The sequence below is a fragment of the Zootermopsis nevadensis genome, unplaced genomic scaffold (genome assembly GCF_977971745.1).
Source record: "Zootermopsis nevadensis isolate Lab colony 2312 unplaced genomic scaffold, Znev_1.0 Znev_ptg000030l, whole genome shotgun sequence".
In the NCBI taxonomy this organism is placed as follows: Eukaryota; Metazoa; Arthropoda; class Insecta; order Blattodea; family Termopsidae; genus Zootermopsis; species Zootermopsis nevadensis.
Genome location: NW_028259162.1, coordinates 20,377,808 through 20,508,850, shown reverse-complemented (window position 1 = coordinate 20,508,850; position 131,043 = coordinate 20,377,808). Strand labels below are relative to the sequence as shown.

The window sequence follows — 131,043 nt, the reverse complement described above, 5'->3', positions numbered from 1 at the left end:
TCACTCGTCCCAAGTCTTGAGAAGTCAATCGTCCCAAGTCTTGAGAAGTCACTCGTCCCAAGTCTTGAGAAGTCACTTGTCCCAAGTCTTGAGAAGTTCTTGTCCCAAGTCTTCTCTGCTTGTTTAGGGCTGTACCTCACCCGTCTTTGCTGAATTCAAATTTTTTTCGAAAATTTCGAAAATTCTTAGTTTTCTTCGCGTTTCACGCCATTTCCAGCCGTTTTTAATTTTTTAAAATTTCGAAAAATTTTGAAAAATCGAAAAACGTGGCAAATCTAACTAAGAATTTTGAAAATTTTCAACTTTTAATTTTTTCCGAATTTTCCGTAAATTTTTGGTTTTATGCGCATTTCAGAAGGTTTGCAGCGTTTTTTGATTTTTCGAAAAATTTGAGAAATTTCAATTTTTTCGAAAAATCGAAAAACGTGGCAAATCGTCCAAAAAGCGCACAAAACTAAGAATTTTTGAAAATTTTCAACTTTTAATTTTTTTCCGAATTTTCCGAAAATTTTTGGTTTTGTGCGCATTTCAGAAGGTTTGCAGCGTTTTTTGATTTTTCGAAAAATTTGAAATTTTTTTCTTCTAAATTTGACCTGTCCCATCCCTATCAGGACTAGACTCCCAAGTCTTGAGAAGTCACTTGTCCCAAGTCTTGAGAAGTCCTTGTCCCAAGTCTTGAGAAGTCACTCGTCCCAAGTCTTGAGAAGTTGTTTTCCCAAGTCTTGAGAAGTCACTCGTCCCAAGTCTTGAGAAGTTGTTTTCCCAAGTCTTGAGAAGTCACTCGTCCCAAGTCTTGAGAAGTCACTTGTCCCACGTCTTGAGAAGTCACTTGTCCCAAGTCTTGAGAAGTCACTCGACCCAAGTCTTGTAAATTCACTTGTTCCAAGTCTTGAGAAGTTCTTGTACAAGTCTTGAGAAGTCACTTGTCCCAAGTCTTGAGAAGTTCTTGTCCCAAGTCATTGAGAAGTTACTTGTCGCAAGTCTTGAGAAGTCACTTGTCCCAAGTCTTGAGAAGTTCTTGTCCCAAGAAGGTTTGCAGCGTTTTTTGATTTTTCGAAAAGTTTGAAATTTTTTCTTCTTATTTGACCTGTCCCATCCCTATCAGGACTAGACTCCGCCGCACTGTCTACTTCACACAGTCTCAGTCGTACTTAGAATGTGAGGCAGCCGGTATCTGCTGTACACGGTGTGTGATTCACCAGGCTTGTGCTTGACTTCGTCTCTGGTTAACAAGGTCTCTGCTTCACTCGTCATGCGGATCTCCGGTCTCTGCTTGATGCGGTGTGTGCATCAGCCTGTACATGCTTGACTCGGTGTCTGCCTCACCCGATCTCTGCTTCCCAATTTCTGTGACTCACCACGTCTACGCCTCACTCTCTCTGTCTCACTTCTCTGCTTGTTTAGGGCTGTGCCTCACCCGTCTTTGCTGAATTCAAAATTTTTGTCGAAAATTTCGAAAATTCTTAGTTTTCTTCGCGTTTCACGCCATTTGAAGCCGTCTTTAATTTTTTCAAAATTTCGAAAAATTTTGAAAATTCTCAGAGGTACCCCTTTGAGAAATTTCAATTTTTTCGAAAAATCGAAAAACGTGGCAAATCGTCCAAAAAGCGCACAAAACTAAGAATTTTTGAAAATTTTCAACTTTTAATTTTTTCCGAATTTTCCGAAAAATTTTGATTTTGTGAGCATTTCAGAAGGTTTGCAGCGTTTTTTGATTTTTCGAAAAATTTGAAATTTTTTCTTCTAAATTTGACCTGTCCCATCCCTATCAGGACTAGACTCCCAAGTCTTGAGAAGTCACTTGTCCCAAGTCTTGACAAGTCCTTGTCCCAAGTCTTGAGAAGTCACTCGTCCCAAGTCTTTAGAAGTTCTTGTCCCAAGTCTTGAGAAGTTCTTGTCCCAAGTCTTGAGAAGTCACTTGTCCCAAGTCTTGAGAAGTTCTTGTCCCAAGTCTTGAGAAGTTCTTGTCCAAAGTCTTGAGAAGTCACTCGACCCGTCTTGAGAAGTCACTTGTTCCAAGTCTTGAGAAGTCACTTGTCCCAAGTCTTGAGAAGTTCTTGTCCCAAGTCTTGAAATGTTCTTGTCCCAAGTGTTGAGAAGTTCGTGTCCCAAGTCTTGAGAAGTCACTTGTCCCAAGTCTTGAGAAGTTCTTGTCCCAAGTCTTGAGAAGTCACTTGTCCCAAGTCTTGAGAAGTCTGTTGTCCCAAGTATTGAGAAGTTCTTGTCCCAAGTCTTGAGAAGTCACTTGTCCCAAGTCTTGAGTTGTTCTTGTCCCAAGTATTGAGAAGTTCGTGTCCCAAGTCTTCATAAGTCATTTGTCCCAAGTCTTGAGAAGTTCTTGTCCCAAGTCATGAGAAGTCACATGTCCCAAGTTTTGAGAAGTTACTTGTCCCAAGTCTTGAGAAGTTCTTGTCCCAAGTATTGAGAAGTTCTTGTCCCAAGTCTTCAGAAGTCACTTGTCACAAGTCTTGAGAAGTCACTTGTTCCAAGTCTTGAGAAGTTCTTGTCCCAAGTCTTGAGAAGTCACTTGTCCCAAGTCTTGAGACGTCACTTGTCCCAAGTCTTGAGAAGTCACTTGTTCCAAGTCTTGAGATGTTCTTGTCCCAAGTCTTGAGAAGTCACTCGTCCCAAGTCTTCAGAAGATCTTGTCCCAAGTCTTGAGAAGTTCTTGTCCCAAGTCTTGAGAAGTTCTCGTCCCAAGTCTTGAGAAGTCACTTGTCCCAAGTATTGAGAAGTTCTTGTCCCAAGTCTTCAGAAGTCACTTGTCACAAGTCTTGAGAAGTCACTTGTTCCAAGTCTTGAGAAGTTCTTGTCCCAAGTCTTGAGACGTCACTCGTCCCAAGTCTTGAGAAGTCACTCGTCCCAAGTCTTGAGAAGTTCTTGTCCCAAGTCTTGAGAAGTCACTTGTCCCAAGTCTTGAGAAGTTCTTGTCCCAAGTCTTGAGAAGTCACTTGTCCCAAGTCTTGAGAAGTTCTTGTCCCAAGTCTTGAGAAGTCACTTGTACCAAGTCTTGAGAAGTCACTCGTCCCAAGTCTTGAGAAGTTCTTGTCCCAAGTCTTGAGAATTCACTCGTCCCTAGTCTTGAGAAGTTCTCCCAAGTCTTGAGAAGTTCATGTCCCAAGTCTTGAGAAGTCACTTGTCCCAGGTCTTGAGAAGTCACTCGTCCCAAGTCTTGAGAATTCACTCGTCCCAAGTCTTGAGAAGTTCTTGTCCCAAGTCTTGAGAAGTCACTTCTCCCAAGTCTTGAGAAGTCACTCGTCCCAAGTCTTGAGAAGTCACTCGTCCCAAGTCTTGAGAAGTTCTTGTCCCAAGTCTTGAGAAGTCACTTCTCCCAAGTCTTGAGAAGTCACTCGTCCCAAGTCTTGAGAAGTTCTTGTCCCAAGTCTTGAGAAGTCACTTGTCCCAAGTCTTGAGAAGTTCTTGTCCCAAGTCTTGAGAAGTTCTTGTCCCAAGTCTTGAGAAGTTCTTGTCCCAAGACTTGAGAAGTGACTCGTCCCAATTCTTGAGAAGTGACTCGTCCCAAGTCTTGAGAAGTTCTTGTCCCAAGTCTTGAGAAGTCACTTGTCCCAAGTCTTGAGAAGTTCTTGTCCCAAGCCTTGAGAAGTCACTCGTCCCAAGTCTTGAGAAGTCACTCGTCCCAAGTCTTGAAAAGTCACTCGTCCCAAGTCTTGAGAAGTTCTTTATCCAAGTCTTGAGAAGTCACTTGTCCCAAGTCTTGAGAAGTTCTTGTCCCAAGTCTTGAGAAGTTCTTGTCCTAAGTCTTGAGAAGTCACTCGTCCCAAGTGTTGAGAAGTCTCTCGTCCCAAGTCTTGAGAAGTTCTTGTCCCAAGTCTTCAGAAGTCGCTTGTCCCAAGTCTTGAGAAATCCTTGTCCCAAGTCTTGAGAAGTTCTTGTCCCAAGTCTTGAGAAGTCACTCGTCCCAAGTCTTGAGAAGTCACTCGTCCCAAGTCTTGAGAAATCACTCGTCCCAAGTCTTGAGAAGTCACTCGTCCCAATTCTTGAGTTCTTGTCCCAAGTGTTGAGAAGTCAATTGTCCCAAGTCTTGAGAATTTCTTGTCCCAAGTCTTGAGAAGTTATTGTCCGAAGTCTTGTCTGCTTGTTTAGGGCTGTGCCTCACCCGTCTTAGCTGAATTCAATTTTTTTTCGAAAATTTAGAAAATTCTTAGTTTTCTTCGTGTTTCTCGCCATTTGGAGTCATTTTTATTTTTTTTAAAATATCGAAAATTTTTGAAAATTCTTAGTTTTCTTCGCGTTTCACGCCATTTGCAGTCGTTTTTAATTTTTTTAAAATTTCGAAAAAAATTGAAAATTCTCAAAGGGAAATTTCAATTTTTTCGAAAAATTTCGAAAACTTGAGAAACGTGGAAAATTTCGAAAATTCTTAGTTTTCTTCGCGTTTCACGCCATTTGCAGTCATTTTTAATTTTTTTAAAATATTGAAAATTTTTGAAAATTCTCGAAGAGAAATTTCAATTTTTTCGAAAAATTTCGAAAAATCGAAAAACGTGGCAAATTGTCCAAAAAGCGCACAAAACTAATAATTTTTGAAAATTTTCAACTTTTAATTTTTTTTTGAATTTTCCGAAAATTTTTGGTTTTGTGCGCATTTCAGAAGGTTTGCAGCGTTTTTTGATTTTTCGAAAAATTTGAAAATTTTTCCTTCTAAATTTGACCTGTCCCATCCCTATCAGGGCTACACTCCCAAGTCTTGAGAAGTCACTTGTCCCAAGTCTTGAGAAGTCCTTGTCCCAAGTCTTGAGAAGTCACTCGTCCCAAGTCTTGAGAAGTTCTTGTCCCATGTCTTGAGAATTCACTCGTCCCAAGTCTTGAGAAGTCACTTGTCCCAAGTCTTGAGAAGTCCTTGTCCCAAGTCTTGAGAAGTCACTCGTCCCAAGTCTTGAAAAGTCACTCGTCCCAAATCTTCAGAAGTTCTTGTCCCAAGTCTTGAGACGTCACTTGTCCCAAGTCTTGAGAAGTCCTTGTCCCAAGTCTTGAGAAGTCACTCGTCCCAAGTCTTGAGAAGTTCTTGTCCCAAGTCTTTGAGAAGTTACTTGTCGCAAGTCTTGAGAAGTCACTTGTCCCAAGTCTTGAGAAGTCCTTGTCCCAAGTCTTGAGATGTCACTCGTCCCAAGTCTTGAGAAGTCACTCGTCCCAAATCTTGAGAAGTTCTTGTCTTAAGTCTTGAGAAGTCACTTGTCCCAAGTCTTGAGAAGTTCTTGTCCCAAGTCTTGAGAAGTCACTTGTCCGAAGTCTTGAGAAGTTCTTGTCCCAAGGCTTGAGAAGTCACTTGACCCAAGTCTTGAGAAGTCACTCGTCCCAAGTCTTGTGAAGTCACTCATCCCAAGTCTTGAGAAGTTCTTGTCCCAAGTCTTGAGAAGTTCTTGTCCCAAGCCTTGAGAAGTCACTCGTCCCAAGTTTTGAGATGTCACTCGTCCAAAGTCTTGAGAAGTCACTCGTCCCAAGTTTTGAGAAGTTCTTGACCCAAGTCTTGAGAAGTCACTCTTCCCAAGTCTTGAGAAGTCACTCGTCCCAAGACTTGAGAAGTTCTTGTCCCAAGTCTTGAGAAGTCACTCGTCCCAAGTCTTGAGAAGTGACTCGTCCCAAGACTTGAGTAGTTATTGTACCAAGTCTTGTCTGCTTGTTTAGGGCTGTGTCTCACCCGTCTTAGCTGAATTCAATTTTTTTTCGAAAATTTCGAAAATTCTTAGTTTTCTTCGCGTTTCACGCCATTTGCAGTCGTTTTTAATTTTTTTAAAATTTCGAAAACATTTCAAAATTCTCAAAGGGGTACCCCTTTGAGAAATTTCAATTTTTTCGAAAAATTTCGAATAATCGAAAAACGTGGTAAATCGTCCAAAAAGCGCACAAAACTAAGAATTTTTGAAAATTTTCAACTTTTATTTTTTTTCCGAATTTTTGGTTTTGTGCGCATTTCAGGTTTCCAGCTTTTTTTGATTTTTCCAAAAATTTGAAAATTTTTCTTTCTAAATTTCACCTGTCCCATCCCTATCAGGACTAGACTCCCAAGTCTTGAGAAGTCACTTGACCCAAGTCTTGAGAAGTTCTTGTCCCAAGTCTTGAGAAGTTATTGTCCCAAGTCTTGAGAAGTCACTCGTCCCAAGTCTTGAGAAGTCACTCGTCCCAAGTCTTGAGAAGTTCTTGTCCCAAGTCTTGAGAAGTCACTTGTCCCAAGTCTTGAGAAGTTCTTGTCCCAAGTCTTGAGAAGTCACTTGTCCCAAATCTTGAGAAGTTCTTGTCCCAAGTCTTGAGAAGTCACTTGTCCCAAGTCTTCAGAAGTCACTCGTCCCTAGTCTTGAGAAGTTCTTCTCCCAATTCTTGAGACGTTCTTGTCCCAAGCCTTGAGAAGTCACTCGTCCCAAGTCTTGAGAAGTCACTCGTCCCAAGTCTTGAAAAGTCACTCGTCCCTAGTCTTGAGAAGTTCTTTACCCAAGTCTTGAGAAGTCACTTGTCGCAAGTCTTGAGAAGTTCTTGTCCCAAGTCTTGAGATGTTCTTGTCCTAAGTCTTGAGAAGTCACTCGTCCCAAGTCTTGAGAAGACACTCGTCCCAAGACTTGAGAAGTTCTGTTCCCAAGTCTTGAGAAGTTCTTGTCCCAAGTCTTGAGAAGTCACTCGTCCCAAGTCTTGAGAAGTCACTCGTCCCAAGTCTTGAGAAGTTCTTGTCCCAAGTCTTGAGAAGTCACTCGTCCCAAGTCTTGAGAAGTCACTCGTCCCAAGACTTGAGAAGTTCTTGTCCCAAGTCTTGAGAAGTCACTTCTCCCAAGCCTTGAGAAGTCACTCGTCCCAAGTCTTGAGAATTTCTTGTCCCAAGTCTTGAGAAGTCACTTGTCCAAAGTCTTGAGAAGTTCTTGTCCCAAGTCTTGAGAAGTTCTTGTCCCAAGTCTTGAGAAGTTCTTGTCCCAATTCTTGAGAAGTGACTCGTCCCAAGTCTTGAGAAGTGACTCGTCCCAAGTCTTGAGAAGTTCTTGTCCCAAGTCTTGAGAAGTCACTTGTCCCAAGTCTTGAGAAGTTCTTGTCCCAAGTCTTGAGAAGTTCTTGTCCCAAGTCTTGAGAAGGTCTTGTCCCAAGCCTTGAGAAGTCACTCGTCCCAAGTCTTGAGAAGTCACTCTTCCCAAGTCTTGAAAAGTCACTAGTCCCAAGTCTTGAGAAGTTCTTGACCCAAGTCTTGAGAAGTCACTTGTCCCAAGTCTTGAGAAGTTCTTGTCCCAAGTCTTGAGAAGTTCTTGTCCCAAGTCTTGAAATGTCACTCGTCGCAAGTCTTGAGAAGTTCTTGACGCAAGTCTTGAGAAGTCACTTGTCCCAAGTCTTGAGAAGTTCTTGTCCCAAGTCTTGAAAAGTTCTTGTCCTAAGTCTTGAGAAGTCACTCGTCCCAAGTGTTGAGAAGTCGCTTGTCCCAAGTCTTGAGAAGTCCTTGTCCCAAGTCTTGAGAAGTTTTTGTCCCAAGTCTTGAGAAGTCACTCGTCCCAAGTCTTGAGAAGTCACTCGTCCCAAGTCTTGAGAAGTTCTTGTCCCAGGTCTTGAGAAGTCACTTGTCCCAAGTCTTGAGAAGTCACTTGTCCCAAGTCTTGAGAAGTCACTCGTCCCAAGTCTTGAGAAGTTCTTGTCCCAAGTTCAAAAGACATGGGAAAAGAACTTCTTAAGACTTGGGACAAGAACTACTCAAGACTTGGGACAAGTGACTTCTCAAGACTTGGGACAAAAACTTCTCAAGACCTCGGAGAAGAACTTCTGAAGACTTTGGACAAGAACTTCTCAAGACTTGGGACAAGTGACTTCTCAAGACTTGGGACAAGTGACTTCTCAAGACTTGGGACAAGGACTTCTCAAGACTTGTACAAGAACTTCTCAAGACTTGGTACAAGTGACTTCTCAAGACTTGGAACAAGAGACTTCTCAAGACTTGGGACAAGTGACTTCTCAGACTTGGGTCGAGTGACGTCTCAAGACTTGGGACAAGTGACTTCTCAATACGTGGGACAAGAACTTCTCTAGACTTGGGACAAGAACTTCTTAAGACGTGGGACAAGAACATCTCAAGACTTGGGTCGAGTGACTTCTCAAGACTTGGGACAAGAACTTCTCAAGACTTGGGACAAGAACTTCTCAAGACTTGGGACAAGTGACTTCCCAAGACTTGGGATAAGTACTTCTCAACACTTGGGCAAGAAGTTCTCAAGACCTGGGATAAGTGACTTCACAAGACTTGGGACAAGTGACTTCTCAAAACTTGGGACATGTGACTTCTCAAGACTTGCGACAAGAACTTTTCAAGACTTGGGACAAGTGACTTCTCAAGACTTGGGACACGAACTTCTCAACACTTGGGACAAGAACATCTCAAGACTTGGGACAAGTGACTTCTCAACACTTAGGACAAGTGACTTCTCAAGAGCTGGGACAAGTGACTTTTCAAAACTTGGGACAAGAACTTCTCAAGACTTGGGACGAGTGACATCTCATGACTTGGGACAAGAACTTATCAAGACTTGGGACAAGTGACTTCTCAAAACTTGGGACATGTGACTTCTCAAGAATTGCGACAAGAACCTTTCAAGACTTGGGACAAGTGACTTCTCAAGACTTGGGACACGATCGTCTCAAGACTTGGGACAAGAACATCTCAAGACTTGGGACAAGTGACTTCTCAAGACTTGGGACAGGAACTTCTCAATACTTGGTACAAGTGACTTATCAAGACTTGGGACACGAAATTCTCAACACTTGTGACAAGAACATTTCAAGACTTGGGACAAGAACTTCTCAAGACTTGGGAAAAGAACTTCTCAAGACTTGGGACGAGTGACTTCTCAAGACTTGGGACAAGAACTTCTCAAGACTTGGGTCAAGAACTTCTCAAGAACTGGGACGAGGGACTTCTCAAGACTTGGGACGAGTGACTTCTCAAGACTTGGGACGAGTGACTTCTCAAGACTTGGGACAAGAACTTCTCAAGACTTGGGACAAGGACTTCTCAAGTCTTGGGACGAGTGACTTCTCAAGACTTGGGACGAGAACTTCTCAAGACTTGGGTCAAGAACTTCTCAAGAATTGGGACGAGGGACTTCTCAAGACTTGGGACGAGTGACTTCTCAAGACTTGGGACGAGTGACTTCTCAAGACTTGGGACAAGTGACTTCTCAAGACTTGGGAGTCTAGTCCTGATAGGGATGGGACCGGTCAAATTTAGAAGGAAAAATTTTCAAATTTTTCGAAAAATCAAAAAACGCTGCAATTCTTCTGAAATGCGCACAAAACCAAAAATTTTCGGAAAATTCGGAAGAAAATTAAAAGTTGAAATTTTTCAAAAATTCTTAGTTTTGTGCGCTTTCTGGACGATTTGCCACGTTTTTCGATTTTTCGAAATTTTTCGAAAAAATTGAAATTTCTCAAAGGGGTACCCCTTTGAAAATTTTCAAAATTTTTCTTAATTTAAAAAAAATTAAAAACGACTGCAAGTGGCGTGAAACGCGAAGAAAGCTAAGAACTTTCGAAAAAGAATTGAATTCAGCTAAGACAGGTGAGGCAAAGCCCTAAACAAGCAGACAAGACTTGGGACAATAACTTCTCAAGACTTGGGACAAGGATTTCTCAAGACTTGGGAGAAGAACTTCTCAAAACTTGGGACAAGTGACTTCTCAAGACTTGGGACAAGAACTTCTCAAGACTTGGGACAAGAACTTCTCAAGACTTGGGACGAGTGACTTCTCAAGACTTGGGACAAGTGACTTCTCAAGACTTGGGTCAAGAACTTCTCAAGTCTTGGGACAAGAACTTCTCAAGTCTTGGGACGAGTGACATCTCAAGACTTGGGACGAATGACTTCTCAAGACTTGGGACAAGAACTTCTCAACACTTGGGACAAGAACTTCTCAAGACTTGGGACAAGAACTTCTCAAGACTTGGGACAAATGACTTCTCAAGACTTGGGACAAGAACTTCTCAAGACTTGGGACGAGTGACTTCTCAGTACTTGCGACGAGTGACTTCTCAAGACTTGGGACAAGAACTTCTCAACACATGTGACAAGAACTTCTCAACACTTGGGACAAGAACTTCTCAAGACTTGGGACAAGTGACTTCTCAAGACTTGGGACAAGAACTTCTCAAGACTTGGGACGAGTGACTTCTCAAGACTTGGGACGAGTGACTTCTCAAGACTTGGGACAAGTGACTTCTCAAGACTTGGGACAAGTGACTTCTCAAGACTTGGGACAAGAACTTCTCAAGACTTGAGACAAGTGACTTCTCAAGACTTGGGACAAGAATTTCTCAAGACTTGGGACGCGTGACTTCTCAAGACTTGGGACGAGTGACATCTCAAGACTTGGGACAAGTGACTTCTCAAGACTTGGGACAAGAACTTCTCAAGACTTGGGACAAGGACTTCTCAAGACTTGGGACAAGTGACTTCTCAAGACTTGGGTGTCTAGTCTAGATAGGGATGGGACAGGTCAAATTATAAGGAAAAATTTTCTAATTTTTCGAAAAATCAAAAAACGCTGCAAATCTTCTGAAATGCGCACAAAACCAAAAATTTTCGAAAAATTCGGAAAAAAATTAAAAGTTGAAAATTTTCAAAAATTCTTAGTTTTGTGCGCTTTTTGGACGATTTGCCACGTTTTTCGATTTTTCGAAATTTTTCGAAAAAATTGAAATTTCTCAAAGGGGTACCCCTTTGAAAATTTTCAAAATTTTTCGAAATTTTAAAAAAATTAAAAACGACTGCAAATGGCGCGAAACGCGAAGAAAACTAAGAATTTTCGAAAAAATTTGAATTCAGCTAAGACAGGTGAGGCACAGCCCTAACAAGCAGACAAGACTTGGGACAATAACTTCTCAAGACTTGGGACAAGGACTTCTCAAGACTTGGGACAAGAACTTCTCAAGACTTCGGACAAGTGACTTCTCAAGACTTGGGACAAGAACTTCTCAAGACTTGGGACAAGAAGTTCTCAAGACTTGGGACGAGGGATTTCTCAAGACTTGGGACAAGTGACTTCTCAAGACTTGGGACAAGAACTTCTCAAGACTTGGGACAAGAACTTCTCAGGACTTGGGACGAGTGACTTCTCAAGACTTGGGACGAATGACTTCTCAAGACTTGGGACAAGAACTTCTCAACACTTGGGACAAGAACTTCTCAAGACTTGGGACAAGAACTTCTCAAGACTTGGGACAAGTGACTTCTCAAGACTTGGGACAAGAACTTCTCAAGACTTGGGACGAGTGACTTCTCAAGACTTGGGACGAGTGACTTCTCAAGACTTGGGACAAGAACTTCTCAACACATGGGACAAGAACTTCTCAACACTTGGGACAAGAACTTCTCAAGACTTGGGACAAGTGACTTCTCAAGACTTGGGACAAGAACTTCTCAAGACTTGGGACGAGTGACTTCTCAAGACTTGGGACGAGTGACTTCTCAAGACTTGGTACAAGTGACTTCTCAAGACTTGGGACAAGTGATTTCTCAAGACTTGGGACAAGAACTTCTCAAGACTTGAGACAAGTGACTTCTCAAGACTTGGGACAAGAACTTCTCAAGACTTGGGACGCGTGACTTCTCAAGACTTGGGACGAGTGACTTCTCAAGACTTGGGACAAGTGACTTCTCAAGACTTGGGACAAGAACTTCTCAAGACTTGGGACAAGGACTTCTCAAGACTTGGGACAAGTGACTTCTCAAGACTTGGGTGTCTAGTCTAGATAGGGATGGGACAGGTCAAATTTAGAAGGAAAAATTTTCTAATTTATCGAAAAATCAAAAAACGCTGCAAATCTTCTGAAATGCGCACAAAACCAAAAATTTTCGGAAAATTCGGAAAAAAATTAAAAGTTGAAATTTTTCAAAAATTCTTAGTTTTGTGCGCTTTTTGGACGATTTGCCACGTTTTTCGATTTTTCGAAATTTTTCGAAAAAATTGAAATTTCTCAAAGGGGTACCCCTTTGAAAATTTTCAAAATTTTTCGAAATTTTAAAAAAATTAAAAACGACTGCAAATGGCGCGAAACGCGAAGAAAACTAAGAATTTTCGAAAAAATTTGAATTCAGCTAAGACAGGTGAGGCACAGCCCTAACAAGCAGACAAGACTTGGGACAATAACTTCTCAAGACTTGGGACGAGTGACTTGTCAAGACTTGGGACAAGAACTTCTCAAGACTTGGGACAAGAACTTCTCAAAACTTGGGACGAGTGACTTCTCAAGACTTGGGACTAGAACTTCTCAAGACTTGGGACAAGTGACTTCTCAAGACTTGGGACAAGAACTTCTCAAGACTTGGGACAAGAACTTCTCAAGACTTGCGACGAGTGACTTCTCAAATTTGGGACAAGAACTTCTCAAGACTTGGGACAAGTGACTTCTCAAGACTTGGGACAAGAACTTCTCAAGACTTGGGACGAGTGACTTCTCAAGACTTGGGACAAGAACTTCTAAAGACTTGGGACAAGAACTTCTCAAGACTTGGGACAAGTGACTTCTCAAGACTTGGGACAAGAACTTCTCAAGACTTGGGACAAGAACTTCTCAAGACTTGGGACAAGAACTTCTCAAGACTTGGGACGAGTGACTTCTCAAGACTTGGGACAAGAACTTCTCAAGACTTGGGCAAGTGACTTCTCAAGACTTGGTACAAGAACTTCTCAAGACTTGGGACAAGGACTTCTCAAGACTTGGGACGAGTGACTTCTCAAGACTTGGGACGAGAACTTCTCAAGACTTGGGACAAGTGACTTCTCAAGACTTGGGACAAGTGACTTCTCAAGACTTGGGACAATAACTTCTCAAGACTTTTGACAAGTGATTTCTCAAGACTTGGGACAAGAACTTCTCAAGACTTGGGACAAGTGACTTCTCAAGACTTGGGACGAGTGACTTCTCAAGACTTGGGTGTCTAGTCTAGATAGGGATGGGACAGGTCAAATTTAGAAGGAAAAATTTTCTAATTTTTCGAAAAATCAAAAAACGCTGCAAATCTTCTGAAATGCGCACAAAACCAAAAATTTTCGGAAAATTCGGAAAAAAATTAAAAGTTGAAAATTTTCAAAAATTCTTAGTTTTGTGCGCTTTTTGGACGATTTGCCACGTTTTTCGATTTTTCGAAATTTTTCGAAATAATTGAAATTTCTCAAAGGGGTACCCCTTTGAAAATTTTCAAAATTTTTCGAAATTTTAAAAAAATTAAAAACGACTGCAAATGGCGCGAAAAGCGAAGAAAACTAAGAATTTTCGAAAAAATTTGAATTCAGCTAAGACAGGTGAGGCACAGCCCTAACAAGCAGACAAGACTTGGGACAATAACTTCTCAAGACTTGGGACGAGTGACTTGTCAAGACTTGGGACAAGAACTTCTCAAGACTTGGGACAAGAACTTCTCAAGACTTGGGACAAGGACTTCTCAAAACTTGGGACGAGTGACTTCTCAAGACTTGGGACTAGAACTTCTCAAGACTTGGGACAAGTGACTTCTCAAGACTTGGGACAAGAACTTCTCAAGACTTGGGACAAGAACTTCTCAAGACTTGGGACAAGAACTTCTCAAGACTTGCGACGAGTGACTTCTCAAAACTTGGGACAAGAACTACTCAAGACTTGGGACAAGTGACTTCTCAAGACTTGGGACAAGAACTTCTCAAGACTTTGGACGAGTGACTTCTCAAGACTTGGGACAAGAACTTCTCAAGACTTGGGACAAGAACTTCTCAAGACTTGGGACAAGTGACTTCTCAAGACTTGGGACAAGAACTTCTCAAGACTTGGGACAAGAACTTCTCAAGACTTGGGACAAGAACTTCTCAAGACTTGGGACAAGTGACTTCTCAAGACTTGGGACAAGAACTTCTCAAGACTTGGGACAAGTGACTTCTCAAGACTTGGGACAAGAACTTCTCAAGACTTGGGACGAGTGACTTCTCAAGACTTGGGACGAGTGACTTCTCAAGACTTGGGACAAGTGACTTCTCAAAACTTGGGAGTCTAGTCCTGATAGGGATGGGACAGGTCAAATTTAGAAGAAAAAATTTTCGAATTTTTCGAAAAATCATAAAACGCTACAAACCTTCTGAAATGCGCACAAAACCAAAAATTTTCGGAAAATTCGGAAAAAAATTAAAAGTTGAAAATTTTAAAAAATTCTTAGTTTTGTGCGCTTTTTGGACGATTTGCCACGTTTTTCAATTTTTCGAAATTTTTCGAAAAAATTGAAATTTCTCAAAGGGGTACCCCTTTGAGAATTTTCAAAATTTTTCGAAATTTTAAAAAAATTAAAAACGACTGCAAATGGCGTGAAACGCGAAGAAAACTAAGAATTTTCGAAAAAAATTGAATTCAGCTAAGACAGGTGAGGCAAAGCCCTAAACAAGCAGACAAGACTTGGGACAAGAACTTCTCGAGACTTGGGACAAGTGACTTCTCAAGACTTGGGACGACTGACTTCTCAAGACTTGGGACAAGTGACTTCTCAAGACTTGGGACAAGAACTTCTCAAGACTTGGGACGAGTGACTTCTCAAGTCTTGGGACAAGTGACTTCTCAAGACTTGGGAGTCTAGTCCTGATAGGGATGGGACAGGTCAAATTTAGAAGGAAAAATTTTCAAATTTTTCGAAAAATCAAAAAACGCTGCAAACCTTCCGAAATGCGCACAAAACCAAAAATTTTCGTAAAATTCGGAAAAAAATTAAAAGTTGAAAATTTTCAAAAATTCTTATTTTTGTGCGCTTTTTGGACGATTTGCCACGTTTTTCGATTCTTCGAAATTTTTCAAAAAAATTAAAATTTCTCAGAGGGGTACCCCTTTGAAAATTTTCAAAATTTTTCGAAATTTTAAAAAAATTAAAAACGACTGCAAATGGCGCGAAACGCAAAGAAAACTAAGAATTTTCGAAAAAATTTGAATTCAGCTAAGACAGGTGAGGCAAAGCCCTAAACAAGCAGACAAGACTTGGGACAATAACTTCTCAAGACTTGGGACAAGGACTTGTCAAGACTTGGGACAAGAACTTCTCAAGACTTGGGTCAAGTGACTTCTCAAGACTTGGGACAAGAACTTCTCAAGACTTGGGACAAGGACTTCTCAAGACTTGGGACGAGTGACTTCTCAAGACTTGGGACAAGAACTTCTCAAGACTTGGGACAAGTGACTTCTCAAGACTTGGGACAAGTGACTTCTCAAGACTTGGGACAAGAACTTCTCAAGACTTGGGACAAGTGACTTCTCAAGACTTGGGAAAGAACTTCTCAAGACTTGTTACAAGTGACTTCTCAAGACTTGGGACAAGAACTTCTCAAGACTTGGGACAAGTGACTTCTCAAGACTTGGGACAAGAACTTCTCAAGTCTTGGGACAAGTGACTTCTCAAGACTTGGGACAAGAACTTCTCAAGACTTGGGACGAGTGACTTCTCAAGACTTGGGACGAGTGACTTCTCAAGACTTGGGAGTCTAGTCCTGATAGGGATGGGACAGGTCAAATTTAGAAGGAAAAATTTTCAAATTTTTCGAAAAATCAAAAAACGCTGCAAACCTTCTGAAATGCGCACAAAACCAAAAATTTTCGGAAAAATTTGAAAAAAATTAAAAGTTGAAAATTTTCAAAAATTCTTAGTTTTGTGCGCTTTTTGGACGATTTGCCACGTTTTTCGATTTTTCGAAATTTTTCGAAAAAATTGAAATTTCTCAAAGGCAACTTGCCTCCCTTTGAAAATTTTCAAAATTTTTCGAAATTTTAAAAAATTAAAAACGACTGCAAATGGCGCGAAACGCGAAGAAAACTAAGAATTTTCGAAAAAATTTGAATTCAGCTAAGACAGGTGAGGCACAGCCCTAACAAGCAGACAAGACTTGGGACAATAACTTCTCAAGACTTGGGACGAGTGACTTGTCAAGACTTGGTACAAGAACTTCTCAAGACTTGGGACAAGAACTTCTCAAGACTTGGGACAAGAACTTCTCAAAACTTGTTACGAGTGACTTCTCAAGACTTGGGACTAGAACTTCTCAAGACTTGGGACAAGTGACTTCTCAAGACTTGGGACAAGAACTTCTCAAGACTTGGGACAAGAACTTCTCAAGACTTGGGACAAGAACTTCTCAAGACTTGCGACGAGTGACTTCTCAAGACTTGGGACAAGAACTTCTCAAGACTTGGGACAAGTGACTTCTCAAGACTTGGGACAAGTGACTTCTCAAGACTTGGGACAAGAACTTCTCAAGACTTGGGACAAGTGACTTCTCAAGACTTGGGACAAGAACTTCTCAAGACTTGGGACAAGAACTTCTCAAGACTTGGGACGAGTGACTTCTCAAGACTTGGGACGAGTGACTTCTCAAGACTTGGGACAAGAACTTCTCAAGACTTGGGCAAGTGACTTCTCAAGACTTGGGACAAGAACTTCTCAAGACTTGGGACAAGGACTTCTCAAGACTTGGGACGAGTGACTTCTCAAGACTTGGGACGAGAACTTCTCAAGACTTGGGACAAGTGACTTCTCAAGACTTGGGACAAGTGACTTCTCAAGACTTGGGACAAGAACTTCTCAAGACTTGGGACAAGTGACTTCTCAAGACTTGGGACAAGAACTTCTCAAGACTTGGGACAAGTGACTTCTCAAGACTTGGGACAAGAACTTCTCAAGACTTGGGACAAGTGACTTCTCAAGACTTGGGACAAGAACTTCTCAAGACTTGGGACGAGTGACTTCTCAAGACTTGGGACGAGTGACTTCTCAAGACTTGGGACAAGTGACTTCTCAAAACTTGGGAGTTTAGTCCTGATAGGGATGGGACAGGTCAAATTTAGAAGAAAAAAATTTCAAATTTTTCGAAAAATCATAAAACGCTGCAAACCTTCTGAAATGCGCACAAAACCAAAAATTTTCGGAAAATTCGGAAAAAAATTAAAAGTTGAAAATTTTAAAAAATTCTTAGTTTTGTGCGCTTTTTGGACGATTTGCCACGTTTTTCGATTTTTCGAAATTTTTCGAAAAAATTGAAATTTCTCAAAGGGGTACCCCTTTGAAAATTTTCAAAATTTTTCGAAATTTTAAAAAAATTAAAAACGACTGCAAATGGCGTGAAACGCGAAGAAAACTAAGAATTTTCGAAAAAAATTGAATTCAGCTAAGACAGGTGAGGCAAAGCCCTAAACAAGCAGACAAGACTTGGGACAAGAACTTCTCAAGACTTGGGACAAGTGACTTCTCAAGACTTGAAACGAGTGACTTCTCAAGACTTGGGACAAGTGACTTCTCAAGACTTGGGACAAGAACTTCTCAAGACTTGGGACGAGTGACTTCTCAAGTCTTGGGACAAGTGACTTCTCAAGACTTGGGAGTCTAGTCCTGATAGGGATGGGACAGGTCAAATTTAGAAGGAAAATTTTTCAAATTTTTCGAAAAATCAAAAAACGCTGCAAACCTTCTGAAATGCGCACAAAACCAAAAATTTTCGTAAAATTCGGAAAAAAATTAAAAGTTGAAAATTTTCAAAAATTCTTATTTTTGTGCGCTTTTTGGACGATTTGCCACGTTTTTCGATTTTTCGAAATTTTTCGAAAAAATTGAAATTTCTCAAAGGGGTACCCCTTTGAAAATTTTCAAAATTTTTCGAAATTTTAAAAAAATTAAAAACGACTGCAAATGGCGCGAAACGCGAAGAAAACTAAGAATTTTCGAAAAAATTTGAATTCAGCTAAGACAGGTGAGGCACAGCCCTAACAAGCAGACAAGACTTGGGACAATAACTTCTCAAGACTTGGGACAAGGACTTCTCAAGACTTGGGACAAGAACTTCTCAAGACTTGGGACAAGTGACTTCTCAAGACTTGGGACAAGAACTTCTCAAGACTTGGGACAAGGACTTCTCAAGACTTGGGACGAGTGACTTCTCAAGACTTGGGACAAGAACTTCTCAAGACTTGGGACAAGTGACTTCTCAAGACTTGGGACAAGTGACTTCTCAAGACTTTGACAAGAACTTCTCAAGACTTGGGACAAGTGACTTCTCAAGACTTGGGACAAGAACTTCTCAAGACTTGGGACAAGTGACTTCTCAAGACTTGGGACAAGAACTTCTCAAGACTTGGGACAAGTGACTTCTCAAGACTTGGGACAAGAACTTCTCAAGTCTTGGGACAAGTGACTTCTCAAGACTTGGGACAAGAACTTCTCAAGACTTGGGACGAGTGACTTCTCAAGACTTGGGACGAGTGACTTCTCAAGACTTGGGAGTCTAGTCCTGATAGGGATGGGACAGGTCAAATTTAGAAGGAAAAATTTTCAAATTTTTCGAAAAATCAAAAAACGCTGCAAACCTTCTGAAATGCGCACAAAACCAACAATTTTCGGAAAAATTTGAAAAAAATTAAAAGTTGAAAATTTTCAAAAATTCTTAGTTTTGTGCGCTTTTTGGACGATTTGCCACGTTTTTCGATTTTTCGAAATTTTTCGAAAAAATTGAAATTTCTCAAAGGGGTACCCCTTTGAAAATTTTCAAAATTTTTCGAAATTTTAAAAAAATTAAAAACGACTGCAAATGGCGCGAAACGCGAAGAAAACTAAGAATTTTCGAAAAAATTTGAATTCAGCTAAGACAGGTGAGGCACAGCCCTAACAAGCAGACAAGACTTGGGACAATAACTTCTCAAGACTTGGGACGAGTGACTTGTCAAGACTTGGGACAAGAACTTCTCAAGACTTGGGACAAGAACTTCTCAAGACTTGGGACAATAACTTCTCAAAACTTGTTACGAGTGAATTCTCAAGACTTGGGACTAGAACTTCTCAAGATTTGGGACAAGTGACTTCTCAAGACTTGGGACAAGAACTTCTCAAGACTTGGGACAAGAACTTCTCAAGACTTGCGACGAGTGACTTCTCAAGACTTGGGACAAGAACTTCTCAAGACTTGGGACAAGTGACTTCTCAAGACTTGGGACAAGAACTTCTCAAGACTTGGGACAAGAACTTCTCAAGACTTGGGACAAGTGACTTCTCAAGACTTGGGACAAGAACTTCTCAAGACTTGGGAAAAGAACTTCTCAAGACTTGGGACGAGTGACTTCTCAAGACTTGGGACGAGTGACTTCTCAAGACTTGGGACAAGAACTTCTCAAGACTTGGGCAAGTGACTTCTCAAGACTTGGGACAAGAACTTCTCAAGACTTGGGACAAGGACTTCTCAAGACTTGGGACGAGTGACTTCTCAAGACTTGAGACGAGAACTTCTCAAGACTTGGGACAAGTGACTTCTCAAGACTTGGGACAAGTGACTTCTCAAGACTTGGGACAAGAACTTCTCAAGACTTGGGACAAGTGACTTCTCAAGACTTGGGACAAGAACTTCTCAAGACTTGGGACAAGTGACTTCTCAAGACTTGGGACAAGAACTTCTCAAGACTTGGGACAAGTGACTTCTCAAGACTTGGGACAAGAACTTCTCAAGACTTGGGACGAGTGACTTCTCAAGACTTGGGACGAGTGACTTCTCAAGACTTGGGACAAGTGACTTCTCAAGACTTGGGACAAGAACTTCTCAAGACTTGGGACAAGTGACTTCTCAAGACTTGGGACGAGTGACTTGTCAAGACTTGGGACAAGAACTTCTCAAGACTTGGGACAAGAACTTCTCAAAACTTGGGACGAGTGACTTCTCAAGACTTGGGACTAGAACTTCTCAAGACTTGGGACAAGTGACTTCTCAAGACTTGGGACAAGAACTTCTCAAGACTTGGGACAAGAACTTCTCAAGACTTGCGACGAGTGACTTCTCAAAACTTGGGACAAGAACTTCTCAAGACTTGGGACAAGTGACTTCTCAAGACTTGGGACAAGAACTTCTCAAGACTTGGGACGAGTGACTTCTCAAGACTTGGGACAAGAACTTCTAAAGACTTGGGACAAGAACTTCTCAAGACTTGGGACAAGTGACTTCTCAAGACTTGGGACAAGAACTTCTCAAGACTTGGGACAAGAACTTCTCAAGACTTGGGACAAGAACTTCTCAAGACTTGGGACGAGTGACTTCTCAAGACTTGGGACAAGAACTTCTCAAGACTTGGGCAAGTGACTTCTCAAGACTTGGGACAAGAACTTCTCAAGACTTGGGACAAGGACTTCTCAAGACTTGGGACGAGTGACTTCTCAAGACTTGGGACGAGAACTTCTCAAGACTTGGGACAAGTGACTTCTCAAGGCTTGGGACAAGTGACTTCTCAAGACTTGGGACAAGAACTTCTCAAGACTTTTGACAAGTGATTTCTCAAGACTTGGGACAAGAACTTCTCAAGACTTGGGACAAGTGACTTCTCAAGACTTGGGACGAGTGACTTCTCAAGACTTGGGTGTCTAGTCTAGATAGGGATGGGACAGGTCAAATTTAGAAGGAAAAATTTTCTAATTTTTCGAAAAATCAAAAAACGCTGCAAATCTTCTGAAATGCGCACAAAACCAAAAATTTTCGGAAAATTCGGAAAAAAATTAAAAGTTGAAAATTTTCAAAAATTCTTAGTTTTGTGCGCTTTTTGGACGATTTGCCACGTTTTTCGATTTTTCGAAATTTTTCGAAATAATTGAAATTTCTCAAAGGGGTACCCCTTTGAAAATTTTCAAAATTTTTCGAAATTTTAAAAAAATTAAAAACGACTGCAAATGGCGCGAAAAGCGAAGAAAACTAAGAATTTTCGAAAAAATTTGAATTCAGCTAAGACAGGTGAGGCACAGCCCTAACAAGCAGACAAGACTTGGGACAATAACTTCTCAAGACTTGGGACGAGTGACTTGTCAAGACTTGGGACAAGAACTTCTCAAGACTTGGGACAAGAACTTCTCAAGACTTGGGACAAGGACTTCTCAAAACTTGGGACGAGTGACTTCTCAAGACTTGGGACTAGAACTTCTCAAGACTTGGGACAAGTGACTTCTCAAGACTTGGGACAAGAACTTCTCAAGACTTGGGACAAGAACTTCTCAAGACTTGGGACAAGAACTTCTCAAGACTTGCGACGAGTGACTTCTCAAAACTTGGGACAAGAACTTCTCAAGACTTGGGACAAGTGACTTCTCAAGACTTGGGACAAGAACTTCTCAAGACTTGGGACGAGTGACTTCTCAAGACTTGGGACAAGAACTTCTCAAGACTTGGGACAAGAACTTCTCAAGACTTGGGACAAGTGACTTCTCAAGACTTGGGACAAGAACTTCTCAAGACTTGGGACAAGAACTTCTCAAGACTTGGGACAAGAACTTCTCAAGACTTGGGACAAGTGACTTCTCAAGACTTGGGACAAGAACTTCTCAAGACTTGGGACAAGTGACTTCTCAAGACTTGGGACAAGAACTTCTCAAGACTTGGGACGAGTGACTTCTCAAGACTTGGGACGAGTGACTTCTCAAGACTTGGGACAAGTGACTTCTCAAAACTTGGGAGTCTAGTCCTGATAGGGATGGGACAGGTCAAATTTAGAAGAAAAAATTTTCGAATTTTTCGAAAAATCATAAAACGCTACAAACCTTCTGAAATGCGCACAAAACCAAAAATTTTCGAAAAATTCGGAAAAAAATTAAAAGTTGAAAATTTTAAAAAATTCTTAGTTTTGTGCGCTTTTTGGACGATTTGCCACGTTTTTCAATTTTTCGAAATTTTTCGAAAAAATTGAAATTTCTCAAAGGGGTACCCCTTTGAGAATTTTCAAAAATTTTTCGAAATTTTAAAAAAATTAAAAACGACTGCAAATGGCGTGAAACGCGAAGAAAACTAAGAATTTTCGAAAAAAATTGAATTCAGCTAAGACAGGTGAGGCAAAGCCCTAAACAAGCAGACAAGACTTGGGACAAGAACTTCTCGAGACTTGGGACAAGTGACTTCTCAAGACTTGGGACGACTGACTTCTCAAGACTTGGGACAAGTGACTTCTCAAGACTTGGGACAAGAACTTCTCAAGACTTGGGACGAGTGACTTCTCAAGTCTTGGGACAAGTGACTTCTCAAGACTTGGGAGTCTAGTCCTGATAGGGATGGGACAGGTCAAATTTAGAAGGAAAAATTTTCAAATTTTTCGAAAAATCAAAAAACGCTGCAAACCTTCCGAAATGCGCACAAAACCAAAAATTTTCGTAAAATTCGGAAAAAAATTAAAAGTTGAAAATTTTCAAAAATTCTTATTTTTGTGCGCTTTTTGGACGATTTGCCACGTTTTTCGATTCTTCGAAATTTTTCAAAAAAATTAAAATTTCTCAGAGGGGTACCCCTTTGAAAATTTTCAAAATTTTTCGAAATTTTAAAAAAATTAAAAACGACTGCAAATGGCGCGAAACGCAAAGAAAACTAAGAATTTTCGAAAAAATTTGAATTCAGCTAAGACAGGTGAGGCAAAGCCCTAAACAAGCAGACAAGACTTGGGACAATAACTTCTCAAGACTTGGGACAAGGACTTGTCAAGACTTGGGACAAGAACTTCTCAAGACTTGGGTCAAGTGACTTCTCAAGACTTGGGACAAGAACTTCTCAAGACTTGGGACAAGGACTTCTCAAGACTTGGGACGAGTGACTTCTCAAGACTTGGGACAAGAACTTCTCAAGACTTGGGACAAGTGACTTCTCAAGACTTGGGACAAGTGACTTCTCAAGACTTGGGACAAGAACTTCTCAAGACTTGGGACAAGTGACTTCTCAAGACTTGGGACAAGAACTTCTCAAGACTTGGGACAAGTGACTTCTCAAGACTTGGGACAAGAACTTCTCAAGACTTGGGACAAGTGACTTCTCAAGACTTGGGACAAGAACTTCTCAAGTCTTGGGACAAGTGACTTCTCAAGACTTGGGACAAGAACTTCTCAAGACTTGGGACGAGTGACTTCTCAAGACTTGGGACGAGTGACTTCTCAAGACTTGGGAGTCTAGTCCTGATAGGGATGGGACAGGTCAAATTTAGAAGGAAAAATTTTCAAATTTTTCGAAAAATCAAAAAACGCTGCAAACCTTCTGAAATGCGCACAAAACCAAAAATTTTCGGAAAAATTTGAAAAAAATTAAAAGTTGAAAATTTTCAAAAATTCTTAGTTTTGTGCGCTTTTTGGACGATTTGCCACGTTTTTCGATTTTTCGAAATTTTTCGAAAAAATTGAAATTTCTCAAAGGCAACTTGCCTCCCTTTGAAAATTTTCAAAATTTTTCGAAATTTTAAAAAATTAAAAACGACTGCAAATGGCGCGAAACGCGAAGAAAACTAAGAATTTTCGAAAAAATTTGAATTCAGCTAAGACAGGTGAGGCACAGCCCTAACAAGCAGACAAGACTTGGGACAATAACTTCTCAAGACTTGGGACGAGTGACTTGTCAAGACTTGGTACAAGAACTTCTCAAGACTTGGGACAAGAACTTCTCAAGACTTGGGACAAGAACTTCTCAAAACTTGTTACGAGTGACTTCTCAAGACTTGGGACTAGAACTTCTCAAGACTTGGGACAAGTGACTTCTCAAGACTTGGGACAAGAACTTCTCAAGACTTGGGACAAGAACTTCTCAAGACTTGGGACAAGAACTTCTCAAGACTTGCGACGAGTGACTTCTCAAGACTTGGGACAAGAACTTCTCAAGACTTGGGACAAGTGACTTCTCAAGACTTGGGACAAGTGACTTCTCAAGACTTGGGACAAGAACTTCTCAAGACTTGGGACAAGTGACTTCTCAAGACTTGGGACAAGAACTTCTCAAGACTTGGGACAAGAACTTCTCAAGACTTGGGACGAGTGACTTCTCAAGACTTGGGACGAGTGACTTCTCAAGACTTGGGACAAGAACTTCTCAAGACTTGGGCAAGTGACTTCTCAAGACTTGGGACAAGAACTTCTCAAGACTTGGGACAAGGACTTCTCAAGACTTGGGACGAGTGACTTCTCAAGACTTGGGACGAGAACTTCTCAAGACTTGGGACAAGTGACTTCTCAAGACTTGGGACAAGTGACTTCTCAAGACTTGGGACAAGAACTTCTCAAGACTTGGGACAAATGACTTCTCAAGACTTGGGACAAGAACTTCTCAAGACTTGGGACAAGTGACTTCTCAAGACTTGGGACAAGAACTTCTCAAGACTTGGGACAAGTGACTTCTCAAGACTTGGGACAAGAACTTCTCAAGACTTGGGACAAGAACTTCTCAAGACTTGGGACAAGTGACTTCTCAAGACTTGGGACAAGAACTTCTCAAGACTTGGGACAAGTGACTTCTCAAGACTTGGGACAAGAACTTCTCAAGACTTGGGACAAGTGACTTCTCAAGACTTGGGACAAGAACTTCTCAAGACTTGGGACGAGTGACTTCTCAAGACTTGGGACGAGTGACTTCTCAAGACTTGGGACAAGTGACTTCTCAAAACTTGGGAGTCTAGTCCTGATAGGGATGGGACAGGTCAAATTTAGAAGAAAAAATTTTCGAATTTTTCGAAAAATCATAAAACGCTACAAACCTTCTGAAATGCGCACAAAACCAAAAATTTTCGAAAAATTCGGAAAAAAATTAAAAGTTGAAAATTTTAAAAAATTCTTAGTTTTGTGCGCTTTTTGGACGATTTGCCACTTTTTTCAATTTTTCGAAATTTTTCGAAAAAATTGAAATTTCTCAAAGGGGTACCCCTTTGAGAATTTTCAAAAATTTTTCGAAATTTTAAAAAAATTAAAAACGACTGCAAATGGCGTGAAACGCGAAGAAAACTAAGAATTTTCGAAAAAAATTGAATTCAGCTAAGACAGGTGAGGCAAAGCCCTAAACAAGCAGACAAGACTTGGGACAAGAACTTCTCGAGACTTGGGACAAGAACTTCTCAAGACTTGGGACAAGAACTTCTCAAAACTTGTTACGAGTGACTTCTCAAGACTTGGGACTAGAACTTCTCAAGACTTGGGACAAGTGACTTCTCAAGACTTGGGACAAGAACTTCTCAAGACTTGGGACAAGAACTTCTCAAGACTTGGGACAAGAACTTCTCAAGACTTGCGACGAGTGACTTCTCAAGACTTGGGACAAGAACTTCTCAAGACTTGGGACAAGTGACTTCTCAAGACTTGGGACAAGTGACTTCTCAAGACTTGGGACAAGAACTTCTCAAGACTTGGGACAAGTGACTTCTCAAGACTTGGGACAAGAACTTCTCAAGACTTGGGACAAGAACTTCTCAAGACTTGGGACGAGTGACTTCTCAAGACTTGGGACGAGTGACTTCTCAAGACTTGGGACAAGAACTTCTCAAGACTTGGGCAAGTGACTTCTCAAGACTTGGGACAAGAACTTCTCAAGACTTGGGACAAGGACTTCTCAAGACTTGGGACGAGTGACTTCTCAAGACTTGGGACGAGAACTTCTCAAGACTTGGGACAAGTGACTTCTCAAGACTTGGGACAAGTGACTTCTCAAGACTTGGGACAAGAACTTCTCAAGACTTGGGACAAGTGACTTCTCAAGACTTGGGACAAGAACTTCTCAAGACTTGGGACAAGTGACTTCTCAAGACTTGGGACAAGAACTTCTCAAGACTTGGGACAAGTGACTTCTCAAGACTTGGGACAAGAACTTCTCAAGACTTGGGACGAGTGACTTCTCAAGACTTGGGACGAGTGACTTCTCAAGACTTGGGACAAGTGACTTCTCAAAACTTGGGAGTTTAGTCCTGATAGGGATGGGACAGGTCAAATTTAGAAGAAAAAAATTTCAAATTTTTCGAAGAATCATAAAACGCTGCAAACCTTCTGAAATGCGCACAAAACCAAAAATTTTCGGAAAATTCGGAAAAAAATTAAAAGTTGAAAATTTTAAAAAATTCTTAGTTTTGTGCGCTTTTTGGACGATTTGCCACGTTTTTCGATTTTTCGAAATTTTTCGAAAAAATTGAAATTTCTCAAAGGGGTACCCCTTTGAAAATTTTCAAAATTTTTCGAAATTTTAAAAAAATTAAAAACGACTGCAAATGGCGTGAAACGCGAAGAAAACTAAGAATTTTCGAAAAAAATTGAATTCAGCTAAGACAGGTGAGGCAAAGCCCTAAACAAGCAGACAAGACTTGGGACAAGAACTTCTCAAGACTTGGGACAAGTGACTTCTCAAGACTTGAAACGAGTGACTTCTCAAGACTTGGGACAAGTGACTTCTCAAGACTTGGGACAAGAACTTCTCAAGACTTGGGACGAGTGACTTCTCAAGTCTTGGGACAAGTGACTTCTCAAGACTTGGGAGTCTAGTCCTGATAGGGATGGGACAGGTCAAATTTAGAAGGAAAATTTTTCAAATTTTTCGAAAAATCAAAAAACGCTGCAAACCTTCTGAAATGCGCACAAAACCAAAAATTTTCGTAAAATTCGGAAAAAAATTAAAAGTTGAAAATTTTCAAAAATTCTTATTTTTGTGCGCTTTTTGGACGATTTGCCACGTTTTTCGATTTTTCGAAATTTTTCGAAAAAATTGAAATTTCTCAAAGGGGTACCCCTTTGAAAATTTTCAAAATTTTTCGAAATTTTAAAAAAATTAAAAACGACTGCAAATGGCGCGAAACGCGAAGAAAACTAAGAATTTTCGAAAAAATTTGAATTCAGCTAAGACAGGTGAGGCACAGCCCTAACAAGCAGACAAGACTTGGGACAATAACTTCTCAAGACTTGGGACAAGGACTTCTCAAGACTTGGGACAAGAACTTCTCAAGACTTGGGACAAGTGACTTCTCAAGACTTGGGACAAGAACTTCTCAAGACTTGGGACAAGGACTTCTCAAGACTTGGGACGAGTGACTTCTCAAGACTTGGGACAAGAACTTCTCAAGACTTGGGACAAGTGACTTCTCAAGACTTGGGACAAGTGACTTCTCAAGACTTTGACAAGAACTTCTCAAGACTTGGGACAAGTGACTTCTCAAGACTTGGGACAAGAACTTCTCAAGACTTGGGACAAGTGACTTCTCAAGACTTGGGACAAGAACTTCTCAAGACTTGGGACAAGTGACTTCTCAAGACTTGGGACAAGAACTTCTCAAGTCTTGGGACAAGTGACTTCTCAAGACTTGGGACAAGAACTTCTCAAGACTTGGGACGAGTGACTTCTCAAGACTTGGGACGAGTGACTTCTCAAGACTTGGGAGTCTAGTCCTGATAGGGATGGGACAGGTCAAATTTAGAAGGAAAAATTTTCAAATTTTTCGAAAAATCAAAAAACGCTGCAAACCTTCTGAAATGCGCACAAAACCAACAATTTTCGGAAAAATTTGAAAAAAATTAAAAGTTGAAAATTTTCAAAAATTCTTAGTTTTGTGCGCTTTTTGGACGATTTGCCACGTTTTTCGATTTTTCGAAATTTTTCGAAAAAATTGAAATTTCTCAAAGGGGTACCCCTTTGAAAATTTTCAAAATTTTTCGAAATTTTAAAAAAATTAAAAACGACTGCAAATGGCGCGAAACGCGAAGAAAACTAAGAATTTTCGAAAAAATTTGAATTCAGCTAAGACAGGTGAGGCACAGCCCTAACAAGCAGACAAGACTTGGGACAATAACTTCTCAAGACTTGGGACGAGTGACTTGTCAAGACTTGGGACAAGAACTTCTCAAGACTTGGGACAAGAACTTCTCAAGACTTGGGACAATAACTTCTCAAAACTTGTTACGAGTGAATTCTCAAGACTTGGGACTAGAACTTCTCAAGATTTGGGACAAGTGACTTCTCAAGACTTGGGACAAGAACTTCTCAAGACTTGGGACAAGAACTTCTCAAGACTTGCGACGAGTGACTTCTCAAGACTTGGGACAAGAACTTCTCAAGACTTGGGACAAGTGACTTCTCAAGACTTGGGACAAGAACTTCTCAAGACTTGGGACAAGAACTTCTCAAGACTTGGGACAAGTGACTTCTCAAGACTTGGGACAAGAACTTCTCAAGACTTGGGAAAAGAACTTCTCAAGACTTGGGACGAGTGACTTCTCAAGACTTGGGACGAGTGACTTCTCAAGACTTGGGACAAGAACTTCTCAAGACTTGGGCAAGTGACTTCTCAAGACTTGGGACAAGAACTTCTCAAGACTTGGGACAAGGACTTCTCAAGACTTGGGACGAGTGACTTCTCAAGACTTGAGACGAGAACTTCTCAAGACTTGGGACAAGTGACTTCTCAAGACTTGGGACAAGTGACTTCTCAAGACTTGGGACAAGAACTTCTCAAGACTTGGGACAAGTGACTTCTCAAGACTTGGGACAAGAACTTCTCAAGACTTGGGACAAGTGACTTCTCAAGACTTGGGACAAGAACTTCTCAAGACTTGGGACAAGTGACTTCTCAAGACTTGGGACAAGAACTTCTCAAGACTTGGGACGAGTGACTTCTCAAGACTTGGGACGAGTGACTTCTCAAGACTTGGGACAAGTGACTTCTCAAGACTTGGGACAAGAACTTCTCAAGACTTGGGACAAGTGACTTCTCAAGACTTGGGACGAGTGACTTGTCAAGACTTGGGACAAGAACTTCTCAAGACTTGGGACAAGAACTTCTCAAAACTTGGGACGAGTGACTTCTCAAGACTTGGGACTAGAACTTCTCAAGACTTGGGACAAGTGACTTCTCAAGACTTGGGACAAGAACTTCTCAAGACTTGGGACAAGAACTTCTCAAGACTTGCGACGAGTGACTTCTCAAAACTTGGGACAAGAACTTCTCAAGACTTGGGACAAGTGACTTCTCAAGACTTGGGACAAGAACTTCTCAAGACTTGGGACGAGTGACTTCTCAAGACTTGGGACAAGAACTTCTAAAGACTTGGGACAAGAACTTCTCAAGACTTGGGACAAGTGACTTCTCAAGACTTGGGACAAGAACTTCTCAAGACTTGGGACAAGAACTTCTCAAGACTTGGGACAAGAACTTCTCAAGACTTGGGACGAGTGACTTCTCAAGACTTGGGACAAGAACTTCTCAAGACTTGGGCAAGTGACTTCTCAAGACTTGGGACAAGAACTTCTCAAGACTTGGGACAAGGACTTCTCAAGACTTGGGACGAGTGACTTCTCAAGACTTGGGACGAGAACTTCTCAAGACTTGGGACAAGTGACTTCTCAAGGCTTGGGACAAGTGACTTCTCAAGACTTGGGACAAGAACTTCTCAAGACTTTTGACAAGTGATTTCTCAAGACTTGGGACAAGAACTTCTCAAGACTTGGGACAAGTGACTTCTCAAGACTTGGGACGAGTGACTTCTCAAGACTTGGGTGTCTAGTCTAGATAGGGATGGGACAGGTCAAATTTAGAAGGAAAAATTTTCTAATTTTTCGAAAAATCAAAAAACGCTGCAAATCTTCTGAAATGCGCACAAAACCAAAAATTTTCGGAAAATTCGGAAAAAAATTAAAAGTTGAAAATTTTCAAAAATTCTTAGTTTTGTGCGCTTTTTGGACGATTTGCCACGTTTTTCGATTTTTCGAAATTTTTCGAAATAATTGAAATTTCTCAAAGGGGTACCCCTTTGAAAATTTTCAAAATTTTTCGAAATTTTAAAAAAATTAAAAACGACTGCAAATGGCGCGAAAAGCGAAGAAAACTAAGAATTTTCGAAAAAATTTGAATTCAGCTAAGACAGGTGAGGCACAGCCCTAACAAGCAGACAAGACTTGGGACAATAACTTCTCAAGACTTGGGACGAGTGACTTGTCAAGACTTGGGACAAGAACTTCTCAAGACTTGGGACAAGAACTTCTCAAGACTTGGGACAAGGACTTCTCAAAACTTGGGACGAGTGACTTCTCAAGACTTGGGACTAGAACTTCTCAAGACTTGGGACAAGTGACTTCTCAAGACTTGGGACAAGAACTTCTCAAGACTTGGGACAAGAACTTCTCAAGACTTGGGACAAGAACTTCTCAAGACTTGCGACGAGTGACTTCTCAAAACTTGGGACAAGAACTTCTCAAGACTTGGGACAAGTGACTTCTCAAGACTTGGGACAAGAACTTCTCAAGACTTGGGACGAGTGACTTCTCAAGACTTGGGACAAGAACTTCTCAAGACTTGGGACAAGAACTTCTCAAGACTTGGGACAAGTGACTTCTCAAGACTTGGGACAAGAACTTCTCAAGACTTGGGACAAGAACTTCTCAAGACTTGGGACAAGAACTTCTCAAGACTTGGGACAAGTGACTTCTCAAGACTTGGGACAAGAACTTCTCAAGACTTGGGACAAGTGACTTCTCAAGACTTGGGACAAGAACTTCTCAAGACTTGGGACGAGTGACTTCTCAAGACTTGGGACGAGTGACTTCTCAAGACTTGGGACAAGTGACTTCTCAAAACTTGGGAGTCTAGTCCTGATAGGGATGGGACAGGTCAAATTTAGAAGAAAAAATTTTCGAATTTTTCGAAAAATCATAAAACGCTACAAACCTTCTGAAATGCGCACAAAACCAAAAATTTTCGAAAAATTCGGAAAAAAATTAAAAGTTGAAAATTTTAAAAAATTCTTAGTTTTGTGCGCTTTTTGGACGATTTGCCACGTTTTTCAATTTTTCGAAATTTTTCGAAAAAATTGAAATTTCTCAAAGGGGTACCCCTTTGAGAATTTTCAAAAATTTTTCGAAATTTTAAAAAAATTAAAAACGACTGCAAATGGCGTGAAACGCGAAGAAAACTAAGAATTTTCGAAAAAAATTGAATTCAGCTAAGACAGGTGAGGCAAAGCCCTAAACAAGCAGACAAGACTTGGGACAAGAACTTCTCGAGACTTGGGACAAGTGACTTCTCAAGACTTGGGACGACTGACTTCTCAAGACTTGGGACAAGTGACTTCTCAAGACTTGGGACAAGAACTTCTCAAGACTTGGGACGAGTGACTTCTCAAGTCTTGGGACAAGTGACTTCTCAAGACTTGGGAGTCTAGTCCTGATAGGGATGGGACAGGTCAAATTTAGAAGGAAAAATTTTCAAATTTTTCGAAAAATCAAAAAACGCTGCAAACCTTCCGAAATGCGCACAAAACCAAAAATTTTCGTAAAATTCGGAAAAAAATTAAAAGTTGAAAATTTTCAAAAATTCTTATTTTTGTGCGCTTTTTGGACGATTTGCCACGTTTTTCGATTCTTCGAAATTTTTCAAAAAAATTAAAATTTCTCAGAGGGGTACCCCTTTGAAAATTTTCAAAATTTTTCGAAATTTTAAAAAAATTAAAAACGACTGCAAATGGCGCGAAACGCAAAGAAAACTAAGAATTTTCGAAAAAATTTGAATTCAGCTAAGACAGGTGAGGCAAAGCCCTAAACAAGCAGACAAGACTTGGGACAATAACTTCTCAAGACTTGGGACAAGGACTTGTCAAGACTTGGGACAAGAACTTCTCAAGACTTGGGTCAAGTGACTTCTCAAGACTTGGGACAAGAACTTCTCAAGACTTGGGACAAGGACTTCTCAAGACTTGGGACGAGTGACTTCTCAAGACTTGGGACAAGAACTTCTCAAGACTTGGGACAAGTGACTTCTCAAGACTTGGGACAAGTGACTTCTCAAGACTTGGGACAAGAACTTCTCAAGACTTGGGACAAGTGACTTCTCAAGACTTGGGACAAGAACTTCTCAAGACTTGGGACAAGTGACTTCTCAAGACTTGGGACAAGAACTTCTCAAGACTTGGGACAAGTGACTTCTCAAGACTTGGGACAAGAACTTCTCAAGTCTTGGGACAAGTGACTTCTCAAGACTTGGGACAAGAACTTCTCAAGACTTGGGACGAGTGACTTCTCAAGACTTGGGACGAGTGACTTCTCAAGACTTGGGAGTCTAGTCCTGATAGGGATGGGACAGGTCAAATTTAGAAGGAAAAATTTTCAAATTTTTCGAAAAATCAAAAAACGCTGCAAACCTTCTGAAATGCGCACAAAACCAAAAATTTTCGGAAAAATTTGAAAAAAATTAAAAGTTGAAAATTTTCAAAAATTCTTAGTTTTGTGCGCTTTTTGGACGATTTGCCACGTTTTTCGATTTTTCGAAATTTTTCGAAAAAATTGAAATTTCTCAAAGGCAACTTGCCTCCCTTTGAAAATTTTCAAAATTTTTCGAAATTTTAAAAAATTAAAAACGACTGCAAATGGCGCGAAACGCGAAGAAAACTAAGAATTTTCGAAAAAATTTGAATTCAGCTAAGACAGGTGAGGCACAGCCCTAACAAGCAGACAAGACTTGGGACAATAACTTCTCAAGACTTGGGACGAGTGACTTGTCAAGACTTGGTACAAGAACTTCTCAAGACTTGGGACAAGAACTTCTCAAGACTTGGGACAAGAACTTCTCAAAACTTGTTACGAGTGACTTCTCAAGACTTGGGACTAGAACTTCTCAAGACTTGGGACAAGTGACTTCTCAAGACTTGGGACAAGAACTTCTCAAGACTTGGGACAAGAACTTCTCAAGACTTGGGACAAGAACTTCTCAAGACTTGCGACGAGTGACTTCTCAAGACTTGGGACAAGAACTTCTCAAGACTTGGGACAAGTGACTTCTCAAGACTTGGGACAAGTGACTTCTCAAGACTTGGGACAAGAACTTCTCAAGACTTGGGACAAGTGACTTCTCAAGACTTGGGACAAGAACTTCTCAAGACTTGGGACAAGAACTTCTCAAGACTTGGGACGAGTGACTTCTCAAGACTTGGGACGAGTGACTTCTCAAGACTTGGGACAAGAACTTCTCAAGACTTGGGCAAGTGACTTCTCAAGACTTGGGACAAGAACTTCTCAAGACTTGGGACAAGGACTTCTCAAGACTTGGGACGAGTGACTTCTCAAGACTTGGGACGAGAACTTCTCAAGACTTGGGACAAGTGACTTCTCAAGACTTGGGACAAGTGACTTCTCAAGACTTGGGACAAGAACTTCTCAAGACTTGGGACAAATGACTTCTCAAGACTTGGGACAAGAACTTCTCAAGACTTGGGACAAGTGACTTCTCAAGACTTGGGACAAGAACTTCTCAAGACTTGGGACAAGTGACTTCTCAAGACTTGGGACAAGAACTTCTCAAGACTTGGGACAAGAACTTCTCAAGACTTGGGACAAGTGACTTCTCAAGACTTGGGACAAGAACTTCTCAAGACTTGGGACAAGTGACTTCTCAAGACTTGGGACAAGAACTTCTCAAGACTTGGGACAAGTGACTTCTCAAGACTTGGGACAAGAACTTCTCAAGACTTGGGACGAGTGACTTCTCAAGACTTGGGACGAGTGACTTCTCAAGACTTGGGACAAGTGACTTCTCAAAACTTGGGAGTCTAGTCCTGATAGGGATGGGACAGGTCAAATTTAGAAGAAAAAATTTTCGAATTTTTCGAAAAATCATAAAACGCTACAAACCTTCTGAAATGCGCACAAAACCAAAAATTTTCGAAAAATTCGGAAAAAAATTAAAAGTTGAAAATTTTAAAAAATTCTTAGTTTTGTGCGCTTTTTGGACGATTTGCCACGTTTTTCAATTTTTCGAAATTTTTCGAAAAAATTGAAATTTCTCAAAGGGGTACCCCTTTGAGAATTTTCAAAAATTTTTCGAAATTTTAAAAAAATTAAAAACGACTGCAAATGGCGTGAAACGCGAAGAAAACTAAGAATTTTCGAAAAAAATTGAATTCAGCTAAGACAGGTGAGGCAAAGCCCTAAACAAGCAGACAAGACTTGGGACAAGAACTTCTCGAGACTTGGGACAAGTGACTTCTCAAGACTTGGGACGACTGACTTCTCAAGACTTGGGACAAGTGACTTCTCAAGACTTGGGACAAGAACTTCTCAAGACTTGGGACGAGTGACTTCTCAAGTCTTGGGACAAGTGACTTCTCAAGACTTGGGAGTCTAGTCCTGATAGGGATGGGACAGGTCAAATTTAGAAGGAAAAATTTTCAAATTTTTCGAAAAATCAAAAAACGCTGCAAACCTTCCGAAATGCGCACAAAACCAAAAATTTTCGTAAAATTCGGAAAAAAATTAAAAGTTGAAAATTTTCAAAAATTCTTATTTTTGTGCGCTTTTTGGACGATTTGCCACGTTTTTCGATTCTTCGAAATTTTTCAAAAAAATTAAAATTTCTCAGAGGGGTACCCCTTTGAAAATTTTCAAAATTTTTCGAAATTTTAAAAAAATTAAAAACGACTGCAAATGGCGCGAAACGCAAAGAAAACTAAGAATTTTCGAAAAAATTTGAATTCAGCTAAGACAGGTGAGGCAAAGCCCTAAACAAGCAGACAAGACTTGGGACAATAACTTCTCAAGACTTGGGACAAGGACTTGTCAAGACTTGGGACAAGAACTTCTCAAGACTTGGGTCAAGTGACTTCTCAAGACTTGGGACAAGAACTTCTCAAGACTTGGGACAAGGACTTCTCAAGACTTGGGACGAGTGACTTCTCAAGACTTGGGACAAGAACTTCTCAAGACTTGGGACAAGTGACTTCTCAAGACTTGGGACAAGTGACTTCTCAAGACTTGGGACAAGAACTTCTCAAGACTTGGGACAAGTGACTTCTCAAGACTTGGGACAAGAACTTCTCAAGACTTGGGACAAGTGACTTCTCAAGACTTGGGACAAGAACTTCTCAAGACTTGGGACAAGTGACTTCTCAAGACTTGGGACAAGAACTTCTCAAGTCTTGGGACAAGTGACTTCTCAAGACTTGGGACAAGAACTTCTCAAGACTTGGGACGAGTGACTTCTCAAGACTTGGGACGAGTGACTTCTCAAGACTTGGGAGTCTAGTCCTGATAGGGATGGGACAGGTCAAATTTAGAAGGAAAAATTTTCAAATTTTTCGAAAAATCAAAAAACGCTGCAAACCTTCTGAAATGCGCACAAAACCAAAAATTTTCGGAAAAATTTGAAAAAAATTAAAAGTTGAAAATTTTCAAAAATTCTTAGTTTTGTGCGCTTTTTGGACGATTTGCCACGTTTTTCGATTTTTCGAAATTTTTCGAAAAAATTGAAATTTCTCAAAGGCAACTTGCCTCCCTTTGAAAATTTTCAAAATTTTTCGAAATTTTAAAAAATTAAAAACGACTGCAAATGGCGCGAAACGCGAAGAAAACTAAGAATTTTCGAAAAAATTTGAATTCAGCTAAGACAGGTGAGGCACAGCCCTAACAAGCAGACAAGACTTGGGACAATAACTTCTCAAGACTTGGGACGAGTGACTTGTCAAGACTTGGTACAAGAACTTCTCAAGACTTGGGACAAGAACTTCTCAAGACTTGGGACAAGAACTTCTCAAAACTTGTTACGAGTGACTTCTCAAGACTTGGGACTAGAACTTCTCAAGACTTGGGACAAGTGACTTCTCAAGACTTGGGACAAGAACTTCTCAAGACTTGGGACAAGAACTTCTCAAGACTTGGGACAAGAACTTCTCAAGACTTGCGACGAGTGACTTCTCAAGACTTGGGACAAGAACTTCTCAAGACTTGGGACAAGTGACTTCTCAAGACTTGGGACAAGTGACTTCTCAAGACTTGGGACAAGAACTTCTCAAGACTTGGGACAAGTGACTTCTCAAGACTTGGGACAAGAACTTCTCAAGACTTGGGACAAGAACTTCTCAAGACTTGGGACGAGTGACTTCTCAAGACTTGGGACGAGTGACTTCTCAAGACTTGGGACAAGAACTTCTCAAGACTTGGGCAAGTGACTTCTCAAGACTTGGGACAAGAACTTCTCAAGACTTGGGACAAGGACTTCTCAAGACTTGGGACAAGTGACTTCTCAAGACTTGGGACGAGAACTTCTCAAGACTTGGGACAAGTGACTTCTCAAGACTTGGGACAAGTGACTTCTCAAGACTTGGGACAAGAACTTCTCAAGACTTGGGACAAATGACTTCTCAAGACTTGGGACAAGAACTTCTCAAGACTTGGGACAAGTGACTTCTCAAGACTTGGGACAAGAACTTCTCAAGACTTGGGACAAGTGACTTCTCAAGACTTGGGACAAGAACTTCTCAAGACTTGGGACGAGTGACTTCTCAAGACTTGGGACGAGTGACTTCTCAAGACTTGGGACAAGTGACTTCTCAAAACTTGGGAGTTTAGTCCTGATAGGGATGGGACAGGTCAAATTTAGAAGAAAAAAATTTCAAATTTTTCGAAAAATCATAAAACGCTGCAAACCTTCTGAAATGCGCACAAAACCAAAAATTTTCTGAAAATTCGGAAAAAAATTAAAAGTTGAAAATTTTAAAAAATTCTTAGTTTTGTGCGCTTTTTGGACGATTTGCCACGTTTTTCGATTTTTCGAAATTTTTCGAAAAAATTGAAATTTCTCAAAGGGGTACCCCTTTGAAAATTTTCAAAATTTTTCGAAATTTTAAAAAAATTAAAAACGACTGCAAATGGCGTGAAACGCGAAGAAAACTAAGAATTTTCGAAAAAAATTGAATTCAGCTAAGACAGGTGAGGCAAAGCCCTAAACAAGCAGACAAGACTTGGGACAAGAACTTCTCAAGACTTGGGACAAGTGACTTCTCAAGACTTGAAACGAGTGACTTCTCAAGACTTGGGACAAGTGACTTCTCAAGACTTGGGACAAGAACTTCTCAAGACTTGGGACGAGTGACTTCTCAAGTCTTGGGACAAGTGACTTCTCAAGACTTGGGAGTCTAGTCCTGATAGGGATGGGACAGGTCAAATTTAGAAGGAAAATTTTTCAAATTGTTCGAAAAATCAAAAAACGCTGCAAACCTTCTGAAATGCGCACAAAACCAAAAATTTTCGTAAAATTCGGAAAAAAATTAAAAGTTGAAAATTTTCAAAAATTCTTATTTTTGTGCGCTTTTTGGACGATTTGCCACGTTTTTCGATTTTTCGAAATTTTTCGAAAAAATTGAAATTTCTCAAAGGGGTACCCCTGTGAAAATTTTCAAAATTTTTCGAAATTTTAAAAAAATTAAAAACGACTGCAAATGGCGCGAAACGCGAAGAAAACTAAGAATTTTCGAAAAAATTTGAATTCAGCTAAGACAGGTGAGGCACAGCCCTAACAAGCAGACAAGACTTGGGACAATAACTTCTCAAGACTTGGGACAAGGACTTCTCAAGACTTGGGACAAGAACTTCTCAAGACTTGGGACAAGTGACTTCTCAAGACTTGGGACAAGAACTTCTCAAGACTTGGGACAAGGACTTCTCAAGACTTGGGACGAGTGACTTCTCAAGACTTGGGACAAGAACTTCTCAAGACTTGGGACAAGTGACTTCTCAAGACTTGGGACAAGTGACTTCTCAAGACTTTGACAAGAACTTCTCAAGACTTGGGACAAGTGACTTCTCAAGACTTGGGACAAGAACTTCTCAAGACTTGGGACAAGTGACTTCTCAAGACTTGGGACAAGAACTTCTCAAGACTTGGGACAAGTGACTTCTCAAGACTTGGGACAAGAACTTCTCAAGTCTTGGGACAAGTGACTTCTCAAGACTTGGGACAAGAACTTCTCAAGACTTGGGACGAGTGACTTCTCAAGACTTGGGACGAGTGACTTCTCAAGACTTGGGAGTCTAGTCCTGATAGGGATGGGACAGGTCAAATTTAGAAGGAAAAATTTTCAAATTTTTCGAAAAATCAAAAAACGCTGCAAACCTTCTGAAATGCGCACAAAACCAAAAATTTTCGGAAAAATTTGAAAAAAATTAAAAGTTGAAAATTTTCAAAAATTCTTAGTTTTGTGCGCTTTTTGGACGATTTGCCACGTTTTTCGATTTTTCGAAATTTTTCGAAAAAATTGAAATTTCTAAATTTCTAATTTTCAAAATTTTTCGAAATTTTAAAAAAATTAAAAACGACTGCAAATGGCGCGAAACGCGAAGAAAACTAAGAATTTTCGAAAAAATTTGAATTCAGCTAAGACAGGTGAGGCACAGCCCTAACAAGCAGACAAGACTTGGGACAATAACTTCTCAAGACTTGGGACGAGTGACTTGTCAAGACTTGGGACAAGAACTTCTCAAGACTTGGGACAAGAACTTCTCAAGACTTGGGACAATAACTTCTCAAAACTTGTTACGAGTGAATTCTCAAGACTTGGGACTAGAACTTCTCAAGATTTGGGACAAGTGACTTCTCAAGACTTGGGACAAGAACTTCTCAAGACTTGGGACAAGAACTTCTCAAGACTTGCGACGAGTGACTTCTCAAGACTTGGGACAAGAACTTCTCAAGACTTGGGACAAGTGACTTCTCAAGACTTGGGACAAGAACTTCTGAAGACTTGGGACAAGAACTTCTCAAGACTTGGGACAAGTGACTTCTCAAGACTTGGGACAAGAACTTCTCAAGACTTGGGAAAAGAACTTCTCAAGACTTGGGACGAGTGACTTCTCAAGACTTGGGACGAGTGACTTCTCAAGACTTGGGACAAGAACTTCTCAAGACTTGGGCAAGTGACTTCTCAAGACTTGGGACAAGAACTTCTCAAGACTTGGGACAAGGACTTCTCAAGACTTGGGACGAGTGACTTCTCAAGACTTGGGACGAGAACTTCTCAAGACTTGGGACAAGTGACTTCTCAAGACTTGGGACAAGTGACTTCTCAAGACTTGGGACAAGAACTTCTCAAGACTTGGGACAAGTGACTTCTCAAGACTTGGGACAAGAACTTCTCAAGACTTGGGACAAGTGACTTCTCAAGACTTGGGACAAGAACTTCTCAAGACTTGGGACAAGTGACTTCTCAAGACTTGGGACAAGAACTTCTCAAGACTTGGGACGAGTGACTTCTCAAGACTTGGGACGAGTGACTTCTCAAGACTTGGGACAAGTGACTTCTCAAGACTTGGGACAAGAACTTCTCAAGACTTGGGACGAGTGACTTCTCAAGACTTGGGACGAGTGACTTCTCAAGACTTGGGACAAGAACTTCTCAAGACTTGGGACAAGTGACTTCTCAAGACTTGGGACAAGAACTTCTCAAGACTTGGGACAAGTGACTTCTCAAGACTTGGGACAAGAACTTCTCAAGACTTGGGACAAGAACTTCTCAAGACTTGGGACAAGAACTTCTCAAGACTTGCATCGAGTGACTTCTCAAGACTTGGGACAAGAACTTCTCAAGACTTGGGACATGTGACTTCTCAAGACTTGGGGCAAGAACTTCTCAAGACTTGGGACAAGAACTTCTCAAGACTTGGGACAAGTGACTTCTCAAGACTTGGGACAAGAACTTCTCAAGACTTGGGACAAGAACTTCTCAAGACTTGGGACGAGTGACTTCTCAAGACTTGGGACGAGTGACTTCTCAAGACTTGGGACAAGAACTTCTCAAGACTTGGGACAAGAACTTCTCAAGACTTGCGACGAGTGACTTCTCAAGACTTGGGACAAGAACTTCTCAAGACTTGGGACAAGTGACTTCTCAAGTCTTGGGGCAAGAACTTCTCAAGACTTGGGACAAGAACTTCTCAAGACTTGGGACAAGTGACTTCTCAAGACTTGGGACAAGAACTTCTCAAGACTTGGGACAAGAACTTCTCAAGACTTGGGACGAGTGACTTCTCAAGACTTGGGACGAGTGACTTCTCAAGACTTGGGACAAAAACTTCTCAAGACTTGGGCAAGTGACTTCTCAAGACTTGGGACAAGAACTTCTCAAGACTTGGGACAAGGACTTCTCAAGACTTGGGACGAGTGACTTCTCAAGACTTGGGACGAGAACGTCTCAAGACTTGGGACAAGTGACTTCTCAAGACTTGGGACAAGTGACTTCTCAAGACTTGGGACAAGAACTTCTCAAGACTTGGGACAAGTGACTTCTCAAGACTTGGGACAAGAACTTCTCAAGACTTGGGACAAGTGACTTCTCAAGACTTGGGACAAGAACTTCTCAAGACTTGGGACAAGTGACTTCTCAAGACTTGGGACAAGAACTTCTCAAGACTTGGGACGAGTGACTTCTCAAGACTTGGGACAAGAACTTCTCAAGACTTGGGACAAGTGACTTCTCAAGACTTGGGACAAGTGACTTCTCAAGACTTGGGACAAGTGACTTCTCAAGACTTGGGACTAGAACTTCTCAAGACTTGGGACAAGTGACTACTCAAGACTTGGGACAAGAACTTCTCAAGTCTTGGGACAAGTGACTTCTCAAGACTTGGGACAAGAACTTCTCAAGACTTGGGACGAGTGACTTCTCAAGACTTGGGACGAGTGATTTCTCAAGACTTGGGAGTCTAGTCCTGATAGGGATGGGACAGGTCAAATTTAGAAGGAAAAATTTTCAAATTTTTCGAAAAATCAAAAAACGCTGCAAACCTTCTGAAATGCGCACAAAACCAAAAATTTTCGGAAAATTCGGAAAAAAATTAAAAGTTGAAAATTTTCAAAAATTCTTAGTGTTGTGCGCTTTTTGGACGATTTGCCACGTTTTTCGATTTTTCGAAATTTTTCGAAAAAATTAAAATTTCTCAAAGGGGTACCCTTTTGAAAATTTTGAAAATTTTTCGAAATTTTAAAAAAATTATAAACGACTGCAAATGGCGCGAAACGCGAAGAAATCTAAGAATTTTCGAAAAAATTTGAATTCAGCTAAGACAGGTGAGGCAGAGCCCTAACAAGCAGACAAGACTTGGGACAATAACTTCTCAAGACTTGGGACAAGGACTTCTCAAGACTTGGGACAAGAACTTCTCAAGACTTTGGACAAGTGACTTCTCAAGACTTGGGACAAGAACTTCTCAAGACTTGGGACAAGGACTTCTCAAGACTTGGGACGAGTGACTTCTCAAGACTTGGGACAAGAACTTCTCAAGACATGGGACAAGTGACTTCTCAAGACTTGGGACAAGTGACTTCTCAAGACTTGGGACAAGAACTTCTCAAGACTTGGGACAAGTGACTTCTGAAGACTTGGGACAAGAACTTCTCAAGACTTGGGACAAGTGACTTCTCAAGACTTGGGACAAGAACTTCTCAAGTATTGGGACAAGTGACTTCTCAAGACTTGGGACAAGAACTTCTCAAGACTTGGGACGAGTGACTTCTCAAGACTTGGGACGAGTGACTTCTCAAGACTTGGGAGTCTAGTCCTGATAGGGATGGGACAGGTCAAATTTAGAAGGAAAAATTTTCAAATTTTTCAAAAAATCAAAAAACGCTGCAAACCTTCTGAAATGCGCACAAAACCAAAAATTTTCTGAAAAATTTGAAAAAAATTAAAAGTTGAAAATTTTCAAAAATTCTTAGTTTTGTGCGCTTTTTGGACGATTTGCCACGTTTTTCGATTTTTCGAAATTTTTCGAAAAAATTGAAATTTCTCAAAGTTGTACCCCTTTGAAAATTTACAAAATTTTTCGAAATTTTAAAAAAATTAAAAACGACTGCAAATGGCGCGAAACGCGAAGAAAACTAAGAATTTTCGAAAATATTTGAATTCAGCTAAGACAGGTGAGGCACAGCCCTAACAAGCAGACAAGACTTGGGACAATAACTTCTCAAGACTTGGGACAAGAACTTCTCAAGACTTGGGACAAGAACTTCTCAAAACTTGGGACGAGTGACTTCTCAAGACTTGGGCCTAGAACTTCTCAAGACTTGGGACAAGTGACTTCTCAAGACTTGGGACAAGAACTTCTCAAGACTTGGGACAAGAACTTCTCAAGACTTGGGACAAGAACTTCTCAAGACTTGCGACGAGTGACTTCTCAAGACTTGGGACAAGAACTTCTCAAGACTTGGGACAAGGACTTCTCAAGACTTGGGACGAGTGACTTCTCAAGACTTGGGACAAGAACTTCTCAAGACTTGGGACAAGTGACTTCTCAAGACTTGGGACAAGTGACTTCTCAAGACTTGGGGCAAGAACTTCTCAAGACTTGGGACAAGTGACTTCTCAAGACTTGGGACAAGAACTTCTCAAGACTTGGGACAAGTGACTTCTCAAGACTTGGGACAAGAACTTCTCAAGTCTTGGGACAAGTGACTTCTCAAGACTTGGGACAAGAACTTCTCAAGACTTGGGACGAGTGACTTCTCAAGTCTTGGGACAAGTGACTTCTCAAGACTTGGGACAAGAACTTCTCAAGACTTGGGACAAGAACTTCTCAAGACTTGGGACAAGAACTTCTCAAGACTTGCGACGAGTGACTTCTCAAGACTTGGGACAAGAACTTCTCAAGACTTGGGACAAGTGACTCCTCAAGACTTGGGACAAGAACTTCTCAGGACTTGGGACAAGAACTTCTCAAGACTTGGGACAAGTGACTTCTCAAGACTTGGGACAAGAACTTCTCAAGACTTGGGACAAGAACTTCTCAAGACTTGGGACGAGTGACTTCTCAAGACTTGGGACGAGTGACTTCTCAAGACTTGGGACAAGAACTTCTCAAGACTTGGGCAAGTGACTTCTCAAGACTTGGGACAAGAACTTCTCAAGACTTGGGACAAGGACTTCTCAAGACTTGGGACGAGTGACTTCTCAAGACTTGGGACGAGAACTTCTCAAGACTTGGGACAAGTGACTTCTCAAGACTTGGGACAAGTGACTTCTCAAGACTTGGGACAAGAACTTCTCAAGACTTGGGACAAGTGACTTCTCAAGACTTGGGACAAGAACTTCTCAAGACTTGGGACAAGTGACTTCTCAAGACTTGGGACAAGAACTTCTCAAGACTTGGGACAAGTGACTTCTCAAGACTTGGGACAAGAACTTCTCAAGACTTGGGACGAGTGACTTCTCAAGACTTGGGACGAGTGACTTCTCAAGACTTGGGACAAGTGACTTCTCAAGACTTGGGACAAGAACTTCTCAAGACTTGGGACGAGTGACTTCTCAAGACTTGGGACGAGTGACTTCTCAAGACTTGGGACAAGAACTTCTCAAGACTTGGGACAAGTGACTTCTCAAGACTTGGGACAAGAACTTCTCAAGACTTGGGACAAGTGACTTCTCAAGACTTGGGACAAGAACTTCTCAAGACTTGGGACAAGAACTTCTCAAGACTTGGGACAAGAACTTCTCAAGACTTGCGACGAGTGACTTCTCAAGACTTGGGACAAGAACTTCTCAAGACTTGGGACAAGTGACTTCTCAAGACTTGGGGCAAGAACTTCTCAAGACTTGGGACAAGAACTTCTCAAGACTTGGGACAAGTGACTTCTCAAGACTTGGGACAAGAACTTCTCAAGACTTGGGACAAGAACTTCTCAAGACTTGGGACGAGTGACTTCTCAAGACTTGGGACGAGTGACTTCTCAAGACTTGGGACAAGAACTTCTCAAGACTTGGGCAAGTGACTTCTCAAGACTTGGGACAAGAACTTCTCAAGACTTGGGACAAGGACTTCTCAAGACTTGGGACGAGTGACTTCTCAAGACTTGGGACGAGAACTTCTCAAGACTTGGGACAAGTGACTTCTCAAGACTTGGGACAAGTGACTTCTCAAGACTTGGGACAAGAACTTCTCAAGACTTGGGACAAGTGACTTCTCAAGACTTGGGACAAGAACTTCTCAAGACTTGGGACAAGTGACTTCTCAAGACTTGGGACAAGAACTTCTCAAGACTTGGGACAAGTGACTTCTCAAGACTTGGGACAAGAACTTCTCAAGACTTGGGACGAGTGACTTCTCAAGACTTGGGACGAGTGACTTCTCAAGACTTGGGACAAGTGACTTCTCAAAACTTGGGAGTCTAGTCCTGATAGGGATGGGACAGGTCAAATTTAGAAGAAAAAATTTTCAAATTTTTCGAAAAATCATAAAACGCTGCAAACCTTCTGAAATGCGCACAAAACCAAACATTTTCGGAAAATTCGGAAAAAAATTAAAAGTTGAAAATTTTAAAAAATTCTTAGTTTTGTGCGCTTTTTGGACGATTTGCCACGTTTTTCAATTTTTCGAAAAAATTGAAATTTCGCAAAGGGGTACCCCTTTGAGAATTTTCAAAATTTTTCGAAATTTTAAAAAAATTAAAAACGACTGCAAATGGCGTGAAACGCGAAGAAAACTAAGAATTTTCGAAAAAAATTGAATTCAGCTAAGACAGGTGAGGCAAAGCCCTAAACAAGCAGACAAGACTTGGGACAAGAACTTCTCAAGACTTGGGACAAGTGACTTCTCAAGACTTGGGACGAGTGACTTCTCAAGACTTGGGACAAGTGACTTCTCAAGACTTGGGACAAGAACTACTCAAGACTTGGGACGAGTGACTTCTCAAGACTTGGGACAAGTGACTTCTCAAGACTTGGGAGTCTAGTCCTGATAGGGATGGGACAGGTCAAATTTAGAAAGAAAAATTTTCAAATTTTTCGAAAAATCAAAAAACGCTGCAAACCTTCTGAAATGCGCACAAAACCAAAAGTTTTCGTAAAATTCGGAAAAAATTAAAAGTTGAAAATTTTCAAAAATTCTTATTTTTGTGCGCTTTTTGGACGATTTGCCACGTTTTTCGATTTTTCGAAATTTTTCGAAAAAATTAAAATTTCTCAAAGGGGTACCCCTTTGAGAATTTTCAAAATTTTTCGAAATTTTAAAAAAATTAAAAACGACTGCAAATGGCGTGAAACGCGAAGAAAACTAAGAATTTTCGAAAAAAATTGAATTCAGCTAAGACAGGTGAGGCAAAGCCTTAAACAAGCAGACAAGACTTGGGACAATAACTTCTCAAGACTTGGGACAAAGACTTCTCAAGACTTGGGACAAGAACTTCTCAAAACTTGGGACAAGTGACTTCTCAAAACTTGGGACAAGAACTTCTCAAGACTTGGGACAAGAACTTCTCAAGACTTGGGACGAGTGACTTCTCAAGACTTGGGACAAGTGACTTCTCAAGACTTGGGACAAGAACTTCTCAAGACTTGGGACAAGTGACTTCTCAAGACTTGGGACAAGAACTTCTCAAGACTTGGGACAAGTGACTTCTCAAGACTTGGGACAAGAACTTCTCAAGACTTGGGACAAGAACTTCTTAACACTTGGGACGAGTGACTTCTCAAGACTTGGGACAAGTGACTTCTCAAGACTTGGGTGTCTAGTCCTGATAGGGATGGGACAGGGCAAATTTAGAAGGAAAAATTTTCAAATTTTTCGAAAAATCAAAAAACGCTGCAAACCTTCTGAAATGCGCACAAAACCAAAAATTTTCGGAAAATTCGGAAAAAAATTAAAAGTTGAAAATTTTCAAAAATTCTTAGTTTTGTGCGCTTTTTGGACGATTTGCCACGTTTTTCGATTTTTCGAAATTTTTCGAAAAAATTGAAATTTCTCAAAGGGCCCTTTGAGAATTTTAAAAATTTTTCCAAAATTTTAAAAGAATTAAAACGGCTGCAAATGGCGTGAAACCCGAAGAGAACTAAGAATTTTCGAAATTTTCGAAAAAAATTTGAATTCAGCAAAGACGGGTGAGGCACAGCCCTAAACAAGCAGAGAAGACTTGGGACAATAACTTCTCAAGATTTGGGACGAGTGACTTGTCAAGACTTGGGACAAGAACTTCTCAAGACTTGGGACAAGAACTTCTCAAGACTTGGGACAAGAACTTCTCAAAACTTGGGACGAGTGACTTCTCAAGACTTGGGACAAGAACTTCTCAAGACTTGGGACAAGTGACTTCTCAAGACTTGGGACAAGAACTTCTCAAGACTTGGGACGAGTGACTTCTCAAGACTTGGAACGAGTGACTTCTCAAGACTTGGGACAAGTGACTCCTCAAGACTTGGGACAAGAACTTCTCAAGACTTGGGACAAGAACTTCTCAAGACTTGGGACAAGTGACTTCTCAAGACTTGGGACAAGAACTTCTCAAGACTTGGGACAAGAACTTCTCAAGACTTGGGACGAGTGACTTCTCAAGACTTGGGACGAGTGACTTCTCAAGACTTGGGACAAGAACTTCTCAAGACTTGGGCAAGTGACTTCTCAAGACTTGGGACAAGAACTTCTCAAGACTTGGGACAAGGACTTCTCAAGACTTGGGACGAGTGACTTCTCAAGACTTGGGACGAGAACTTCTCAAGACTTGGGACAAGTGACTTCTCAAGACTTGGGACAAGTGACTTCTCAAGACTTGGGACAAGAACTTCTCAAGACTTGGGACAAGTGACTTCTCAAAACTTGGGACAAGAACTTCTCAAGACTTGGGACAAGTGACTTCTCAAGACTTGGGACAAGAACTTCTCAAGACTTGGGACAAGTGACTTCTCAAGACTTTTGACAAGAACTTCTCAAGACTTGGGACGAGTGACTTCTCAAGACTTGGGACGAGTGACTTCTCAAGACTTGGGACAAGTGACTTCTCAAGACTTGGGACAAGAACTTCTCAAGACTTGGGACGAGTGACTTCTCAAGACTTGGGACGAGTGACTTCTCAAGACTTGGGACAAGAACTTCTCAAGACTTGGGACAAGTGACTTCTCAAGACTTGGGACAAGAACTTCTCAAGACTTGGAACAAGTGACTTCTCAAGACTTGGGACAAGAACTTCTCAAGACTTGGGACAAGAACTTCTCAAGACTTGGGACAAGAACTTCTCAAGACTTGCGACGAGTGACTTCTCAAGACTTGGGACAAGAACTTCTCAAGACTTGGGACAAGTGACTTCTCAAGACTTGGGGCAAGAACTTCTCAAGACTTGGGACAAGAACTTCTCAAGACTTGGGACAAGTGACTTCTCAAGACTTGGGACAAGAACTTCTCAAGACTTGGGACAAGAACTTCTCAAGACTTGGGACGAGTGACTTCTCAAGACTTGGGACGAGTGACTTCTCAAGACTTGGGACAAGAACTTCTCAAGACTTGGGCAAGTGACTTCTCAAGACTTGGGACAAGAACTTCTCAAGACTTGGGACAAGGACTTCTCAAGACTTGGGACGAGTGACTTCTCAAGACTTGGGACGAGAACTTCTCAAGACTTGGGACAAGTGACTTCTCAAGACTTGGGACAAGTGACTTCTCAAGACTTGGGACAAGAACTTCTCAAGACTTGGGACAAGTGACTTCTCAAGACTTGGGACAAGAACTTCTCAAGACTTGGGACAAGTGACTTCTCAAAACTTGGGAGTCTAGTCCTGATAGGGATGGGACAGGTGAAATTTAGAAGAAAAAATTTTCAAATTTTTCGAAAAATCATAAAACGCTGCAAACCTTCTGAAATGCGCACAAAACCAAACATTTTCGGAAAATTCGGAAAAAAATTAAAAGTTGAAAATTTTAAAAAATTCTTAGTTTTGTGCGCTTTTTGGACGACTTGCCAGGTTTTTCAATTTTTCGAAAAAATTGAAATTTCGCAAAGGGGTACCCCTTTGAGAATTTTCAAAATTTTTCGAAATTTTAAAAAAATTAAAAACGACTGCAAATGGCGTGAAACGCGAAGAAAACTAAGAATTTTCGAAAAAAATTGAATTCAGCTAAGACAGGTGAGGCAAAGCCCTAAACAAGCAGACAAGACTTGGGACAAGAACTTCTCAAGACTTGGGACAAGTGACTTCTCAAGACTTGGGACGAGTGACTTCTCAAGACTTGGGACAAGTGACTTCTCAAGACTTGGGACAAGAACTACTCAAGACTTGGGACGAGTGACTTCTCAAGACTTGGGACAAGTGACTTCTCAAGACTTGGGAGTCTAGTCCTGATAGGGATGGGACAGGTCAAATTTAGAAAGAAAAATTTTCAAATTTTTCGAAAAATCAAAAAACGCTGCAAACCTTCTGAAATGCGCACAAAACCAAAAGTTTTCGTAAAATTCGGAAAAAATTAAAAGTTGAAAATTTTCAAAAATTCTTATTTTTGTGCGCTTTTTGGACGATTTGCCACGTTTTTCGATTTTTCGAAAAAATTAAAATTTCTCAAAGGGGTACCCCTTTGAGAATTTTCAAAATTTTTTGAAATTTTAAAAAAATTAAAAACGACTGCAAATGGCGCGAAACGCGAAGAAAACTAAGAATTTTCGAAAAAAATTGAATTCAGCTAAGACAGGTGAGGCACAGCCCTAAACAAGCAGACAAGACTTGGGACAATAACTTCTCAAGACTTGGGACGAGTGACTTGTCAAGACTTGGGACAAGAACTTCTCAAGACTTGGGACAAGAACTTCTCAAGACTTGGGACAAGAACTTCTCAAAACTTGGGACAAGGACTTCTCAAGACTTGGGACAAGAACTTCTCAAGACTTGGGACAAGTGACTTCTCAAGACTTGGGACAAGAACTTCTCAAGACTTGGGACGAGTGACTTCTCAAGACTTGGAACGAGTGACTTCTCAAGACTTGGGACAAGTGACTTCTCAAGACTTGGGACAAGAACTTCTCAAGACTTGGGACAAGGACTTCTCAAGACTTGGGACAAGAACTTCTCAAAACTTGGGACAAGTGACTTCTCAAAACTTGGGACAAGAACTTCTCAAGACTTGGGACAAGAACTTCTCAAGACTTGGGACAAGTGACTTCTCAAGACTTGGGAGTCTAGTCCTGATAAGGATGGGACAGGTCAAATTTAGAAGGAAAAATTTTCAAATTTTTCGAAAAATCAAAAAACGCTACAAACCTTCTGAAATGCGCACAAAACCAAAAATTTTCGGAAAATTCGGAAAAAAATTAAAAGTTGAATTTTTTCAAAAATTCTTAGTTTTGTGCGCTTTTTGGACGATTTGCCACGTTTTTCGATTTTTCGAAATTTTTCGAAAAAATTGAAAATTTTTCGAAATTTTAAAAAAATTAAAAACGACTGCAAATTGCGCGAAACGCGAAGAAAACTAAGAATTTTCGAAAAAAATTGAATTCAGCTAAGACAGGTGAGGCACAGCCCTAAACAAGCAGACAAGACTTGGGACAATAACTTCTCAAGACTTGGGACGAGTGACTTGTCAAGACTTGGGACAAGAACTTCTCAAGACTTGGGACAAGAACTTCTCAAGACTTGGGACAAGAACTTCTCAAAACTTGGGAAGAGTGACTTCTCAAGACTTGGGACAAGAACTTCTCAAGACTTGGGACAAGAACTTCTCAAGACTTGGGACAAGAACTTCTCAAGACTTGGGACAAGAACTTCTCAAGACTTGCGACGAGTGACTTCTCAAGACTTGGGACAAGAACTTCTCAAGACTTGGGACAAGTGACTTCTCAAGACTTCGGACAAGAACTTCTCAAGACTTGGGATGAGTGACTTCTCAAGACTTGGGACTTCTCAAGACTTGGGACAAGAACTTCTCAAGACTTGGGACAAGGGACTTTTCAAGACTTGGGACAAGAAATTCTCAAGACTTGGGACAAGAGCTTCTCAAGACTTGGGACAAGAACTTCTCAAGACATGGGACGAGTGACTTCTCAAGACTTGGGACGAGTGACATCTCAAGACTTGGGACAAGAACTTCTCAAGACTTGGGACAAGAACTTCTCAAGACTTGGGACAAGGACTTCTCAAGACTTGGGACAAGTGACTTCTCAAGACTTGGGAGTCTAGTCCTGATAAGGATGGGACAGGTCAAATTTAGAAGGAAAAATTATCAAATTTTTCGAAAAATCAAAAAACGCTGCAAACCTTCTGAAATGCGCTCAAAACCAAAAATTTTCGGAAAATTCGGAAAAAAATTAAAAGTTGAATTTTTTCAAAAATTCTTAGTTTTGTGCGCTTTTTGGACGATTTGCCACGTTTTTCGAAATTTTTCAAAAAAATTTAAATTTCTCTTTGAGAATTTTCAAATTTTTTCGAAATTTTAAAAAAGTTAAAAACGACTGCAAATGGCGTGAAACGCGAAGAAAACTAAGAATTTTCAAAAAATTTCGATATTTTAAAAAAATTAAAAATGACTCCAAATGGCGTGAAACGCGAAGAAAACTAAGAACTGTCCCAAGTCTTGAGAAGTCTCTTGTCCCAAGTATTGAGAAGTTCTTGTCCGAAGTCTTGAGAAGTCACTTGTCGCAAGTCTTGAGAAGTCACTTGTCCCAAGTCTTGAGAAGTTCTTGTCGCAAGTGTTGAGAAGTCACTTGTCCCAAGTGTTGAGAAGTTCTTGTCCCAAGTCTTGAGAAGTCACTCGTCCCAAGTCTTGAGAAGTTCTTGTCCCAAGTCTTGAGAAGTCACTTGTCCCAAGTCTTGAGAAGTTCGTTCCCAAGTCTTCTCTGCTTGTTTAGGGCTGTGCCTCACCCGTCTTTGCTGAATTCAAATTTTTTTCGAAAATTTCGAAAATTCTTAGTTTTCTTCGGGTTTCACGCCATTTGCAGCCGTTTTAATTCTTTTAAAATTTTGGAAAATTTTTTAAAATTCTCAAAGGGCCCTTTGAGAAATTTCAATTTTTTCGAAAAATTTCGAAAAATCGAAAAACGTGGCAAATCGTCCAAAAAGCGCACAAAAATAAGAATTCTTGAAAATTTTCAACTTTTAATTTTTTTACGAATTTTCAGAAAATTTATGGTTTTGTGCGCATTTCAGAAGGTTTGCAGCGTTTTTTGATTTTTCGAAAAATTTGAAATTTTTTTCTTCTAAATTTGACCTGTCCCATCCCTATCAGGACTAGACTCCCAAGTCTTGAGAAGTCACTTGTCCCAAGTCTTGAGAAGTCCTTGTCCCAAGTCTTGAGAAGTCACTAGTCCCAAGTCTTGAGAAGTTCTTGTCCCAAGTCTTGAGAAGTCACTCGTCCCAAGTCTTGAGAAGTTCTTGTCCCAAGTCTTGAGAAGTCACTTGTCCCAAGTCTTGAGAAGTTCTTGTCCCACGTCTTGAGAAGTTACTTGTCCCAAGTCTTGAGAAGTCACTTGTCCCAAGTCTTGAGATGTTCTTGTCCCAAGTCTTGAGAAGTTCTTGTCCCAATTCTTGAGAAGTCACTTGTCCCAAGTCTTGAGAAGTCACTCGATCCAAGTCTTGAGAAGTCACTTGTCCCAAGTCTTGAGAAGTCACTTGTTCCAAGTCTTGAGAAGTCACTTGTACCAAGTCTTGAGAAGTTCTTGTACAAGTCTTGAGAAGTCACTTGTCCCAAGTCTTGAGAAGTTCTTGTTCCAAGTCTTGAGAAGTTCTTGTCCCAAGTCTTGAGAAGTCACTTGTCCCAAGTCTTGAGAAGTTCTTGTTCCAAGTCTTGAGAAGTTCTTGTCCCATGTCTTGAGAAGTCACTCGACCCAAGTCTTGAGAAGTCACTTGTCCCAAGTCTTGAGAAGTTCTTGTCCCAAGTGTTGAGAAGTTCGTGTCCCAAGTCTTGAGAAGTCACTTGTCCCAAGTCTTGAGAATTTCTTGTCCCAAGTCTTGAGAAGTCACTTGTCCCAAGTCTTGAGAAGTCTCTTGTCCCAAGTATTGAGAAGTTCTTGTCCCAAGTCTTGAGAAGTCACTTGTCCCAAGTCTTGAAATGTTCTTGTCCCAAGTCTTGAGAAGTTCGTGTCCCAAGTCTTGAGAAGTCACTTGTCCCAAGTCTTGAGAAGTTCTTCTCCCAATTCTTGAGAAGTAACTTGTCCCAAGTTTTGAGAAGTCACTTGTCCCAAGTCTTGAGAAGTTCTTGTCCCAAGTATTGAGAAGTTCTTGTCCCAAGTCTTGAGAAGTCACTTGTCCCAAGTCTTGAGAAGTTCTTGTCCCAAGTCTTGAGAAGTTCTTGTCCCAAGTCTTGAGAAGTCACTCGTCCCAAGTCTTGAGAAGTCACTTTTTCCAAGTCTTGAGTAGTCATTTGTCCCAAGTCTTCAGAAGTTCTTGTCCCATGTCTTGAGAAGTTCTTGTCCGAAGTCTTGAGAAGTTCTTGTCCGAAGTCTTGAGAAGTCACTTGTTCCAAGTCTTGAGAATTCGCTTGTCCCAAGTCGTGAGAAGTCGCATGTCCCAAGTCTTGAGAATTCGCATGACCCAAGTCGCGAAAAGTCGCAAGTCCCAAATCTTTAGAAGTCTAAGGCCGAAGTCGAGGAAAGTCAGAAGCCCCAAGTCGTGAGAAGTCGGTTGTGCCAAGTCGAGAAAAGACCCAAGTCGCAAAACATCGCATTCCAAAGTCGCGAAATGTCGCAAGTCCCAAGTTGTGAGAAGTCGTATGTCCCACGTCGTGAGAAGCCGCATATCCCAAGTCGCGAAAAGATGCAAGTCCCAAGTCAGAGCCGTGTCATACAGAGACCGGTCCGTGGAGAGACCGATACATGCACAGACCGTATTCGCCATACACAGTACATCAGAAACACTCCGACAGAGACCGATTCTGCAAGGCATCAGGTGGGGAAATTTGAATAAATTTCAAAATTTTCAAAAAATGCTGGAAATTTTCTAAAAAGCGTACAAAACGAAGAAAATGTTAAAGATTTTACATTCAAATTTTTTTTAAAAAAATGGTTTTGTGCGCTTTTCAGACAATTTCCGGATTTTTTTAAATTTGGAAAATTTTGAGAAAAAGTCTATAATCTCCCCAAGAGATGCCTGCCAAAATCGGTGAATGCCTCTCTATCTGCCGGATTCGACTTCTATCTCACCCGGTTGCCGCTTGCCTCGGTGTGTGCACCAAACGGCCTCTGCAGGACTTGTTCTCTGCCTTATGAGTTGTATGCCGCACCAGAGCTGTTTAGAGACGGCACGTCAGAGTCGTGTCATACAGAGACCGGTCCGTACAGAGATCGAGATATGCTCGGACCGCATTCGTCAGACACAGTACATCAGAAACGGTCCGACAGAGACCGATTCTTCAAGGCTTCAGTTGCGGGAATTTTGAAAAATTTCAAAATTTTTGTAAAACAAAAGGCTGAAAATTGTCCAAAAATGCGTACAAAACCAAAAGAAATTGTAATATTTCACATTATTTTTTTAAAAAAAAATTGGTTTTATGCGCTTTTCAGACAATTTCCAGCATTTTTTGAATTTTAGAAAATTTTGAAAAAAATTCTATAATCTCCGCAAGGGATGCCTGCCAAACTCGGTGAATGCCTCTATCTGTCTGTGCCGGACTTGGCTTCTCCTGTTTGCTGCGTACCTTTGTGTGTGCACCAATCTGTAAGTCCAAAGTCTGGAAAAGTCCCAAGTCCCAAGTCGCGAATGTAGCAATTCCCAAGTCAGAGCCGTGTCATACAGAGACTGGTCCGTGCAGAGACCGAGAAATGCTCAGACCGTATTCGTCATACACAGTACATCAGAAACAGTCCGACAGAGACCGGTTCTGCAAGGCATCAGGTGGGGAATTTGTAAAAATTTCAACATTTTCAAAAAATGCTGGAAATTTTCCAAAAAGCGCACAAAACCAAAAAAATTTGAAAAATTTTACATTCAAATTTTTTGGTTTTGTACGCTTTTCAGACAATTTACAGCATTTTTCATTTTTCTTCTAAAATCTCCCCTAGAGATGCCTGCCAAACTCGGCGAATGCCTCTCTGTCTCTGCTGGACTCGGCTTCTATCTCACCCGGTTGCTGCTTGCCTCGGTGTTTGCTACAAACAGCCTCTGCATGACTTGTTCTCTGCTGGTCAGTGTCTCTGCCTTATGTGTCGTATGCCGCACCACATTAGTCAGAGACACAGTACATCAGAAACAGTCCGAGGGAGACCGGTTCTGGAAGGCATCAGGTGGTGGAATTTTGAAAAATTTCAAAATTTTGACAAAATCAAAAAATGCTGGAAATTGTTCATAAAGCGCACAAAATTGAAATATTTGAAAAATTCCACATTCAAAATTTATTTCAAAATTTTCAAAAAAAATTTGGTTTTGTGCGCTTTTCAGACAATTTCCAGCATTTTTTTGATTTTTCGAAAATTTTGAAAATTTTTAACATTTTTTCTTAACTCTCCCCAAGAGATGCATGCCAGTCTCGGTGACTGCCACATCCTGTCTCTGCCGGACTCGGCATCTATCTCACCCGGTTGCTGCCTGCCTCGGAGTCTGCACCAACCGGACTCTGCAGGAGACCGGTCAATGTCTGCCGCACCTTGCCTCGGAGACGGCACGTCAGAGCCGTGTCATACAGAGACCGGTCCGTGCAGTGACCAAGTCATGCATAGACCGTATTCTTCATACACAGTACATCAGATACAGTCCGACAGAGACTGGTTCTGCATGGCATCAGGTGGGGGAATTTTGAAAAAGTCGAAATTTTTTGAAAAAAAAATTTTAAGATAAAATTTTCAAATTTTTTTCGTTTTGTGCGCTTTTTGGACAATTTCCAGCATTTTTTGATTTTTTAAAAATTTGGAAAAATTTCAAAATTTTTCAAAAATTCTCCCCACCCGATCGCTGTCAGCATAGTGCTGTGCCTCATCCGGTCTTTGACGTAACCTGACGGATCCTGTCTCAGTAAGGTCCGGTCTCTGTATGACTGTCTCTAGCCTAAGTTAACCTAACCCAACCTAACTCTGAGACATGCAGAGTCGGGCAGAGAGCGTGTCCGACGTAGACCGGTTGAAGCACAGATTGGGTGAGACAGAGCCTGCCTGTGTGAGATCGGCTTTGGCAGAGACCGGTTCTTGTATGAATCTAGCAGTGGAAATTTTAAAAAAATCAGATTTTTCAAAATTTTTGAAAAATCAAAAAATGCTGGAAATTGTCTGAAAGGCACACAATCTTATTTACCACATAGCATAAAATGTCTTTTGCAGAAAATCTTGCTCTTTTAAGAAACAATTGTTTTGTTGGTGGGGCAAGTGATAATTTTTTTGTTTTGATCTTTTCTTTGTTTCATTTTAGTATTTGCTCCCACTTCTTTTATTATTGTACAAAAACTTCAGTGCTTTAATTGGTTAATGTTTTCTGTTTCTTTTTTCACTCTCTTTTTTGTAATTTTTCATAACATTTTAATCTTTAGTGTTCCTTCTTTTCTTTTTCAACTTTTCATTTATCAGCTATTATCTTTTCAATCTTTTCATCTTTAACCATTATACAAAGCACATTTTTGCATGAAGTATTTTTACATCAATTACTGAACATTTCATTGAAGAAAACAAATCACAAATATATGTTACAATAAAATCAAGTACAATTATCTATGACTTAATATAACACAAAGACATTGTCAATGTTGTACATTAATCAGTGCACATACATTTATTAGTATGGAAAATGAAATTCCAATGTTTGAAAGTCAGAGCATTTATTTCACTGGTGATTGACGTGCCAAAGTTACGCCACTGACTTTAAAACAAAACCATTAAAACTATACTAGTAATGACAACATTACAATTTTCTTGCAGTACATGAAAGCAGTTTTGTTACAGAAGTTTTGTTCTCACTCAAAATTACAATGTTTGTCATATAGTCTATGCCAATAGAAATGCATTTAGTTGTATGAACAGAATCAAATTAACGTTAACCCTTCCCAAGTGAAAACCAGATACATCTGAGGTCAACCAGTACTTCATATGCAGAATATGGACATACCCAAAGTTTATACAAAGTCTGTATTTACTGCTGTCTCTGCCATGACATTAAAAGATGTCAAGGCAAATGTTGGTGACATCTGTGATACTACAGATTCAAATGACAGGATTTAGGTATATGCGAGTGTGGGAGACAGTTCTTCACGTATGTGCCAAGTCACTTAGACAATTTGTTTAGTGGTTGTTTTTTTCAATCTTTTTGCATATCAAACATTGAAAGGGGGACAGTGCACGATGAAGAAATAGTGTCTGTTTCAGATATTACCATTAAATAATTTTAGACTTTCATTCCACTGACAGTTATTATGAGATAAGTGATGCCAGTGCTACGCAGAGCTAGAACAGCACAACAGACAGAAAAACCATACACAATGGTAAGTAAGTGGCTTGAACCAAGCAAAAGTACCAAAATGCAAAATATTGAAAAAGATGCAGCTGTACCATCAATTTTTTATTGGACAAATGAGCCTGCTAAATATTTTAATTTTGTCTTTCACTTGAATTTGTTGGACCTCAATCTACAGGAAACCATACTGAATGGCAACAAGACGAAAGTATGAAATATGTTCCCCTACTGAGAGAGCATCTTCAACCCTCAAGGCAGTGTCTGGAGTTGAAGCCATGGTCCTACATCCCATGCTGATTACTTCTCTCAAACAAAGGTAAACAAAATGCAATTATTTTCAGATGTCTTGTCACAGATAAATTTCAGTTTATTTTGGAACAAACATTTTGCACACACTGAGGAACAAGATCAATAAATCCTGTATTTCACAAAAACAGGTCAAAATGCATCCTTAACCCTCTGCGCACGATATGAACCTGCTCGTCACATGACGATAGCCTCTGACCTTGGCACAAACCAGGTACATCGGGTTAAATTTCCTCTGTCCACAGGGTTGAACACCACATAAATGGTTGCTGTCACTGAAGGGTTAATTACTTTCCCACTTCTATTTAACAGTAAATGAAAGGACAGCATCCTCTAAAACTTATAATCTTATAACTTTGGGCTAAGAATGTCTGTGGTATCTAACAGATACATATACTGTTAAAACAGTACATGAGAACCCTGATGTTGAGAACTATGCAAGCAATAACAGCTGTGCACTGTTCTCATGAAAGACACTACCAACCCATCTTCTGGATAATTTGTCTACACCAACAAGTATTACACACAGCCAAAACCTAGAGCACAAGTTAATAGGTACCAATAACGTAACAGAAAAAAGCAATACCATCTACAAAAGATATGCCCGAAACTCTAGCTCAGTACTCTCCATTCACAGAGCAAAGACATGCAGAAAAAGCCATTTTCAAACCCAGACCAAGTACTTTGTAATGTATCACACAGAAGTTGTTTTCCAGAGTTAGTGCTGGCAATGGAAAACGTCACTGACGTTATAATCGCAAAACATGTTTCCATGTGCGTGAAACCCGAAATAACTGTGATGGCTCATAAAGAAGCGCAACAAATTCAGTGAGACGTGCGTCATTTATCCAATTAGAAATTTACATTAAAAACTTTGCATCAAGTTACAGGACAGTCTTTAGTTGGTAAATGGAGCTAACATATGGTGAAACTCAGTTTCAGTTTCAAAACTTATATTATAGTTTTAGTTACTCTGAAGACTTCCACGCATAATAAAATTTAGTTTACAGAAAAAAATATTCCACTTACAGACACAAGAAAAATTGCTTGGGAAGGGTTAAAATAATTGAAATTCACATTTGGAACCAAAGGAAATATCTAATATTTATAAAAGTTACAAAATATGTATATACATACTAACGCACATGTTCCTACACACTGTGCATTACACTCGAATAATTACACTGCAAGCAAGCCCTCTGGGCCGTGAATTTCGAGACATACAGACTGATCACGACTGCTATCGTCGCCAGCTTCTATCTTCACCATCTTCCTCTTCTTCCTCATCATCTTGTAGCAGTACATCCTCACTCAACTCAGCTACACCCAACTGAAACATAAAGGCAATTGTCTAATCAAACAAATACAACTTTCCATAAGCCTATAAAGAGAAATCTTTAATTTATAAGAAATTTCCCTACTTAATGGTACCTGCACCCTGTCGTGGTGGTTGGGCTTGAGTACCTCAGTGATCCCAAGAGCTATGCTGGCGGTAGCTTAGCTACTGGTAGGGTTGGTCGAGGGGGAGAGGTCAGACTAAGACAGGTACCCTGGTCCTCCAGTTTGGGGGTTGGTCGCAAGGCTAACAACCTTGCACCGTAAAAAGGAAGATTTTTCGAAACCTCGATCAAAGCCTCGGACAGACGGACCTAACAGAGGACCGAATGGAAGAGGAGAATTGAGGAGGCCATGGACCGAATACAGACCGGAGAGCCATATAAGAAGAAGAAGAAGAAGTAAGAAGTAAAGTATAAGTAATTATTCATTATGAATATTTACAATAATTTTATGTAGGGTTCTGAAGTAGTGTGTGGGCTCTGTAGTCTTGTAGCATATGGAAACAGTTTTTTCTGAACTTCTTTACTGAAATTATCTTTTGGAAAATTATACTATAGAATTATGTAAAATATTTTCATCTGACAGCAACTGATACATTATTGTTATGTAGATACGTGAACTTTTTTTATGTCAGAAATTATAGAAACGATGCTGCAAACACCCAAAATTCATCTAAACTAGTTAGTCCTATGCAAAATTACAAAAATAATTGTTACTGAACCTCACAAAATGTAATGTACTCTAACACTAGCAGTGACTAGTTTTTACAAAGGTATGTGTTAAGCCCCTAAGAACGGCAGTGATCACTATGAGGTTAGGTTACATTTCCATAATAATTACTTGTTCTAGTTTTGCCCAGGACAACCTAGTTTACATTGATTTTGGGTATCTCCTGTAACACAGTGGCATGAATTTGTGTTCAGATGAGCTGCCATATTCTTTATATCTTTCAAATCAAAGAAAATTTCTGAGAAAAAAATATCAGTTACAGTACCTTTTAGGTACAGCATTTAAATTCCACAGTCTACATGTGAACTATGCAGTGAGATGACAGGATAAGATTAGTTATTCAAACAGCTATGCAGTCTAAAAATAACTCCATACTAAGTGTGATGAGGCAAGAACATTTTGGTTGTACAACACTAATAAAACAGACCTGATGAACAAATTCACTAACGATCCCAAAGGGCGTCCAAACAAAGTGAAGATGACCAATATCCCACATGGAAAATACGAATGCAAATAAATTATAATGTATTTCTAAAGCTATAAGCAATGAGGTATAATTTCAGTCAACACACAATAAAAAGTAGCATTTATACTTTCTCACCTCATCCTCTTCTTCAATGAGGCCTTCATCCACTTCCTCCAAGAGTTGTTCCCCTCCCTCTGCACCAGCCCCCACCATGATCACAGAGCGATGACCCAGTCCATGATGGAGATGCACAGCTGACATCAAGTTGTGGCTTCCCCTGAAAAATAGTCACATTACTTGATTAAGAAATGGAAATGCCAATGCAGCTGATGCACATCTATCAGAGGGACAACTTTTATGCAAGAAATCAACAGTAAACAAGAGGAAATCTCCCAAATTTTTAAAAGGAACGTGAATGCCAACAATTTCAGTTAACAATAACAACAGTAATTAAATTTAGTTCAACTCAGGTCCTGCCAACAGCAAACAGCCTAATCCTAAAAAATATACACATTAAAAAGGAACAAACTACACAAAATTAAACTCAAATAAATAATCTGGACACTCTCACTTGCCGAGAAAGTGTCCTCAAGGAGATATTGTTTTTGCTAAAATGTTATTTACTCGTGTATAACACGAGTTTTTCCCTAAATTACTCATTCTTAAAATTAGAGAGCGTAATACACAAAACATCTGTTTAAAGGGGGAAGAAAGTGGATCTTTTCTTCTGTGCACATTAGAATACAACTTCAAACCCACTATTTATTTGCCAGTTGTACGCAGTTTGATTTATACTCTCATCAATGAATAATACACCAACAAGTTTGTGTTTCCCTGTCATTACTGATACTGCGTCTTACCATGCAGCAATAGCACACTTAGCTGAGAGACAAGTCTTAATGCAATGCTTACGTTGAAAGTACGAAACTATCTTACTTGCCTTGAAGGTAAACGAATATCAATAGTGTCCACAATGGAATGGAAATGCCCTTAAAAACATTAATAAGAAATAAAGCACTGTCTGGAATAAAGTGTTCTAAAATTTAAATAATTCAAAATTAAATCTAAAACTTCTTGACGATGGTGAAGAGTCAATTGAATAAAAATTTACTTGGATATTATCCATCGTCTAGTAATAAAACGTAAAAAACGTAAAACGACGTTTCGGAGATGGGGCTCTATCTCTGTCTTCAGGTTCCTACTCAGTTGGGCCCACTAGATAGATAGGGATTAGCTCTATCTAGTGGGCCCAACTGAGTAGGAACCTGAAGACGGAGATAGAGCCCCATCTCCGAAACGTCGTTTTTTACGTTTTATTACTAGACGATGGATAATATCCAAGTAAATTTTTATTCAATTAATTCAAAATTAGATCACAAACACATAAAATATAAAAAACAATAATGACAAATTACCAAACTTCCTTCACATACTTTCTAATTTATTAGAATCAATGTGACATTATTCCAAATTACCAACGCATACACTAACTTATATAATAGCAATATAATATATCATAAGCAATAAATAAAACAGTGAGACTGTCTAAAGAAGATAAATAATACGTAATGAATAAGACCAAATATTCTTAGTGCCTGAGAACTTAGATAATCAACAAGACAACAAAAATGCAATTTATACCAAACAAGATCCAAATTATGTAATTTTCAATTACAGCATTTATTAATGATACAAAGTACAGGAACATCTCACTCACCTGACTCCTCTACCAACCCCTGGATTGCTACACCATGTAATTGATAGCAAACGGTCCTGGAAAGTACGCCCTTTCACCATGGCCACCTCGGCCTCTTTCCGAGACTTGTAGTTTAAAATAATGGAAGGAGTGGATTCATCGACAATGTAGTCCACAATTTCACCAAATTGCTACAACAATATCAGCTTGTATTAAACATACAAGTTTAACTTAGTGACATAAAGTACTGAGAAACCCAAAAATCAAGACAAATTTCAACAATGCATATATCAAGAACTCACTCCAAAATGTGCCAGGACTTCCGTCTTCTCATCCTCCTCATACCCAGACACAAGAACTTTGGTTGGTCGATGATCAACACAAACATGTGTAAAACCTCGCCCCCTGAAAACAATTTCTACTGTTTTAATAAATTATTAAAAACTTAACTAAGGATAGGAAGTTAAATCATGAAACCAGGGCAAAGACCAAGGAATATCCTAAAAATATGAATATTTCTTAACATCCACAACAGGCCAACAGGATCCAGTATTGGGAAGGATAAATAATACAGACTTTTATACACTTCTTCATAAAAATTGATTGGTTTCTGTCAAGTCAAGGTATGTCTGACATATACTGTAAATTCTCACTTTACTAAATCAATACAATATTTTAACAATAATGGTGGCTTGGCTTGGCTTGTCTTGTCACAGATCTGAATATTCTGTGAGTTTAGTTACAAACCATTAAGAATGAAAGACTCTTTCTGTTTTATTCCATTTCACTACTCCATAAACTTAAATATTGTTACTCTACAGCAATGGTATTCAACCTGGGGTACGCGAAGACATCTTAGGGGGTACGTGAAATTTAAAAAATATATATATTATTTTATGATAAACACTGAATAATCAGTAATGTAATTTATTTAATTTATTTTAGATGTAGATTTTATACTATGTATAACTTGAATTATAAACCAACAACTTTGGGGGTACAAAGTTTAAGGGAAATTATATCTGGGGGTACGCGAACAAAAAAAAGGTTGAATACCACTGCTCTACAGCACAACTTCTGGTAGAAATGGAACACATACTGAAAAGTCACAGCACAGAACCTCCAGTCTCTTGAATCAAAACCTTTGCAGACTCTCATAATACATGGCATACCACTGCATCCTAAATTTGAATATGAAGTCTAAGACAAGGAATTGGGGGGGGGGGGGGGGGGGGGACGACGACCGGGGTTCGATCCCCGACGAGGGCAGAGGATTTTTCCTCTAGCATCTGCATTCAGACCGGCTCTGGAGCCCACCCAGCCTCCTCTACAATGGGTACCGGGGTCCTTTCCCGGGAGTAAGGCCGGCCGGGGCGTGATGCTGACCACTCACCCCCATCTAGTGCTGAGGTCAAGGAAGGAAGGAGCTATACCTCCTCTCACCCCAAGCGCCTACATGGCGCATAGCGGGACAAACTTTACTTTACTTTTAATGGTACTGATGTAGGAAGAAACAACTTCATTTGCACCAGGCAAAAGAGAGTTACATTTCCTTTTCCTGTGACACTGTTGTCTGGAACTATCCCCAGTCACAATTCATTGTTGAAAGGTTGCCATGCATACCACATCAGAAGAAGCAAAAATATCGCTCTTTTTACACTGTATACTTATGTTAGAAAAATCACACAAAAGAACAAGATGACTAAACGGCAATATGTGGATAATCGAAGACAAAACGTGCAATGGGTGGAATAAACAAAAACTGGCTGTGTTGCAGCAGAAAACGCCACATGAAAGCCATTTCCCATGTGCTAAAATTTGGAGGCGAAAAGGTATTGTCAGTGTTAACCACTTTGGCTTCTTATGGGAGCTGGAAAAGATAAAACATTTGCTTAAAACACTCTACTAAGTACTACCATCAAAATAACAATTTCACAATATGAGCAGAGTGCACACGTAATAATGAAGGAAACACCGTCACACAGAATGTTACTTGATTGGTGAACATCTGCTTTGCCATCCAGTCGCATAAACCCAGCCATGACGAATCAAGTCAAAATTACCACAATGAAGTCCAGATGTGAAGTAAATTTATGAAGACAATATTCAGATTCTTACTTGGGAAGCATAATCACGACGGACACCCTATGCACCAAGGAAGTAAAAGCAAGGATAGCCATGGCCAAGGCAGCTTTCGTCAAGAAGAGGATACTTCTCACTAGCAAGTTGGGCTTGGAGATGAAGAAGAAACTAGTGAAGTGTTACGTATGGAGCAGAGACTTGGACACTCAGGAAGAAGGAACAGAAATACCTGGAGAGTTTCGAAATGTGGTGTTGGAGAAGAATAGAGAAGATCAGGTGGACGGATCGAGTGACCAACGAAGAAGTATTGAGGAGAGTCAACGAGCAAAGAAGCATTCTGCAGGCGATTACACGAAGGAAAGCTAACTGGATGGGACATATTATTAGAAGGAATGGGTTACTGAGTGATATCATCGAAGGCCAGGTTGAAGGAAAGAGAGGACTAGGAAGAAGATTGATACAGCTAACGGACAATCTTAAACAAGGAAAGAAGATGATGTTCCAGGAATTAAAACAAGAAGCCGAGAATAGGGAAAACTGGAGAGCTCTTTTTGGGCAGAGCAATGGACCTGTCGTAAGACAGAATACTAAATAATAAAACTCTGACTAGAGAGAAGCCGAAGATGGGCCAATGGTATGTTTAAGGACTAACGGCTATGAAAAGCTTCTAAAGAAAAACTGCAACTGGTACAAAATCAGCAGCCAGTTATAAATAATTCAATATAGCAAAGGTGCCGGGCAAAAGTTCTTATTCTTGACATCTTCCATACATGTAACATTACAGAATTTATGATATTAATGATTTTTCTCGCTGTAATAAAGTTCTTGTTACAAGCCATACTCATTCTACTGTGGTTATCAAATAGTACTATGCATAGAAATGCTACTTGGAATATGACTGCATTAATATTAACGCAGGCTGAAATCTTTTCGCACTCACCTCCCTCGAAACAAACTGCCCCGAGCTGTTCTACTAAGACTCCTGTTCAGGTGCACAGAACTCCTGTGGTGCAGTCTTGTATTAGGAATACTTCCCTGTAGCAGCCCAAGGGAATGAGCCTCCATCTTCAGCTCAGCCACCTTCCGCTGCAATTCTGAAGTATCCCCACCCTCCTGTTGTCTCGTGAAAAGGTCCAACTCTGCATCCAAGATCTCACGCTGTGCCTATAAGTGAACACGACACACAACAGTTACAGTATTCACTTAGTGATCCCTGCCAAGGACAAAATTAGATTCGCATGAGTATTGTCCACAGACCAGGAGAAAAGCCCCGCGGGGGGAAGTCATTTTTAGGGCGGTGTAGGGGGAATGTTTACGATCAAGTGGACTAGAGGGCTGCTATTGGTGGGAAGTGTGATACGTCAGTTTTTTACACTACTACACAAGCAGTTAAGAGTAGCGTGTAGTTGGTGCACCTCTAATATGTTCTGTGGGTGTTGCGATAATATTCTAGATTCAATCACTGTGCCACTGTGAGGTAATCTTAAAGCTGTACCCATTAGAACACATGAAAGATTGTCGTCTGTTGTTCGTTCAGTGGTTGTGGAACGAATGCTTTTAGGATCGGTCGTCACTCACCGCGAAATCTTGCGCATGCGCGTATATCAAATTCCTAGCAGGGATTTTCTCCTGGTCTGTGGACTGTATGCACAAAGACTTTGCAATTAACATGCATTTCTGTCCTCAACAAAAGCAGACAAGTGTATCCCTGCAACTGAATTTTATCAACTCTCAAACAGTGACTCACTGTGTGAAAAAAAGGCACAAATGTTATGCAGTTGTGATTTATAATTTCTGAATACACGATAACCCGAGATACCAATACAGTATTCTGAAGAACTTCTGTATGAGATTTTCAGGTTAAAATCAAAGATTCCTAAACACTATGGCACAACACATATGATCTGCATACAAACTGAGGATTAATAATGTGTCCAGTGATACTCATTTTTGGGAATGAACAAACATACCTTCAACAGCATAATAACTGTGAGAATGCTGCCAATAATTGGGCTCAAAACATAAACATACATGTACCCACACTAAAGAAGTCCTGGTCAGCAAAACTGGGCAGAACTTTAGAAAGTCCTAATAAAGACAATAATATGAAAGGGGACACTTCTGGAACTATCAATGTGGAAGAAGATATATCTGCAGAAAATATTTACCAAAAAAATGTCTATAGCTGGAGTCAAATCTGTCTGATGTGCTGCTTACATATCACAACTTGGCAGTCCACGACAAATCAAAGATACATGGAAATGTGGCCCATGTCCATTCCCAAGATGATCCATGAGTGAATATGGATCAGCAGAGGAATGATACTGATGAGAAAACTCAAGGATTTGGAGGGGAAACATTTCAGTACCACTTCAACCACCACAAATCTTACATTGGACTAAATCCAGGCCTCTGAGGTACGAAGCCCGCAACTGCCTGAGCTATGGCATGGCCAGAACATGAGATTATTTATTCACTGTATCATACTTTAACCAACAATTTATTTCAAAAAGTGCAAAGCCCTGATACCCGACAACAGTGGGGCTAAATACTTTTCATGAAAAAGAACTCACAGAATATAAAAATTAAATACCAAGCTTTATCCATCACAGCTTGCATCTGATGAAAATTTGTCAACACACACAATCCACCCTTTCACCCCTTGTAAATTTTGCAGTGTTTCTCGCCTCTTGCTTTCACTTTGTACTTATTACAATGACAATTTTTATCTCAGAACTGAACAGAGAATTTTTAGGACTATGACGGTAAAATAATGGTTCAAAAGGAAATGCGATTTTACCATGTTAATCATCAATCACTTCATATTGTAACTCCACATTCCCTGCAGGGCAATAAGAATTTGTCTGAAACTGTTATTGGCTCTTGGGTAAATCAAGCGTACCACTGGTTAACACACATTTGTTGAATGAGAGGATGAGGGGAGGGGAGGAGGGAAGGGTAACTTAAGACCCATACAAGATTCACACCAGCTACCTCCCCAATGTAAATTAAACATGTTACTCATAATTTGCTTGGTACTAATGTTACAGTGAAACCTCGATGCATCGCTTTTGACGGGGGAGAGAAATCAAAATGACGAATATGGGGAAACGACAGTTGCGGGAAAGCATTAAAAATGAGAAAAAATTAAAATAGTGCGTTTTTCTCTTTGGCATACACAAAACAATACACACAAAACCTGTTTCAAAGTTACTTCTTTTTGCCAAAAAAGTCTTTAATGGATAACTTTACGTTTTAGGCGAAACAGAGCCCTTTCCATGTTCAAAACGTTTTCCTCATCACCTTCACAAATATTGTTCGTATAAAAGAACGAATTCACTTTTACACAAATGCAGCATGTGCTTCGGGAAACCTCGGCACAGCTTTGGGCTCGCATTCGTAGTCTTCCCCTTCCTCACCATTATCGCCCCTTTCGCGATCCTCACAAGATTCATTGATGCTGTCGACCGCGCATGTGGCAAGCTAGCTGTGTGTCTTTTGATATTAATTTATCTCTAAAGCGGTCATTTTAAATTCTAAAAACATTGCGTACATTCCGTTATAATTTCTCAGAAACGATCAGTGCAGGAAAACTGTGGGCCAGGACTAAGATTTTTGAATGAATGATGCGATAAAATGACAGTTTGAGGAATGATAGTAGTGATAAAATGTAACATTATTTTATATGGGACTGAACAAAACAGATGATGCATCCGGGAAAACGATAGTTTGTCGAACAATGGATAGAGGTTTCACTGTATTCAGTACAAAATGGTTTCAATTGTATATACATATTTAAGCTGACTCGCCTCTTCTTTGCTCTTCTTCACTACGACTGGTGTAGCCGCACTCTGCTGCCTGCTGGCTCCAGTACTGCTGGTGCTGGCTGTGCCAGTTGCACCCTGCACAACTCCACTAGCCAAGTCTTTACGGATCTTTTCAATGCTCTCCTGTTAACACAAATCACATCACAAGTTCTCGTAATGTCCTGCGTATAAAAAGCGGTCCCAATACATGTCATGTAGGTCACTTGGACAAGAGGCACTCAAATAAAAGTGACTGTCTAAACTACCTCATGCAGGCTCAATAGTTATTACGGTGTTCCAGAAATTTCTAAGATTCATCAGAGAATCACAAATTTCCTACATGTATTCTATCTTCAAACATACCAGCCAATTTCACATCCTAATAATCTGTTCTTTATAATCCATTTAATACCAACCCAAGTAGTTTCTCTTAAAAGGATTCCCAATTAAGTTTTGTATGCAGTTTTCATTTCCCTCACCCATCTTAATCAGTTTTCTTGAGTCAACCACTCTACCAATAAACCAACATGCAATAAAATGAAGAATGTACATTTTCTCACAATTTACATAACTTCTTTCGATACTCCCACTAGTTTTCTACCAATTCAATGCCTGTATCCATCCATCCAATAGCACTACAGCCCAAGTCGGGGCCTTGGCCTCCTCCCATGTGGGAAGTTTCCTAGTCTTTGAAGTGTGCATCTGTGAGTAGTGAGTGAAAAGCCCACTGCCTCTGAACAATTTCTACTCAATCCTCATTTGTCTGCTAGAGCTTCAAGTACAGAATCAGGAGAGAAATGCAGCTGAATTTTGCTTACGAAACATCACGTTCATGCTTGTAAGGTTCTTTTACATACCATAAATCTATAACAATTCAATGCTTTTAGTTCCCACAGAATGTGTCATTTCATTTGAATCTCCCATGTTTCCTACCAATAATTTTTTCAACCACTGGTCATTATAATGAGTTAGTTACCAACTTACAAGAATCTTTTTGCTGTCAATGTGCGACTGTTCTCATATTACCTTGCTTATTCTGCGCCAAAACTTGAATTTCACCATAATACATTTCAGGAATTACGTATTGTAAAAATGTTCATATAATGTTTAGTAATTTACTTGGATTATTTGCTGACCACTTGGGTTGAGGACAAGGCAAGAACTAAGATTATGAATTTTGCATCTCCTGCAATTCCCCATAATTTACACCATTTTCCAACACCAATCCCCAGGAAATTTCCATGCTCTTCTAAAACTTCCACTCTGCTCCAAAAAACATCTAATGTTTTGCCCTGATAAGTAGTCATTTAGTTTGAAGGTTATTCAATGTAAACCTGAAATGAACAAGATCTCAGACTCCACAAAAACATTTCTATAACGCCACTTTCACAAACTTCAACGTATGATGCTATTTTACCAAAATATCGTATTCTCCGACACAATATACAACTTTCTCCTGAATATTTCTCCTTTCAAAACCAGGGTTTTTTCTTATTCAAGGATTACATTTCCAGTTTACTTAATATTTACTGTATTTCATATGTTAATAGTTGAAATTTCACATGTCAGTGAATCCATAGCGCAATTCACGAAATACAACTGCATGTGACATGTTGATCGCTTATTTAATTAAGTTACAACATTATTGGCTATGAATGGTGCATGCAGAAAAGTGGTTGCATATTTCAGACATGCAACATCTGTGGCCTACACTATGACCTACCAACAAAGGAAAAAAAATCTTAAAATATGATCTGTTGTATGCTTTACACATACAAAAATTTGTGAAATGCCAATGTAAACAATCAACAACTTGTAAGACTTGAGGTTCTCACAGCGGTGAGTATGAAGATATCCGTCTTCTGGGTTATTGCGCTGTGTAGTCTGGTCGATGTTAACCAACGTTTCAGAGGTCATACTGCCTCCATCATCAGGGCGATGAGTATGAAGATTTCTGTCTTCTGGGTTGTTGCGCTGTGTAGTCTGGTCGATGTTAACCAACGTTTCAGAGGTCATACTGCCTCCGTCATCAGGTCCCTGATGACGGAGGCAGTATGACCTCTGAAACGTTGGTTAACATCGACCAGACTACACAGCGCAATAACCCAGAAGATGGATATCTTGATATCTTCAATCAACAACTTCATCAAAATAAGGATTGTAAAATCAGTAAATAAAGTGTCCTAAAAAAAGTGGCCACTGTTGGAAACTTAAAATTTCATTCAGAACTGATAAAGTAAAAGTAAAGTAAAGCTGTCCCACTACACGCCGTGCAGGCGCTTGGGGGGGAGTGGAGGTATAGTTCCTACTCTTTCTTGACCTCGGCACTAGATGGGGGTGAGTGGTCAGCATCACGCCCAGGCCGTGCTTTTACCCCCGGGAAAGGACTCCGGTACCCATTGGATAGGATGCTGGGTGGGCCCCAGAGCCGGTCTGGACACAGAGGCTAGAGGAAAAAATCCTCTGCCCCCACCCGGTCGCCCAGTCCATAGCCAGTCACTATACTGACTGAGCTATGGCGGCTCATCATTCAGAACTGATACATCAGTAAACAGAAGGTAATGAGAATGATATAGCCACATTTTACAAAGCCTTCTGTGAAATAAATATGTCACTTAGAATTTTTGACGCAAAGTGTAATACCGTGTATGAAATCAAAGATATTCAGAAACACTACTAGCAGAATATACATCCACAACAGTGATAAAAAAAATAAGAAGTACTTATCAACGTATTAAAACAAATTGGCCTGCTTGCAATGTTGTACACAAATCATTTTAAGTCATATGCCACCACTTTCTACAGAAAATTCATAACACATGATGGACGTGACAGAGAAACTAAAACTGCGAATAAAATAATCATGTCTTTGAACCTACAAATAAAGATTGCCTCATGTAAACCACATCAAGAAACCAACCTGCAACTTTTTTATGGTAGTCATAAGAGCTTCTCGCTGCTCAGCAGCTACCCCGCCCTTCTCCAGCCTCTCTATCAGCAGCTTTTGCTGTGCCAGCTGTTTATCCAAGAGGTCCTGCTTCCTCTTCCTCAAATCTGCAGTCAGTTTTAGTGCTTCCTGAAAGAATGAGTCTGTGATGAAAACACCAGCAAAAGTGAATTCTGAATAATAACAAATACATAAGGTAAGTCGGTGTGGCCATACTCAGAGACAAAGTTTTCTGCTTCAAAGCCCTCTGAAATGTCTGGAATGAGACTAGAATTATATTTTTACTAACTAAACTGCTGGTGCCGGGATCAAGACGTACAAACCCCAAAATATACATGAACTGACCAAAACATCAACAGAGTAGTTCAGGGCACTGACAATGACAACACTAATCCACACATCAGTAATTGTAAACTGTTAATATGTTTTTATTAACTTTCCATGCTACTGGAATTTCATCAGCGATCATGTGTGGGACCAGCCACATATTATCAGTGTCTCGTACTCAGTTTTAGTTTCATTCAAACAATATTGACCGATGGTGGGCTCTTGCGAATATTGCAACGAACCTTCAGATCACATAAAAACTGCGTAAGTTCTTGACAAGGTGAACACATTATAAGTTTCTCAAGGAAGACTGTTCCATCTAGTTAGTCATAAACATCACAGTTTTACAAGAGTTATACAGAAGGACAGAAGAGTATTTGTACGTACATACTGCTATAAGTTCAAAAAAATGATTCTAGTCATTCTCATTACATACTTTCCGTTTTTCCTCCTGCTTCTTTTTGAGTGTTTCTTTCACAGCCAAAATCTCTTGTGTCTTCTTGATAGCAGCCGCTGCCTGTAACAGCAAACATAATTTTCAGTAGCTGAATAAAAGGAAATCGAAGTACGAGGATTGTTAAAGAAGTTATAAAACTGTAAACAGAAACAGTTACTTCACCAGGCAGAAATGGCAAAAAAACAGTAAAAAATGTGTACTGGAAGTGATGCGATATCACTTGATATAAGACTACCCATTCAAACGGTTAGATGTGTGTTCCAATCATGGGTTGAGTGACAGACTAAGTGCACTGCATTCAAAGACAGAAACTTTGAAAGGGAACAAAGCGATTTAGACAATTAAATGTATCACACTGCCGTACATATATGTCTCATTAATTTTTGAACAGCCTAATACTGTATATATTCAAATCAAGTGACAAACTACGCAATGAGTACTCATAAGACTACCAACAGACTACACCGAGCTACAACCCAAAAGACAGCATCTTCAGACTCATTGTCCTGAAAACCTCAAATCCTATTCGTGTAACCACTGACTGCACACACAGTACACTTAACCAACGGATTTATTCAACTGACTTATATAGGATATTACGACATAATTTCTGTGCTGACAATAACAGGGTTAACACGTTCATACAAATCAGAGCTACAAAACATGCTCTAAAATCTTACTTGAGCTTTCGAATTCTCTTGGACAGTGGATGAACTGATGACAGAACTCTCTTGCTTCTTCAGTGCTGTTGGTATGTAAACTGTTTTTGTCAAGTTGTTGCCAGACATTATCACCTGGAATAACAATTTTGTTTTTCAGCAATATAGAGACTTTAATCCAACATGAAATAAAGAATTCTGGTAACAAATAAACACACACTTTTCTTGTAGTAGTACAGACATTTCCTTTTCCTACAAAGGGTCAAAATAAAAATAAGTCCTTCCCCAGTGTTGTTCCCCCCATAATCCTGTTATGTTTTCATCTTCACTGGCTTGAGTTCTGAGGAGGTCAGCCCAGTAGCATAATTTCATCACTGAATCAATCACTCAATCCCTATCCCACAGCCTTTGGCTAATTTTGTTCTCAAAATTTTCAAGTAATTTGAGCTTTGTTTCACTGTCAGTACAAGTTTCTTACATTTTTCAGCCATTTTACTTAGGACCAAGAAGTGTTAACTAACACTTTCACCTGACACACACCGTTACAATGTAATGGAACTGACTGTAAAGCAGCCCATCCACGTAGGAGTCTGGCTTGCGAGTCCGGCTCGGCTCGGGTTCCATTGAGCCAAACTCCTTTGTGGGTGGGGTGTCACTAGCCGAGTCTGCTATGCATGTGTGGTGAAATATATCCGAGCCCGGCTCACGAGTCAAGCTCGCCAAGCCAGAGTCGTACGCGGATGGGCCGCTTAAAACACCATACACTTTAAAATGACCAAGTGTACCCTGTCTTCACAACCATGTTGATTGGAATAAGTACTAAAAAATAAAAAGGTATTGTTCAACCACATCTCCTGCACAACCTCCCAAAACCAACCTCTTCTAATTTAAACATTTATTTTATTTCTCAGCTATACAATTCACAGGATACGAATCATTTTGTGATAAGTGATGTATCATATGAGAAATTTCCTTTTAACATATTTAACTATCTGAAGGCTGCTTCTGTCTTCAAGTGGAAGACCTGCCTGCCTACCAACCTACCTACTTTATGGAGTTCTTTGGGTAAATTTAGTTCTATCGATATTCGTCCACATAATGCTGCATAATGATAATCATGTTATAAACCTTACAAAACAAGCAATGTATGACGGTCGTATGTACCTTCTCTACAGCTTCAGATTGAAGGGCAAGAGATGCTTTGGGCTGCAGGGTATTTAGAACCTTATTGTTACAGACTGGATTTGGTACTCCCAGGCGCTCCTTCACCGAAGGCCGTGGAGGTGGGACATTCTCTTGTTTGCCCTGCAACATTTTTTCATATACATTATCTTCCAGTGGGAAGCATTCAGTAACTTTGTACTACTTAAGGATGCAAGCCATACTAAGACAGTCCTGTTAATAATAAATATTTAGTTCACTACCAAATCATAACTACAGGACTGTTTCCATGCAAAACTTTACTTTCATCGTGCAACACAAAGCATTTTTAGAATACAAAATCACTTCCCCAAGTGGAGTAATCTTGTTAAATGTAGGATATTGATCGCAGACAGAATCACTAACACATTTAAATTTTTTAATGAACTAATTAAATTATCGGTAAACAATGCATTCATTAGAGAAGTAACAGACAAGAATTCCTTGTTACTCCAATTTACTTTTTGAAGGTTGGCAATCTAAAAGAGATTCACTGACTAAATATCTCCTCAAAAAATCATAAAGTAAAACTGCACCACAGGTCAATTTTCAGCTGTTAATAGCCTTCTGTGGCCTGAAGGTAAAATAAGAATGCATGATACCCAATGCTATAAATTATTCTTAAAGAAATTTTAAGTATTCATACATTCTGTATTTACAGCACAAAGATCAGGCAGTCAGAAATCAAAACATAATGCACTCATCATCTCCTATCAAGGATTGGGCCCATGGCCCATTCCGGACAGTTGTTCAAAGCAACTTGTCTTATTAGTATTTTTAATTTCTTAGAGTAGCAGGTGACAAGCCTGCTGCCTCCGAACAAATCTACTCATTCCAAATTTGTCTGCTAGAGCCCTCTAGTAGTGAATCAGAAGAGACACGGCTGAGAAATATCCACTGAATTTTACTTACAAAACATCTCATTCATGTAAGACTTGAGGTTCTCACAGCGGTGAGTATGAAGATATCCGTCTTCTGGGTTATTGCGCTGTGTAGTCTGGTCGATGTTAACCAACGTTTCAGAGGTCATACTGCCTCCGTCATCAGGGCGATTATCGCACAGCGCAACAACCCAGAAGACGGATATCTTCATCTCATTCATGTTCGTAAGGTTCTTTTACATGCTGTAAATCTGACATGGGACCACCAGCTTTATTTCCCCTCCAAAGCAAGTCATGTTACGGATTTTAATCACCGTATGAACCTGATAACCTTGGGTCCAGTGGCACGCAGTCACTAAACGTAGGGTGACTGTAATGCACTCATAATTCAAAATGCATATGCAATTTAGAACATTAACAGCTTTTCAAGCAAAAGAGTATATTTCATAGAAAAATATCTTATATCAAGGTATTATTATATTAGACTTGTTCATGACGATACATTTAAATGTGTAATTATACACAACTGAGAATAACATATAAAAAACAAAAAAAAAGACTGTATATGGACTTCATCATCTCATACTGGGGAACCTAATTCATAAAAGTCTGTAGGTTACAGACATCGGAATAAGAAATAAAAGGGATAGTATGCGCAGTATGCTACAGCGCCACACTTTCAGACCACAAGAATAGCAATTACCTCACTATTGTTATGCCAGAACACTTTAATGAACCTATTATTCAACACAGCTTCAGTACTCCTGTACGCAGCATTTGCTTCTGCGTGACTTGAAAATGTCACGAGTGCAGCCTCAGGGTCCCCTTCAAACGAAACCTGTAACAGAACATTTTCAGTACAAACTCGGCATCTGTATTTAATTCGAGGCATTTTTAACATCATATCTGATACAACAGTAACTGTTCTCACCTGAATATTTACAATCTTGCCAAACTTGGCGAAGTGATTGTTGAGGTGTGTAATATTGTTCAAACCACGTGGCACTTTCTTGAGTTCCAAAGAGCAATTATTTGGGTTCTTGTGACGTGGTCCCAAGCGAGCAAAGTCAAAATTTGACTTCTTTTTGGATGGTGGAGACTCTTTGGACTGAAATAACAATGATGATTATGATGACAATGACAAAACAGGATGGATTAGCAACGTAGCTTAAGTGTACAGTGTCATATTTATCAGAGTATCACATGTCCCTGTAAAGTTTACACCCCCACCCACCACTTCTGGAAAACAGAATTATGTACATATATTATCTTTTTAGTAGTAACATCAAGTTAATATAAAGTTTTAAGACAACCACTTACACATATTAATTACGTATCACATATGAATATAATAAATCATCACAGTTATAATCCCAGAATGTAAATTTGCCCATAATTTATGACAAGTTACAGTCCCATTAACTTTCCTGCTGTTTGAATTACACTGGATTCTGCATAGTAAATGGAATTTCAACTGAATTCCTGGGTTTTATGACATTTTCTTCTGAAACTGGTGAACTTATGTTTAGAACAGTTGGCTACTCTGAGGAGTTTAGTATTTTAGTTTTTGATGCATGATTTATTGGCAATACAAAAGAAAATAAATACATTTCCCTAGATGAAAAACAACTTTATCTGTAGGAACTTTGAACATGATAGTCTAAAACTGTCATGTCAATTAAAAAAAGGCATGTACATATGGAAGATACCAGACTGTCTCCTGGCTGACTTCAAAGGTACAATTTGCCTGCACGCGACAGAAACAAGTGACTGAGGCAGGCGACAGAGACGGGAGACGGACACATCGCAGCTTGTCGCCACACACTTTTGAGGTGACGACCGAGACATGCGGCAAAGTGTTTGTTTTCTTTGTTTTGTTGAGACATACGTGCATATATTCTGTGAAAAATGAGTACAAAAATGCTTCTAAAAAGGTTACTCGAAGAAGAAGATGTGTTGCTGTGTTATTTGTTGCGAAAGAAACAAAGAAAACCTATGAGTTCAATATTCAAAACCAGACGCGAAGAAGGATCTTTCTGTCGGTGGTCAGTGGTCGGTTTTCTGCTACTAATTCTACCAATTGCTCATCTTGGTCACCAGTAAATTTAATTTCTGCCATTATTTTACTCAACAACACACGTGCTGCCTGAGCCCGTCGCGAGACACTACTGGTCCGAGAGCGGTCTCCTGTGCTTTGTCTCTGTCGCCTGTCTTTGTCTCGCACTCATAATTGTACTTCATACGATTGTACAGAGAGCAGACAGGAAGCGACCAGTCTCGGTCTCGTAACTCTGTCGCCTGCCTCGGTCGCTTGTCTCTGTCGCGTGCAGCCAAATTGTACCTTAAGACTGAAAGATGACTGTCTCCTGTGATGTTGCACAGGTAGTCTGGTAGAAATTTACTCATGTTTTCTGAGATGCTGACTGTCTCTCTAATGACGAAAGTAGTAAGCACCTCTGAAACGTCGGTAAACTTCTACCAGATTACATGGCACAACATCCCAGAAGACGGTCATCTTCATACTCACCGGTGCGAGAACCTGAAATCTCACAGAATTTATTTTTGTAAGAATTAAATACATTCCTTATTCTGTGCAAAACATTTCATAGTGCCTGACATCCGATTGTAAATTGCGTGAAAAAACGTACATTTCTAGTTTCTGGGAATTACTGCATTTACCCAAATGCCATGAAAAACCATTTTATAAAATGTCTTCACAAAAATACTGGCATCATAAATCATAATTTGATCTGTGTAGCACAAAGTAGAAAATGACATGATACAACAGTAATTCGCAACATTTTTGGCAACAGCTACATGAGCCACTGCGCGAAGTAAGAAGCTTGACCTTCAAATGACCTCTTCTCTTGTAGCAGGAAGTAAGGAGAAGGAGTGTAATGCCAACTGCCTGCAAGACAATCCTTGCAATGTATAAAACATTCTCAATAACACCATTTCTTCATCAGCAACGTTTTCAATCACTCAGGGTCCACTGGAATTATTCTGTCTGTTTATTAGGCATCTGAACATAACTCAGTTCATTACGGCTCAGTTAATACAACTGAACAACAAAACAGGTGTTCACTGGCCGAAAAACATGTGGGCAGAGGGGTTTTGGTTATATGGCACATTACAACATGCTGTATACAATGGGAAAATTTAATTTTTGATGGCAGTACAAAGCAGAGCATTCACAGATCACGTCCCTCGGTCCCCCCTCTGTAAGACGTAAGATCAACAATGCTCACCCATCACATAAAAACCTCTGCAGTCGAAGATTTGAACCTAGGACCTTGAAAATAAAGAGCAGGAGTGCTAACCACTTAACCATAACATTGAATTTGTATACTTAAAAATTTGCAAACTGATAAAAATGACTTGGTTAAAACAATAATTTCTTACACCACTGTCAACAGTTTAAATAACAAACTTTACTGTAAACATAAATGAATGTTCTTGCTGCAGAGGGTTAAAGGAGAGCCTGCATGGGCATAGAGGTTTCGATATTATGTAACTAATGAAAACTGTATGCTTCACCTCTGTGTTTGGGATATAATTGTTGGTTTCAGCAGTTGGACGATTACGTTTGTAGCCAGCAGAGTAATTATGAGTCTGGTCTGTCACAGGCACACTGATAAGTTCTCGCTGTGGTTGAGGATTGTACAGCACTGGGCGACCAATTGCACCCCTCATCATTCCTCCTGCTCTCATGCCTGGAACATCAAATACATCTTACAGCATTGCTATGGCACACACTTCAAAGGTGACTACAAATTAGCCTGCAGCTCAAACATGTGCAAAAAAAAATATATGCACTACTTTTGTGGCAAAATGTCACAATGTCACATATGAGAGGACGATATTAAAATTTAGCTTAAGAAGACTTATTGACCTGGTTCAGATTTGAAACTAACAGTGAGACGTTTGGTTAGTAATATTCTTACAACCAGAGATATGACATGTATGAGGCTGACCAAATGTCTGATTACAGAAACCAAAAGTATGACAACTGTTAATGCCGTAACTGACCAGTGCAGTCACTTCAACAAAAAATACAAAAGAAAATTCAACTCTTATTATCTACAATACAAAGGAATTTTCTGATCTTGAGATGGCTGTGTACATCAGCAGCCAACATTATTTACCATGAAAGATTATTGAGATCATTTTATTTTGTTCTGTGATACTGCAAATTTTCAGTTCATTAAATGGATCACACATGTGTACCACATTTCATAAACGTTTAAATGAAAGTTTATAAAATGAGAATTCTCAATAATGAAATTAAAAATCACACATTTATACGCAACAAAAACGTTAGTTCAGAATACACTGTCTTGACACTAAACTACATTTCTTTTTCTGTATCCAGCCAAGTGTTGAACCAAAACTGAAAACCTGGCTACCAGAGGCCACTGCATACCTGAGGGGTGATGTTGAGCGTTCAGTAGTGGGTCACAGGGGAAACCAGAGAACTCAGGGATAAACGACTTTGTTCACCACAATGCAATGACATTTGAGAATCGAACTGAACAGCCAAGGAAGGGACAGAGCAGACAAATTCCAGTTTTAAGGAACTTCATAATGTAATGTAATATTCAACCAGAAAAAAAAAATGTTACTTTGAAAGTCTGAACATGATCTGAACCTATCGATCAGTAACTTAAATATTTCTATTTTATGTATATCTATACATGCCTCCAGGCCCACTACGGAATGGTGGACGGCCCCACATCCTTGGTTCCATGCTTGGAGCATCTGGATTGTATTCTGCAACACGACCACACACACATCAGCATTTCAGTACCATACCAAATCAAAATTTCTTAAGATTGGTTTATAACTGATGCACATATTATGACGAAGTTCATGTCTGTTTCACAATTTGGATGCTTCTGTACATCCCTAGTGATTCATCATTAACCATGTTTAGTTTAAAACTGAAACTGAAACATTGTATGAAACGTACCCATATTTCCACTGTGTGGTCCCCTCATATGAGGATGTGGTACTGGATGTGGCATGTGGTGTGGTGGGGGTTCTAGTGGAATCCCTGGAGTTGGGCCATGTTCCACCAGTCCTTCTGTGACTTCTGCTGCAGCTGGTGGCTGCGAACCACCGGGAGGATTTAACGGAGTAGGAGGTCCAGTGCCTGGTGGTACCAATGGATGGGATGGTGGGTGGTTGGGACCAAATGCCAGCACACGGGATAATGCTACGTCCTCCAAGACAACTGGGTCATTTCCATGGTCATAGGGACACAAATCACCACGCATGCAGTACCCCTTTTCTGAAACATAAACAAATACTAATTTGTATGATTCACAACCATACTTTAGTTAGTATTAATCATGATAATCAGACTGTGTATAAAACCAAGAATATAATAAGCTCAGGAAACAAACATTATAATTCAATCAAAAACTCTCATCCCAAAATGATTAAAACTCACATCCCTATTTTTTTCCTATGGCCACAAAACATAACCTCTTACTTTCTCGATGCCCAGTAAGAAGTATACTGTCAAATGCTATTTATACTGACTTCACCATAAACATAATGGGATTATTTGTAGACAAACTGCTGAGGAGACTATTTAACCCTTCAGCGTGGGAGCATTTAAATCCCAAGTCTATACCGTGCTGTGGGAGGAGTTTCTGCTTGGGAATTTAATTTTGAGCTGAAAGTGCATCATTTTACTTATATGGGCACAACTTCCCTAATAATTGATGAATTTTAGTGAAACTTTGAACAAAACGTTCACAACACACTATGCTTTATAGAACGGTAAAAAATTTACCTTAAAAGTTGAGTTTTGTGTGGAATATCATGAAACAGCCATCAACACAGAGACCACCCTCACAATCAGGACACCAAAACACTGTCATTCACGCACAGGTAAATCATCGATTACGCTTGATTCATCATCTGAATCGAACACGCTACTTTCGGAATCAGTTAGAGGTTCGTCTACACTTCTAGCAATGTCTTGAGGAGACAAAAAACGCCTGCTACTCGAAGCCATAATCACGGCTGACTGATGGCAGATATGTACTATAGAATTCTGTTCATACCAAGGGGAGAACAGAGAATGCATTGACTAAGGTCGTTGACATCATATACCGTTAGAAAGCTTGGAATGTGTCCTACACAGCCGTCGTAACCGTAACTATATTACTCCATTTGTCTTCCCTAGAGAGCCACAAAGCAGAGGCTGAATGCAGTTGAGTTCAAAAATCGATCTATATTTCAAAGTCGAAAAACACTGGTAAAATCGATCTGTCAGAGTCATGTTATATATCAATCGATAGCCAGCTTTTTTCTCTACATGGCTACTGGATCCAGAATACATAAAATACAAGGTCAGTCGCTACGAAGAAGGAGAAGTCTTAGCGCGCATTATGCGAGCAGTGCTCGGCACTCCACGCCATGGGATGACTACGTCATGACGAGCGATGTTCGGCACTCCACGCTGAAGGGTTAAATCTATAAGGAAGCTTCATAATTTGTATTCTTCACCTAGTACTGTAGGGATGATTAATTACATAAATGCAAGATAAACAAGGAATATTGGAGAAAACTAAAAATATGTCCAAAATGTTAACTGATAAACATCATGAGAGGAGTCTCGATTGCTAGATTTTTTGGCCTTGTCCACTGCCTGCTGTTATAAAATGTGCAACATTTTAAGGACTGCATCTGACCTCTTCTTCAGGTGTAGTGAGCTAATCACAATCACTGGTCCAGTGACCGAGATTAGCTCATTCTAACGAACCCCACAATGTAGGTGCCCCCTCACTACAGACGAGGACAGATCCAGGCATAATAGTACTTCTCCGGCCCAAGATTTGCATACTTTATTCGCCACTCATGCTACAGTGGAATATTTCTCAGTGTCTCTCAGACTGACATTTTCCTATTTTGTTTCTTCTTTACCGCACAGCCCCAAGCGTAATATTATTAACTCAATGAAGCAACAAAGTGATTCTTTCCTGTTACTTGTCTCCTCACCTTCATGCATTTACAGATTACTGTGGGAGAAGATAAATTACATGTGCACATGTGTGTGTGTATGTGTGCACATGCACGCACGCACACAGAAAGAGACTGAAATCAACATTACAGATGAAGAAATAAACGTGAATAAACTATAACTAAAACCAAGATAAACACTTTTTTATAAAGTAATTAGCCCATCTGCCCAAGATAAACTAATGTTTTGTAGAAGTCTCTTCCCACTAATGACATAGCTAAATAGTAATTTTAAGCATAAATGTCCCACAATGCCCACTTACATTTTCCTCCGTTTGAGGTACAAAAAACTGTCTCCTATACAAATATCAACCAGGTGTTTTACACATGAATTTTACCATCAAAATCTCGACATCTTCTCTTGGCATGATAGATTCCAGATAGTAGAGTAGTTCCTGAATTGGCACCACTGTCGGCAGTCTTACCACCAGCACTGACTACACTCTGGATGCTCTGAGATGTAGTTGTGAGCCTCATGTCCACATCCCCATGGTTACTGTCTTGTGTAGGAGTGCCTGCTCCTGACAAAGAATCCTTTTTATCCCGCGTCCTCTCTAGAAAAACACACATTTATTGAGGAGGTTATCAATAGTACAATAACTGCCATTATTTTCTATAAGAATTTCAATGGACATTCATTCGATGCATGTGTTCCTTCATAAACTCTCCAATTCACAAGCACAGGTACTCTGTTTTGAGATGAATGGTACCAGCACAAAAGTAGTGACAAGGACTGGATTCTTGTGATTTGCGGCGTTACTAAATCTACAATTAAATCGTTTTCATTTGAATGCCTAGCATTTGTTCCATATAACATTTCAGCTACAGCATCCCAGTATATAAATCAGACCTAAAACTACTTACCATTGGATCGAGACCGCGAATGAGAGAGGGACAGCCGCCCAGGAGGGGATCTGTTACGATAGCGTCCTCTGTGATTGTAGCGTGGTGACCTAGACCGAGAACGCGAGTTCCCCATGCTCCGGGTCCTAACCACAGGACCAGTCGTACCAGGTGGAGAATTAGACCTAGACCAGCTCCTCCTAGTGTTTCGAAAAGAACAAAATACTGAATCTGACAGTAAACTCTGAAAAAACTAATCTCAAAGTACTTTTAAAAGAACAAATTTTTAGTTCAATTGGTGAACAGTTACTAACCATCAGATTGGATATGATGAGACAATACGTTGCCACTCCACATTAGTGCAATAAGAATTAGAATATTGTGCAGGATTCAGAAGACAACTTATACCAATTCACTGAATTCTTTGCAACCCTACAATTGTTTGTGCCATGCGCAGCATTGCTTAAAAAGTGGTGGAAGTTAGTGCAAAGCGTGTTTCTCTCAGCATGAAAGAAATTGGTGGTGCTCTGGATGAAGATACTGACATGGAGGTACTTGTAGACAACAGTCATGATGACTGCAATGACAATGATGATAATACATACATTTTTTTAAATTTCACATACCCCTAAGATGTCTTCGCGTACCCCCGGGGGTACGCGTACCCCAGGTTGAACACTACTGATATAGATAACTGGTACACCAGCCCCAAAACTTCTACGCTCGCTCTGCACCAGAAATAGTGATACTGCTGGCACAATGAGGACCAATAGAAAAGAATTCCCATAATGTGTAAAATGAGCTGGGCTTCAGACAGGTGACTTAGTGAAGGCATTCTTGGAGAAGCAAATGACCCTCAAATGGAAGGATAAATAAATGTGATCATTAAAGGGTTCCATTCATCATGGGGCACTTCAATGAAGGGTGTGGTACAAAAGCCTGTTGCTATACTTGATTATGACATGAAAATTGGGGGGAGGGGGAGTTGTGTTGTTGACAGGAATGACTCCCAACTCCAAAGTTAGAAAATGACACACGCAAGGCTTCATAAATATTACAAAAAGATACTTAGATATATGCTTTATGCTGTATGCCTAAATGCACATACAATACATACGAAAAAATGAGGAAAAATGTCTAGTCTGGATTTCCAACTGACTATGGATGAAAAGTTGGTAGTGCACAGATGGCAACAGAACCAACAGCAAAGGTGGCAGCCATCAAAAACCCATAATCCCCCCCCAGATTTATGGAAATTATGCTTTCCACAGTTTGTTACAAAAACAAAAAAATCACTCAAGAAGATGTGTCATCTGCTGGTCACAGAAGAGGTGCCCCAATTGCAAGAAGGCTCTTTGTGTCTTGCAGTGCTTCCAGGTCTACACACACCAAGGAATTTCAAATTTACTGAAAAGCATTTGGTCTTGTAAGTTTGTAAACAATTATATGTTTCAAAAGCTTTCAGTGTACAATTCTTGTAGCATAAAATGTATGAGAAAATACCCTGGGCAGGTTATATCTCAGGCATTTAAAGTCCTCAGTGAAAGGGTTCAAATACTGCTGATGGGTAACAAGTGTGGTATTCTCAAAGCCTTAATACTCCTGAAAACATTAATACCATGAGCTGTCAAAGCACGAAGCCATTTCCTTCCATCTCATGCAGAATTTGAGAATGAAAGGAATTTTACATCCACACCCCATTATATACTTTACTGCATGGTACTTGAATCACAATAAACTTTATCTTCCCATTTTATCTCGCAGTATAGCACCTATCCCTCTGTCAAAGTGAGAAGAAAATAGATTAACAACAGAACAATGCCATCACATCCACTCCCAATATTTCTGATAATGCAGTTCATGTTTCTTACCTTCGATCCCTTTCGTATCTTCTGGGTGGAGGGGATTTGTTTCGCCACGCCCTACTCCTGTCCCTCTCTCTGACTCTCTCTCGATCTCTCTCGCGATCCCTGTCCCGACTACGTGACCTTCTTGTGCGATCCCAAGAACGGGACCGAGATCGGCCTCTTGAAGGAGACCTAGAGTTACGATGTCGATTTCGTCCTCCAATGCGACCTTTATCATCTTTGTCCTAAATAACAAGTATTAAACAACTTTTACATTAAGCTCTTATCAGTTCAACAGACATGCAGGTAAATTACATGTCTTTAATTGACGTGGAAGAAATGTGAAAACTGCTCAAAGAAGAAGCACTGCAGTTATAAATTGAAGATTAAAGAAGCCTGGAAAACAAAATAAATCTCCAGTACAAAGAAGAGTAATTAGAGTCCACGACTGTAATCTTGAGACTTGCGGGTTAGGAGATGGGGTGAAGGAGAAAGAAGGTAAGATAGCGTCTGCATTTAATGCTATGGACTTACTGCATTCCTTGCAAGTCTCAAGATTACAGTCATGGACTGTAATGTACATCATCTTGCTTCTGTTTGTGAGGAATGTCATCCACCGTTCTAGACATGACAAATCAGATGAACTGAAGACTGTAAGTAAAGTAAAGTAAAGTTTGTCCCACTACACGCCATGTAGGCGTTTGGGGTGAGAGGAGGTATAGCTCCTCTCTTCCTTGACCTCGGCACTAGATGGGGGTGAGTGGTCAGCATCACGCCCCGGCCGGCTTTACCCCCGGGTAAGGACCCCGGTACCCATTGTAGAGGAGGCTGGGTGGGCCCCAGAGCCGGTCTGGACGCAGAGGCTAGAGGAAAAATCCTCTGCCCCCGTCGGGGATCGAACCCCAGTCGTCCAGCCCTTAGCTAGTCACTATACTGACTGAGCTATCCCGACTGTAGAAAAGAATAAAACAGCTGCTTAAAAACTGGGGATGAAAAATTCTTGAGATGCATATTCTAAGCTTATAGGGAGCAGCACTTAGCCATTTTCCACTCCTCTCTTTCAGTGACTGCTTAGTGAACTCAAGTACAATGGTTATTCATGACCTTCAACACGATAATAAAATCATTAAAAATTAAAACTGCAACTTCAAGTAACTTTTTCAAGCAACATTATTTCACACTAGAGGTTTAGCGCTAAAGTTTTCTGGAGACTTGTATTATATGCTTACAATATGAATAACCAACACATTACACTGACTACATAGAATCATTAATAAATCAGAGAAAAGATCTAAGGTGGATGACTCCTACATTTTAAAATTCTTATCTAGACCCCCCCTCCCCAATACTATTCTTGATTCTACTGTAAGCAAAAAGTTCCCGTCTATCATGTACTATACAAATACAAAGTTCTGGCAGAATTTCACTTGCATAGATTACCTCATGAGATATATGATCAACTTTTAAAGCCTGGTGAGAACTATATGTACTACCTGCTTTATAACTGTGCATTTTTTATTTATGGGTCGTTAATGATTGCCGAATGGATTAATGAGTGATATCACCGAAGGCCAGGTTGAAGGAAAGAGAGGACTAGGAAGAAGGTTGATACAGCTAACCGACGACCTTAAACAAGGAAAGAAGATGACGTTCCAGGAATTAAAGCGAGAAGCCGAGAATAGGGACAACTGGAGAGCTCTTTTTGGGCAGAGCAATGGACCTGTCGTAAGACAGAACACTTAATAATAAATGATTGCCATTGTAAACAGTGACAATTTCTATAGATAGCATGAATAAACTGATTCATGTAATGGTAATGTGTTATTTTTTTTGTGGTGTAGATTGAATTCTTTAATATTATTTAGACAAGCAATAACTTGAAAGGGTTTAATAAATTAAAAGAAAACACATTAGAGTCCTGATTTGAATATCGCTGTCTTCTGGGCTGCTGTGTGGCGTAGTCTGGTAGAAGTTTAATGATGTTACTTAACTTCTATCAGACTATATGGCGCAGAAACTCAGAAAACAGCCATCTTCATACTTGGCGCTGTAAGGACCTCAAATCTCACTTAGTCGTAATGTACATAAGTTTCTTTAGACCTGAAAAATCCTCCTAAACACTGAATCTACATGAAATTTCCTTACCAAATCAGATTTTCTGTGTGTACTACGTGCCTGCAAATCCAAATCACGCTTATGCAATGGCAAAGATATAGACCCATTGGTTTGCACAGAGTTCACCAATGAAGTCACGCCTGCCACCACCTGCAATAAAATAATTTCATTAACTGCAGGATATTTAATAAATTAGTGCTAATAATTGTTATACTTAAGGGATAACAGTCAACATCCATACAAACATTTATTTTGATGAAGTTTCTGCAGCTAAAGATTCCAGTTTTCTGTCAGAAGATGAATTTATTTCACACTTTTATGAGTACAACTGATCATTTCCTGAATTAACGCCTAACGCTCCACAGATTATCTGGGAACAAATATTTGCTTTTATATCACAACACACTGTTTTGTGCTCTACTTTCCACTGACATCACACTCATTATTCACTTATTTCTCACTTCAAGAATCAGCCTTAAGTGGCAATGAATTCACACCTCTACCTCCTGCCACATCACTGCAGCTACCTATGAGACTCTTGGGTCAAGGTGGGGGTAATATGTTCTCTAGGGCAACATTACTGCTACCATATGTGACAATATTTATGATTGTGTGCTTACTATTTTTGATTTTCCTTTAATTCTTGACGGGCGATTTACAAATAGAATAAACACGTACACAGTGCAAAATTATCCATGTGACTAAACACTGCGCCATAAAGATATCACAGAATGGAGTTTGCAATGCTGTAATGCTTAAAGCCGCCATTCACGATCGCTCCATTCGTCCAAATGGCGCGGTGTCGCTCCAAAATTGTACCGTGAATGCGGAAACTGAAGTCCATTGGCGTGGCGTGGTGGGCTCGTTTGGATATTCTGTCGAGCCATAATCCATCCGATCGCTCCATCACTCCATCGTGCCATAGTATCGTGAATGGGGGAATCGGCGATCGAGCCACTCCAAATCGGTTCGTGAGTGGCGGAAGCATGGTCCATTCTCATGCCAGTCTGCCACGAGCCTTCGTCCAGTGAAGTCCAAACTTGTATAATGTCGGGTCGTGAGTTTGTTATTGAGGTGATTGAGAAATATAGAGAGTTGCCATGTTTGTGGCAGATAAGTAATGAAGACTATCATGATAAAGCTAAAAGAAGCTTAGCAATGGAAGAATTGGTGGTTTTATTTAAAACCAAAAATCCTACCGCCAACAAAGAAAATTCCCTTAGAAGTTGCTTCAGAAAGGAGCACAAGGACTTAAATTGCTTCTATTTAAGAGCCATTGCTTTGACCACTTTCGTTTTGGTTTTTTCCTTTTAATATAGAGGGACAACAAACCGCGACTGGCGTGACGCGACCGTGAATGTAGTACCTCTTTGGACGACATCCGTTTGGACGTCATCCATTCGGATGTCATCCATCTGGAGCGATCGTGAATGGCGGCCTTTACATCCAAAAGTTGATTGACTCAGTCTTCCCTCTGGTGGAAAGGAAACTGTTTAAAAGCCAAGAAAAAAAGGTACTCGGGGGAAAACGTTGGTATTGCAGGAGCATATGACGAACATCAGGTTGCTGGACAATGTAAAGGTGGCAGGATTAGACAATGGACCAACAATGGAAGGGCTTGAGTTCGCAGAATCCAAACAACAGAGGCCCAGAAGCTGACAGACACAGCCAGGACAAGTCAAGGTGCATAACCCACTTGAGTAACAGACAACCCAGCCTGGAACCTACCTGGAAACTGCAGAAAATTACGTTTTCTCCTATTTTACTGGAATGAATGACAATTGTAACATTTTATTAAGGAGCAGTCGCGCTGTATGGAGCAGAGACTTGGACACTCAGGAAGAAGGAACAGAAATACCTGGAGAGTTTTGAAATGTGGTGTTGGAGAAGAATAGAGAAGATCAGGTGGACGGATCGAGTGACCAACGAAGAAGTATTGAGGAGAGTCAACGAGCGAAGAAACATTCTGCAGGCGATTACACGAAGGAAAGCTAACTGGCTGGGACATATTATGAGAAGGAATGGGTTACTGAGTGATATCATCGAAGGCCAGGTTGAAGGAAAGCGAGGACTGGGAAGAAGACTGATACAGCTAACCGACGACCTTAAACAAGGAAAGAAGATGACGTTCCAGGAATTAAAACGAGAAGCCGAGAATAGGGACAACTGGAGAGCTCTTTTTGGGCAGAGCAATGGACCTGTCGTAAGACAGAACACTTAATAATAATAATAGTTTAACGACACACTTACAGAAACATTTTAAAAGAGGAGTGAAAAACCTGTAAGGAATAAAGAGTTTTGTTAACATACCGTTTGTGGGTGTTTGCACATAAATAACCACGCCAGTGTATTATGCTAATCCTAATTCCCTTCCAATCAAAGAATGAGAGCAGAAGATCAAAACCTTCCCAAGACCCACATAACTCCAAAGGGGAAGAGAGAGAGAGAGGACTGGTCAACTATAAAGAACAGTTTTAAATCTTCCAGATAAGATATTAACCTATATATATAGCAATATGTAAGTTCTGCTTGAAGAAATATGGTTGCAGCCTACTAGTGACACATCAGCAGCTGAGGTACAAACCCCAACTTCTAACACACCATTCTTCAAGTGAAAACAGCACTGGCAAACATAATTCTGACACCGTGACAGCAGCGTGATCAGATATTAAATTCTTGAGTCAGCCATGGCACTTCAACATGTGTGTACAGTGGTGGGAGTCTGATAGCCACCCACGTTCCACAGCACTTCTCGGTTTATTTAATTATACTTTCAATAACTCTGGTTACACAGCATCAAACAGCAAAAGTAAAGTAAAAAAAGCTGTCCCACTTTTTGCCATGTAGGTCCTTTGGAGGGGGGGGGGGGGGGGAGAGAGATAGCTCCTACTCATTCTTAACCTCAGCACTAGATGGGAGGAAGAAGTCAGCATCACACCCCGGCCACGCTTTACCCCCCAGGAAATGACCCCGGTACCAATTGGACAGGAGGCTGGGTGGGCCCCAGAAAGGCTAGAGGAAAATCCTCTGCCCCCATCGGGGATCAAACCCCAGTCATCCAGTCTGTAGCCAGTCACTATACAGACTGAGCTACCCTGCCTCACACAGCATCAAATAGTAAATAATAAATTTGAAAGGCTATGGAAGAAAACAGCTGTGACCCAACTTACGACACATTCCAAGAATTTGCCCAGAGGGACTGAGTAAAATCACAAAAAGCCTCAGGAAAGCCAATCTCCGGGTTGGTGTTTCAAACAGGACCTCCTGAGCATGAAGCTGGATTAGTAACAACTTGTCCAGACCATTTAGAAAATTCTGACGCAGAACTAAACAGACATTCACCTGATTTCCAGTTACAGGCTGGGCATTGGACGCATTAGCTGTATTCTGTGACTCCGACAATATTGGCTCTGCTGCCTGTTTGGTGACAAGTACTTTGGCTGGAGCTGGCTCAACGGCAATTACTGGTGCTACATCTGTTGATGCAGTATGGTGTACTACCATCGCAGCAGATGTAGCTGGTACATCATACACCTGTGTCTCCAGCGTCTTGAATAACAAATCTACAAATTTCTTTGTTTCTGTGGGAGAAGAATTTAAATTTAAGCCATAAAATATCCCTAAATAAGGAAGACAACTTCCTCTCTTCCATTTTAATATACAGGATGTAACACAATGCCACATTATGTATCAAAGTAGTGGTAACTGTACTGTGAAAAAGAAAACTATTTTCCTTCCTGAACTTTAAACAATATGTTATGAAAAAGAAAGGAAGTTGTTACACTGCTTATGGTAAGTTTAAGTACTGGTTTGCACATTCACTCAAAAAGTGAGTACATTCCAACAATTTTTATTATTTACAATGTCACAGTTCAACATACTGGGAAAATGTTATATTACAGCACAGGAAGCAACTTAAACTAGTGGTTCAACATCTCCCTGCAAGAAACGTAGCTACTAGCTACCTGAATAATAATTTCTAACTGAAAGCCGTGAACACATGAAGTTTTTATTTGTAAGGAAAGTTTCTGAAGAAGTTTATACTGTTTTTTCTTTGTTTATCTAGTGACACTTCCTCGATAGCACAGGTTACATAATAGCATCAATGAGGCTTGTAGACATGTAAGTGTTACAATGCTGTAGGGCACCTGTTTCAATAGTTTTTATACTATCATCAGGAGTACGATTCATTCATAAATAACATTTTAAAAAACACACAGATCATCATTTACTATCTGCACTATAGAGCATATCCTTCCTGTGTGATCACCCAAATGATGGCCAATACTCATCGAACACAGCAATGGCACAAAGGCGATAGCCTTTGCCGTAAAACTGCTCTGCATCCCACAACGCGTGTATCAAATGGGGAAAATCAGGCCAAAGTACTATTTACGCTCAAACAGAAGGAATGGGTAAAATCCTGACAAATATCTCTGAAACTATTTTATGCAGATAATACTGTAAAAAAAAAACAAATCTCTCTTGGGATTAAAGATAATAAATTTGTCTATGCTATTCAAAAATAAGTATTGAATGATCAGGCCTATGATAACCTTTCAGCCAATAAAGTCTGATCAGATATGTCAGCATTTGTAAAAATTTCCTCACAGTATCATGCAAGCACTCTGCTAGTTTATAAATAAAAATGCTAATCAGATTTAAATATTACACACTAACAACATAAAGCTTCCAGCAGAAGGAATTAGAATAAAAAGTAAAGTTCATGAACACTTAACCTAAGCACTGGCTAAGTTCACTCTGAAACAGCCCATTACACTAGTGGAGAGGATGCTGAGAGTACCCTAAGAAAGTTTATACACAGTGGTTATGACAGAAATATCCTTAACCCTGCCTGGAATCAAACCCAGGCTGTTTGAACCCACAGCCACACACCATGCACACCTTTACTTCAACCTATTCACAAATGTATGAACAAAGTTTTCATTTTCAGTTGCCACAGTCAATGAAGCTTAGTTATAAATCAACTCTGACTGTAACCCCATCTTTATCGTAGAACTGCGATACATCCTAACAAATTCAAAAGAGAGGATAGATTCTCCTTTGCAGGTCATAGAAGCCTCTTATCCTCAAACAATGGAAGAGATGTTCTCTCTGCAAATACGAGCACTTCCTCTTCATCTGACTTTCCTCGATGTGGCCAAAAATTTTCATTCTCTTGACCAGGCTTTCCCTTCCAGTGGCCCTAGAATTGAAATCTTGTTCTTTGATCCTATTAGCACAGACTTGGCTCAAACCACACTCCTTCCTCCCATAGTTCCGATTGGTCAATTTTCATGATTCTCCATCTAACCGTATATAACCCACCAATTAACAACCATCCTCACTTCATTTCTGAGGATGGAATCAGTATCTTCATCCAAAATGCTGGCATACAACTACAAGACTACGCGATAAAACAACCCAGTAGACGAGTGTCTAAACTTGACTTTATTATTTATTTTTCACAATTAAAGTTAATATTTTACTAAACAAACATACGGCTGCTGGAATCTAGTGATCAGTTCTCTCCAGAACGTTCACAATAGCCAAAGAAGTTAAAACGCTTTCAGACGAACAAAGAGACCCAGTCATGAACACTACCTGCCTTTGTACTTGTCAATGGCACTGGTAGCGTGCGTTCTCTCGCTACTTAGAAAACCAACAGCAACGTTTCTTATTCGCTCAGGTCTAATGTACTTGAGTCAAGAAGTTGGAGTAGTAAATAAGATGGTTTCCGGTTATTTTGGCCAGCCAATCACTTGAATACTTTGCATGAGCATCACAAATTCAGCTAGTTTTCAATCACTCCCATGCAAAACAGGTCTTACAGTTGCTTACTCATTCTCATGTAGGATGATTTTATTACAAGTGTTTCATTCCAAAGTATCAAAGTGGAATCATGTTTCATGTCACCCATTTCCCTAATTACTCTGTCAGTTTGTATGGGCTACAGTGGACCTCCCGGACTCCCACATATTCATCCTACATTCTCCTTCCGTGTGGGCCCTGAAGATTTCTCACCTGTACTTTGACTTCAGTCAAAGTAGTGCTATTTCACAAATAAAAACCATAATCTGTCCTACCTGAAATACCTAAACCCATATAAAAAACAAGGGCGTATTTGTTAAGGACACAAGAGCAGTTGCCATAGTATGATTCTTATAAATAAATATATTTCATGCAGAAAAATATGTGTCAGGAATCACATTAAATGAACATAACAAATGAATATAAACATACCACTCTGAAGAAACACATCCAGCTGTTCAACCATACTTGCCCTCAGGTCAGCCACAGGCTTGTCCTTCTTCACTAAAGCAAATACATATTTTGCTAGGGCTGCGGGATCTGCATCGCACCTGAAAGAATGACAATTGCAGGACTTCAACAAGAAGTTCTCACTATGATACTCCCTTTCTTCTAAAGGCTCTTATCTCATGGAGAGGCCAGCTGGAATCACACATTCATTAGCAACTTCATTTTCTGTGCATTATTTTCAATAGCATTATTTTTGACCACCTGAAAGATGTCAAAAATAACCTCAGAATTTAGTACCATTTCTATGTTTGTAACAACCAAATTTTCCATATGTACAAAAACACAGAAATGTCTCCAGTTTGTTTCAAAAAATTCATGCAACACTCGCCTTATTACAATAGCTCATCAGTCATCACAATTTAAATGAACAGTACAGCACCACCATGTCGTTATTGTGCACCCTACATAAAAACAGCCTTTACAAAAGCTGCCTATTTTTCAAACATCAACCACTATAAAATATTTTAGGGAACTTATTTAAATGATAATGCAGTTGCTCCCCTCTCAAAACACTATTTCAGCTGCCACACTGGTAACATTGTAAAGAAGGTTGAGAGACTTCCAATGGTACAACATTCATATCAGTACAATTAAAATGGGTCACTCTGGTCAATATCAGCCCATACTTCACTATTTATATTACATTAAATACAGACAAAAAAATGTTTATAACATTTTATGTAGTAAATGTTTGTGCCAGGTGAAAGCCTACATACATTTAGGGTTCTGAAGGAATCATGTGTCCATGTATCTATCAGCCCATCCTTTAATTCAGTGACGGATCTCAATATTCTTTGCAGTAACCGATTCATTTTTGTGAAACACTGTGAACACCAAGTCATAGGAGATCTCTGAATCAAATTACTTTATCTCTTTGTTATTGCAACATATATACAATGAACTTTAAAACTGAGACTATTTCAAGCACTGTTAAAAGGTTTAAATTTGGCATGATGACAGATAGAGACACAGCAAACTTCCTACTCATCTACATAGACGCCACATTCACTAAACAGAACTTAGACTAAATTTAGGGGGGAGGGGGTGCGCAATATAGCTCTTTAAATCAGGAAAGTTATATCAAACACACTCCATTTAAGGCACCTCCACATTGTTATCAATGCTGTTGTTTTCACATAAATTTTACACTGCTTACAAATATTCATTAATTCCAGTATTTAATAAAGTATGATATGTAACAAATACACAATACCTTTAACTTAGTGGGATTTGACATTTTCATGGCGGTGAGTCAAGATGGCTGACTCCTGGGTTGTTGCGCCACGTTGTCTGGTAGAAGTTTACCAGTGTTTCAGAGGTTCTTGCTGCCTCCAACATAAGGGTGATGACCGTCTCTGAAACGCTGATAAACTTCTACCAGACAACGTGGTGCAACAACCCAGAAGTCAGCCATCTTGACGTTTTAATTCCTTCACACAGAATGAAGCACACGTACAAAGAATCATAAGGCTTTGAAATGAAATAAACTGCAAACCAAAACCAAACCGCATAATTTTGCCTGATCTGAACCATGAACCAGAACCAATACTTCTTATGAACCAGTTCAAACTGGTTCACAGTTGTTCTGAAGTACAATTTTTGTTAACATAGTGTACCTCTGAAATAAGACGCAATACAAAATGCACTTATTTCGACATTCTCGACAGACATAGCTACAAATGTTTCTGTTGCAAATATTAAGTGGGAAATATATATATATATATATATATATAGTGGATTCTGGTTAATTGGACTATCAGTTAATCAGGGCAGCCATTTATTTTAAACAAATCTTAAAGAATAAACTTTTTTAACTCTTTACGTAGAACTTCGCATAATTGGGGCAGCAGCTTAATTGGGCCAAAGTGTTCTAGTCCCGATATGTCCCAATTAACCAGAATCCACAGTATATATAAAATGATGTGACCAGAGAAATACACACCCTTTAACTCATCTCATGAATTTAGATGTCAGTAGTAACTGATTTCCAAGAAAATCCAGTCTTCTATTAGCAAAGCTTTGTAAGTTAGGTGTTAAATTGTAACTGTACTTTGTTGGTCCGGTCAGATGCAGAATAGATAATATAAATACAAATAATTTGTGAACTGCGGTGGTGTTGGATGAGGAGAGTGTTTAAGAGGGTTGTGCTGGATAGAAAATATTCACTCCTTTTCCATGTCAATCGGTACAAGTAAGTTAAGTAATTTGTTTCTCTTAACTGTAACAAAGTGACTATTATTAAAAGTAAGGTATAAAAATTATCTTTGTTTTTATATTCTTTTACAAGTTGATTTTAAATGGTGCACCTCAGTCTGAATCTGACAAGTTTCAGGAGGAAATTTTATTTTCTTACTCTGCAACTCATGCCTTTTAGACAGTCCTAGCACATTTATTTATTATTATTATTTAGTGTTCTGTCTGACGACAGGTCCATATGAACAGGATCCTTCCATCCTTCTCTCGGACTGGGACCTGTTCATATACGTTCTTGGCAGATGATCCAGAAGTGGTTTGCCATTGCCTTCTTCTGTGTGTGAATGGAGTAATTGTTGGGATGCCACGGAGGAAAACTCCGTGTTGCCTAGACCACGGCCTTGCCCAACACAAGTTATAAATTCGGGCACCGCCGGGAATCGAACCCGAGACCCCCAGGATTACAAGGCCAGCGTTCTAACCGCTAGACCACCGTGGCGGTCCACATTTATTTATGAAATTAAAATTTAAGTTAAATGTGCATATATGCTGACCAGGCTAATCATGAATTAAAGAATTATAATACTTTACTTACTTACTATAACAGTTAATATTTCCACTAGTTACAGATTGATTAAACTCTGGTCACCCAGCCTAGCTCAAAGTTAATGTGATAGTTGCATTCACTTCGATTTGGTATCACTCACAGAGATGGATACAATGACTGGGTAGATAATGCAGAAATGTTATATAGCTTCAGGAATCATCAACCTGAAAATGGCTCCTACAACATGTACACTCTGTACAACAAAAACCAAGTTCCTGAAATTTTCAAAGTCCCAGACTAGAAGTGATGTAAGTGTACAGCTGGCATCATAATTCCAGTCATTTGTAATCACTTGTATCTGTCTATATGTGGCTTTTCCCCATCTTCCATTAATTACAACTCCTTAAGACAGATGTCTATTAAGCAAATACACCAACAATGTCTGTCTAATTTGAAGAAAAATGTAAATTATGTTGATGAGTTTTCTGAGCCGAGTGACAAACTCTGATGAAAGAACAAAGCTGAAGGCTATATTCTGCTCAGTTAACTGTGTTCCACCATAGGTAAGTCACTAGTGGATTCTGGTGTGATACAGTCAGGTTTATCGAGTTTTTGGACTTTGTCCATCATCGAAGGTTAAAATGTGCACGACGTTTCAAAAACCAAATCAGTTTTTCTCTTCTGGTCCAGTGATTGAGACTAGCCCTTTCTAATGAACCCAACAGATCAGGTACCCCTGTCCCATATACCTGAAGACAAAAACAAATCTGGTTTTTGAAAAGTCATACACATTTTAACCTTAGATGATCAACAAAGTCCGAAAACCCAATAAACCCAACTGTCACTAGTGTTGGGAGCTATTGCTGAAGTCATTATTATGTTTGTGAGTTTGTAACCAGATGTCTGCATTTTCTTCCTTGTATGCTGTGTTTGCACAAACACTAAATATAATCGTGTGCTTGCATATTATTCAATTATATGTTTCAAAACTTCTGTGTGGAACTATACCAACAGCAACTGGAAACAGATACCAAAATATGGAGATTGTGATATTCAAACGAGAATATCTAATTGTTGCTTGTTTGTAAAGCTCACACAGTCCAGTAACTTTTAGATAATGAGCAACAGATAATTGTCAGTATTACCATTTGTATTATCACAGTACTATGCATGCTACATTGGCAAGGGTAGAAATGAGGAGGCAGGTACTTCTTCCATTTCTCCATTACTTGTTCTTCACCGACATTGTAACTTACAGTTTCTGTATTCAAGTCTGACTGCAGACGAACAATTTTATTTGCAAAGAACATACTTCAGTAGCATTTTTGTCTTGTAAAGTATAGTAATTACTTATACAAAACATGATTCAGTATATTAACCCTCAAAATGATTGTTTTAAGGTTTAGTATCTTTAATAAGATGTTCAGAGTTAATTGTGGGTTACATATTATTTCTGACTTATTATTTGAGTTAAACATTATTAGGACTATGGCTGATTTATGTAACTGAGATTCGGGAAGGGCTCACATACAGCATACTTTGACAGATATCCTGTGTATATTGTTTGTTTATGACTGAAAGTGCAATGGTAAGTTATACCCCTTAGTCTGATGGAGCTGAAGTTCAAAGGAACCCTTCTGAATATGCAAGGGAGCTAAAAGTTGCTACCAACTTTCCTGGACAGAAGAGTAAAAGACTAAAAGAAGCTGGTGTCATGGCACAACATGTTACGGTGAATGCTAAACCTACCAATAACATAACTATATCACCCAGTATTTGCTGACAACAGTGTGGAGTGCCAGTGTGATAAGAGTTATATCCTGCTGACAAAACTAGATTTAACTTGGCACCTAATGGGCCAGTTTTAGTTTATAGACCATAGGGAGAACATTCTAACTCTCAATATCTGTCGACCTCCACATGTAGTGGTCATGTGTCCGTTAATTGTTGGGGTTCGTTCACCTAATGAGGGAGCTGGAATACTCCATACAGAAGCAAACCCAGATGGCCTTCAACACAAGAACATCTTAGAGTACATAATGTTACCATCTGCATGAGTGCTTTATCCTGATGGGGTAATCTAGTTCCATCGAGACTATTCCTCCATTCACAAGTCTAATATTGGTCAAGAATGGCTATTGCAGCAGGCTGATGTCAAACACGCTGACTTACCAGAGTACCATCTAAAATATGTGGAGGTGGAAAAAAAACCATGAAGGAAAGATGGCCAGATTCCCTCCAAAAACAGATATAACTTTTGAACCCTTATCAGACACTTAGAATAAAGTTGCTTCATCTCAGCATTTTGTGTGACCTCTAAATCACTCAATGCTGTGATGAATGTGATCTGTGATTGAGACACTGTAAGACTGAATATTAATTCTTTATAAAGATTAGCGGTAAATATGTACCACCTGCTTTAAGAATCAATAAATCTGCATTTTTATTTATGAGTTTCTCAGTGTAAACAGGCTTTATTACTTTAAACAGCATTAAAAAGTAGATTTTTGCAATGGTAAAGCGTATTGTTTTCTTTGAGATGTAGAGTGGATTATTACATATTATTTAGGCAAGCTTTACATTTAAAGGGTTCACTTTTATTTTAATATCGCAAATACTGATAAGAGAAGGCTGGAATATTGCTAGATTGTAAATGACAGCACAACATAACAATGGGGATTTACCCCAGCAAAATCATGCCTAGCTCTTTTATTCATTTGTATTTTAATCCATGATAATTTTACGTCAACTAAGTAACTTTAGCCTCAGCATTCCACACTTTTCTCTAAGGTTTGTGAAAATGTTAGCAATTACAGGTAAACGGTACAACTAAGGTCCTTACATTCTAAAGTAAAAAAGAATCATTCATATCAGTGTTCAACAGAAAACTTTCATTATAAACTGTGAGATCTAATACACATTTCCACAAATTACATGATTTATATAAGTAACTGAGAAGAACCAATGTGGTTTTATTATACAATAATTTGCTCCAATGGCTAGGCACAGTAAGTTCAAAGTTACAAATTCCTACTACGTCCATATAATTAAAATGTTGTGTAAATGATGTAATCAAAGTTAAATGGTATACAACAGAGAGCATACTGTTGTTTTTCATCTACAGGTTCAATCCTTCAAATTATACTATTAATGTAGAATGTTTGGTTGCGTTGTCCTACTTACAAAGGTTCCAGTATTGCTGTCAGCCACGATTTAAAAGCTTCTGGATCATCTATTATCATTTTTCTTCCAATATAACAACTATAAAATTCGATTCAAATCACAAATTAATGCGCGTAAGTGTTGAAGCTTATTTTATTTTCATGTAAATATGCACTAAACTGTTTGCAACACGCACAGACATCATTAGTACCACATTTTACAACTAGTAGCATCATAGTCGTTGTATAAGCTATCTTGATCCATCGCGGTTTTTCCACCATCCAGTCGATCGCGAAAGAAATTAAAATGTATATACAATGGAAGGGCAGGTTATGGCTTTGAAACACATCATACGCCGTTCGTAATCCAGATCAACATTCAACGCGGAGAGAGTATGCAATTAATTCGACTTATTGCCGATGTTGACTCCAGCACTGTAGATTGAGGTATATGTTACTCCCAAACGTTGGTGCCTGCATAAACCTCCCCCCCCCCCCCCCCCACAAAGCCAGATCTAACATTTGCAAAGACGACCAAGACAAAAATCCACGTTTTCGAATTACGCTACTTATTGAAATAAAACGCTATTTTCTGAATGAAAAGTCGCATGCGTAGCTATTAAGGCACACAAACCACACATTTTAAGTGTCTAAAGAGCCTAGAAAACATTTTATAAGCTTGTGCCGGTTCCGCCGGTTAGATCAACTCAGAGTTTGTATTTGAGATATAAAATAAATAACGTAATTTGAACAAGATATTTCGATAATAATGGATTCAATTTCATATTTATAAGGTCTTGATCATTTTTTATAAATAAATTAAAAGATATACGCAACAACACTTGGTCCACTGCTTTTCCGCCTTACCGCCAACTATTAACTCAGTCTAAATCCAGCCTTTTGTAAATTATATTATTTCACATCGAGAAATTGACAGCTTCCAAGTTTGCATGATGTATTTGCGAACTTCTATGGTAAAAACAAGCGCGTAATGTGAACAAGGCCTTAAGCAAATGGATTAAAGCCAATAAACACATTACATTTTAACAAAGCAAATTTCATAAAGTTTTATACTGTCAACAAAAATTGTGTTAATCTAGGTAAAAGGTATGAGGATAAAACAATTTAAAAGGTAGAAACAACTACATTTCTTGGCCAATAAATTAACATTGGAATGTCAGGCACTAGAACCTCATGTGGGGAATTGTTAAAGAAATGTAGTATTATTCCACTAACCAGTAAATTTTTGATCCATTATCATCATTTGTAGTAGACAACATAGAAAATGTTCAATCTAAATCAGCAAATATCAAAAAGGAGTTTACTATACTGGAATTAAGCTATTCAATAAACGTCTCCCACTATTCAGTTTGAATCACGATTTAAATAAGGTTAAGCCAGCAATAAAAGAGTATATTCTATTATCACTCCTACTCCATACAAGAATTTAGCACAACCGGAAATTCTCAACTATTATAAATACACTAGGGCAGAACGCTCCTTTCGGAGCTCCTCGGAGGGGTTGTTTAAGTTTTTAAAAAGCAAGGAACCCCTTCGGGGGGGTTGGTTGCGTTTTAAAATCTTGAGTAAGACACTAAACTCGGCATTGTTGTGTTGTACTCGGCATTGTCGTGTTCCACAACAATGCCGAGTTTGTTTATAGTTTACATTGCTGATGACGTAATTTATTGACGACGACGAAATCACAAATTTTTATAGTAAAGATTGTGACGTGTTGCCGTGAGAGCAGCATAACAATGCCAATAAACAGTTTAGTTGTCTGTTTATTGACATTGTCGCATCTGGCATTGTCGTATTCGGCATTGTTGTGTCTATTTATAGACATTGTTGCTTTTGGAATTGTTGTATTCGTTTATAATTGTGTCTGTTTAATGACAGTGTTGTATTCGTATAAAAGCCGATTGACAAGCGCGACGAAACCCCGTTAGCGTTAGCAAAATTTCCGTTTTTTAGTTTAAGACCTTGTACCATTTCCAGCAACACGCCTTGTGCGCAGGTATGGTGTCACCTAGGTAGGGACGATGCTTGCGCTTGCGCAGGACTCCGCCCTCAGTTAGCTTTTTGATTGGTTGGTTGGCTTTAGTGTGGTTGGAAAGAGAGAGTGTTGAGAGTAGAGTTGTTGGAAAGGGAGTGTGGAAAGAACAGAGCTGTGAATCGGGCGTAAGAGAAGTGTGCCGTGAGAGCCGAGAGAGTGGAGCCAACGAGAGGTCTGGTGTGGCGCTGAGAAAGGACGGGTCGGCTACGTGTGGGAGCACCGGGTACGTGGACCATGGCGGCCGAGGAGCCAGCGTGTGTCCAGTGGGGTGCTACGGGCCGATGTGTAGGCGAAGACTGTGAAGAGCACCGAACTCGAGGGACCAGATAGACTCGGAGGACAGAGTGTGTGTGTGTGTGCAGAGAACAGAGACACGAAGTGTGTTGTTGTAGAGAGTTGACTGTATGTGCAGATCTCTGTAACTGATTTAATTTTACATGAATAAATCAGGGTTGACAATCCAGGGTAGCAATGCTGCCCCACGTTACAATATGTAAGCAATAGTAGGTATGCTTTCTTGTATGATTATTTTTGCAGTAATACTATAATTGATTAAATTATGTACTGTCATAACTATGTAATTTATATTTGTAATAAAAGCAAGCATTGTATTCATACTATGACATGTTCTACATCCTTGACTTAGGCCTGTGAAGGATCTGTGGAATGTAAATACATTCTCTTCTAACTTGATCAAGCAGGTATCTGCAAAACTGCCCCTAACAATCCCTTTGCTTGTAACTGTGATTTCCAAAATCTTTTATATTAATTTCATACTATACGTTCTGACAAAGGAAAGTTAATTTCATTATTGTGTATCAACATAAGTGCTGTGTTCTATTCTGAGTAATGCCACAAAACTGCGAAGGTCCCCTTTCTAGGGTCTCAGCCCATGCAACCAAATCACAGGTCACAAAAGATTTAGCAACAATTCTTCAAGTCATGAAAACTTTTCACAGTGGTGAGTCTGAAGATGGCTGTCTGCTGGGTTGTTGCACCATGTATCATCAGGGACCTCTGATATGTCAGTAAACTTCTACCAGACTACACAGCGCAACAATCCAGAAGGCAGCCATCTTCACAGTCATGTTATATGTTACATTGATTCATTTAAAATGGAACCCAACTATACAAAGATGATGTCACAGTTTATGTTATAAAGATCATTCTAGTAGCTTTAAAATTATACCTCATTCACTACTATATCTTTAATAGGCTTCATAATATAGGCAGTTTAAAATTATTATTGGATTAAATTTTGATAATTTTTCATATTTTAAAAATATAACTTGTTCAAAAAGCCTAAAAATAGACAATTTTGACAATGACAGCCTTCTGGGATATTGCACCATGTATTCTTGAAGAAGCTGACCAATATCGAGAGGTGCGTACTGCCTCCATCATCAGGACGATGTGTCTGAAACAATCGTCATCCACAAGACTACACAGCACAATATACCAGAAGACTGTTATCTTCATACTCGCCACCGTAAGAACCAGAAGTCTCATATGGAAAATTTTCTTTGCACTTTCAGCAGGCTCTGTGAACATACCAAATTTCATTGAAGCAATTACTACTTATGGAATGACCTGACATCTGATTTAAGTTTAATCCAACTAGAGGTTATTTTGGACAGGTACAGACAAAAACGAAATTAATCCATCAACCTTTATTGTAGACAACTACCATTTTCATAGAAGTCCACCGAGCAATTATGGAGATAGCTCATGCAAATGGGCGTTATCTCTCCATTAAACATATTTCATTATTAAAGCAAACAGAATAGAATATGGAACAGCCAATACTTGTGTTCACCTCTTGGAAACGAAAAGCATTTGCATCTGTTAGCATAACATTTTTAATATCTCACTGTAAAGATACATACTCTTATCCTTACTAATGTTAAACATGTTTACAAATGTAGTTTTGGGAATTAAATATGAAAATTGTCCTCATTCCTGCACAAGCAATACTTCACAAAGTTAAGAACTCATGAGCCTTAGTTTCTAGAAGCAGCTCCATAGAATTGACATCCTTACACCAGCAATCCAGACGCTGGACCATGGATGAGATCTGCAATAAATCATTTGCTCTATCAACAGACTCTTAAGACTGCTACTATCAAAGCTTGCCATTGGACAAGATCATGAACAAGGTCACACTTATATAAACTATTTCCCTGAGATCCACTTTAATATTATTCACCCGTATCATTGTATTTAGTCATGGAAGTGACTCCTTTCCAAAGGAAGGTTATCCTTCCACTGCATTAAACAGGCAACTGAATATATCATTAACATTTCTTGTGCCTCGAGTTGCTCCAAACAATTGCATATACACAAAGTTTGTTGGGGACTATGTCACCATGAAAGAATAAGTCAATATAGAACCAACCATCCCACCTTTGCGTGAGAATGTGAAAGCTAGTGGTCACACTGACGAGACATTCTGAAAAGGTGTTACATAGTATTGATTCAAGTATTCAAAACATCGCTATTTCCATGCATGTCTGTGCAGATGATAAAAAATCCAAATGAATCACTACAATTACTAAATTCATGGAACAAACATAAAAGAGAATAAATACTGTAAAGCTTCAGAACTGTCGTAAAGCAATACAAGCTTCAGATAACTACATGATACATCCTTTCTTCTTACACTGCATTACTACTAGCACAATACAAACCATAGCTGACTTAATGACACATGATGTGCAGCAGGGACAGTTATGAGGGGCAGTCAAAAAGTTCCCGGAATTGTGGTATGGCACTGTAATGGTAGGACATATGGCAACGCTTACCTAATCACCTTCAAAGTAGGACCCTTGCGCACACACTCTTGCTTCGATTTGATGTCCTCCATGGTTGCGAAATGTGTCCCCTTGAGGCCCATTTTCAGAGTAGGGAACAGCCAGAAGTCGCTCGGAGCGAGATCTGGAGAGTATGGTGGTTGGGTGATGACAGGAATGCTTTTCTTGGCGAGGAATTGCTGCACAACCAGCGAGGTGTCGAATGCGATGGCCGATTCCGGAAGATTCCAAACGAAGCCTTCTGTCGGTGCTTCCAATGATGGCAGGATCGATGGAGCAAGTGTGTGTGTGCGCGCAAGGGTCCTACTTTGAAGGTGATTAGGTAAGCGTTGCCATATGTCCTACCATTACAGTGCTATACCACAATTCCGGGAACTTTTTGACTGCCCTACGTAGTTGCCTCTCCCATCAAAACTATGAATCCTGCTATAATCCAACCTCCAAGCAACCAATCTGCATTATGGCCTTTCACTTGCCCTCACGCTACATGTTAAGACCACTGTAACCTCCTTGATTTTAATACCTTAACAGCACAATACGCATGAATGATTGTAAGAAGAACTAGTTCTGAAATGAAACTTGTATTTGTTTAAAATACCTGTTGTTTGTCTAGCACTCTGGGCTGCACCCATGTCATGTGGACATTACTGGCCACTTGGTCAATAGCACCACGTACCAATCCCTGTGCTAGAGCCTTCATCACCAGCAATTCAACCTCATTCACAGGCAATCGAGTTTCTTGAGATATCTCTTCAAATGTTAATTGTCGATGTGTGGCAGGTCGTTTGAATGTCATCTGTAATGAGGATATCAAGAGACTAAAATTATGTGTGCAATAAAAGTATATTAGTAGTGTGGAGGTGAAGCTTTGTACATTCTTAACCTTTACTGTAGTGAATATAAAGAGCCATTACTGGGCAGATATAATTCTGGGCATTTAAATAAAAAAGATGTTTCCTTACAAAAAATGATACATACCTTTTATACTTATATTTAAAATTATGAAATAAAAGGTATACTCATAGAAACAAAAACAGGTTAGCCCAAAAGAATTGTTTATTTTTTAAAAAAGCCACATATCCATTCAAAAAGTTTGTTTTTCTGAAATTAAAATACATAGTACATAAGCGAAAATTTGCTGCACTTGGAAAACAGTTACAAGTTCGGTTTTGCATGGTAATCCTTCAAACATGGATACATATACAATCCAACCTCATAATTTGCGCAACTGAGTCTGCGTAGCCTTCCTGCAATTGGAACGCACAACAGAACTTCATGCATTTGTTAGGCCAATAACGGTTACAGGTGGACTCTTAGTCATACCAGTTTTGTAGTAGCGGGAGTCAGGCTCCCTATCATGGCAAGCTGAGGGTACAGCGTGACCTAGTTTTACAATGGAATACAGCTTTGTTACAACATATACAACTCTTCAAAGGAGTTGCATTCTTTCCAATAAAAAATATGAAAATCTCGTAAGCCAATGGATATTTTTAAGAACAGATTAAACTTTATTCCTTTCAAGAGTAAAACCATCAGTATCCCAATAACAATAAGGAACTATGGATTTTATGAAAAAGTGACAACAGAAGTAGGTGTACGTTTGAAGCATCTTTGGATGTTTGTCTGATTCAGACATTTTGTGGGGAAACAAAGAAAGAATGGTTCTCGTCCTCTGCACATAAGATTGAGTGTCTACTTAGAAAAGCAAATATTTCTGAAATTCTTACTTCCATCAAGCACAAAAGAGAAATTTTCTGTCGTAGTTTTAGCTCCTGTGCCGCCAAGTCAGCAATACTGGACCACTGGGGCTTCATCTTCTCAAACAGAACAATGTCTCCAGTGTTGAAAGCATACAGGAGGTCTACCAACCATGCTTTGTCTGTAGATTTAAGAGTTTCCAGCACTGGGTGAGCCAACTGAAACATAAACACACTGCTTCCTGAGCATACTCTCCAATGCAATTTAAGAACTGCTTACTTACCATTTTGGCTGCAATGAAGGGAACAGTTCTGTCACAAGTAAATGTTACACATCACTGACAACTGTTCCACAAAATATACAGCATATCAAATATTCATCTTCATTTCCAAAAATTGCACAGAAAAAATAAAAGGAAAAACCAACTTACGTAAAACTTAAGTATTAACACACTCATGCTGAGACCCACAATGTTGCAATATACATAACCACGTCCCACAGCCCAAAAAACATAACATTGCGTTCTAACTCACTTCACATTTTGTTTTGTTTTTTCTATTCTGATACATGGAACCAGCAGTGTGAACATTAGTGGAGATGTTTCTGTCTTACATACACACAACTATAGTGCGCTGAAATGCCAAGAATTTAAAACAGACACTGCATATCTAAGAAACTGTGGTAGTTTAGTTTTGAAAAATGACCATCTCTTCTTCCACTCCACAAAGCAGACTGTTTTCAATTGTATCATACCACAAAGCAGTATTAACCTCTCACCATGTAAAACCATAGTACAGTACTGTTTTAAATGTCTGGGCACTTTTTACAGTGATACAGTCAAACTCAAAACAGCTCATCACCTACTTACATAAACTCTTAAATTTTTAAGTATGTTATGTATGAAACGTCATACTTAATCTTATCTTATTTTTGTTCCCTGTTCTGTGTATTACATTTCTGGAATTTTCCTAAACGTTCAGTCTTGTATGACAGATCCAGAAGCATTCTTGACACTCTGGGTATCAATATGTTAACCTTTTTGCTATTTTGCCTAGCACAAATGACATACCATGTTCAAGGTTTGGCCTCTTTATCTGAAGCAGGAATCTTCTCAAAAAAGTACCATTCTTTAAGCATTTTTGGTGTAGATTCAATAGAAGGTCAACCATACACTGGTCATGGCACTAGAGAGCTGTGTGATTCTCTGAGGCCTTTAATGAGTGCCAATCTGAAAATCAAATGATCCAGCTTTTGAATGCCTATTGTTGCCCTAAAAAGTACTATCATGTTTGTAAAACATGATCTGCCACTTGTTCCCTTTCTTATGTCACAAAAGGCAGGGCTGCAACATTTGATCATTCAAATTGACACTTTCCATGTTGGCATTGCAATCAAAGGACACCTTACGCTTTATTTCCTTCCCATCCTTTAATGATATTCGAAATAAGACTCTCTCTTCTCGTCCTGCCACATTGGTTGAATGTTGCCAAACAGTTTCTCTGTCGTTAGTTTTTGTTTCAACACAAGATGGGACATTTTTCTGTCACACACATACGATAACAACACAGTTCATAACAGATCAGGAGAACTGATATAGTTGTCCATCTACAATGTATGGATATGAACAAGGAGGTTCAATCAGGTTCAGCATGAAGGCTGCTGTTTCATTTTTGGGGAGGTTATCAGTGGGCTTGGTAGTTCCATCTTTATCTGCCAAGAGTAACCACAAATATCCTGTACTTGATTCACAGACTTTTAAAGTTTCTATACCAAATTCAACAGCCTTCAAAGGAATGTACTGTTTGAATAAAAGCTGGCCTTTCCAAAGCAAGAGAGATTCATCAATTGTAATGCTTTGGCCTGGACTGTAGAAAATTTGGTATTTTTATTTAGGTACTGGGCAAGAGTACATATCTTAAACACTGTGTAATCATACTGAAAATGGCTTCTTTTATGGCTGTCAGTGAAACAATGCAATTAATGCTGGTGTACAAGATTTTTCGTACTGCATAAGCCTAGTTCTCGACGTGCTACGTTAAAAATAAAATTTTTATAGCACATCCATCCAATGAAACTACAACCCAAGTCCGGGCCTTGGCCTCCTCCCATGTGGGAGGTTTCCTAGTCTTTGAAGTGTGCATCTGTGATTTGTCTGCTAGAGCCTTCTAGTAGAAAATCAGGTGAGACATGGGTGAGAAAGTTTGCTTACGAAACATCTTGTTCATGCCACAAACCAACAACACGGAACCGGCAGTGTTACTTCCCCTCCGAAGGAAGTAGTGCTACGGATTTTTATCATCCTTAAAAATTCATCGCCATCGGCCGGGTTTGAACCCACGATCCTTAGGTCCAGTGACATCACACTAACAACTAGTCCACTGAGGGCAACATTTATATGCACAAGGATGAAACAATTCTGACATCAAGAAAGGATGAGCGATGAATATATGTCCTTAACTCTAGTATTATCTTTTCATCTCTTCTACTCACCAACTCTCCAAGATTATATACACCTTCTCCAAGAAGGGCAGCAAGACCAAGGAAAAAAGCATGTTGTTCCTGTTCACTTGGACTCAGATCAGACAGTTCCACACAACCCAGGTACCTGCAATAAAATCAAGAGTTGAGCCAAAATTTCTTCATTTATTTTTGGTCATAAAGGGTGAAACCGACAACCAAATCACAAATGAATAACTACTAAATTGGTGGTATAGGAAATTCTGGTTTGCCTACTAAAATGAACAAAAGGTATCAATCCTGTAGTTGGATTAGCCACCAACCACCAGGTGATCAACAGAACCAGACAGATATGTTTCTGTAATTTAAATTCTTCCCATTCTACCTACTTGTTCATGTTATTTTCTTCTGAAAGAGGTGTATTTGTTCTCAGAATTAATCTGCTAGAATGCCCATCTTCCAATATTTACTTCCAAAGGCTTTCTCAAAAACAAACGCGATTTCACATTTACACAGTGAGCATGAACGACGGCTAACCTTAGTGCTGTCCGGTAATAGTCCGCGTGCTTCCCTTGCAGGCGATAAAACTGGCTGGCAAGGAGGTAGTACCTGCCATGTACTGAGGTTATACCATCTGCATCATCCAAGATTTTCTCTACATCTTCAATAACAGTCTGTAAAATCAAATCATACATTATATGTACTGTTGACCATAACTAAAATGCACACTGTGATTTTAATAATATTTCTCATGTAAAAAGCTTAGGCAATTAATGCTCTCTGACAACATCAACATGTCTGCCCAGTTTGGGTCAACTGCTGGGAGCCTCTGCAAGTCACATAAAATCTAAACAGTACGATTACACAATTCAAACTGTAAATTGTATGCACATGGCTAAAATCTGAAGTTCAAATAGAAGCATCAACTTTCAGTTTCTACTGACATGAAGAAACTGCTCTGGTTTAATATAATTTCATAATATTAATATTAATGGCTCTTACTAAAAGTTAATGACCATATAAGACTTTTGTTCTATAACTTGTGATAATTTCATGTTATATATACTCTCATTCCATCACATCTCAGAATAATGACACTATCAAAAGACAATGGTCCTGTGCAAAATAATTCAAGTAATTAACAAGTAGCCACTTGAAAATGATAAGACATCAAATTTTTTAACAGAACCCATGAAAACGCATCTTGTAATGTCATGCAGTCCTGCACAACTATTATAGTCCTACTTGAAAATATCAATCTTCTTTAGTTTGTATTATTTCTTCTTTCCTTTCTTTCTTTCTTTATTTTCCTTCACCCTATGCCTCATTCCCAAACTTTATTTCTAAATGTGACTGTTCATTATTACAGTGCCTTTACAAATGTAGTATACAGCAAATCAGCGACTGGCTCTCAGCTAATGCACAGTATTGCAGTAGTACTTTTTTCCATACTGAGCGCTTTGAACAAGATGGCCACAACAAAATTTACACAAGACAAAGTGAAATTAATGTGTACAGATGGAGAATATTAATATTTTAGACAATCTCACATTTTGCTCCTATACAATCTTAAGTTTTCAACAGGTTGGGCAGGACAACATACCAAAAAAATTGAAGCCGCTGAGCATTCACTGTATGCATGCATACGTGCATATATCCCCCCCTCCCACATTAAACATGCTAAATATGAGGCACTGAAGGGTTCGCAAACTTCAACCTGTACTATAACGATCACTGTTCACTAACAGAGTAGACTGAATATTGCATAAAAGTTGTTAGCACTCCTCCATAACTATGATTATAATTAGTTCAAATCTCAGCCCACATCCTGGTTAGGACTGACACAGTTTCTGTCATTCAAATGCCACTATTGGGGTGAACTTGGATAGTGGAAACCCAGAATACACACTGTGTAAATCAGAGTAAATATAGTAAAATTTGTGTATTTATTTAATCATATGACAGTGGTCTAGCGGTTAGAACGCTGGCCTTGTAATCCTGGGGTCTCGGGTTCGATTCTCGGCGGTGCCCGAATTTATAACTTGTGTTGGGCAAGGCCGTGGTCTAGGCAACACGGAGTTTTCCTCCGTGGCATCCCAACAATTACTCCATTCACACACAGAAGAAGGCAATGGCAAACCACTTCTGGATCATCTGCCAAGAACGTATATGAACAGGTCCCAGTCCGAGAAAAGGATGGAAGGATCCTGTTCATATGGACCTGTCGTCAGACAGAACACTAAATAAATAATAAGATGAGGTGGTCTAGCGGTTAGAACGCTGGCCTTGTAATCCTGGGGTCTCGGGTTCGATTCTCGGCGGTGCCCGAATTTATAACTTGTGTTGGGCAAGGCCGTGGTCTAGGCTACACGGAGTTTTCCTCCGGGGGCTTCCCCGGTTTCTCCGTGGCATCCCAACAATTACTCCATTCACACACAGAAGAAGGCAATGGCAAACCACTTCTGGATCATCTGCCAAGAACGTATATGAACAGGTCCCAGTCCGAGAAAAGGATGGAAGGATCCTGTTCATATGGACCTGTCGTCAGACAGAACACTAAATAATAATAAGATGAGGTGGTCTAGCGGTTAGAACGCTGGCCTTGTAATCCTGGGGTCTCGGGTTCGATTCCCGGCGGTGCCCGAATTTATAACTTGTGTTGGGCAAGGCCGTGGTCTAGGCAACACGGAGTTTTCCTCCGGGGGCTTCCCCGGTTTCTCCGTGGCATCCCAACAATTACTCCATTCACGCACAGAAGAAGGCAATGGCAAACCACTTCTGGATCATCTGCCAAGAACGTATATGAACAGGTCCCAGTCCGAGAAAAGGATGGAAGGATCCTGTTCATATGGACCTGTCGTCAGACAGAACACTAAATAAAATATAAGCATGAATTATGAAGAAAATATGTCACAAAACATACAATGAAATTAATTACCTTTGTTCCTTCTTGGTCTCTCAACTGTTCCAACAGAATTTGTCCACTGAGAACTTTGCACAGTGCAACAGCCTCATTACAGCTCTTCACTTTTGCCTCTGTCTTCTCCAAGAATTGGATGGCTTCTTTCTTATCTTCAAACTGCACTACTACATGTGCAAGAATCTCAACTAGAGACAGAGGATTTATTCTGAAAATTATATACAAATAATTCTGTGCACAATCACCATTACACAAAAGAAATGAACCTCAGTGACCACAAAGGTTACATTTCTGAATGTTTCCTTAACACAGTTTCTAGTGTCACTTTGTGAATTACTGGATGAAAGGACAATGTACCGACTCTGACCTCGATAAAAATCTTAAGAACACTTTCGCTACCGTGTGAGCCGCTGGCGGCCTTACACCTAGGAAGATTCAAAGACGTGCTGAGCCACATGATGTGGGAATAATGCTTTGTAACTTTGGCTCTGGTACCTTAAGAATACAAACTGTTTGCAAATCAAACAATTTCCGTAATAACCATTATACGTATATTTAAATATATGTTATAAGTCTAAAAAGTAGCCTGATGATTCACGTTGTAGTGATGAAATCTCTTGTGGTACCATTTACCATTTTAGTAGGTTTACCATTATTAATACATATTGAGCTTTTATGAACGAGTCGGAGATTTTAGTACCGACTCCACAGCCCTGCTTTCCACCACTGCTGGTGCAGTTTCTACCATCAGTAGGGGGGGATCTGTATACAGCAATACAAAATGGTGGATACGTCCAACACAAAGGGCCATTGCTGGTAAATTATGCATCTTTTACTGTCAAGTTAATCTCAGTGCAAATTTTTATGCAATAAATCAAACACTGACCAGACATTCTGCATTCATCAAACAAGGAGAAAAAGGGAATAAAGCATGATAGTATAATTACATGTATCCCCCTGACTCAAGTGAATTTTGCATTAAGGTATCATTTGATTCATTTTTACACAATGAAACCTATTTCATGGGTATTATTCCAATGAAGATACTTTTCTTTTGCACCTCTGGTTGAATGCTACTTCCAGTAGAATGCCATCAGGCATTATGCCTCATACATATATATCATGGCTGTTGTTAGCATTATATAGGAAAATATTTACTATGGCAGACCACAAAGTCAATGTAGGCTTCTTCTTCACTCAGAATCCTTGGTCTAGATCTTTCAAAAGACCAACTTACCAGTGAGGAAGGCAGTGGAGAAAAATACTGTGCATCCAATTACTTTATGACAGAATTCTTACCATATTAAACATTGAAATCTGAAGGTTATACTCACTTGTTTTCAAACACATGAATAAAGTTGTTATACAACTGAAGGAGATTATTGCCTTTTTGAAGTGACTGATGTTTCACAAAGGTCTCTAGTTTCAATGTCAACTGGTGCCATAATCTGCAATGACAAAGTATCATGACAAATTATAAACTAACCCTGGCATAAAGAGGGATTCAATCACCTGCCCACCTACCTAACTAACTAACTAACTAACTAACTAACTAGATGGCTTACCGAACCCGAAGGTTCATCACCGAATTAACCAAAGCCCTCCACCAGACCCTGTCATCCAGTTTCCTTCAACTCCTATCTCCCATAGATCCTGCATGAGATTATCCTCCCATCTACGTCTAGGTCTCCCCAGCGGTCTCTTCCCCTCAGGCTTCCCAAATAGTGGACCCAACCAACCAGATGGCTTATGGAACCCGAATGTTCATCACCGAATTAACCAAAGCCCTCCACCGGACCCTGTCCTGGGCCAACATAATCCAGTCTCCTTCAACTCCTATCTCCCATAGATCCTGCATGAGATTATCCTCCCATCTACGTCTAGGTCTCCCCAGCGGTCTCTTCCCCTCAGGCTTCCCAAATAGTGGACCCAACCAACCAGATGGCTTACGAAACCCTAAGGTTCATCACCGAATTAATCAAAGCCCTCCACCGGACCCTGTCCTGGGCCAACAAAATCCAGTCTCCTTCAACTCCTATCTCCCATAGATCCTGCCTGAGATTATCCTCCCATCTACGTCTAGGTCTCCCCAGCGGTCTCTTCCCCTCAGGCTTCCCAACCAGTACCCGGTGCACACCTCTTGTCTCATCCATGCGCGCTACATGCCCAGCCCATCTCATTCTTCTCGACTTAATCACCCTGACAATACTGGAGGAGGAGTACAGATTTTTATGCTCATCATTATGCAGTTTTCTCCACGCCCCATTGTCTTCTCTCTTAGGCCCAAATATCCTCCTCAACACTCTGTTCTGAAACACCTGCAATCTGTGTTCCTCCCTCTGAGTGAGAGACCATGTTTCGCACCTATACAAAACAACAGGCAAGATTATTGTTTTGTATACTTTAATTTTCAGGTTCTTAGAAATCAGACGGGAAGACAAAATATAAAAATACAATAAAAAAGAGGCACTTGATACAGACTGAACTCTTCAGTCACTTCACATGTCTTGGTTTAAATATCACATGCTCACAAATCCCAATATTCAAACAAATACAGAATAATATACTGCACTAGTATCAGGTTTCTCAATTTAAAGATTTATGTAAATTCAGTTCAATTTTAAGTGTACAAAGTGCTCATCAAAAAGGCTGATGAATGATCAAATACTTCAAAGCCTGCTGTCTCAAGCAATGTTTTTGGTTTATGTAATACATGCATTTTTCTTCTATCCAAAAGCCAGCGATGTAAACAAATACACAATTTGATCCTGACCACCATAAAGACATCTGGTGAATTACCTTCTGCCATATCATTTACTTATCATATACAGTACAAAAGTCAGACAAATATACACTGCATTACACATGGAAAGTAGTGTTGAGACATCACACATTTAAAATTCCTTGCTCCCTCCATCATTGCCCCGATGATGGTGGCAACATGGACCTATGAAACGTCAGTACACTTCTACCAGATTACATGCTGCAACAACCCAGAAGACAGCCATCTTCAGACTCACTGCCATAAAAAATAAAATCCTACAAGTAGTACATTCTTAACAAACATTGAAACTGTCATCAGAATTGTTATGTAGATGGACTTTAGGTGTACATGGTGATTGTAGTTCACACTTCACAGCAACATGTCCCAGCCAGCAGAATTAACACCTCCAACTGGTTTTTGCAGTCACTTCATGACAGTGAAGTTGACCCTTATTTGACTGTTATGAAACACAGTTTCATTTTCATAAAAACAATTGGTAGTGGAGTCATATTAACCCACATTTAATCTATTACATTTTTATTTAAACCTCTTTATTCTATTTATATGGAAAAGGGAAAGTGTAAGAGACATTTTCAGCACCTCTTGTAACACAGGTAAGTTTACTTTAATGTTTTGATTGAGCTATACTTGACTGGTATCAGAAAAATATTGTACTGCCTGGCAATGATTCATACAGTTTCAGCCTGTAGTCAGGATGTGTCAGAAGTGTAATTTGGCAGGAAAACACACTGTGTTGTAACTTAAACAAATTTCCTCCACGTATTATACAGACACACCTGATTTCTAACCAACAATAACTGGTGATCATATGGAAACAACTACTTGCACGCAATTATCACTGAAAAAATTCATGATTTCAGACTAGCCTGGAAATACAAATGGACAAGCAAAATTAATCTACTGGCATACTGTCTAAAGTTTTACAAAGTTTATAAACTATGGAAAGGCGTGAAATAAAATATATTTATTTAACTGAAGGAAGCAATTTCCAACCTCAAAAATCAAGGATCCCAATGTGGAAATTCTAGGAAAACGACAGGAGTTCAAACAATTCTTGGTTGTTTCATGACGTCATTGCATACATATAATTCAAAAATACACTTGAAACAGAACACATGGCGAGGTGATATAAAGTCTCATCAGTTGTTTTTTGCAGATTTTCTGCACGCTACAGACGTCAACAAGCTCACAACGAAAAATTTATGCCAATCACGGAAAAGATGTTGCCGGAAAGAACAGGGCGTAAAAAACTCAGATATATTTCAAATACGTCAAGAAAGTCTACAAATTCGGCCTTAGTGTACATATCAGAAACTCGATTCGTTTGTACTGACAATAGGTACGGCAAGCAAGAAATATTACAAAAGTACGTAATAATTATTAGCTCTGCACTCACTTTTTGTTATGCAGTTCTTCCAACTGGGCCCATTCTCCTGCCAACTCCTTATCGGATTCCTCGCTCTGTTTGGATAAATAACTACTAACATCTTTAAACGCAACGGCCGCCATGCTTATATGCTCAACAACACTTAGTCTGCGTAGTCATGGCCCAGGAAAACCAACCCACATAATACCAACATCACGACCGTAACTCAAAGCTAAAAGTTCAAACCATAGGCGGCGTACGACGTCACGTATATATCGTACTGAACAAGTATATGAAAAATTTAATTGGAGACATAAGATGTATATATCTAAACTGTTAAGAGCTCAGTCGATAATGACGTTACCTACCGCCCAACTTATCAAATCCTCCACACACCCACATCTTGGGAATGATCAATTTTACAAACCCAAAGATGGTTGTCTTCTGAGAGATTGTGCCATGTAGTCTGGTTGAGACTAAACTACATTTCCTGTTGATGCCCTGATGATGGTGGAATGAAGCACCCCTGAAATATTAGTTTCTACTAGCTTACATGCTCCAATATACCACACAACAGTCAACTCCATATTCACTGTGATGTGAACCTGATATCTCAGTTTTACAAACCTTGGCCTTGGTACTGCACAGAAACTTTTTCTATTTTTAAAAATAAAATTGTGTAAACAGTGGAAGTTTCTCAGTAGATCCTTTATAAGGCATAAATGTCATCTAAACAGTCACCCTTATTGAGAAGTACTGGACAACTTTACAAATAAACCATATCATGGGCACACAACCTTATTATTCTCAAGCATTTTCGAAAGCTGGATAAAATTGAATGAAAAATTGTTTCCATTACAGATATTCATTAATATTCAACCTTATAACTTAAGTTCACAACTTATACTTGAGAGTCACATAAAACATTACTTTTGAGTTACTTTAATTTATTTTAAATTATATGTAACATGTAGGATTTGAGGTTTATATGTAACATGCTAAAATTTCCAGATATCATTCACATATTTACTGAAGATAAAAAAATGTTAGTAAACCAAAGAATTTCTAACACTAAATGCAAGTACTATGCTTGAAGCATCTCCACGTAATCTTATGATGTTAAATAACTCTGCAACCTAAGAAATAAAGCTTTACAAAATTGAAAACTGTTATGAAGTATATGAAACCTCCATACTCTTGTCAGGCAGCTACAACAACACAAATCCAAAATAAACATCCAAGTTCACAGCATGACCATTACATTTCAATGACCCAAGCCAAAAATAACCATCACTGATGTGGTTCACTGCATGAATATTATGAATCTGAAATTTAGATATGTTCACATAATCAGTATTATGTCAGCAATAACCATATAACATATAAGAGAAAAGAATAATACATGGGTTCACTTTACTGAAATTTGTGATTGAAAATCACCTAACAGAATATTATTGCACAGATCACATGGTTTTTCAGTCATTTCAGTGCATGTATGTTATAGGAAACATAATGAAAAGTTAACAAAAAAATATGATTAACATTTTCACATCATAAAATTTGTTATCAACAAAACATGAGTTAAGCTAAAGATAGATTATGATAATAAAACAATTGAAGTAGTGTGAACAACCAAATTTCCCTGCCCACAAACTGATAACTTAAAATAGAAAGCACACAATGACTATACTAAACACATACCAAATTCAGCATACTTTGTTATGAGCAGTAACATGACTCACAAAAATAAATAAAATTAGTTTACTTTGCTTATATACACTTCATCATGAAGTATGGAGTAATCTTGGTGTTTGCAACAGTGAGTAAAAAGAATTTAACATCCAATAAAAAATCATTATGATACCTGCATAAGAAGTATCTAGTGTGGAAAATTATTCACAAAAATGGAAATACTTCCTCTTGCAAGTAAATACTTATCCTCATTATTAATCATTCACTGTGAGCACAGAATAATTTTTAAGAAATTCAGATGTATACAACATAAACAGAAAATATAAGAATGACTTCCATATGAGGACTGCTAATTTCACTAGTTATCAAAAACAAATATAGGCTACTATACGAGTACATGAATCAAGTTATTCAAAAATCCTCCCTCTACCATTAAAAGTGAAAACATGGTTCAAAATTATTTAAGTTATTACTGAAAGAATTGTCCCGCGCCATAGCCGCGCGGTCTGAGGCACCATGCTTCAGACCGGCGACACAGAATGCGCGCTGGTTTGAGTCTCAGGGGAGAAGAAATTTTCTCATGAGCTTTCGACCAGTGCCAACCCAGCATCGTGAGGAAATTGGGGAGCTACAATGAGTAGCGTAACCTGGTCAGGAAAGCTAGCAATGGCTGGGGGTTCGTCGTGCTGACCACACGTCACCCTATATCTGGTTGGATGATCGTTCACCTCTGCTTAGGCATGTGAACGTGAGGCCAGCAGTCAAGCTAGTCGGCTTTGGCTCTCTGGAGCTGTTATGCCACTGATTTATTTATTTTACTGAAAGAATTAGTTACCTCACCCCTATTATGTTGGCTGAAGTGGATAACCTGAACATTTGAACAGTAAACTGAAAAGTAATGCCAGTTTTTACCCACACACACACAAAGAGAGAGAGAGAGAGTTAAAGGTCAATTGTGGAGTAATTCTGTAAAGATAAACTGCTGAAGGACGTTTCCAACAGTTTCAATGCCTTGACACTGTTGGCACCTATGTCACAGACAGTGGCAACCACCTGCCATCCACCATTCTGACAGGTGTCAAAAATCGCACTCAAAAAATGCTGTCATCTCTGCTTTAGGGATTCCATATGCAAGTAATAAGCAACTGGTTGCTTCCACTTTCTACACAGGCTATGGGCCATGAAAATTAAATTATGATTTGCAATGTTGTCTTCCAAGATCCTTAAAACCCTTAATACAAATGCCTGGTTAAAACACAAGTCTACTAAGACGGACATTTCATCAAACATGAGACAACAGTACCTAACACAGGAGCATTAATGCCTCTCAGTTAAACCTCAGAATGAATTCTCGTCTTACCTTTATTGCATTTACATGATATTATGCTGAATTAACAAAAATAGTTACCTAATTATGTTACAGAGAAAAAACAACCAGAAAATGCATTAAGTAGAAAAAAGGCTATATTAAAGTTCCTAGATATATGTGTGATGGTTAAAATATTAACACATGCCCTGTCAATAGTAGAATCTTGGCATATTGTAGTACTGCAGGATACATGCATGTAGTATGTATATATACATACATGCATGCCTATGTTTATATAAGTACTCCAGTATAGTGAGAATAGGAACCCACCTAACAAAAAAAATTTAATCTTATATTTGAACAAATACAGGATGTACCTACCATATGAAACAGTCTCATACTAACAAAACAGATGTATCCCTGATCCTCCACTTCTACTTACACTCTGAACAGATTGGTTTATAGCCATGTCATTTTACTTCAAGAAGAAGATTGGCTCCTCAAGAGAAGTATTATCTGGAAGTATAAGTAGCTAGCCATGATGCAGTCTTAAGCTTCTAGTCTTGTCCTACAAAACAGAAAAGTACTGTGTACAAATTTTGAACTACAAAGATTGGTACATTGCAATTTTGAAATAACGAAGTCTTCATTTGTGATCCAATACTATTATTCACTATGAACTGCATTTCATTCCACGTGGATACAAAGAGCAGGTTGCAGGTTTTAATTTTACAACTTTCCACCACATTAAAAATATCTACCCCATGTCCTCAATACTCCACATTTTATGCTGCATAATTCAGAAGTGACAAACATCTTTCAATATGAAAGGGCAGACACAGACTTTCTGAAGATTAGATTCTACTCACCTAGATTGCCGTCTAGATCTCATCCAGTCTTGAAGATGTGCTACTAGCAGTCCTCCCATTATGATCTGGGTAGGGTGATACACTAGTAAAGGTAGAGATATAGTGGACAAGTGAGCATATCCACCATATAATATGCGTAACATAGGCATGCCTGTAACAACAGGTAATTATCAATTAACGTGCCTAATACCTAGCTAACTAAACAACAGACTCTCCAACAAATTAACAAACTTCCTAGTACAGTGAACTTCCTGAACCGCCACTAGATATTGAACAATTTCAATAAATTCTGCCGTTATGAAATCTGAAGGTTCAAAACTACAAAAGCCAGTCATTTGGCCCAACTTAAAGCCAGTTCATATCCTCATAATATACTGACCTAAAATCTGTGCATTTACTGAGCTGTTGGTACGTAGTTAACATTTCTGTTAATTTCCCTTTGTCATGGGACATGAAATTTCATCACCGTTAGTATAAAGAACAACCATACCACCTGTTCCAATGTTGTCCACACCCTTATAAGACACTTCCTATGATTCACTTTATCATCATTCTTGCTTTCACAGCTTGATTATGAAATATCAATTTTAAAAGTTCAAGTAACCACAGATATTTCACATTCCAAGTTTGGGGTGTAGCATACAGTGCACAATGCAACCAGCTCATAAATATTAACTAAGAGCTTAAATCAGAGTACAAAAATTTCAAGCCCACGTCACAAATTTCACATATTATATGAGAATTATTTATTTTAATCCGTCTTATCACAATATTTAAAATTTCTTATAATTAAGATAATAAAATATCATTGATGTTCCATATCGATTGATCAATTTACATTTTGGAACATTTACACAACATGTTTCAGTTTTTATAAAACCATCATCAGGTGTAAAATATCTAAAAACTTAAAACTCAAATATGATTCCATTTGGTGATGTTTTCATTACGTTTGTTTTTCCATTTTTGGGCGAAGGTGTTGTTTTTTCTTAAATTTTATTGGATGTACATATCGGTCAAAGATGTAGGAGTCAGTACTGACCCACACCTAATCGAAGACACTAGTACTTCTGGACATATCAGAACAATCACTCCTACATCTTTGACCGATATGTACATCTAATAAAATTTAAGAAAAAACAACACCTTCGCCCAAAAATGGAAAAACAAACGTAATGAAAACATCACCAAATGGAATCATATTTGAGTTTTTAGTTTTTAGATATTTTACACCTGATGATGGTTTTATAAAAACTGAAACATGTTGTGTAAATGTTCCGAAATGTAAATCGATCAATCGATATGGAACATCAATGATATTTTATTATCTTAATTATAAGAAATTTTAAATATTGTGATAAGACGGATTAAAATAAATAATTGTTATAATATTCACAATATGACGCAAATACACTATCTTATATTATATGAGACTGCTATTACTTGCCAAGTGTTAGAGATTTATGAGTGCAGCAAAACATTATGGCGATGACATCCTCCGGACAAAACAATCCGGTCATCTTGGAAGAAATCCAGAACACCAGCCATGTGATGAACACAAGGATCAAAACCACTGAAACATATTATTGCTCAGGGAGACAGAACCGCACAGAACTAAAACTTATAACATTATGTATGTTTGTGGATGCTTATTTTAACTTAAAGCCTGGCTATAAGACTTGACAATGTATTAATGCAAATCCTACAAAATGTTAGCATCTGTTAACATGTTAAAAGAATATTTCTCGAAATATGCGCACACTTTACTTATCTGCACATAATTCACACATTTATATTTCGTGTGAGATATTAAGCTAAACCCCACAGTACATATTGCTGAAGTTATCAGAGGAAAGATATATCAAACATGTGTTTATGAATTACCCTTACACGTGGACTGTTATAACTCAAGACAGTAACACAAGTTTTAAAACATTATATTGACTTCCTTATATTCAATTAAATTCCAGATAAAGAATCACACATATCTTCCACTAAACTTCCCCAGTATAAATTAGCCTTTATCATAAAGGAAAGCAATGTAGTCCTATTAAAAATTAACAAATGAGAACAAATACTAAAATTTTTGATGTAACAAAGCCACTAATTCTTGAAAAGTTAAAACATTCTAAACCAGTTGAATATACTGCAAGTGTTTTGACAGAATTTAAAAACAGTATATGTGGTACAATTTAACAGTAATACAGATTTAAATACGAGCTGACATAGATCAGTCAGTACAGTGACTGGCTACAGACTGGATGAGAAGGGTTCAATCCCTGAAGCGGGCAGAGGATTTTTCCTCTAGCCTCTGCGTCCAGACTGGTTCTGGAGCCCTCCCAGCCTCCTATCCAATAGGTAACAAAGTCCTTTCCCAGGGGTAAAGCATGGCCCCAAGCGCCTACATGGCGTGTAGCGGGACAGCTTTACTTTACTATTACAGATTTAAATATGCACAAACAGCATATTACATATTCTATATGAAGTGACACTTTAAGCATTGCAACTTAAAAAGTATGTAATGTACAATGATGATAGCAAAAAATTGTAACTCACCAAGCAAAACTGTAATCAAAATATCATGTGCATTCATTTGCATATCTTGGTTTTGGAATGCTTGGCAGAAGGTTATGAAGATTATGAAGAGAAGGGCAATTTGTCCAAGTATGCCGATAGGATAACTTGATGCTTTAAAGTCGGTGGCAAAACAGATCAGTTGTCCTACTGCAAGAGGTACCATAACTGTGACTGCAAGTTGAAATATGGTGCTCAATACAGGGACAAGAGTTGTTGCCCTCAGCTGCAAAACAGTCCTCAAATCATGAACATCCAATATATAAAACAGATAATATATTACCCTGTAACATCACACAATTGGGAAAACATTATGTTACACAGCAGTTACAATTTAAGCCTCTTTTAATTATCTACTTGGATGTACATGCTCTCTCTTCAGTCTGCACATTCACTCACTGATGCTTGATTTTAGGAAAGTGATGTACTATCTTTGGTTAATTGGTGAAATAGATTTTAAATGGAATACTCTCTGGATTAGACAGTTATGAAATAAATAAAACAAAATTAGACATTTTCCACCATCATGGTTTCTTTATTCACAGTCCAAAGAAAGAAATTACCACCCTCTCACACCACACCCCTTTGATCAGGTTCCCACTCTCAGGTATGCCTGACAATGATAACAGACCAAGTTCCTTAAATTTTGGTTTTTAAAAAACCACGATAATGGGTAAAGTAAAGTAAAGTTTGTCCCACTATATGCCATGTAGGCGTTTGGGGTGAGTGGAGGTATAGCTCCTCTCTTCCTTGACCTCGGCACTAGATGGAGGTGAGTGGTCAGCATCACGCCCCGGCCGGCTTTACCCCCGGGAAAGGACCCCGGTACCCATCGTAGAGGAGGCTGGGTTGGCCCCAGAGCCGGTCTGGACGCAGAGGCTAGAGGAAAAATCCTCTGCCCCCGTCGGGGATCGAACCCCAGTCGTCCAGCCCGTAGCTAGTCACTATACTGACTGAGCTATCCCGGCTCATAAGATAATGGGTATGTCCAAAAAATTAAAACTTATTGCAATACACATTCAGAAGAAATATTTATAAATACGCTGTTGCTGCTGGAAAGCATGTGCAATTCTTAATTTTAAATCCTGCGACAAAGTGTGATTATGATGTGCTATGGACAAATTTGGCTATGTTTATCAAGACTGAAAAACTGTGAAAAAAACTCACTCATCAGAGTATGACAAATGGAAATAAACATATGATCAAAAATGTTGATAAAAGACACTTACAAAAAACAGAAGAGTGAAAGGAGTAAGTACGATTCCAATAAGGCACCCCAACACAGAGTTAAAAATTGCAGCTGCCTCATTTCCACCAACATCTCTTGTAAGGATGACAGCAGATGACACAGGTGGTGGCATGCAACCAACAGTAACTAATCTGTCAGAATCAAAAAGAAAGATCCAGTGGCTGATGGCATGAAACATATACAGAGGCCAAGTTACAATAATCTTCAAATCCTATTCAACTTGTTTCTGAAACTCACCCTTTTAAAATCCATTCATTCACACCAATCATCCAAAGAAATATTGTCAGTATCTTCACAAATATAGGGGTGAATACTTGTGAAAATAACTGGATAAAAATATGTATTTTAACATTTGTGACAGCACTCAAAAGTTCTTCCAGCTTTATTGACAGTCCACTGACAAGGAAGATGAGTGAGACAGCGCCATACTTAACAGTAACTTCTGGATTCAGTGGACCTGAAATTTGGAAAAAAGTTGAACTTAGATTAAAGGCAATGACATGGGGAAAATTTCAAGAACATATCCTCAGATTATTTAATGGGATTATCAACTGAAGATTATATGATCCCCCCCTCCAATCTTCAACTATTAGATCAGCCTCAAAAATAGCTGGAGGAGGCAAACACAGTATCACATATTTCAAACAAGATACTGAAGTAAGATTTTAAAACTTAATTAACTTCTCTGAATAGATTTCAGGTCCTCACAGTAGGAAGTACAAACAGGGCTATCTTGTGTTGTTGCACCATGCAGCCCAGTAAAAGTTTACAAACGTTCCTCAGGCTCTTGCTACCTCTACTCATCACCCTGTCAACTGTAGCTGCTCTCTGATGAGGTGAAGAGTGGTGTCATCAAATGCTTTCTGGAGTAAGAACTTCTGTTAGGTTGTTTTGAGTACCCCATGATTCATAAGGACACTTCATCACTTTCGGTTGCAGACAGAGATGGGAAGCCAGTTTCCCCTTTTCTGCTTATGGTTGTACACTCCTTGCACATAGCATAAATTCCTGCCTCTTTCTCATATCATGTTGAACAAATATAAGCAATATTATTTTATATATTATCCCTTTGACATATCATGTATCAGTATTTTACTTACAGCATAAATAAGAATGGAATTAAATAAAAATAAGATATGGAAATATGATTTATGACTGTTATAAAGCAGTCTTTGCCTATTTTACAGTACTATCCTGTATCTTACCTTGTTAGGTAAAAATGTGCACAGAGATAGTTCCATTTTTCAAGACCCAAACCCTATATGGAAAATATTAACCCATGACCCACCAGGTTTGACCATCAGGAAAGATGCTGGATGAGACAATTATTGTTGGGGTGGAAAATAAAAAATCACCAAATACCGCATAGAATCAATGCCTGACTATTTAAGTGTAGCCAGATATATATGGCTATGTTTCCAACGTAAAAATAACAGCAATACAAAAAGATTTCCCCACATAAAACACAACACAATTATATAGTGAATTCAACTACGTTTGAAGCCTTAACACGTATCTACCACATACTACGTTTCATGGATTGCATTTACATAAGAAAATCAATGAAAATTACAGCAATTTTGAAGAATTCCATTCATATACACAATGTCACATAATTAAAAATACGACAAAGTAATAAACTAAACACGTTACTGCTTGAAAAATATACCCTCGCCATCCATGTATGTAGTCTGATAAATAGCATGCCAAAATTCTCTCCTGTATACGAGCTTCCAATCGCCCGTTTATCAATAATAAAATAAATTTATCTTGCCTTCCATTGCTCCTAATTCTGGGAAAATTTCAGCAAGAAATATAGCAATCATTGTTCCAGCGAAAAACCAATGTCTTTTCATCAATTTCAAAATATCCATACTACGATAAGTAGTATGTCTTAAAATGTTGAAATCTGTCGTGCCTATAATATAAAACAGCTTAACTGCTACATAACTGAAGATTAAAATTCAACTTATGTCATAACTTTAGGCAATTTAAATCTTACACCAATAATTCAACCTTGATGTGGATTCCAACCATTTCAAGTTGCGTATTCTGTGTTACCATCCACAGATTATGCAAAACAAGGCAGACAGGCAAGGAGCAGCAGATCGTGACCATTCATATAATAAAATAAATTTCCCTCCGCAATGAGAAACACAAGAAATACGGAAAAAATAAAACAACATAAAACCTTAAGTAATGATAAAATCTACCGCATAGGACAAGTACGGTGAGAACGTTGTGGTTATTGATATTAACGAAGCACAATGTGTATAGTTACGAAATGTCTTACCCCTTTTTCGTAACATCATTTCCTTTTCGAGGTTATTTAATCAAGATATTGGTGTTCAGCTGGGATACTGATTATTTGATTCTGTATTTCCTCAAAGGAATAAAATTTAATCTCCTGTTCCACTTAAAATATGCATGGGATTACAAGAGTATTTTAATTTTTTTATTGGGAAGTAACATAACAAAAAGGTGTATTACCCCGAGAAACTGAAGAAGATACTGTAGTATATTGCTCTTCCCAGACAGGTGATATGTTCGATACTCTTCTTGTACATACACTTCAATCAAATCAATCTAAAAAATGCTGCATGGTTTGAAGCTTCCATAGTGACTAAACTCAATAAAACCTTCTTAAGCAATTAGCTACATGAAATATTTACACAAAGATACCAACATTTCAGGAGCCATCCATTCATCAATATGTTACCCCATTTCAGTCTGAGTTTCTTTCCACAAAGATTCTGCAACATTTGCATTAAATCAAAAGTCTTGCACACCACAACGTATTTTCCTAGTATTTAAGGGTCTGCAAAAAGATTCTCTACTTAGAAGTCAAAATATCTTATGTAAGGTATTTAAGCCTGCATTGAAAGATTACCTCTTCACTCACTCTTTCTATTCTGTAGATGATTTTATATCTGCTGAAATTTTTAAGCTTTACATATATCTATAATCTATATATAAAGTAAGTTTTGTATTTCTTTTTAAAATACTGAAGTTTATGTATATTAATTAGTAAAATTATTTTTCATACTTGTATTGCAGAATCTAAAGTTTATGTACATTGATATGTGAAATATGTCCTTGTACTTGTGTCACAAGTTCTGGTTTATGTATATTGTATGAATTGACATGTTCTACATCCTTTGGTTTAGTCCTAAGAAGGATCTATAGAATGTAAATAAACTCTGATCTGCTCTGCTCTGTTACCTATAGAGAATTTATCAATCCAGTAAGACAACTTAAATATTTTTCAAAATTTGCACTTCCATTTCCATTTGTTGCAAGAAGCAGATGTGACATGTTTTCAGGTTAAAACATTCAGAGAAAATATTAAATTAGCCCTGGAATGCCAACACAGAATTGAACAGGTAGGGAAAGACAGCATTTTTTCCTTGCAATTGCACATTCAGGTTGGTTAAATGTCTTAAGATACCAGCGAGAAAAAGTAGATTCAAAAGTCGTCTTCTTTCAAAGTCTGCAATTTTGTGGCAGTTCATCTTTTTCTTCTAAACACTTCAAAATACAATTTTTCAGGTTCCAGAGTGAATTGAGTGCTTTTCCTTTTGACAACCAACAGACAATACAATGAAGGGATAATTCATTACCTTTTTACAAATCAGTTTTTTCAAGAAACATATTATGAAAACTGTGGTGGTACAGTGCAGAAGCCTGGATTTTAAGCAGCATACTGCTGGATAGAAATGTTTAAATAACATGACTTAACTACTTACTGTATTATTCTGAATTATCTCAGGTTGACAAATTTGCTCAATAATAATATTGAGTTAGCTCATAGCAGTCAGAATTCTGAATCTATGAATTATCCCAATTTCTTTCATTCCCAGCAATAATTTGGGCTTCTTACTAGTTTGCTGACAGGTAATACCTCTGGAGGACTCCTATATTTCTTTGTTTTTATTCATCTCTTATGTGTTATACTTTCATTTGGCAAGTTTTTGCAAGTAGTTGTAATCACAAATGTGATGTAAAGTTTGTCCCACTATTCGCCTTGTAGGCGTTTGGGGTGAGTGGAGGTATAGCTCCTCTCTTCCTTGACCTCGGCACTAGATGGGGGTGAGTGGTCAGCATCACGCCCCGGCCGGCTTTACCCCCGGGAAAGGACCCCGGTACCCATTGTAGAGGAGGCTGGGTGGGCCCCAGAGCCGGTCTGGACTCAGAGGCTAGAGAAAAAATCCTCTGCCCCCGTCGGGGATCGAACCCCGGTCATCCAGCCCGTAGCTAGTCACTATACTGACTGAGCTATCCCAGCTCAATCACAAATGTGATACAGGTTTTAAAGTATTGGATTGTTATGATTTTCATGTTATTATGTGGTTATGAAACACGAAAATGCCTCAGAGACTATGAGATTTTGTTGGCGAGCTCAGCAGTGATACTTCTATGTCAGAAGCAGAAATTACAGTTTCAGGTTTAGACAATTCTGTGCATGTACAAGTTCAACAGTGAGTGAAAATTAAGTCTATTACACAGCACAAAATATCTAAGTGGAGTCTGTAAGGAAAATTCATAACTGTCAATATACTACACAAAATGGTCTAAACTTTGGTAGTGACATTTTCTTTAAACCAAATGTAATAATTACATCATCATAACTCATGTAAGCAGGTTGTACATCATGAAGGTGAGGTTGGCACTGAAGGGGAAGGACTTCAAATGTTCCTCACAGTCAAGAAACAATAAAGATCACCAATTTAACAAATCTGCCAACATTCTTATTATGGAATTCTTAGCACTAATATTCTTTAATGGACTGACCATGTTCCTCTGTGGATACATACAGTCCTTGGGTCAATGTCTTACATGCATTTTAAGATTACAAACATAAATTTGCAAGCAAATTTCTGCAGCTATGTCTGTAGTACTGCAGTACAGTTATGACCTTAACTGCATTTTCCAACTTAATTTCCTCTGTCTAAGGCAGTTTCAAAAATGTTCATCTTCATCATGAATAATATATCACATTTCTGCTTTACAGAAAAATCATATCATAGACTTTTCTTACTGTTAGCCATTATTCTTCTTTCCTAGGATAGAAAATATACAATAAGTAACTGCATACTGCACAAAATGTAGATACAAATTTAACAGAATTTCTTACTTTAAAATTATCGTAATATAACTTTCTTAAAATAACATAAAAAAGTAAACATGATGACTTCGATTTTTCTATCATTCTGTAGTGCAGGCGAGCAGAGGAACACATGGTAGTATTACATTAATGAATACGGTGTCATAAAAATTGTAACAGTTGGGAGTTTATTATCAGTAGTCAGTGATGATCCCTAGCAGGAAATTCTATAAGCAGATGTAAACAAGATTATATACACAATTGAGAAGCACAGTGTTTTGCGTGAAAAGGTTTTATCAGACCGACAATGTTGTTATGGTGCATGCAAAGTTTCAAGTGAAATCTGAGGGCAGAGAAGGTCCAAGATGATAAAAAATTGTAATGTTTAAGAAAAGGTTTGAAGAGACTGGTTATAACAGACAATAAAATGGTGTATTTGGCAGAAAGAAGTCTGAAAATGACCGGACATTTCCTTGCAAAATTCAAATGTAATAATCCCTGACTGATATTGACAAAGACTGGTGAATCACTTTTTGTGGACAAGTTCATCAGTATCTGGAAGACAATCCAACAGTTATTCAGACATTTGTTTCACTGATGAAGCACACTTACACTTGAATGGGTATGTTTATAAACAAAATATACATGTGTGAGGCACTGAGAAGTTCCACAGCCATGCAAACACCTTTGCATCCTCAAAAAATGCACAGTATGGAGCTCTATTTCATCTGCTGGAATTGCTGCACCAGTCGTACGACAAACATACAACACAGTTAATGCTGAACACTACGTGAAACTCTTTAAGGATTGTATATAAAACAGCTAAACATTGTAAATAAGATTGTTCTCCTCCCCACTCTTTTACTCATGGTCATACATACTTCATTTAATTCTTTCTCTTCATGGTCATGCATATTATTTCTTTTTCACAGGCACAGGAAGAGGCTTTCTGAAAGGCCGATCTCTTCCACCAAAACGTAACTGGCCCGATTCTTTCTTACCGCCAAATCCGCCTCCTAAAACAGGAAGTCATTTTAAAATAATGCGTTAAGTTGGCCTAAGATAACACTTTCTTGTAGCCTGAATTTGTTTCGCAAACTGCACTTTATAATAACATCATAAATTATAGGTGTTGATACATAACTTAACCTAAAATGTATAGAAGGAAGGATGGCAGTTATGGATTATTCAGTAACCATTAGCGCACTAAACATTCCGACACTAAAAGGACCACACCATAAAGACGTAGAGGGAACAAGGAAATAAGGCTTAATGTATTTTAGACTTTGGCATGTTTCAGGTGATTTGTCTCTGAGAATGCAGCACAACTTAGTATACAAGCAAAAACAAGCGATGAGTCTTCTGGGTTGTAGTGCTGTAGTCTGTTAGAAGTCAAATCCTACAACCAATGTGATCTTTGCTAATTTTCAAGTCTTTTGTGAAATGTACATATGGAATTTACAAAGCAGAATCCAAGCGGCCAATAAAGCATATTTATCGATATTACCACTTATAAAATTCCATGGAATAAATAAGAAAGTAAAAATCACATTATATAAAACACTCATCTGTAGCATAATATCATACGGGAGTGAAACATGGGTACTCGACCAGAATGCAGCACATAAAGTGGATCTGTTTGAACGGAAAATCCTGAGGAAAATTTTCGGCCCAACACAAGAAGCAGGTGAATGGAGGATAAAAACTAATCAGGAAATCTATAAATTATATAAAGACATATCATTGTCACAATTTATAAAGATCAAGAGACTACAATGGGCAGGTCACCTGATTCGGATGGACGACATCCGAATTCAAAAGATGATATTCAAAGGAAGTGTTGGAGGAAGAAGACCAGTTGGAAGACCCAGGAACAGATGGGAGGATGCAGTTCAAACGGACGGATTAGAAATTGGAAGAAGGCAGCAGAGGATAGGACCGAATGGAAGAGGAGAATTGAGGAGGTTTATGACACTCTGTATAAAAAGCAGGAGATATACTAGTGCACCACCATGTTCAATTACATTCTAATGATCACCATGTCAAAGATGGAAAAGCTAGTGCCTGGATGTTCAAGCATTAGAAATCTGCACTGTTATAAAACTAGAGCAAATTATAAAAGATAAAAATATCAAATACCCAATCGTCGAGGTTTCCATCCAGGCAGTTTTCTTCCACACTCAAAATCAACAAAGATTCTTCTTCCATCAATTATCAAATTGTTTGCATAATGGTAAGCTTGATTTGCTGCTTCTTTCTTTTCATATTCAATGAAAGCATAACCTTTAGATGATCCTGTCACTATGTCTCTAATAAGACGGAACCTTCGAATGGGGCCATACTTGGAAAATTCCTGCAAGTAATTAAGAATTAAAAACAATGAGTATTGTAATTTCTCTGAAATGGTCTGCAAAATCAGCCAAAGGTATATGAAAGTAAACAACTTTTTACACAATAATATGTAAGTAGATTATAAGGTTGAGAAAGCGAGAAAAACATATAGCAGGAACCCACAAGGACCTTTTGTTTGTGATTATTTGTTTAAACAAAGTTTCTTTACTTATGATATGTTAGCAGCAGAGCATCAAATTTAAAATTACAAAACATGAGTAGTGAATTAGTAAAGGCATTAGAAAAAGTAGCTGTGACCTACTTTAAAGAACCATATTGACATATGCCAAGGAGAGAGTGAGGGAAACTATAAAACACGTCAGTCAGAATAATCATTCTCTTGGGCACTGCAATGATGACTGAATTAAAACATTAAAATTTTTCTTTAGTCTTGAAGCCCTTAGTGGTTATACTTAATGACTAACAAAAAGATTCAATGTACCATCAACAACTTCAACAGCAAACATAAGTTCAAAATGTAGAAAAAATCTGCCTCGAGGGGGGGGGGGGGGACTGCCATGCACAAAAACGTGATCCAGCCAGTTTTCTTGAAAGAGTCTGAATTCAAATCCATCCCTATTATCATGGGTCAGTTTCCAAACCTGATGCCACCAACCATTTTCCATAACACATATGACCACCAAGTAAAAACAGTGGTGTTCAAATTGTTTGCTACCCAATATGACCAGTTCTATGGTACACACACTTGGCTGAGCTGGAATTTTCAAAACAGCAAAAACTGACTGAATAAAAATAATTATACTCAAAAATATTAGGCACCATGACAAAGCTTCTAGGTGTCATGGCAACCAGTATCTTTTAAGCCTTGGCATAATGTGTAACTCAGTGCTCTATGGATAATCCAATTTTATTTTGAGAAAGACTATGCCTGTGAAGCTTATAGAACTGAGCACAGTAAATCAACTGGCTGATTTACTAGAGCAACTGTGACTACAGAGTAAAGATGTTTAGTCAATAAATAAAAATATAACATACAGAGTATTACATAGAAGATGAAATGTGAATATAAGTTACTTCATTTACAGAATTAAATAATGTACCTACATTGAAAGATGCTGCTTAAAAGTCATTAAAAAATCTGTAGTTCAAAGCCAATTTGTTAATAACATACTCAGGTTTCAGGCAAAGCAATTCAACTACATATTGAATGTGTAAGACTTGAGGTTCTCACAGCAGTGAGTATGAAGATTTCCGTCTTCTGGGTTGTTGCGCTGTGTAGTCTGGTCGATGTTAACCAACGTTTCAGAGGTCATACTGCCTCCGTCATCAGGGCGATGAATCGCAACAACCCTGAAGACGGAAATCTTCATACATATTTAATCTTTTCAATCATATATTTTTTTAAATAAGTTTTTCATCCAAAATAAACACACATTATGTAGAAGTATGCCTGAGTTTTGCAACCAGGGAATCTTTACAACAGTTTCCAAAAGTGTGTATGTGTATCATCGGTGGTAGCAAAAGGATTTGAAGGGATATGTGACAGGGAAAACAAGCACTAAAAATTGTTCCAGAGTTCAGTATTTTGTCAGGTGAACTCTAATACAAAGAAAATTGAATAAATTCATTAATACTGATACAGATTGTAAGTTTCTGTACATTTGTTAGCTTACCTCATCGCATTCTTCTTTAGTACCTAAAGCTTAATCATTATGTGGTTGAACTGCTTATAAGTTAACTGATTCTGATAGAACTTGGAGAGGGGGTACACCAATAGATCGAGATCTCAGAAGTGGCATGTAAATGGTTAATGCTTGAAAATACTGCTTTACAAGTACGGAATTTTGTAAAAGTAGTTATGAAAGTTGACAGTGGACATGAGGCTAACAAACAACCCATCAACATTTATTCTATTTTTTCTATAAATCCTTACATATGACTATTAAAAATTTATAATATACAGAAAACAAGCAGCTATAATATATTTACTTCCACGACAGAATCTTCTTTTGTTTGTCTGTAAAGCCTGGCAACAAAAATTGTACGGTCTGATTTCCCTTTGACATTCTTATCTGGTTCATACTCTGAATCCAATGCTCGTATAATAGCTCTGTCATGTGGATCTGGATCTGTACCATCTATACTTCCTACTTTCAGTGGATCATAAACTTGGGCATACGGCATCCAATTCATTCTGAACAATTACTCTGTAAAGAAAAATAAAGATTATATGGAATGACTTAAAATTAAAAGTACTGGTATGAAAAAACTGTACCAAGGATATCTCTAGATGATCCATCATGGTTTACATGCCTGTGAAGTAGAAACTTAATGAACTTATACATAAATCTCATTTTAAAATAAAATGAATTCCTGTAAAATTAACAACCTTCCATTCACTAATCTGTCACCCCTTCAGTTGATCTTATATATTCAATAATGGTCAAAAAAGTAAAGCATACTCTCCCCACAAGCGCCTACATGGCATGTAGCAGGACAGCTTTACTTTTTTCTTATTAGAAACAAGTACTGTATTTGTGCCATGACATGTTATCCTTCCCTGGCAGAGGCCTGTGAAGATTCTATGCAATGTCAATAACTTCTTTTCTATTCCAATTGATCTTCTGTGAGGCTATTCTTAAGAATTCAAGAAACCAATCACTTTCTCAAAAATTTGTAAGATGTCAGTTAAGACAATGGATGGCTGACATATTTTTATGTACTAAAAATAATGACAGAAAAACAAAATAGTACCAATTCACTTATAGAGTGGAGAACGGCTTGTCTAAAGTACCACTTGGTACAAATAATACGAAAACATTGAATATCCAGAAACTCAAGACTACCAACATGATTACGAACGATAAACGAGACCAGGTTAACCAACTCAAGAATTTAATATCCACTCGTTCGTAGTAAAGCACGGAATTCCTGACCTATTTGCGGTTACTTCTATAACACTACTGTTCTTAAGCTATAACTTATATATTCTTAATATGACGCACAACTGTTTTCCAAGACAGGATAAGACAAGGCTGCCGTACGTACGTTAAGTCACGATAGGTCGCACTGCCGTTTATCGGGAAATGCATACTGATTAAGAAGATTTCTTCGGTCTTCTATGTTGTTGCGCTGTGTAGTCTGGTCGATGTTAACCAACGTTTCAGAGGTCATACTGCCTCCTTCATCAGGTCATGGTCATATTGGGTAATAAACCCAAATCGTAAAATAGCGATT

General features: G+C 39.1%; 4 protein-coding genes across 8 annotated transcripts; all 4 read right to left on the bottom strand.

The window, feature by feature from the left end:
• Positions 1 to 54,514: 54,514 nt before the first annotated feature.
• On the bottom strand, positions 54,515 to 97,010 carry swm (Zinc finger protein swm). 3 transcript variants are annotated; one of them, XM_022072251.2, is made up of 22 exons: positions 96,588 to 97,009; positions 90,587 to 90,705; positions 87,686 to 87,924; positions 84,374 to 84,493; positions 82,253 to 82,473; positions 80,403 to 80,581; positions 79,877 to 80,092; positions 77,476 to 77,796; positions 77,205 to 77,276; positions 76,044 to 76,219; positions 73,438 to 73,614; positions 73,210 to 73,344; positions 71,590 to 71,730; positions 70,447 to 70,560; positions 69,746 to 69,826; positions 68,956 to 69,111; positions 66,021 to 66,179; positions 63,170 to 63,393; positions 60,450 to 60,552; positions 60,169 to 60,338; positions 58,587 to 58,728; positions 54,515 to 57,248 (listed from the first exon to the last, which is right to left on the bottom strand). In XM_022072251.2, the coding sequence occupies exons 1-22, from the start codon at positions 96,644 to 96,646 to the stop codon at positions 57,159 to 57,161; spliced, it is 3,414 nt and encodes a 1,137-aa protein (XP_021927943.1). In that variant the 5' UTR covers positions 96,647 to 97,009; the 3' UTR covers positions 54,515 to 57,158. The 3 variants fall into 3 exon arrangements, with proteins under 3 accessions (XP_021927943.1, XP_021927944.1, XP_021927945.1); XM_022072252.2 differs by having other exon boundaries at positions 66,039 to 66,179; positions 96,588 to 97,008; XM_022072253.2 differs by lacking the exon at positions 70,447 to 70,560 and having other exon boundaries at positions 96,588 to 97,010.
• A 3,452-nt stretch (positions 97,011 to 100,462) lies between these two features.
• Rpn9 (regulatory particle non-ATPase 9) lies at positions 100,463 to 112,938 on the bottom strand. The gene is made up of 8 exons (XM_087358595.1): positions 112,688 to 112,938; positions 109,841 to 109,954; positions 108,525 to 108,714; positions 106,124 to 106,260; positions 105,620 to 105,734; positions 103,159 to 103,347; positions 102,030 to 102,227; positions 100,463 to 100,695 (listed from the first exon to the last, which is right to left on the bottom strand). The coding sequence occupies exons 1-8, from the start codon at positions 112,798 to 112,800 to the stop codon at positions 100,597 to 100,599; spliced, it is 1,155 nt and encodes a 384-aa protein (XP_087214721.1). The 5' UTR covers positions 112,801 to 112,938; the 3' UTR covers positions 100,463 to 100,596.
• Positions 112,939 to 113,346: 408 nt separating this feature from the next.
• LOC110833776 (sodium/bile acid cotransporter 7) lies at positions 113,347 to 122,346 on the bottom strand. 2 transcript variants are annotated; one of them, XM_022072254.2, is made up of 7 exons: positions 122,125 to 122,346; positions 120,588 to 120,807; positions 120,331 to 120,511; positions 119,084 to 119,327; positions 117,975 to 118,100; positions 116,528 to 116,678; positions 113,347 to 116,226 (listed from the first exon to the last, which is right to left on the bottom strand). In XM_022072254.2, exons 1-7 carry the CDS (start codon positions 122,222 to 122,224, stop codon positions 116,208 to 116,210), a joined length of 1,041 nt encoding a protein of 346 aa, XP_021927946.2. In that variant the 5' UTR covers positions 122,225 to 122,346; the 3' UTR covers positions 113,347 to 116,207. The 2 variants fall into 2 exon arrangements, with proteins under 2 accessions (XP_021927946.2, XP_021927947.2); XM_022072255.2 differs by having other exon boundaries at positions 120,331 to 120,481.
• Positions 122,347 to 125,076: 2,730 nt separating this feature from the next.
• On the bottom strand, positions 125,077 to 129,999 carry LOC110833779 (U11/U12 small nuclear ribonucleoprotein 35 kDa protein-like). 2 transcript variants are annotated; one of them, XM_022072258.2, is made up of 4 exons: positions 129,796 to 129,999; positions 127,594 to 127,807; positions 126,336 to 126,470; positions 125,077 to 125,410 (listed from the first exon to the last, which is right to left on the bottom strand). In XM_022072258.2, the coding sequence occupies exons 1-3, from the start codon at positions 129,997 to 129,999 to the stop codon at positions 126,370 to 126,372; spliced, it is 519 nt and encodes a 172-aa protein (XP_021927950.2). In that variant the 3' UTR covers positions 125,077 to 125,410; positions 126,336 to 126,369. The 2 variants fall into 2 exon arrangements, with proteins under 2 accessions (XP_021927950.2, XP_087214722.1); XM_087358596.1 differs by lacking the exon at positions 125,077 to 125,410 and having other exon boundaries at positions 125,620 to 126,470.
• Between the last annotated feature and the right edge of the window lie 1,044 nt (positions 130,000 to 131,043).

What these genes read in the sequence shown, in the direction of transcription:
- LOC110833776 (XM_022072254.2), bottom strand. Translation starts at nt 122,224, where the DNA reads ATGGATATTTTGAAATTGATGAAAAGACATTGGTTTTTCGCTGGAACA. An exon ending in TTTGATTACAGTTTTGCTTG is followed by an intron (nt 118,101 to 119,083) that starts GTGAGTTACAAT and finishes AATATGTTTCAG; the next exon opens with TGGTTTTGATCCTTGTGTTC. An exon ending in TCATAAATCTCTAACACTTG is followed by an intron (nt 116,679 to 117,974) that starts GCAAGTAATAGC and finishes CTGTTGTTACAG; the next exon opens with GCATGCCTATGTTACGCATA.
- LOC110833779 (XM_022072258.2), bottom strand. Translation starts at nt 129,999, where the DNA reads ATGAATTGGATGCCGTATGCCCAAGTTTATGATCCACTGAAAGTAGGA. An exon ending in AAGAAGATTCTGTCGTGGAA is followed by an intron (nt 127,808 to 129,795) that starts GTAAATATATTA and finishes AATTACTTGCAG; the next exon opens with GAATTTTCCAAGTATGGCCC. An exon ending in ATGGAAACCTCGACGATTGG is followed by an intron (nt 126,471 to 127,593) that starts GTATTTGATATT and finishes TTCCTGTTTTAG; the next exon opens with GAGGCGGATTTGGCGGTAAG.
- swm (XM_022072251.2), bottom strand. Translation starts at nt 96,646, where the DNA reads ATGATAATAGATGATCCAGAAGCTTTTAAATCGTGGCTGACAGCAATA. An exon ending in GCAAGATTGTAAATATTCAG is followed by an intron (nt 73,345 to 73,437) that starts GTGAGAACAGTT and finishes GTTCTGTTACAG; the next exon opens with GTTTCGTTTGAAGGGGACCC. An exon ending in AAGAGAATTCGAAAGCTCAA is followed by an intron (nt 69,827 to 70,446) that starts GTAAGATTTTAG and finishes TTGCTGTTACAG; the next exon opens with GCAGCGGCTGCTATCAAGAA.
- Rpn9 (XM_087358595.1), bottom strand. Translation starts at nt 112,800, where the DNA reads ATGGCGGCCGTTGCGTTTAAAGATGTTAGTAGTTATTTATCCAAACAG. An exon ending in GAAGAACTGCATAACAAAAA is followed by an intron (nt 109,955 to 112,687) that starts GTGAGTGCAGAG and finishes TTGTCATTGCAG; the next exon opens with ATTATGGCACCAGTTGACAT. An exon ending in GAGTGCTAGACAAACAACAG is followed by an intron (nt 100,696 to 102,029) that starts GTATTTTAAACA and finishes GATTTATTGCAG; the next exon opens with ATCTCATCCATGGTCCAGCG.